The 144,179-nt window shown below is 37.5% G+C and overlaps 1 protein-coding gene and 2 long non-coding RNA genes across 21 annotated transcripts; 1 reads left to right on the top strand and 2 right to left on the bottom strand.

Moving 5' to 3' along the window:
• Positions 1-222: 222 nt before the first annotated feature.
• Positions 223-65,359, top strand: LOC129138161 (uncharacterized). The gene is made up of 3 exons (XR_008541212.2): positions 223-444; positions 57,576-57,794; positions 61,372-65,359. It is a non-coding gene; the product is annotated as an uncharacterized LOC129138161 (long non-coding RNA).
• LOC107974221 (uncharacterized) lies at positions 25,856-33,507 on the bottom strand. Its single transcript, XR_001716824.3, has 3 exons — positions 31,569-33,507; positions 31,120-31,304; positions 25,856-30,321 (listed from the first exon to the last, which is right to left on the bottom strand). It is a non-coding gene; the product is annotated as an uncharacterized LOC107974221 (long non-coding RNA).
• Positions 43,395-91,649, bottom strand: CD55 (CD55 molecule). Of its 19 annotated transcripts, none has more exons than XM_063810066.1 (11): positions 91,072-91,649; positions 90,370-90,555; positions 88,215-88,406; positions 87,247-87,346; positions 86,129-86,214; positions 81,669-81,857; positions 76,152-76,277; positions 75,561-75,641; positions 73,513-73,533; positions 56,696-56,776; positions 53,201-53,368 (listed from the first exon to the last, which is right to left on the bottom strand). In XM_063810066.1, the coding sequence occupies exons 1-11, from the start codon at positions 91,169-91,171 to the stop codon at positions 53,304-53,306; spliced, it is 1,227 nt and encodes a 408-aa protein (XP_063666136.1). In that variant the 5' UTR covers positions 91,172-91,649; the 3' UTR covers positions 53,201-53,303. The 19 variants fall into 19 exon arrangements, with proteins under 19 accessions (XP_063666141.1, XP_063666144.1, XP_016793128.2 ...); XM_054674362.2 differs by lacking the exon at positions 56,696-56,776 and adding an exon at positions 65,352-65,466 and having other exon boundaries at positions 91,072-91,573; XM_001166757.6 differs by lacking the exon at positions 56,696-56,776 and adding an exon at positions 72,422-72,539 and having other exon boundaries at positions 91,072-91,573.
• Between the last annotated feature and the right edge of the window lie 52,530 nt (positions 91,650-144,179).

Genomic DNA, 144,179 nt, shown 5'->3' on the forward strand with positions numbered 1-144,179 from the left:
TTTTTCTGCTTTCTTTTGGCAATAATCTTCTGCTATTGCTAAACCTTTAAAAATGCTTTTTAAAAAACATGTCCAGCAGCAATGTGTTTTTGGTGTTTGGGGAAATACAGGAATGGGAGCTAGATGATAAAAGGAAATGATAGCAGGTGCATAGGAGGAGTCAGATTGAGTCGAGGTCAGCTAGAACACACTGTTTAATAGAACTTTCTACAACAATGAAGTGTTCTAGATCTGCACTACCTAATACAATAGCCACTAGCCATATGTGCCTACTGAATATTTAAAATATGGCTAGTGTGACTGGGAGCTGAAGTTTCCATTTTATTTAGACTTAACTAGCTCAAATTTAAATAGCCACATGTAACTTATGGCTTGGTATTGGACGGCATAGAACATCTATAGAAAATCAAAAGCAGTGGGTAAAAAATGAGGAATCAGAAGAAGGTAAGCATGTTCTCTTTCATTCAGAAAACTCAAAACCAGTAGAAAGGGCTCTGGGCTTCTGGAAATCACATAAAATATTTTCTTTAATTACTTAAGAAAGGGTGACTCTGAAAGACAAGCAATATATATTGTATGAATTTTTTTTTTTTTTTTTTGAGGTAGGGTCTCATTCTGTTGCCCAGGCTGGAGTGTGGTGGCATGATCATAGTGTAGCAGGACAAGCCACGGACAAAACCTCTCAGACACGGCCAAATAAAGCCAAATCCTTCCTTAACCCACTGTCTGAGAGCTCGGTTTTTGAGACGTGAGTCTGATGAAGCTCCTGGCCAAATAAATTCTTCAGAGAGCTGGGTTCTTGAGGCGCTAGTCTGCCGAAGCTCCCGGACGTTGAGACGTGAGTCTGCCGAAGCTCCCGGCAAAATAAAGCCAAATCCTTCCTTAACCTGGTGTCTGAGAGGTTTTGTCCACGGCTCGTCCTGCTACAGTAGCCCACTGCAAATTCAAACTTCTGTGCTCAAGCAATCCTCCTGCCTCATCCTCCTGAGTAGCTGAGACTACAGGCATGTGCCAAGTACACCTGGCTAATTTTTAAATTTTCTTTGGAGAGAGGGTCTTGCTGTGTTGCCTAGGCTGGTCTCAAACTCCTGGCCTTAAGCCATCCTCCCACCTTGGTCACTCAGAGTGCTAGGATTATAGATGTGCATCACCATGCCTGTCCTGAACTTCAAGTTTCAAGGCACATCTCTGTTCTTAGAGAAAAGATTAAAAGACTATATATCAAAATGTTAACTTCAGGTGGTGTGATTGTGAATAATTTCTGTTTCTTTATACTTGCTACATTTCTCCAATTTTCTCTCAGAGCATGTCTAAGTGTTTATATTTGTATTTGCTTAAAATCTTGTTATTTGTCTAGATATTTTGAGTGCAATGACCTCCTTACCCCTGCCCTACCAATTTCCCCCATTTCCTTCCTCATTCAATTGATCACTGTGACTGCACTTCATAACTTCTGGGAAGGCATAAGGTTGGTAAGAAAGCAGAAGTTATCTGCAAGATTTCCGGTCTTTTATTTGTGAGTATAAATGTTTTCAAAATTTTTAAGAGAAATTTGGAGTTTGGAAGAAACAGAAGGGGATCAGTGAAACTCCCTCCAGAGAACGAAATGATTCCCAGGGGTTGAGAGACAGGCTTGTGCATTTCAGAGTAGAGGGGACCTGAGATTGACTTTGGTGGTGGTAGGTCTTGCATGACCTCAGAGGGAAATGGCAGCATGCTACAGCTGGAGAGTAGAACTGACAGGAGCTGGGTGCCTCTGCCTTATGAGAATGTCTCATGTCTCACGTGTGGTGTAGAAGCCACAGAAACCTGCCAACTCGGAAAGTGTCAGACAGCAGAAAATAACATGTCAGTGATAACTTTTGTGGACCCAAGGGCTCAAGCCCCAACACTTTGTATAAGTCCCTTGGACTTTGACACACAGCCGTCGGTTGGGTGTGCACGGCAGAAGAAGGAATGAAATGGAATTTTTCACTATCTGAACAGGAAAAATTTAAACACTTAAATTAACTTGCATTTTTTAAAAGGATGTGGAGAAACTGGAACCCTTATGTGCTGCTGATAGGAATTAAAAATGGTGCACCTGCTGTGGAAAACAGTTTGGCAGATCCCCAAAAAGTTAAAGCTAGACACAGAAATAACGTATAATTCAGCAATTCCACTTCTAGATATATACTCAAAAGGATTGAAAGCGGAACTCTAACAGATACTTGGACACCAATGTTAATAGCAACATTTTTCACAATAGCCAAAAACTGGAAACAACTCAAATTTCCATAAACAGATAGTGGATTAAAATATGATACATATGTACCATGGAATATTATTCAGCCTTAAAAAGAATGATATTCTGATAAATGCAACAGCATGGATGGACCTTGAAAACATGCTGAGTGAAATAAGCCAGAAACAAAAAGACAAATACTGTATGATTCCACTTACATGAGGTAGCTGGAATAGGAAACTTCATAGAGACAGAACCTAGAGTAGAGGTTACCAGGGGATGGAGGCAGTGGGAACAGGGACTTATTGTTTAAAGGGTAGCATTTCTGTTTGGGATAATGGAAAAGTTCTGGAAATGGATAGCAGTGATGGTTTCACAACATGGTGAATGTTCTTATTGCCATAGAATTGTATACTTAAAGATGGTTAAAATGTTAAATTTTATGTGATATATATTTTACCACAATTTAAAAATATTAAATGTTAGCTTTTTTCCCCTGTTCTGAAGTTTGTTAGAGATTCAGAACAGCCTTTAGTCTAGAGCAAGCTTGTCCAACCCACGGCCCGTGGACCACATGTGGCCCAGGATGGCTTTGAATGTAACTCAACATAAGTTCGTAAATTTTTTGGCTATTTTTTTTTATAGCTCATCAGCTATCGTTAGTGTTAGTGTATTTTATGTGTGGCTCAAGACAATTCTTCTTCCAATGTGGCCCAGGGAAGCCAAAAGATTGGACACCCCTGGTCTAGAGTGAACATAGCCTCAGTACTAAGACAATACCCCTTTAGTTTTCTACCTGATGCCCCGTGTGCTATAAGGCCTTTCCACTCTAGCTAGTGAGAACACCATATATTCCCAGCCTAGTTGAGCTTCAAGAGTTTTCTGCCTATGTCTTCCTGGTGACTATGTCTCTGGCCTCAGGTAACTTCCTCTACATATGTAGATATACTCAACCAAAGACTGGAGAGTACCCCTCTGCAGGTCTCTGTGCAGCACCTCCTTCTCTGATCTTCTGCCCTTGTCCACCAAACCCCAGCCTCTGACCACTCAACTCCAGACTGCTGGCTCTCTGGGCTGTAACCTGGTAACTGTCTGTAGGTAACGAGTTGTTCCTGTGATGCATGCAGCTCACCTTGTTTATTTTCCTTCTCCTAAGGTCACAGCCCTGTGCTCCCTCTTACACAATGACTTGAGGTGGCCCTTAGACAGATTTCTGGAGCTCTTTCTGTCTTTGGCTCTATTACGTACTTTCCCCAGGAAAGTCCTGCCACCTCAGACTCCCTGAACCTTGATCTCTATCTCTTAAAGTCTAGGAGCCCACTGTGCTCTGCTTGGGCCTTCCCTGTCTCGGTTGTGGTCCAAAACTCATCTCTATGAAGAAAGCAGCACAATTGTTGGGGCAATTAATGTATGAAAACAATCACTTTATATTTTATCCAGTTAACTTGTTTATGATAGCAGGGCAAGTCTGATTCTAATTATGCTGTCTGGATGTGGAAGTGTGAATTACTTTATTTTTCACTTTTAGAATTTCTGTTCTGTTCTTTCTTAAATATGCCCTATCCTTTGCAATATGTCTGTCTATTATGATTTCTCCTCCTTTCTTCTCTTTGAATATTGTAGATATCCTTAATTTAAAGCATTTTTGTATTTTTCTATTCTCTGTATTTCTTTAGATGTGGTTTCTCTAATTCATTGCATCCCAGAGCTCTCTCTTCCCTAGTTCTTTGTCTCCTCTTGAGGATTGTACATTTTTTCTAGGAACTCGTCTTCAGTGGGAGTTTTTTCCACAGGCATCAAGTGCACTGGTTTGTGGTGGTTTCCTGTGACAAGAGGCACATTTCATTCTACCAAGGGCCCAGTAGTTTCAATTTATATAAGAATTTCTCAGTTGGGGTTTTCCACATAGACAGGATAATGTAAATTCATACAATAGCATTAGCAAGGTTCAGAGATGTGCTTCCTGTGTCTTTTTTTCTCCCATAGCACAGAGTAGTTGTCTTGCTTCTTTGCTGCTTCATTGGCTTAGTGGTAAGGGTATTCTAATTTTCATTTATGGACTGGCTGTCAGATTTATTAAAGAGCCCATTTCTAGGTGCCAGTGTTGCATGGGACTTTAGACTCAAATCCAGAACCCTGGTATGTGCTAAAATCATGGCCCTCCCCCTAGGGATTTACCCCATTCTGTCTCCTCCATAAGTCACTGGGTTTAGCTCTTACTCACTACATTGATTTTCAATATTCTATTTATTTCCTCTCCTCGAGGATTTCTCTCTCTCTCTCTGTCTCTCTTTCTATCTCTCTCTCTCCCCCCCTTCTCTCTCTCTCTCTCTCTCTCTCTCTGTGTGTGTGTGTGTGTGTGTGTGTGTGTGTGTGTGTGTGTGTTTGAGACATGGTCTCACCCTGTCTCTCAGGCTGGATAGAGTACAGTGGCCTGATCTCAGCTTACCACAGCCTTAACCTCTCAGGCTCAAACAATCCTCCTACCTCAGCCTCCCAAGTAACTGAGACTATAGGCACGTGCCACCATGCCCTGCTAATTTTTTGTATTTTTTTGTAAAGTTGCTCAGGTTGGTCTCGAACTCTGCCTGCCTCAGCCTCCCAAAGTGCTGGGATTATAGGCGTGAGCTATCACAACTGGCCCAGGATTTCTCTTTCTTAATTTCAATCTCAGTTATGTATTTTTAAATTAATTTTTAAATTTATAATTGACACATAATTCTACATATTTCAGTGATACATTTAAAAATTAATTTGGATTCATTGTATCCATTTTTCTAATTATTTTGTGTGGGATGAGATGGCTTCAAAAGTCAGCCTTGTCATGATGTTGCCTTGATGTGTACGTATATGTAGTGTTAAGTACAACATAGTATTTCTCGAGTCATACATTTTCATGAACTGTCGATAGTCTTTAACTTCTTTTTTTATTATTAATGGTTACATTCTTTTTTCTTTTTTACAAATAATTTTAACTTTTATTTTAGATTCAAGGGATGTGCAGTTTTATTGCATGGGTATATTATGGAATGCTTAGATTTGAATTATCCCATGACCCAGATAGTGAGCATAATACTCAACAGTTAGTTTTTCAACCCTTGCCTCCTTCCCCCTTCTATTAGTCCCGAGTGTCTATGTCCATGAGTACTCAATGTTTAGCTCCCACTTATATGTGAGAACATGCAGTATTTGGTTTTCTGTTCCTGCATTAATTTGCTTAGTATAATGGCTTCCAGCTGCATCTGTGTTGTTGCAAAGAACATGGTTTCATTCTTTTTAATGGCTGTGTAGTATTCCATGGTGTATATGCACCACATTTTCTTTATCCAATCCACCATTGATGGACACTTAGGTTGATTCCATCTTCGCTATTGTGAATAGCATGGTGATAAATATACAAGTTCATGTGTCTTTTGGTAGAATGATTTATTTTCTTTTGGATATATATACCTAAGTAATGGGGTTGCAGGATCAGATTATGCATTTTCTTTTTGATATATACCTAGTAATGGGATTGCTGGGTCAGATGGTAGTTCTGTTTTAAGTTTTTTGAGAACTCTTCAAACTGCTTTCCACAGTGGGTGAAACAATTTACATTCCCACCAACAGTGTATAAGATTTCCCTTTTCTCCACAGCCTTGCAAGCATCTGTTGTTTTTTGAGTTTTTCATAATAGCCATTCTGACAGGTATGGGATGGTATCTCATCGTGGTTTTGATTTTCATTTTTCTGTTGATTAGTGATGTTGAGCATTGTTTCATACGTTTCTTGGCCACTTATATGTCTTTTTTTTTTTTTTTCTTTTTGAGGCAGAGTCTCGCTCTGTCACCCAGGCTGGAGTGCAGTGGCACGATCTCGGCTCACTGCAAGCTCCGCCTCCCGGGTTCCTGCCATTCTCCTGCCTCAGCCTCCTGAGTAGCTGGGACTACAGGCGCCCGCCACCACGCCCGGCTAATTTTTTGTATTTTTATTAGAGACAGGGTTTCACGTGTTAGCCAGGATGGTCTCCATCTCCTGACCTCGTGATCCGCCTGCCTTGGCCTCCCAAAGTGCTGGGATTACAGGCATGAGCCACCGCACCCGGGCTTGTATGTCTTCTTTTGAGAAGTATCTGTTCTTGTCCTTTGCCCATATTTTAATGGGGTTGTTTTTTGCCTGTTTAACTGTTTAAGTTCCTTATAGATTCTGGATATTAGAACTTTGTTGGATGCATAGTTTGTAAGTACTTTCTCCCATTAGTCTTTAACTTTTCATGAATATATTATTTATTTTATACTTTGTTTCCCAAGTAAATTTCAAGTGCTAGTATAGCAATTTATTATATCCTTATTTGATTGTAAAGTACTGGCATGGAGCATGCTATTTTAATTTGTACGCTCCAGGGCTCCTAATGGAACCCCAGCCTAATACAGTTATGAATGAATATCTGTTGAAAAGAACACAAGAAATGATATTAAGTTTAATTTTTTTCTTTTTTCTTTCTTTCTTTTTTTTTTTTTTGAGACGGAGTTTCACTGTGGTTGCCCAGGCTGGAGTGCAATGGCGCGATCTTGGCTCACTGCAACCCTGCCACCCAGGTTCAAGCAATTCTCCTGCCTCAGCCTCCCGAGTAGCTGGGATTACAGGCGTGTGCCACCACTCCCAGCTAATTTTGTATTTTTAGTAGAGACAGAGTTTCTTCATGTTGGTCAGGCTGGTCTTGAACTCCCGACCTCAGGTGATCTGCCTGCCTCGGCCTCCCAAAGTGCTGAGATTACAGGCGTGAGCCACTGCACCTGGCCAGTTTAATTTCTTTAAAATGAAACTTAAGACAAAATTTTACCTTTTTGCCTCAAGATAATTGTTAGATATTCAAGTGTGTAAATGATCTCTCGACTAGCAGCTATTTTTTATTTTCTCTGTTAATCTGATTAGAAATATAGCATTAGAAAAACTCAGTAAGAAGTTATATCTCCTCGAAGAAGCAATGCTTTCATTAGCTAGTGTGGAAAATGATAAAGTGGTTCCAATCCTTTTCCATTTTATTTGTTATAATTAATTCAGATATACAAAGATGTATTGACACTGATATAATAAACATATAACAACCAGCAAAATAAACAAAACCTTATAAATGGGAGTAGGAATGGAGGAGAAATGAATGGTGGTACTCTCAGGTGGCTGTCATGGGACCACCCAGGGACAGTATCAGAATCTGAAGCCACAGTAGAGTGGGATGCAGGGGCAGGAAGACCCTTCTGTGAGAAGGAGGTGGGGGCTAGTGAGTGCCCTAAAACCTGTTCCTGCTTGCTTATGGCTCCAGAAGGAATGGGTATCTCCCAGAGGGCTCATGTAGTGTGGGACTGAAAGAGTCTCTGGTTGGCCTCATAGTTGGAAACTTCAGGAGCAGTTGGAAGCACTTCATAACTCCTTGCTTTAAGAAAATCCCTAGATACCCCTAGCTGGAAATTTATGCAATTGGATTGTCCCAGATTTCCCTGAAGAAGATGGGACTTCTTGGGGTCTTCTGCAAAGGAATAAATCATTTGGAAACCATGGCACTCTGGATATTGTTTTTGAGAGTTTTTGTAAAAGTGTGGAGGGACAAAAATGTGGGTGTAGGACAGCATGACATTAACTTAGGGAACACAGCAGGGAAACAACTGATCCGGGTGCCTGATTCCTCTATTGGGCTCTTAGGACAACCTCTCTCCAAAAGGATCCAGGATCACTGGAGGGACAAGTAGCAAGGGGTGAGGGCAGGTTTTGGGAGTGAGATGGCCTTAGCACTGAGCAGGGCAGCCTTGATGGGCCTTGTTGGCTAATTGAGGACAGAGAGCAACGTTCTATCCATAGGCAACTCTTCTTTCAGACAGGGAGCCCAGAAGAGTACCTCAAAGGAAAAAACTCGAATTGTATATCAGAAAAAAACCTGAAAGAACCCAAATATCTATTTCCATGAAACTTTAAAATCTAGATTAAAGTTTACTAAGAAAAAGAAAAAGGAAGACCAGCAATGATAATTGTGATTCTCAAGAGGCAGAAAAAAACACCTCTGAAGTTGAGTGTTTATCCATTTCGCTCTTGAGAAAACAAAGATTAACTATGTTAAACGACACGTTAAATGTAAGGGAAATGTGGGATCCACTCTTGGAAGAGCTTTTAACAAGCTTGCATCAGTTATCTTCACAGCAGCTTCTTCTGCAATGATTGCTCAATAGAATTGATTCATTTCACTACCAGGAACTATGAAGGAAAGGTCAGCAACTCATTTCCAGTTCTTGCTTAAAGTATAGTCATGTTAGCAGACAGCTTTGAGATTCTCTACTTTAAGTCCTTAAATTCTCAAGAGAGGGAATTAAGGTCCTGAGTGGTAAATGACCCACCCAGGATCATATCTGCCAATGACATCTGGGGCTGGAATCTGATTTCCTGACACTCAACCTAATGTCTTTTCTAAGTACAACTCAAAATTTCTTGTGATTTGGAGAATATGCTAAGCATTGGCCTATCTGTGAAATATGATTAAGATAATATTGACCTCAGGTTAGGAAATCACTTGTCCAGAGGTAAGAAAACCTTTTCAGGGGCAGGAAAAGATGTGCACCAGCCCACATTTGTTTATTGCCTGTGATGGGAAGGGAAGATACTCAATGTTTCCACAGTCAATTTTAGGCCTTGTATACATCCTAAAAGAAACATTTGCGATTAGTTTTGAGTATGCCTGGTTAAATTATTAGGACCACAAGTAATTCTAGTCCTCTTCTGTTTTCTGTAGTGGCAGAAAAGAAAGAGAGCAAGTATGAGATTAGTTCTTTGGGTTTTGCTTCTTCTTCTTTTTTTCTTTTTCTTCTTCTTCTTCTTCTTCTTCTTCTTCTTCTTCTTCTTCTTCTTCTTCTTCTTCTTCTTTATTATTATTATTATTATTATTATTATTATTATTATTATTATTCTAGAGACAGGGTCTCACTCTATTGCCCAGGCTGGAGTACAGTGGCACAACTCACTTTAACCTCAAACTCCTGGGCTCAAGCAATCCTCCTACCTAAGCCTCCCCAGTAGCTGGGACCTCATATGTGCACTACCATGCCTGGCTAATTAAAAAAAAAAAAAAAAAAGAAGGAAAGAAAGAAAAAGAAAAAGAAAAAACTTCTTGTGGTGGGGCGGCAGCGGAGGGGGGTGGGTCTTTCTATGTTGTCCAGGCTGGTCTTGAATTCCCCGCCTCAAGGAATTCTCCCACCTTGGTTTCCCAAAGTGCTGGGATTACGGGCATGAGCCACTATGCCTGGCCTGCTTCTGATACTTGTAAAGATGTTCATGGATTGGGTGGGAAGGGGGTGGTCAGGAGGCAGAAATTAGGAGAAATTGAGGTTGCAATTCAGCTTCCCTTCTACATAGAGCATATGGTCAAAATCTGCTTTTCTACAAAGACATATAACAAGTACTTAAAGGTTCCACTGAAATTAAAGGCTGGAAGGCGACTTGTGCAGATGTCATGAAACAGGAGCAAAAAAATGTGACTCTGTTTTTATTTCCCTCTCCCATTCCTGTGGTTCTGTCGTTTTATGCAAGTCAGAATCCTTTTGATGGGAATAGAGTGAAATGGGAAAGGGAAGTGGCAGAGAAGGGGAAACAAAAACTTCAAGGGAAAGAATCTGACATTACTGTTCTTTATAGCAGACTCCAGCCCCAACATACACACTTCTTATGTACAGCGCCTTATACACACAACCAACACATACAGGCATTCAGTTAGTTTGGGTTTGTTGTTGTTGTTTGCTATTAAGACATACGTTTGTTAAGTTATGTAGCTTTTTTCTTGTTATTCATCTAATTTATGTAAGAAAACTTAGCAATAATTCACCTAGTAATGTTTTAAGAAGATGGCCACAGAAAGAGAGTGGGAAGATAGAAAAATATATATCTAATAGATTATATAGGCTTCAAATTTCTGGAGAATTTTCATTTTGAGGGTCAGCTAAATTCAGCCTGATATATATGCTTTTATGAAGGATTCTCTGATCTCCCCATAAGTGTCTCACATTCAGGGACCTCATTATCTTTATTATGTAATTTTACAATAAATTATGGTTCTATTGGACTTAAGCATTTATACAAACATTATCTCCCTTAATCATCATAGTTGTAAATGGGGCAAATCTTACAAAGAATATTGAACTTGGAATCAAGAAATCTAATGTAAATTTCTAGCTCTGCCATTTGCCAGTTTATTGAGTTTGGATGAGTTATAAGATCTCTTTGAACTACATCTTCCTCATCATAAGATAGAGACAGTAAACACTTTCTCTATCCCCCTCAGGGGGTGGTGGGAAGGATTACATGAGACAATGTATATAAATGCAGAAAGTATTATAGGTTTGTGAAGTGTTTATTGACATTGTTACAGATGACAGAATGAAGGTTCAAAAGGTTCAGTTAGTAAATGGAGAGTCATCACAAAGGTATATAAATGTTATACCTGGGACTCTTCATATTTAAAAAGGTCTGAGGGCTATAAATAAGTGTGGATAAGAAGTCTTGGCTCTGAAGTTCAGGAAGAACAGATAAGAGGCCTACATAGCTAACTAGTCCATAAATAAGGGCCACTAGTCTTTTTAATATATATTTAAAATTTTGAATTTTAGTTAATGTTTGAAAAGACTTTGTGAATACCTCAAAAACTTGATGTTACTAAATTTGCAAGTAGGAATTTAAATGCAAGTTATCATCAGCAGAAAATATTATTTCATCCTGTATTAAAAGCAAGGCCAGGTGTGGTGGCTTGCACTTCGAATCCCAGCGTTTTGGGAGCCCGAGGCGGGCAGATCATCTGAAGTTAGGAGTTCGAGATCAGCCTGGCCAACATGGTGAAACCCTCGTCTCTACTAAAAAAAAAAAAAAAATACAAAAATTAGCTGGACATGGTGGCAGGTGCCTGTAATCCCAGCTACTCAGGAGGCTGAAGCAAGAGAATTGTTTGAACCCGGGAGGTGGAGGTTGCAGTGAGCCAAGATTGCACCATTGCACTACTACAGCCTGGGTGACAAGAGCAAAACTCTGTCTCAAAAAGAAAAAAAAAAAGACAAATTGTGGTGACCCTGATGATGTGTACCCAATAAAAACCACAGAATTCCTATGTATTCAGCACCTCAGCTGTTTCAGTGTGACAATGGCCTCACTTACTGTGCAAATACTTAGAGTACTTACCTACCACTAGATGGAGACATAGCCATAACTGATCAAAGTCCACTTAGCTGTTTAAAAGAAAAAAATACCTTACCCTCCAATAACCATATATGAAAAAGTAGATATTCATTAGCGATACAATGTGACAACTTTCTTTGATATTTTGATACACTTGCTTGAATTTTTAGTATTTCAGAAATGTGAACTATTGTCAGCTGTGAAGTTTCCAAGTGCTTTCTAGATGGTGTATTTATACCTCAAATCTCTGGAACTGGGTAGCAGAAGACAGTCAGTTATAAAAGCAAAATAATGTAAAAAAGTATATATATAGTTTTTAGAATAGTGCGAAGAATGTATTTTCTATTAAGGAACATGAAAAGATCTAATAAACCTAGTAACCAAAAACTTCTATAAAGTACAACTTTCTGCCTCTGAATTCAGAGATATTTTTTTTCCAGAATAATCCTAGGTAGATGTATTTGCTTTATCAACTCTGCCTGAAAGTCTGTGACCCTATTCACTCTATAGATTCAAGGTTATCTTCAAACTAGGGGCAATTTCCTTTATTATTTATATGTTTATTGTCTACAATGAAAATGTTTTATATATGTGATGATGTACTTATGTATGTACTATGTTAGGTCATTCTTTCATTGCTATAAAGAAATACCTGAGACTGGGTAATTTATAAGAAAAGAGGTTTAATTGGTTTATGGTTCCGCAAGCTGTACAAGAAGCATAGCGTACCTGCTTCCGGAGAGGCCTCAGGAAGCTTCCAATCATGGCGGAAGGCGAAGGGGGAAAAGACATGTCACGTGGCAAAAGCAGGAGCAAAAGGGAGAGTGGTGGTGGGGTGGTGCCATGCACTTTTAAATGGACAGATCTAATGAAAACTCACTCACTATCATGAGAACACTACCAAGTGGATGGTGCTAAACCATGCCTGAGAAATCCGGCTCCATGATTCAGTCACCTCCCTCCAGGTCCCATCTCCAACATCAGAGATTATAATTCAATATGTGATTTGGGTGGGGACAAATATCCAGACTATATCATGCATATATGTATGTGTACACTTATATGTATCTATATTTTTATAGAATGTGTATCATAAAAGTGAGATTTATAGATTAAGCATTATATATACTTAAATGTTATCAGAAACTGCCAGATTACTTTCCAATTACTTTCCATTGTAGAAATTCATACCTCTACCACTGATGCATACCTTTGTTTTACCAAAATCTTTTCAACATTGAATGCTTAAAATTTTGCCAATCTGATTAATAAAGACTCATTTATAATTTTCTATTTTCATATCTCTAAATGCCTGTAAGGTTAAACTTCTTTCCATATATTTGTTAGCTATAGGCAATTTTCCCTCTGTAATTGTCTATTGCTTCATTTTTGTCCAATTTTTTATTTGACTGTCTTTTTCTTTTCAGTTTGTAGAATTCATTTTATATTGACTATTAATCAGTTGCAAATATTTTCTCTCTGGCTTACATTTACTTTTGCCACATAATTTTTAATATTACATTATTATTTTTATTTATATTTTCTGAGTTTTATTATGTTGAAGTTTATCCAATTGTTATTCTCAATTTTTACTGTGATACACACAAAAGGGAATAAAATCATATATGTGTATTTAAGTTTTAGTATATAGTCCACCTGAATTTTCCTTATACAAATGGTGTGTGCAGCAATCTTTCTTCCAAAACTGTATACATTTATGCTGGCCTCATTTTAAAAATACAACATTAATTTCTAATAAATTGAGATATTAAGTTCATCCTAAATTAAGTTTTCATATAGCACTGTATCTGTTTTTGTATTATTTCACTCTTGGCTTATCTATTATGAAATATATATCAGTACCCTTTATGCTGAATTTTACAGTTTGAGACATCTTGTTTTAAGGAATTATAGATATAAAACAATAAGTAGTCTTAAAAATTAATGACAGAACTCTCAAATTTAGTAAAATTCCTGTACTTCCCATAGTAAAGACGAACAATTATTACTTGTTCCTCTTTCTGAGCCATCAGAAGTTATAAATCGAGAAGATTACTATTTTTCCTGAAACCTAAACATAACACAGAGGTTTTTGTTTTAATAATTTTTCCACAATGAATAGTTCTATTGTTTTGATTTGAATTTTTTCCCTACAATAAATCATTGTTTCCTTGGTAGCAGTGTGGCATATTGTCTCATTGCAAATTACCTAAACTTAGCGCAAAGGCCTTTTTCTCTGAGTGGGACTTCCAGTAAGGGAAAGCCTGCAGTGGCTGCTTAACTGTATGCTAGCCTGGTTAAAATGTGTTTCTCCCGGTTCCTCCTACAAACACTCAGAACCACTATTGTGTAAAAGTCATCCCATCGTTGGCAACCTGTCTCCTGAAAATATGGGTTTCTGATTGGTAGTTTTAATACTTTTAGCCCTGGATAAAATATTTAAATTCACATATCTGTTTCATCAAAGATATAATTCTTGTGAGTCTTAGATTGAAGGAAAAGCTTTAGATTTTTCTTTCTCATTTTCAAAGGATAAAATAAGGCCCAGTGCGGTGGCTCATGCCTGTAACCCCAGCACTTTAAGAGGCCAAGGGGAGGATCGCTTGGGATCAGGAGTTTGAGACCAGCCGGGCCAACATGGTGAAACCCCGTCTCTACTAAAAATACAAAAATTAGCTGGGCATGGTGGCAGCCGTCTCTAGTCCCAGCTAGTCGGGAAGCTGAGGCGAGAGAATCATTTGAACCTGGGAGGTGGAGGTTGCAGTGAGCCGAAATCGCAACATCGCACTCCAGCCTGGGTTAGAGTGAGAATCTGACTCAAAACAAAAACAAACAAAAAGGATAAGACAAAATCCATAGCTTTGTTGGATTCTTTTTTTTTTTAATCTGAGACAGAGTTTTGCTCTTGTTGCCCAGGCTAGAGTTCAGTGGTGCAATCTCGGCTCACTGCAACCTCCGCCTTCCGGTTTCAAGCGATTCTCCTGCCTCAGCCTCCCAAGTAGCTGGGATTACAGGTGCCCGCCACCACGCCCAGCTATTTTTTAGTATTTTTAGTAGAGACAGGGTTTCACCATGTTGGTCAGACTGGTCTCGAACTGCTGACCTCGTGATCCACTCGCCTCAGCCTCCCAAAGTGCTGGGATTACGGGCGTGAGCCACCGCACCCGGCCCTGCTTTGTTGGATTCTTATTCGGAGAATTAAATATTCCTTGTCTCTTTTAAATTAATAGTTGCCTGGGGACTATATAATTCAGCTCTGATGGGGATATACAATGACAAACAGAGGTAAAGTTAACCTCTACCTGTGGTTCAGGAGGAGGAGTGCCCCCTGCCTTCTGTCCCTAACCTGCTCAGAACATCATTGACAATGAGCTATCCATGCTTGAGAAGATCTGCAGAGCCATGAGAATAAAGAGAACTTCACGTATGTGTGGCTGTTGCTGGTTGTTACCAAGGTTGGATCCTTAGGACACAGGTTTTCTTTTTTAATGACAGGAGGAAGACTGCACACCTTCAAACTTAAGGAAGAGTGGTCTACGTTTCTGTTTTGATAGTTCACTAGGTTAGAGCCCTAGTCTGATTAAAGGAAGGCAATGGGTTTCCTTATGTGCGCAAACTGAGGGCCCAGTAGAGGGAGGTTTGGGTTTTGCAGCGTGGGTGACCAGCAGCAGAGCCCTGCAGCTCTGTAGGCAAATCTCTGACCTCCCCAGATTCTTCCATCAGTAACAGGGCATGGCCACCCTCTGGTGGATAAATACAAAGCCATGTTCTGGTTCCCCAAAGCTCACTCAGGGAAGTGAGGGAGCTCTGGATGGGACAGTTCCCAAGACCAGCCTCTACCTGCTGTGGTTCAGGTTCCTATCTGATGTGGTTAGACTTTGTGTCCCTGCCTAAATTTCATCTTGAATTGTAATCTCCAGGTGTTAAGGGAGAGACCTGTTGGGAGGTGATTGGATCATGGGGGCAGTTTCCCCCATGCAGTTCTTGTGATAGCGGTGGAGTTATCATGAGATCTGATGGTTTTATAAATGGCAGTTTCACCTGAAATTTTCTTTCTTCTCTCTCCTGCTGCCATGTGAAATGTGCTTGCTTCCCCTTCCACCATGATTGTAAGTTTCCTGAGGCCTTCCCAGCCATGTGGAACTGTGAGTCAATTAAACCTCTTTCATTTATAAATTACGTAGTCTTGGGTATTTCTTTATAGCAGTGTGAGAACAGGCTAATACACTATCTCTTTTCTTTCTTTTCCTTGTACAAAAAAAGATAGCTATAACCTCCACTTTGACCAAGCATTTGAAGCTTCACTTTTAGTGAAATTCTTTCACTAAAGGCAATGAGTTCTTCCCCACTAAATAAAAGCCCATGAATTAAAAGATGGGGAATGGGGAGTCCAAGTGAAATCCAGGCATCCTAAACAGGGGCTGTAGCTTTTTAGGCATAGAGGCAGTTTGGCATCTCCATATTTCCTGAGATAGGAAATGAGTATATTGAAAATAACCCTGATATATTTTGAATAGAACCCAGTTTCCGCAGAGAAAAAGTTGATGAAGATCAGTTTGTATATTTAATTCTTAAATACAAAGGCAATAATATCTCTCAAATGCAATGCAATTTCCATAGTATTAGCGTAGTATAAAAAGACCACTAATTGCATATATCAATCTGGGAGGACCTTCAAAGATTTGGACAAAATCAAGATAACATTCCTAATGTTCTAAATGTGCTATCTATGAAACAAAACAAAACCAATGAAATAACAACAACAAAACTCCTCTAGGTTAAGAGAAAGCAGAAGTACATGTCTTGCAATCACTGTGTTTGCAAAGATAACCATTATTTATTTAAGATAAAGAAATGAATATTCAGAGGATCAATTTTTCTCTACTTGAAAAATGTTGTCTTCTAAATAAAAATGCTGATTTATTCAATTGTGTGATAACATCATTGGTTACAGATAAAATTGCACTCTGACAAAAGGGAAAATAAAATACACACGCATAGGTGTATAGGAAAATCTAAATTATTAATGAATATTTTTCTTTCTTATTATAAATGCTTTCTATTCTTTAGTAAGTTTTTGGATGAGGAAAGGGAAACCAACCATGACATAAAGTCTTCAGTATCACTGATGAATTACGAGGCAGAGAAAAATAATATATAAATTAACAACAACGGAGTAATAGTATAGAAAAGGAAAAGGAGAAAAACTAACACCTGAGGCATTAGATCTAAACTGTTTTCTGTCATCAAAAAATAATATTTAAACTGATAATATACACATAAAAGACAGTTCAAAGGTGCTTTACTTTTATTTGTGTATATTTAATTTAATAAACACATAGCTTACTACACGCCAGGAACTATTCTAAGCATCCTACAGCTATTGACAGACAGCCTGGCTTGCAGATGGCCACCTTCTGGTTGTGTGCTCACATGGAGCGGGGAGAGAGAGAGAGAAAGCTCTTAGGTCTGTTTTTATAAGGGCATTAATCCCATTAGGAGGACCTCACCCTCATGAACTCAGCTAAGCCTCATCACCTCACAAAGTCCCCACCTCCAAATACTATCACACTGAGGATTCAGGATTCAGAATTTTGGGGGGGCAGGATTCAGTCTATCCCAGCCATCTTACAAGTGATACTTTGACATATGATGAAATGACCCTACTCCATTTGGCAGCTCCTCCTGAATCCACCAAGGTCCAATTATTTGGGTTATGGTTTTTATGAAATGGTATTTCTTTTTATTATACTGTATTAAAGCAACTGAGATTCTTTTATTTTTTCCGTTAGATTTACTAGAGATTATTACATATTTCCAGTTCAGGGCTCTAGGCTACCAACTGTTCATTCCCAACTCTGGGGCTTGCAAATATGTGTGGGCCTTTGTGACAGCCGTTGCCTGGTGTTCCAACTGTGATGCTACATCTGGCACCTGTGGACTTTTGACACATGAGGATGGGGAGGGTGGTAACAGATGTCCTTTATACTGTGTGCTCCTACTATGGCACCCAGGCCAGTCACCTCCTCTTTCAGCCTCCCAGCCCCCACCCCCAACCCCACCCCCACCACTGGCTCCAGCCCATGTATCAGGCTGTTCTCTCCCCAGAGATTTCTAAAACACCAATGGGCCCCTCCTTTCAATGCCCTGCCTCCAATGCATATAGAAATGGGGCATTCTCCTGGGCTCATCTTAAGCCATGCCAGCAGATGGGTGGACATTTCTTGTGGGGATGGAGCTGCTCTATCACTCCTCATAAGATCTGACCTCCCACTGGGTACAAGGGGTAGAAAGCAGAGATGCAGGCCCCATGGAAAGAAATCCCATTTTAGCCATGTGTTGATTATGGCCTAAAGAGTTCAGATGAAGACATACTATAGATTCCAAATGGTAAATTTAACAAGACTAGAAGAGGAAATATTATTTAGATTTTTCCCGCTTGGATAATATTTGTAATTGTGGTTATCATCAATGAAGCACAGAAGCAACCTTCGAGTGTCATTGGAAGGAAGCCATTGTTCATGGGTGGTACAATAGATGATCAACACTGTGGGAAATGATATAATTAATAATGAATACATGGTATTAGGAAAACAGAAGGGCAAGAAAATCTCTATCCTTTCAACTTGTATAAACAGGTTCTAAAGGACCATGCATTGTAATAGCAGTGTTGTCATTTTTGTCTGGTCGGAGAAGATAAAAAATTAACCAAGAACAGCACATTGTGCACATTTGACAATAAAAAAACACAGAGGATCTAGACTCCAAAAAGGAAGAGACGGTGCCTGGACACGATGAAGAATCTTCATGTGGAATGATTAGGCAATGAACAAATTAGTGTCTTCTGATACTCATTAAAAAATTTGTATTCATAAATGACTATACCTCACATGGGACCATGAGTTGTGTAATGCATTTTTAAATCAAATTGTTTTCATAGACAAAGAATACACACACACACACACACACACACACACACACACACACACACACACACTTTGCTGGGGCCTTGCATGCCCTAAGGACGGCCCTGTCTACAGAAAAGTCAATGCTGCATCTCTACCCCACTAATGTTTGCTGGGGTAGAGAAGGGGAACCACAGCATCAAGCCTCTGTGGAGAGTCCTTTCATTGATCAGCCTGATTTCTGCTCCATTTCCCAGTGCCCTAATCCCTGCCTGCCATCTCTAGTATGGGAATCTCTGTAGTTTCCTCCAGGAAGAGTGGCTCCTCACCGCTGTCTCTGTGCATGTTTGAGCTACAGCTCCCCCTAGTCTGCATCATTCCTACTAGGCTTCCACAGGCAACCTCTCTTCCAAAACATCAACAAAAGCTGGCAGCTGCTGGCACCTCATTCAGGGTATACAGTAGGCTAGAGTGTTTGTGGCAATTACCAAGCCATGGATTAAAACTGTGACACATTCCAGGGAAGGGTGCTCCTCCACGTCAGGGAGTTGAGCCTGTTCTTCTGTGTCACTTAGCAGTTGGGCTTAGAGCAGCTGCCCCAAACAGTGGTTCTGTAGTGAAACTGAAGGTTAATCTAACCTTCAGTAACTGAGGAATGTTGAAGGTTGTGACTAATCATATGGACTAGCTACACTGTCAGGGGTAAATATAGGAGATTTTGATAAAGAATTGTGAAGAACAGAATGTCAGAGCAAGCCTGATAAAGAATTACAAAAGAATAGAGTGCCAGAGTAAGCCTCAGATATCTACTGATGCAAAGTAAGTATTTGCAGACCATTTACTAAAACTAGGATGACGTGTAAGCACTGTAGCCTTAATTGTATTTGATATAAAATATATGCACTCCTTTATTAACAACTTAAATAATATGATTTAGCAGTGGTTTATTAACTGTGATTTCAAAGTACTGATACTCATAAATGATATTTTGAAATATCTGTAACACCTGGAACATTTTTTGAAAATATCCATGATTTATATTGATGATGAAGTTCTAGATACTGCAAATAGTACTGTGGTTTGCTCTCACTGTATTAATCTGTTAGGGCTGCCATAACAAAGTCCTACAAACTGGGGACTTAAACAGCAGAAAGTTACTGTCTCACAATTCTGGAAGCTTGAAGTCCAAGATCAAGGTGCTGGCAGAGCTATGTTTCTCTGCAAGCACTAGCAAGTGGCCAAGATACCAATCTACAGATACACCCTACATACAAGAAAGAGAGGTGGGAGTTGTGTTTGTAAGGAAAAAAAGTCTTCAACTAGCCACATTCTGTTACTAGGGTGTTACTTTTTCCTCACTGGCCCACTAAATACCTCCTTACTCCCAGTACTCTAACAATCAACTATAGCAACCTCAAGCGACCCAGTCCTCTAACACTGAAATCACCATCTGAGGACTATATGATGTAGGAGAACAACCTGTTTTTAATCTAAAAGTCAAATGTTATCTTGTAACCCCCTGGAACTATCCCTTTTAAGATAATAGGTGGGAATCTACTCTGGAGGTGGGGACTCACACCCTGGACCAGATGGAGGACTAGCTAAAACAGGACCAAGGTGGAAGCAGCTATCCATAAGAACCCCATCAGTGCATCAAGTTACCATTGCCATGGCAACACCCAGCGGTTACCAAACTTTTCCATGGCAATGACCTGACAACCCAGAAGTTACTACCCTTATCCTAGAAATTTTGCATAAACCACCCTTTAATTTGCATATAATTAAAAATAGGTATAAATATGACTGCAGCCCTGCCTCTGAGCTGCTATTCTGGGCACACTGCCTGTGGAGTAGACCTGCTCTGCAAGGGGCAATACCTCTGCTGCTGCTGTACACTGCCACTTCAGTACAAGTTGCTGTCTAACACCACCGGCTTGCCCTTGAATTCTTTCCTGGGCAAAGCCAAGAACCCTTCTAGGTTAAACCCCAATTTTGAGGGCTCATCGGCCTGCATGACTTTGAAGGCCTTCTCATCACTTTCAGAATTCTTAAGGTGACATTCAAGATCCCTTATTACTGGCCCCTACCACCTCCCTGGGCTCATTTCACTCCCTGCTAATCCCTGCGACAATCAGCCACCTGCCTTCTGACAGGCTGCTGAACACACCCATCTTCCTTCTGCCTCTGGCTTCTGCATTTGCCATTTGACCTGCTGTGATTCCGATGCCCTAAGGAGTTCTGCAAGATGTCAGAGGAATGTACCTTTCTTGCATTTGAATTAGCAAGGAGAAAGAGAGTATAAAAACCCAGGAGTTTCGAATCCTGAGAAAGGCATTTTATGTATGAGTGAGAGTTCAGTTCATTAAAATAACTCAAATTTTATATTAAAAAAACAGACAATACTCTGTAGATCTGTAGCCATTTGCTGGCTACCTACATGCATTTCTACCTGAATCATATTTGCTTTATTCAGTAACAAAATCAGTTAATTCTGTATTTATGAAATGGTATGTTCCTTTGGGTCTGGATTTCTTTCTTCCCCCAAATACTTCAACTGTTTTCAATCTGAGCACAAATAGAAAACAGTGATATGTCTATGTCATCCTGGGATAAATGGGAAGTATTTTGGTGCCCCTATTTGGGGCTTGATGAAAAAATTCATTATGTTAAAAATATCATATAGCCATTATTTTTAAAAAACATGAATTAGGAAAGGCCTCATATATTGAATTATATAAAATGTCCAAAGATTTTTAAAATGTTAAATGAGAAACATCAGTGTTCTCACTTATGTAGAGTTTTATATAACTTTTTATTTGCCTAGCAAAAGGAAAATAAGCTTTACTTTTTAGAGTAGTTTTAGGTACACAGCAAAATTGAGCAGAAGTTACAGAGAGTTTCCATGTATTCCCTGCCCCTATACATCCATAGCCTTCCTTATTATCAACATTCTCCACCAGAGTGGTACATTAGTTCCAATCAATGAACCTACATGGACGTATCATTATTACTCAAAGTCCACAGTTTATATTAGGGTTGATTCTTGGTGTTGTACAGTCTATGGATTTGGACAAATGTGTAATGACATGTGAGCCTCTTATCTACATGACAACAGCTAATGATCCAACAAAACCATGCAAACCAGATAGTAAACCCAAGCCCTTCGTTATAGTATTATCACATTGAGTAGTTTCACTGCCCTAAAAATCCTCTGTGCTCTGCCTATTCATTCTACCTCCTGATTCCGAACAACATCTGACCCTTTTGCTGTCTCCATAGTTTTGCCTTTTCCAAAATGTCATATACTTGGAATCATAAGCATGTAGGCTTTTCAAATTGGCGTCTTTAAATTAATAAAGTTTCCTCAATGTCTTTTCATGGCTTGGTAACTCATTTCTCCCTTCCTTCCTTTTTTTCTTTTTCTTTCTTTTTTTTTTTTAACCATTCTTGAATTAATGCATAAGGAACATGTGAAGTTTGTGAAAATCAGAAATGGTTGAAAAGCAACATTTTTGCTCATTAGTTGATAGAAAAAAAACCCTTCATTTCAAAGATTTGGATCCATTTACCACGCTGCGCATTTCTTAAGCACTGAATAATATTTCATTGTCTGGATGTCCCAAAGTTTATCCATTCACCTACTGAAAAACATTTTAGTTGCTTCCAAGTTTTGATGATTATGAATAAAGCTGCTTGTGGCTGACTGCCACAATTACTTCTTGAAACTGTCACTACAACAGTTACTACTGTTATTACTTGAGACCGTCAAGACTGAATGAAGACAGACGAACGTAGAAATGAAAACTTAAGACAAAAGAAACTGTTTTAGGCCGGGCGTGGTGGCTCAAGCCTGTAATCCCAGCACTTTGGGAGGCCCAGGCGGGCGGATCACGAGGTCAAGAGATCGAGACCATTCTGGCTAACATGGTGAAACCCCGTCTCCACTAAAAATACAAAAAATTAGATGGGCGTGGTGGTGGGCGCCTATAGTCCCAGCTACTCGGGAGACTGAGGCAGGAGAATGGCGTGAACCTGGGAGGCGGAGCTTGCAGTGAGCCGAGTTCGCCCCACTGCACTCCAGCCTGGGCGACAGAGCGAGACTCCATCTCCAAAAAAAAAAAAAAAAAAAAAGCAAAACTGTTTTAAAGGCAGGGGTCAGAGGAAGAAGAAGAGAGCTCCCAGCTTCTAGTGAGCAAAGGCAGCAACCCTGAGCTTTCTATAGCCCTTCTTATTTATTGGGTAGCAAGAGCAGGGAGGATAAGGTAACAATTGGTCAGCTGCTTAATTGATCACAGGTTCATGTTATTACTAACAGACTTCAGATGTACTTAATCACAAGATTAGGGGCGTGACTGCCTTCAGCATTCCTTCTGGGTGGCATATGCAGTTTGTCAGTTTGCCAACATTCTGCATTTATGAGAAACAGTTTGCTGCTTACTCATACAGCCTCCAGTGGCATACTGAGTTGATCACAACCCTCATTCTTTCCGCCTCCAACAGCTGCTGCTATAAACATTTGTATGCAAGTTTTTGTGTGGATATAAGTTTTCACTCCTTTGGGTAAATACGAATGAACACAATTGCTGGATTGTTTGGTTTTGCAAGAGATTGCCAAACTATATTCCAAAGTGGCTGTACCACTTTTCATTCCCACCAACAATGAGAGTTTCTGTTGCTCCACATCGTCGTCAGCATTTGGTGTTATCAGTGTTTGGGATTTCGGCCATTCTCATAGGTGTGCAATGACAACTCCTTGTGTGATTTTGCATTTTCCTAAGGACATATGATGTGGAGCATCTTTTCACATGCTTATTTGCCATCTGTATTTATTCTCTGGTAAAGCATTTGGTAAGGCCTTTGGCTTGTTTTTGGTAAGTCATGCTCTCATTTTCATTTAGTTCAAAATATTTTAAAATTTCCCTTGAGATGTCTTTTTTTTTTTTTTGCTCTTTTATTTTTGTCTTTGCTGTGTTACTTAGAGGTGTGTTGTTTAATCTCCCGTGATTTTGGGATTTCCTAGCTATCTTTCTGTTACTGATTGGCAGTTTAATTCCACTGCAGTCTGAGAGCAGACATTATATGATTTACATTCTTTTAGATTTATTAAGATTTGTTTTACTTGTTATTAGGACAAAGTGGTAACTTCCCATCTCCTTATATGTAGAACTAGAAATTGGAAGTTCTATGTGACTTTTCATATAGAGTTTTGTGCTTAAAATGCTCCATATAATTCCTGATCAAGAGCCTTCAATGAAGATCTTATATTCTTGATGGTCACTGTCAATGAAACACTCTTTTTGCAAAATTTAGACTGTTTTAAGCTATTGACAAGTCATAGCACTTGAAATCACACTTAATCTATCAGCTCTCCTTTTTCTTGCAATAATAAATATGGTTATTGTGATAATGCATATTATTTTCATATTAAGTATTTTAAAGTGATGATCAAGCTATAATTTGCAGAATATGCATGATTGTTAGTTTGTGTAGATAGCTTGGAAACCATTGCAAGGGCACATTTTACTTTCCTGCATCAAAGTATTCTATGATTGATTATACCATTGTCTTCATGACAAAGTAGAGGCTATCTAAAATGACTTATGTATTAATAGTTTCTGCTTACATGTCTGACCTACTCTGTAGCCTGGTTCATACATTTTATCTTGCTATGCTTGCTTCTTCTGACCCCCAGGGCTTTGCATGTGCTGCTCCTTTTCTTGAACCCATACTCATAGGGCTAACACTTGCCTCTTGAGGAAAGGAGCATATCATCTTCAGTACTGTTTCCTTAGTGCAGCCGTGAAGGTACACAGTAGGAAAGTTACTGTTTAATGATAGAATAATGCCACCTTTTGGTGTGAGGAGTTGGTCATTGTAGGGGTTGACATTTCAACTGTGAAAAATGTATAAGATTTGGGCATATTAGTATATGAGCAGGAAGACCCTTTGAGTGAACTAAACAGATAGCTAAAGCATGGAGAGTGGGTTGTGATTAAGGAGTTCTCCAGTTTGGCTGAAGAAACAAGGAGGAGTGCAAAATAGTACTTGATTGGAAGGCTAGAGCCAGATTTTAGTAATTATTAAATAAGGATACAGTTCTGAAATTTATTCTCTAGATAGTTCAAGAGATTTAAGTAGAGAAATCTTCAATTTATTAAAAGTTCCAAAAATAACATTGTTGAAGTTCTACCCCTAAATATTAATCCAGCATCAATGTGTACATTAAATAATGAAGTATACCCAAAACATTAAGAAAAGTTACCCTTTAGCCACATGCGTTCAGTTAGGCTTGGAAGTGGTGATATAATTTGGTTGTGTCCCCACCCAAATCTCATGTTGAATTGTAATTCCCAATGTTGGAGGAGGGACCTGGTGGGAGATGTCTGGATCACTGGGGCAGATTTCCCTCATGCTGTTCTCATGATAGAGAGTGAGCTCTCATGAGATCTGGTGGTTTTAAAAGTGTGTGGCACTTCCCCCCTTGCTCCTGCTCTCTTTCTCATGCTCCATCATGTGAGAATGTGCTTGCTTCCCCTTCACCCTCCACCATGATTGTAAGCTTCCTGAGGCCTCCCAGTCATGCTTCCAGTTAAGCCTGCAGAACTATGAGTCAATTAAACTTCTTTTCTTCATAAATTATGCAGTCTCAGGTAGTTCTTTATAGCAGTGTGAGAACAGACTAATACAAGTGGACATCTACTAAACTTTCTGCCAGTAATCGTCTTCCTTGGAAACTGACTTAGGCAATCTACAAGGTTACCAGACTGGATTCTGGCTGAAATTTTTTTTCATGATGACCTTATGACTCTAGCCATAGAAACTGACTTCAGGGTTGCTTGGCCCTTCACTGACCAGTACTAGAGTTAAATTCCTGGAATTTGGCTATGTCTAAGAGATTCTAGCTTCTGTCTGGATGTATCTCCTGAATAGAAATGCAACACCTGGAAACAATTGGTTATCATGTCTCCTGCTGTATACAGACAATGTAGCAGAACAGTCCAAAGAAAGACAAAAAAAAAAAAAAAAAAAAAAAAACCAACAACAACAAGCAACAAAAATGTAAGCAGGCACCCAAAGAGAAAAAAGAAGAAAGATGCAGAGAAGACCCTGACTGCCTTCCAGGGCCTGGCTCCACTGCCCATCTGAAGGCAGCTATAGTACTGTCAGTGGGGTCTGTGAGACTCCTATATCCTTATAAAACACCCTTCACATACATATACATTGAATTTTCCTAAAGCTAAAATGGGCTGATTTATTTTACCTACCAGAAAGGAGTTTTAACAAATCCGCAACTACAACAATGAAGATCACTACTACTAAGTTTCTTTTATTATAATCATGTCAAGAAAAATAAAATCCAATAATTGTAAACCATTGGTGTCAACATATAAAAATTTCTTATATTAATTGCTTCCAAGATTTTTTAAATACTAAAAATTTTAAGATATAAAATACTACATTTGATTTATTATTTCATTAAGATTCTAAGCAAACTAATAAAGGTTAAAATTTTAGTGAATAACCTACTTTGATAAAAGTGACAATGTATTTATTAAAATTATAATTAGGTTTTACTGAATGATTTAAGATGCTTTTTTCTCCATATCACTGAGCCAGGAGCATTTAATGTTAAAAATAGACTTGGCAATATTTGGCAAAATGTAAAAATGTAAAGTTAATTAGATTTCAAACTCAATTACAGTGACATCATAAATACTGATTTATTGTAATTCAGCATCTTGTATCCAGAAATTAGAGTAGGTAGACCTCTGGTAAATCTACCAGAATATTTCAGACTTTAATAGAAGACATTAAAACATTCTACTCATTTAAACAGCTATTCATTATATACTCATTACATGTAAGCAGCTACTCATTCTGTGCATATACTCATGTCTAAAACAGTGGCTCTCACACTTGGCTATATGTGAGTCACCTGTGACAAATCATGGGTTTTTTTATTTTTCACCACTGGAAAATCTAACTCAGGTGATCTGGATCTATGACTAGTGTCAAAGTCAAATAAAACTAGAGATGAATCTCTAAATTTAAAATGTTTTATTTGGGAAGCAAGACTTATAATTTGGGGCATACACACAGACTGGGTGGTCCATGGTATGTCTGTAAAACAAAGAGGTTAGAGGTTTTATAAAAAAACAAAACAAAAACGAGAAATGTTGCATATTATTTTTTAGGAAAGTTTATTGTCACTAGTAAAGTTTGGGGGAGCTGGCAACTTCTGATTGGTGAGTGACAGCCTTGGGTAAAACTAGTCTTAGAGTCACAGCAGGTTGTTTCAGTAATTAGAAAAACCAATTTCAGGTTACAGAAGGCAGTTTCAGCAACCAGGCTTGCATAGAATTGCATTCTTTGATCAATGTTATGTGTTCTGAATGCTTTTTCCCCCTGGTCAATTGACTGTTTTAGTTGGATATGATAAAAATGACCCAATTCATGTGACCAACTTTTATACCAGGCATCTGTATGTCTGAAGAAGTGACACTGATACACAGCCCAACTTAGGGAATCACTCCCTACCTTATAGAATCCTTTGCCTTGATCCAATAATTTTGTATATATAAAAGCATTAGGTGTAAAAGGAAATGATTAGCAGTTGATTCTATTTAGATTTATTAAATATAAAGCAAAACGGGTATATGACCTCTGTCTTTTTTATCCCAGGACATCTAAAGGAAATATGTTTTAAAGCTAGAAAAGTATGATAAAATAAATGAGAGAGGGTTAGAGATAAAACCTCCACAGAAGTTGCAAATGAGTTTTGAATGTTCTTATTGTGTTGGGTTCTTTGAAACATAATTTATAATGGAAAAATAATCTCAGTTATATTTTTAATGAGAACTATTTCTTACCTTTTAAAAATGTTTTGATTTTTATAGATACATAATAGTTGTACATATTTATAGTGTACATGTCATATTTTGATACAAGAACACAATGTATAATTATCAAAGCAGGGTAATTGGTATATCCATCACCTCAAACATTTATCATTTCTTTGTGTTGGGAATATTCCAAATCCACTTCTCTAGTTATTTTTAAATATATGATATTTTCACTATTGTGCTACTGAACTCAGTATCTTATTCCTTCTATCTAACAGTATTTTTGTAGCCATGAACCAATCTCTCTTTATCATCCCTCCCCAATACCCTTCCCAGCCTCTGGTGACTACTCTCTACCTCCATTAGATCACTTTTTTAGCTTCCACATATGAGCAACAACATGCAATATTTTTCTTCCTGTCCCTGGTTTATTTAACACACTGACCTCCATTACCATCCATGTTGTTGCAAGTGACAGGATGTCATTCATTTTTATGGATGAATAATATTCTATTGTGTATGTGTGCCATATTTTCTTCATCCATTCATCTGTTGATGGGCACTTATGTTGATTCTTTATCTTGGCTATTGTGAATAGTGCTGCAATAAACATAGGAGTGCAGATATCTCTTTGATATACTGATTTTCTTTCTTTTGAATATATACCCAGCAGTGGGATTGCTAGATCATATGGTAGTTCTGTTTTTTATTTTTTTCCATGCTGAAACTCCATACTGATTTCCGTAGTGGCTGTACTAACTTACATTCTCACCAACAGTGTATCAGCATTCCTTTCTCTGCATCCTTGCCAGCATTCATTGTTTTTCGTCTTTTCAATGAAAGCCATTTTAACTGGGGTAACTCATTGTGGTTTTGATTGCATTTCCATGATAATTAGTGATGTTGAGCATTTTTTCAGATATCTGTTGACCATTTATATGTCTTCCCTTGAGAAGTGACTATTCAGATCTCTTGCCCATTTTTAAATCCAGTTATTTGGTTCTTGCTATTGAGTTATTAGAGATCCTTATATATTCTGGTTATTAATCTTTTGTCACTGGAACAGTTTACAAATATTTTCTCCCATTCCGTGGGTTGTCTCTTCATTTTGTTGACTGTTTCCTTTGCTGTGTAGTTTTTTAGCTGTATATGATCCCATTTGTCCACTTCTGCTTTCATTGCCTGTGCTTTTGAGCTCTTACTCAAGAAATCTTTGCCTCAATTAATTTCCTCAACGCTTTCTTCTAGTAGTTTTATGGCTTCAGGTCTTAGATTTAAGTCTTTAATCTATTTTGATTTGATTTTTGTATATGTGGAGAGATAGGGATCTAGTTTCATTCTTTTGCATATGGATATCCAGTTTTTCTAGCATCATTTGCTGAAAAGACTGTCTTTTCCACGATGTATGTTCTTCGCACCTTTTTTTGAAAATGAATTGACTGTAAATGCAAGGATTTATTTCTGGGTTCTCTATTCTGTTCCATTGGTCTACATGTCTGATTTTATGCCAATACTATGCTGTTTTGGTTACTATAGCTCTGAAATATAATTTGAAGCCAACTAATGGGATGCCTCCAGCTTTGTTCTTTTTGCTCAGGATAGCTTTGTCTATTCTGGGCCTTTTGTGATTTCATATAAATTGTAGGATTGTATTTCCTATTTCTGTGAAGAATATCATTGATATTTTGATAGGAATGGCACTGAATCTGTAGATCGCTTTGAGTAGTATGGATATTTTAACAATATTGATTCTTCTAATGCATGAACATGGAATATGTTTTCATATGTTTATGTCTTTTTCAATTTCTTGAATCAGAGTTTTATAGTTTTCATTGCAAAGACCTTTCACTTCTTTAAGTAGATTTCTATGGGTTTTTTTGTAGCTATGGTAAATAGAATTGCTTTCTCTCTTTTTTTAGCTTGTTTGCTGTTGGCATATAGAAATGCTACTGATTTTTTTGTGAATTGATTTTCTATCCTGTAACTTTACTGCATTTGTTTATTAGTTCAAATAGCTTTTTAGTGAAGGTTTTAGGCTTTTTTAACTATAAGATAATATCCAAGTAAGAATAAGTCGATTTCTTTCTTTCTATTTAACTGCCATTTCTTTTTCTTGCCTAATTGCTCTAAGACTTACATTACAATGTTGAATAAAAGTGGTAAAAGTGGAAATCTTTGTCTTGTTCCACACCTTAGTGGAAAGGCTTTCAGTGTTTCCCCATTCAGTATAATACTAGTTACAGGTTTGTCACATACAGCCTTTTTTGTGTTGAGGTATTTGCCTTCTATACCCACTTTGTTGAGAGTTTTATTTTTTTATCATGAAAGAATGTTAAATTTTATTGAATACTTTTTTGGTGTCTATTGAAATCATTTTTTCCTTCATTCTGTTGATGTGATGTATTACATTTACTGATTTGCATATATTGAACCATCCTTGCTTTTCTGGAATGAATCCCACTTGATTATGATGAATAATCTATAATGTGTTGTTGAATTCAGTTTGCGAGTATTTTATTGACAGTTTTCCCATCTATGTTCATCAGAGATATTGGCATTTGGTTTTGTTTTTTCATTGTTGTGTATCTTTGTCTGTTTTTGATGTCTGGGTAATGCTGGCCTTATAAAATGAATTTGGATGTATTTTCTTCTCTGTAATTTTTTGAAATAGTTTGAGTAGGATTGATATTAGTTCTTCTTGAAATGTTTAGTGGAATTTAGCAGGAAAGCCATAAGGTTCTGGGATTTTCTTTGATGGAACACTTTTTATTACTGTGTCTATCTTATTACTTGTTATTGGCCTATTTAGGTGGTCTATCTCTTCATGATTCAATCTCAGTAGGTATATATGTCTAGGAACTTATCCATTTCTTTCAGGTTTTCCAATTCATTTGCATACAGTTGCTCATAATACCTTCTAATGATCTTTTGAATTTTTGTGGTATTGGTTGTAATGTCTCCTTTTTCATCTCTTCTTTTATTTATCTTACCTTTTAAAGTAGAATATTTCTAAATGCTAGGAAGAAATTTAAAAAAATTTCTCAATAGCTCTATGAGCACCTCTTTGAATCCTTATAAATACTTTTGACTTTGTCCTTGAGATTAATACTACCAGCAGAAGAAGAGGCTAAGTCTGATAAATTAATGTAAAGGAAGATATGATAATCTGAAAAATAAAAAAGAAATATTTATCAGGAAACCAACAACAGAATTCAGCATCTCACATAAAAATAAAGTAACAGTTAAACATCTACTCATAACTCATGAAACTAGCTTATAAAATAGTGAGTTAATTCTTACCACCATAAGAATTTCACTGATCCTTTAATAATTTCAGCTGTAAAACTAGCATACACAGTCAACAATAAAATAGGATAAATATCACAAATATCTATATGAAGCAAAATATATAATTATAACAGTAAGAAGTGATATGTAATTGAATAGAAAATATTGAATAGAAAATAGTGTGTGTGGGGTGTGCGAGTTTGCTTTTGATACAGCATAAATTAAGAAACACAGAGAGAAGAGATGTGACAGGTAAGATGTAGGGAAGAGAGGCAGGTCATAAAGGGCCTCTAAGATAGAAACCTGTACAATACAACTAGCATCTTGTGAGAAGGCGCTTAGGAGGGAAATAACTGAGAATAGACTGATGTGGCTAAAGCTTATGGAGCAAGAGTGAGGCAGCTTAAGATAAATCTTGAGTGAGAGATGGGGCCAAAACATGCAAGATTTGACAGGTTGTGTACAGACAAAGAAATATCTTTATGCTATCACCATTCACTTAATAATCCATTGAATATTCTGACCTTAAAGTTTCTTGACTCTTTACCTCTTGTGATCTGAAACATCCTACATCTACTACCTCTTAAACTTCCAGTTCATTTATTAAAACACTTTCCACCTCAGAATTTTTTTAATCTAAATAAGACCTTTAGATTGATTCCAGCACTTTACTCACCATCCATTAGTCCCTTCTACACACTCTTCTTTCTCAGTTTTGATGGTGTAGTACATCATAATCACTCTTGCAAATTTGCTTGTATTCGTTGTCTCAATTTCTCTCTAGCATACATATGCTCCAACCCTGGATGAATTCAATCATCTACTCTTTCTACGTATGTGGACTTTAGCAGCTGAAAATTGCTGGAAAAAAAATCCACACATCTGGGTTGATTGTTTTCACTACATATTAATGTTTAGAAACCTTAAACTGTATTCAGCATTGCCAACGCGTCCTAAGGTTTTCATTAGATTACTGTATCATGCCATTGTTCTTCTAAAATATGTCATATTCTTTTCCATGATGTTCCACATCCAGGTGATAATTTACTTTTTAATTCACTAAGAAAATGGCAGGCAACAGTAAAGAATACTCTCATTTTCACACCATGAAATACACAAACATACCTGTATCTTTGTCTTCTTCTTCCCCCCATTAAGAAATATACATTGTTCCTCTTAGTAAACGCCAACCTATTTACACCTTTTAAATCTAGAAATAAAAGAAAACATTATTTTGAAAACAAAACAATGGGTAACAAATTACGTTAAAAATCACCCATGTTCCCCCCAAGGTGGAATTATAACAAATCTCATAGATAATAAAGAAGGTAGAAAGGCTAACTGAATCTTTCTTTTCAATGAACAGTATTGAATAGAATTCATGTGTAACAAACCCCAATAAACCTCTGGATGCCAAGATGGAATTTTTGCTGAGAGAAAGTAATTTTGGATGGATCGCACCTGTGGCCTTTTCATATCCCTTACTGAGGCACATATAACACCTGATATTTAAGTAGATTCATACATTCATTTACTGAGCCAATAACATGCCTGGCACTTTTCTAGCCACAAATAATTCAGCAACGAATAAAATAAACAGAGCTCCTCATGATGCTTGTGTTCTAGTTGGGGGATACATAAAATAGCAAGTAAACAAAAAATATAATATTTCAGGTAAATAAATAGAATAGATTGGGAGTAGGGAGTATCGATAGCCCATTTGAGACTTTGGAGTGTCAAGGGAAGAAGGACTTAGCAGTAACAAATGTAACAAAAAGCAATGTCATGTCTTCTTTGCAAAAATCAGGCTTGAGTACATTAGAGTGAAGGAGAAAAAGTGAAGAGCAGACAGCTTTGAAATAGCTGTTATACAAATTTCCATGAGGAAATATACTGTACAATACTTAATGACTTAGAAAGACTTCCTGTTAGCCTAGAGTCCAATTACTGAGATGATTAGGCTGGGCACAGTGGCTCATGCCTGTAATCCCAGCACTTTGGGAGGCTGAGGTGGGTGGAATGCTTGAGTCCAGGAGTTCGAGACCAGCCTAGCCAAAAAGGTGAAACCCCATCTCTACTAAAAATACAAAAATTAGCCGGGAATGGTGGTCCACATCTATAATGCCAGCTACTTGGGAGGTGGAGGCAAGAGAATCACTTGAACCAGGAGGCAGGGTTTGCAGTGAGCAGAAATAGCACCACTGCACTCCAGCCTGGGTGACAGAGTCAGACTCTGTCTCAAACAAACAAATGAAAAGTTACTGAGATGATTAGAGTCAACAATACTGAAGCACTCTCCTTGACTCACCCCACTCAGTATATGCCCTAAAGATCCTATCTTTTTAAGAATATTAGTAACTAGGAAAAAAAACTCATGTGACCTATGAAATGATATTGACATGCTTCCCCTTCCCAGTGGAGAAAGGGAACATAAAATATTATAGAGAAGATTATACACTAGAAAACTATACATGAAGGAGATTCAATTAACATTCATTCAGCAAATAGTTAACTTGCCCTTACTATGTGCTACAAACTATGATAGATTTTAGGAATATAGCAGTGAACAAAACAAAGACCTTATATTCTATGGGTTGTAACAACTAACAAATAAAGAAATTTATATATAATAAAAGCTGCTGAGAGTTGAATCTCAAGAATTGGCCATCCAGTCTGGTAACATGGAAGTCATCAGTAATTTTGACAAGAGCCATTTTGGTGGGGTGATGGGAAAGGGGGCTTAATTAGATTGGATTCAAGAGAGAAAGGCAGGTGAGAAATCAGAGATAATGAGAATAGAGAACTTATTTGGAAAGTGTGGGGCTGCAAGTGGAGGGGAATATAGAAACAAGAAACTGATTCCAGAGGAGAAAGAGGAGGAATGATTGCAAGAACACATCCTGGAGTAGGCAAGAGTGGATGGCATTGATTGCACCAAGTGGAGGGACTGCTTAGGAAAAGAGCACAAAGGGTATCTTCATAGCAACAGAAGATGATGATTTCATGGGGTATAAATAGGTAAAAAATGTATCCGATTGTACATTTTAAACAAGTGCAATTTGTCAATCATATTTTAATAACGCCTTAAAATAAAAAAAAGAAAAAGAAAACAAGTAGTAGAATGAAGAAACAAATTCAATGCTAATTCTCTGACTTAGGAATAAAAATTAAACCACAAGCAATGAGAAAAAAGAGGCAAACCACAAATACAGTGAATTAGCAAAGAAAATATAGAAATAAATATAATTTAACCTCATTTTCTTTTCAGAGCTTTTGGTATTTTCTTTCTTCCGGAGATATTATTTTCCTAGATCTTCCCACATCTGTGTTGCTGGTTCCTCCTCATCTTTCAGGTCTCAGCTTAAATGTCAATTTTTCAAAATATCCTTTTCTGACCACTCTAAAAAAATTCCTTCTACCATTTATTCTCTCTCCTATCACACTGCTATATTACCTTTAGGGCACTTACTCTACCTGAAATCACTTTGCAGCTTTTTCCCATGTCTTTCCTCACTAACACTGAAGACCCATAATAGAAGAAACTTCATCCACTTTATTCACCAATATATACTAAATATTGGAACAGTACCTAGAAACTTGCTATTCCCTCAGTAGATTTTCACTGAAAAAACAAATGAGCAAAAAAGGGAGGAAATTGAAATAATTATAAAATAACAAATTATTCTTTTTTGTTTTTTTCTTTTTTGAGGTGGAGCCTCTCTCTGTCACCTAAGCTGGAGTGCAGTGGTGTGATCTCGGCTCACTGCAACCTCCGCCTCCCAAGTTCAAGTGATTCTCCTGCCTTAGCCTCCCAAGTAGCAGGGATTACAGGCATGCACCGTCATGCCTGGCTAGTTTTTGTATTTTTAGTAGAGACGAGGTTTAGCATATTGGCCGGGCTGGTCTTGAACTCCTGATCTCAAGTGATCTGCCTGCCTCAGCCTCCCAAAGTACTGCGATTACAGGCACAAATTATTCTTATAAATGAAAAAAACGGATTCAAAAGCAATTTTTCTAAGAAAAATAAATTACCAAAACTTATGTAAGAAGTGAAAAAAATGTGTAACCAGACCAATTATTTTTATTTATTTACTTATTTTTTTATTTTTTTAGAGATGGAGTCTCACTCTGTCACCCAGAGCTGGAGTGCAGTGGCGTGATCTCGGCTCACTGCAAGCTCCATCTCCCCGGTTCAAGCAATTCTCCTGCCTCAGCCTCCTGAGTAGCTGGGACTACAGGCACACGCCACCATGCCTGGCTAATTTTTTGTATTTTGGTAGAGACGGGGTTTCACCGTGTTGCCCAGGTTGGTCTCGAACTCCTGAGCTCAGGCAATCCACCTGCCTCAGCCTTCCAAAGTATTTATTTGTTTTTTAAACTTTTATTTTAGGTTCGGGGTACATGTGCAGGTTTGTCATATAGGTAAATTCATGTCATGGGGGTTTGTTGTACAGGTTATTTTGTCACCCACGTAGTAAGCATAGTACCCAAGTTATTTTTAACAGATCAGTTATTGGTAAAGAAGATCAAAGTGTCAAGTTGTCCTTATTCCTGTTCTTGGAAAAGAAGAATCCTTAGTGGAAATATGTCAATTCTTTTCAAAATAAGATATATTTAATTTCAATCTGTCATTATTTTGAATGAGTGAAAACATTTAAGCAAATTAAATCAATAGAATAACCTGTATTGAACACAGAGCCATATAATAATGCCAATGACCTGGAATTTGTTAACTATGAATAATATTTTGAGATGTCCTCCTTTAAATTCATGATATAATTGAAGTAATGTCACATGAACTTAAGGAAGAAAAGTTCTGAATGAGCTAATTGAGCTTCCTTTCTCCTTGGTGCAGGAATAAGATTCCTGTGTAATAAAATAATGGCTTGTAAAAATTTTAAAACTCGATTTGCCTCACTCTTAAAATTGTTTTAATGTGGATATTTATCCAATATGCATATTAACTATCTTTTTAATGATAATTTAAATCATAACATTTCTTTTGCTCATACCTGCTTGTTTCTAACTAGTTTGATTTGATATTATGGTTCTTAGAGTGAGATTTATATGTGACTAGTAAATATGTAGTACTTTGATACTTAGTGAATAATGTGTATTAATATTGAAAATAAACATCCAACAAATTCTGAATATGTTTCCTAATGTTCCTCTTTTTACTATTATTAATATGAATCTTCTGAATCTCTGAGAAAATAAGATTATATTAATGTGCTACAGCCTGGAACATCACCTGATATAGTAGAAAAGGTCGCCGGGTGCGGTGGCTCATGCCTGTTGAGGCAGGCAGATCACGAGGTCAGGAGTTTAAGACTAGCCTGACCAATATGGTGAAACCACGTCTCTACTAAAAACACAGAAAAAAAAAAAAATTAGCCAGGCTTGGTGGCATGCGCCTGTAGTCCCAGCTGCTTGGGAGGCTGAGGCAGGAGAATCACTTGAACCCAGGGGGCGGAGGTTGCAGTAAGCTGAGATCACGCCACTGCACTTCAGCCTGGGCGACAGAGTGAGACTCCATCTCAAAAAAAAAAAAAAAGTGCAGTAAAAGTCTTAACTGAGAAACATCAGGAAATGCCAGAAAACTCTTAAGTATCCTTTCATATTGAGGAAAAAAATACTGAAAAAGAAAATGGATGCAAATGGCACTTAAATGTTGTATCTTTAAAAGTGGGAACATTCATAGATTCACCAAAACAGGACTAAAATTTTGTAAAACTCATGCTGAAATAAAGAATAGTTATAATCATCAAGAGACATAATTAAAAGCACATATTAAATAAGTTCTACCTTAAAATATTTTAAATAAAGTTTCTGAAACAATCTTTTATCAATGTATTGATGAAATGAATTTTAAAACTGAGAATAAACCATCATAATTTAAACACTATGATTAGTTAAAAATACTAAAGCAATTTCAGAGTAAAATGCTTAATATCACTTCAAAAAATAATAGTGATACGTTTTTCATTGTTATCTAGGGTTGTGGACCACTTGTCACAACACATATTCTATTAAAATGAGAAAATAACTTTTATGAAAACTTACAAAGCAAGGGATTATTGTTTTAATCAATTATCAATTATGGCAGCACTATTAATTTAACAAACCATACCATAATCTATTATTTCTTCATCATATATTAAAATCTCTTATAGAACTGAATCTATTTCCAAATTTTATTTGACATATATATTTTATTTACTTACTTTAAATGTAAAATTCATTGTAATTTAATGATTTGGTAGTGCTAGAATTAATGTAATTAATGTAACATCTGAATTAAAGCAAAATTTATACTTATTTATTGATAAAAATAGTATTGATAGCTGTGCTTGGTGGCTTATGCCTGTAATGGAGCACTTTGGGAGGACGAGGTGGGAGGATCGCTTGAGACCAGGAGTTCAAGACCAGCCTGGGCAATACAGCAAGACCCTGTCTCTACAAAAATAAAAATAAAAAAATCAGTGGGGCATAGTGGCTCATACCTATAGTCCTTGCTACTCAGGAGGCTGAGGTGGGAGGATTGCTTGAGCCCAGGTGTTCAAGGCTGCAGTGAGCATGATTGCACCACTGCACTCCAACAGCAGAGTGATACCTTGTCTCTTCACACACACACACACACACACACACACAAATATTCCTAAAACAAAAAGTTGTGTCAATTAGAAATATTTATTTGAAAATGTCACTGAATTCTATACAGAGAGAACTGGTGTCATCAGTGCATGCTAGTAGAAATGTCTGGAACTTTGTCCAAAATTCTAGAAAAATTTCAGATATTTTACTTTGGCACTACAAGCCAAAATATTTAATTGTTTCTGAATGATTCAATAGGAAACTGAAATCAAACAAAGCACCACAAATCATTTCTCAACAATTATTTATTCATTTTCACAATCCAATAAACATTATATAAAATAATGACAAAAGAAAGACGCAGACATCTAAATAATGAAAATTGAAGGATTATTTGGATGTTGGTGAGCAGGCTGAGGAGCGAAAGCTGAAAATGCAGCTTGGAAGTCTTTCAAGCTCTGTGAATGCACGTCAATACTAATTTGCAATAGGAGCAGTAAACATCTAAAAAACGAATTCTAACACCACATGTTCTCACTCATAGGTGGGAATTGAAAAATGAGAACACTTGGACATGGGGTGGGGAACATCACACACGGGGGCCTGTTGTGGGGTGGGGAGAGTGGGGAGGGATAGCATTAGGAGAAATACCTAATGTAAATGACGAGTTAATGGGTGCAGCACACCAACATGGTACATGTATACATATGTAACAAACCTGCACTTTGTGCACATGTACCCTAGAACTTAAAGTATAATAAAATAAATAAATAAGACATTTAGCTTTAACACGATACGCTAAAAGCAATGTCCAAAAGTCCTTTATTATTAAGTATATAGTTATCAAAATGAAAGATTAATTCAATAAAAGTGCACATATAAAACAAAATTATGAGAAGTAAAAGCTATTATTGACAGAAATACATGTGATATACTCTAGAACAGAATTAATCAATTTTAAGAGAAAAACATCAGATGAATTTTGTGAAAATACATTTGTTAACAAAAATTAAAAATGGAATTAACTTTAAAAATTTGCCAAATTGGTGAATCTTAAAATGTCGTAAAATAAAATTCATGGGTTGAAAGTGAGCAACACTTAACATAAGTAAGCCAGCTAACAAAATATTGTTACTGGATGGAAAGCCTTGACTGCAAGTTGGGTTCTTGGCTGGCTGAACAAATAATTAAAACCCACAACCAAAGCAATAAAAGAAGGAGTCAACAAAAGCACAGATTTATTGAAAAGAAAGTACACTTCACAGAGCGGGAGCAGGCTCAAACAAGCAGCTCAAGAGCCCCAGTTGCAATGTTCTTTGGGGTTTTTATTAAGCTAAAAGAATTTGGTAACACCACTAGGTACACTTTAGAGGTCTCCAATTGGTTACACCCTATGCAAATGAAGGATTGATCCCCGACTAATCAGAGGCTGAAGTGAAGGTCCGGCTTGGGACTAATTAGAGGCATTTGTTGTTTGTGACAAAGGGGAAAGGGGGTTTTGTAGAGGAAGGGGGCCTCTGGCCCCTTATCACTTGGGCATGAAGAGGGGGGGTTTTCCTTTTGGTCCAATTCCAAGAAGTCAGCAGAGGGTTGGCCTTAGGCTCCCTGTCTCCAGACTCTATTCTCCTGCCTCAATATGGCATTTCAGTAAAAAGCAGAGCCCTCTCCTTAGTAGATCGATGGCGTTCCTCATTGCAAGGAACTGCCACCATCTGGAGAATAGGGCAGATGAAGGTCTGGTTGAGCAGAAGTGGAAGCTCAGGGTAGCTGAATGGAAGGATTTTTTTTTTTTTTTTCCGAGTATGTGCTTCCCTCTTGAACCTTGTGCCAAGCAGGCAATCAGAAAGACAACCTTCTATCAGCTTACCTAAACTTGTTCAGAATATGTACAGTTCTTTATTTTCCGTGGAAGAAAAGTATTGTAGACATTGATTAAGGGTAATTACCTCCTCCCCTTTATGAATGCCAACCTGAATTGAGAGGTGGGATGTGGCCAGAGGAAGGTTTACACTTGATGTTAATGCTTCAGGGGGCTTTCCTTGTATGGTTCCTTCCAAGGCAGTAGAAACTAAATTTTAATTCATGGTTTTGTATTTTTTTTCTTAAAAATTATCCCTCCCCTCAACATTTGTATAATTTTTAGTTCCAACAAAATTGGAATCTTCCCTGAGGAATGGGGAATTCCCAGAACTCCAAAAAGAGATTTCGCATTTGATGATGAGGCACCTATTACTGCAGACTTCTTCAGAAATGAAATAATTCCAGGGTAGGTACAGGTTATGATTGGAGGATTTTTAAAATCTAGACTAGTTTGTGTGTTTTTAGATAATTCTGATAAGTCCCTTAAATAATGGAATCCCTGCTTTAATTGGCATTAAAAATCACTTAATAGTTGTCTAAATATAGAATGACTCTAAAAATTTGCAAAAAAATAAGAAACAAAGCAAAACTTTCTAATTCTTCATATTTGGTCATGGTATAAGAAAACACACCTGCTGGGGAAAAAGTAAAGGCTCTACAGTCACCAGGTCAATGTAGTTTTTATAAATAAAATAGACTAATTTATTAGAGAACTGTATCTCAAAAGTCTTTTCTCCTTGGAAACAGCTCCTGCCAAATTCATTTTAAAAGGACATTATTCAATTGAGTTTTAAGCCCTTTAGTTAATGATATTGAGTTAAAAATAGATGTCACATTTTTGGCAAGAAAAAAGAAAAATACTCATAAGTCTATGCATAAAAACATCTAAATGATTAATTGAAAATTTATTTTCCCAAATTTAAACTCTTTCTGTCCTTCAGAAAGTATTTAAACAACAAAAATGGAAATTTAAGTTCTCATCCATTTTTTCTGTAAAAAGGTAAATAAAGTTTAAACCTAAATTTGTATCTTTAAAGACTGAAAACTTCTGAAATAAGTATTTTAAACCAGGAATTACAAAGCTTTACTCTTACATGCTAAATAATTACATTTATAATCCAAGTTCATCATAACCTTAATCAAGGTAAACCCTTGGATAAATTGTATCGTTTTATGTATTTGGGGTATTAAAAAGCTCTATGTCTTCTCTCAGCTGTTTCAGTGTAAAAATAAATGCATGCATGGTATGTTAGTCAGGGCTGGCTTCATGGGCATGCAACTCTTACAGTCACACTGGGACTCATGCTCACAAGGGCCCTTGGTTTAGAGCCCTGTGGTCACCATCTTGAAATTCTTAATGATTTAGGAACAAGGGATTCTGTATTTTCATTTTGAACTGGGCTCTACAAATTATGTAGCTGGTCTTGATTTTAGTATGTGCCAAACTTTTTTTTTTCATTTAAAAAGCCTAAATTAAATGAAACATAAATATTTGATAAGTTATCTATGATACTATTTGAATTTATGTAAATTTAATATATATGCTCAACTAAAATGATTAACAATTTACATAAGCAGTGTCATTCTAAATTACTTCTCATCAATCTTAGACTATATTACAAATTATGTAGCACTAAAAATTACTACAATTAGAATATCTGGGTACCATATCATATGCCAACGGTTGATTGAAAACTAATGTTTGTTTTATAAATTAGAACACTGCATGAACTTCATTCCTAAAAGTTACTTTTTTTTGAGAACTAACAAAATTCAACGTCATTTCTTGGACTTATGAATAACAACCTCACCTGTTTTTGTTCATATAGTAGTAACACTTACGATTAAAAAGCTAATGATTAAAGTAAATTATAATTTTTCAGAAATAATGAATTTTCCTTATATAATCAATAATACAATTGAATTATTTCTTTCACACATACAAACCTTCATTATCTTTTGTCCAGCTCACTTCAACAAAAACTTCATTGGAATTTGTTTGGAATTGCATTGATTTTATTTTTAAATTTGTGATGACTAGTTATTTTCACATTTTTCAACAAGGAAATGACTTACCTTAAATTTTCAGAGCTGTTCTTACAATTTTTAAAGAAATGTGAATAGTTCCTTCACATATTTGAAGAATCTTTCTGGGTACCTACATTCTTCGATATTTTAAGATGATTATCACTCATAAACAGGATTATTTTTGCATTGTCATATCCAATTTATTATTGTCACTATTTACCTAATATTAGGTCCATTGTTAAATCCAACATATGTTGTTAGAGTTTAATTGGATTGTCTAGGTAGGTATTCATGTAATTTGTAATTATTTTTTTTCTTATCTCGGCTGGAAGATTTTGAGTTTTATTGCAAACCATACTGTACAGACCCAGGGCGCAGTGCCATCCTCAAGCGTTTTGTGATCCCCAGGCCTCCTCTCCAGCGGCCTTTGGTCTGCCCAGTCCCAACCCGCACCCACACTCCTCCTTGGTTTGTGGATAGATTCCTTCTCCAATACATGGTTAAGACCAGGTTTACTCAGTTCCCATGGCAACTTAGAGGGGCCATTTCCAGCCTTAGCCCTGAAATGCCATCATTCTGTGTTCATTCTAATGCTTCACACCTCGGAAAATTATTTTGATTTTCTTTACTCTGACTCCTAGTGAATGTCAACATCTTTTCATATGTTCTTGATCAAACTGATTTACCTTGCTAAAAATTTCCTATCAGTATACCTGTCCATGTCGTATTCGGTTTCATGTCATTTACCTATCAATGTAAGAGCTTTTTGTCTATTATAGACACAAACCATTAATCTCTCTTTTGTGTTTTAGCAATTTATTTCCACTTTTTCTATCCATTATTTACATTTTTTGCATTGTCAAAAATGTCTATATTTCTTTAACTCTTACGATTCCAATCTTTGTTTTAAAGTTTTTTACAGACCTTAGATTGAGGTGTCAGGTTTTATTTGATATTCTATGTTTATATATGTACCTTGACTAATATGTTAAAACTTTTTATTTAGTTTGTTGCTCTTTAGTTTCCACAGATGAATTCAAATTCCTTTATTTTTAATGTTTTCCTTAATAACGAAGGCATTTAAAGCTTGCAAGTTCCACTGAAAAGTTCTCTGTGTTCCAAATAACTTAGTGTGAATTGTTCTTCTTTTCACTCTTTCCTAAATAGTTTTTAATTTTTTAAATTTTATCTTTGATATAAGGGTGATCTAGGAGCATCTTAATTTTCAAGTGGTTAAGATTTTGTTGATCACCTTCTTTCTTTTTCATATTTATCAACACGGCCTTTTAAAAAAGTGAATATACTTTATGGCCAAGTATATGACGTTTTTGAGCAAATGTTTCATTGATATATGGAAAAACCCCTCATATCTTTGATTCTAAGAAACATTTTTCTCACGTGTTAACATCTCTAGAATTGGGATGCATCTCTTTACAGCTGTCAGCCCATAGGAGTGGCATTGTAGTTGTGTAAAACCTTCACTTGACATGTTCTGGTAAGATCAAGAAATCAAGAAAGCACCAGTATCAAAGTGTCTTAGTGTAGAGGAAAGCCAACATATTGTCTCTAGATAATATAAGGTTGTTTTTCCCTGTCCTGGGTTTCTTTCTCTCTACAAAATCTGTTTGATTTTGGCAGAGATGTATTGAAATCTTCAGTCATAATTATATTTTATTAGGCTTAACAAATTCCTAATGATTTTGCTTTATGTATTTAGCTAGTTGCATGTAGTTTGATATATACATATTTATGAATGTTACCTTTTTCATAAATCTTTGCCTTTTATAATTGGTCTGACCTTACATTTTATCTTTGCTTATCTTTTATTTTCCACCCTTCTTTACTATTTCACCACGTCCCTCATACACAGCTTTTGTTTTCTAATCCAAACTACGTCTTTAAGCTTTAGTGAAAGAAAATAATCCATTTACATTTTATTTAATGTCTGTATCTTAGTTTCTTCACTATCTATTTTAAATCATTATTTCCTTTTTTTCTTATTTTTGTTGTTTTTTTCAGGTTCATCTCATTCTTTCAAAGATTAGTTGTGTTTCCATTTCATTCATTGTTAACAACATGTCTGCTCTCAAGAACAAGTATATATGAATCTATCCCTTTTCCCACACAGCTGTATTACCTCAACTTTCTTCCCTATACAAACTAGATGAGACCTCTAGAACACTTCTTCCTTTTGTTCTTTTTTTCTCTGCCTTTTTCAGGTGATGAGACTTTTTCAAATGCTTTTACTTTGCCCTTCTACAGATTTCCTTAAAGTATGCTGTACTTCCTCAAATTATGTTGTTCAGAAATAAATAAAACAAAATGAATTGAGGTCTGTAATGAGTTTGATGACACAATACTAACCCTTGACTGTTTCTCTTTTTTGAGAAAAAAATTTAGAATACGTAAAAGTATATATAAATATAACAACTGCCCATGTACCCATCATTCAAATTATATAAATTAACATTTTTAGTCAAATGCTTCATATCTTTTACTTTGTAATACAAGAAATAAAACATTACACATAAAGCTGAAGTACTCACTGTCACCTATTAATACATTTCTGTTTTCTTCTACTCCCCCATTTGTGTTCCTTCCTATGATGAGGTGCATACATTGTGGTTAGGAATTCCATTTTTAAATAATGGTGGTCTAAGTTATTGGGACTAATAGCTCTCTAAAAAGCAATCAAGGTAACTAGATTTAAAAAAATTACAATCTTAAAACTATAGGTTAGCCAACAAAAAATGGGCTCAATGGAGTGGGGAAGTATATTCCATCTACTATAGTGGAAGGCACTGAAAAGTCACCTGGCAACAGATGTCCAGTTATAATTCTGTAAAAGGGAAGGAGTAAAGAATTAGAAACATTAATACAATCTACCAAAGAATGAAACAAACTAAAAAGTCTACTTAAAAAACTTGCAAATCACAACTGTAAAATTTGAAGAAATGCAATGCCATGAGAGAGAGCCAACAAAATCAACTTTGGAAAGGAACTGACTCTAAGTGGAATTTCTCTTAATAGAAAAATGTGATAAACATATCAAAACAAATCTGAGAAATAAAGGATAAATATCCATTAGTAACTAAATAGGACCTGTAAAACAAAAATAGGCAGGTCTGAAGTACAAACTGTCAGATATAAAGCAATTTGAAATCTTAGAAATGAATAATGTGGCAATTTCAAATTACAATCTAAATTAATAAACACTACTTCTGCAGTGCTACTTTCAGTAAGTGTGGTCTGCTTCCCCAGATTGCTATATTCTTCTCTGTAAGTCTCATTATACTCAATACTGTGTGCCTCTAGTGTGGTAGCTCTGCCCCAGGAAGGATCTTCCTGGTTCATTTTCCTCCATGGCCCTTTCAAAAGTGAATGTTGATCATAATCGTGATCCCCAGTTTATTGACTTTATTGGCATAAAGTTGCCTGCCATATTCTCATATTTTTCTTCCAATGATTATGCTCTGCAGTGAGTGATGTATTCTGTTGCATTACTAAAAGTTCATGGGTGGCGATTTCTGTCTTATCTCTTTATTCTTTACCCATCTAAATGGAAGTTTATCAGTTTTATTTTTTTAAAGACCCAGCTTTTGATTTCATTTTCACTATTATTTTTGTTTTCTATTTTAATTTTTACACTTACCTTTATTATTTCATTTCTTAATTTTTTAAATTAATTTTTATTTCCCTTCTTCTACTTGATTTTCACTACCTTTCCACTCTGGAAGAGGTATTTTGTAGGATGACGGTCAAGTTGTCTTTTTTCTGATACTTCCTCATATTTTGATTCAGATTATGATTTTTGGCAACAATACCACAGAAATGACAGAGTTCTTTTCAATGTATCTTATCAGGAGGAACTAGGTGTTATTTGTCCCAATATCAGTGATGTTAGTTTTGATCACTTGGCTAAAATAGTGTCTGTCAGGTTTTTCTTCTGCAAAGTTATTATTTGCAATTAAGTATTTGTGGAGAAAAAATTGAAGACTATATAATTATTTCTCATCAGACTTTTACTGATTTAGCATTCATTGATTCTTGCCTGAAATAATTATTACTGTGATGGTTGCCAAATGCTGACTTTCTAATTGCATCATTTTTACTACATGTAGGTAATTGGAATCTTGCTATAAAGAAGGTGTCTTTCTTCTCTTTATTATTCAATTATATCAGTATGGACTGAAATTCTTATTTTATTCTACGTGCTATGATCCATTGCCATCGTTATTTATTTATTTATTTGCTGTAATTGTTTCAGATTTGGTCAGTGGGAGCTTGTTCATGTTGGCTTCTGAATCCATTTGACATGTCACTATAATTTTTTCAGCACTTCTTTTCAGAACACTTAATTTGTGATACCACAAGATATTCCAGGTTCATCTTCTAGTTTCCCTACCCTAGCCCAGAGATCAGCCATTTCTCCCAGGAGCCCTATTTTTTTTTTTAACTGGAGAAAGACATTTAGAAATCTGGATCTGAATACAAAAATTAGCCAGGCGTAGTGGTGCTTGCCTGTAATCCCAGCTACTCCGAAGGCTGAGGCAGGAGAATTGCTTGAACTCAGGAGGCAGAGGTTGCAGTGAGCGAAGATCACACCACCACACTCCTGCCTGGGTGACAGAGTAAGACTCTGTCTCAAAAAAAAAAGAAATCTGGATCTGGAGTCTCATTGTTTGTATGCTTTTCCAAGAAGACAGACTATATATGTTTCATATACTATAAATATATTCAATAAATTATATATGACATAATATATAATACATATAGCATATATAGTATACATAACATATAACATATTTATAAGTATATAATTTATATATACATATATTTATATAATGTATAACAATATAGATTATAGTCTTATATAAATATATTTTATATTACTATATAATATATAACATATATAACATATATACAAAATATATTGAAATATTTTATGTATATGGATGTGTATACACCCAGTCACAACATACACACATATACACACACATGAATATATATACACATATATACACACACATGCAAATACATATGTATATACACACACAGATGTTGTGATAGCTAATTTTGTGTGTCAACTTGACTGGGCTAAGTAACAGGCCCATGGCTGGTAGAACATTATTTCTGGGTGTGTCTGTGAAGGTGTTTCCAGAAGAGATGAGAACTTAAGTCAGTGGATTGAATAAAGAAGACCAGCCCTCACAGTGTGGGTGAGCATCGTTCAGTCCATTGAGGGCTCATCTGAATAGAACAAAAAAGTGGAGGAAGGACGGATTCTTACTTTCCCTTCTTGAGCTGGAACATCCATCTTCTACTGCCCTCAGACACCAGAGCTCCTGGTTCTCAATCCTTTGAACTCCAGGATTTGCATCTGCACACCAGCAGCCCTGGTCCTTGGGCCTTAAGCCCTAGATTGGGAGTTACACCATTGACTCCCCCGGTTCTCAAGACTTCAATCTCAGAATTACACCACCTGCTTTCCTGGGATTCCAGCTTGAAGATGGCATATTATGGAACTTCTAGGTTTCCATAATTGCATGAGCAAATTCCCACAGTAAATCTTTTCATATATCTATATATATCTTAGTGATTCTGTTTCTCTGGAGAACCTAATACAGATAATGCACATGTATGTGTGTGTATACACGTTTCTCTGTGTATCAGTTATGTTCCAAATCATGAGTTTATACTGATAACTCAAATTACAAATACCACAGGCTCCATGCTAGTGTTCCCTTATTTGTAATTCCCTTCAACAGTGAGAATCCTGACTCATTATTTGCAATATATTTGCTTACCTACCCCATCTTAGAATGCAGTGTTGAAACTGCTAACCCATACTACTATGAAAAACAAACCCACTAGACAAAATCCAACATTTGTTCATATTCTTGTCTTTAGCCCTTTGTTTGTATAATCAAAATACTGTGTTCCGAGGTTAATTCAATTCTACCTCACAGCTCCCTCTTAACTGTGGTCGTTATTCATTTGAAATACAGTAAGGGGTGGGGTGTGGTGGCTCACGCCTGTAAACCCAACACTTTGAGAGGCCGAACACTTGAGGTCAGGAGTTCAAGACCAGCCTGGCCAACATGGTGAAACTCCATCTCTACTAAAAATATAAAAATTACCTGGGCATGGTGGCACATGCCTGTAATCCCAGCTACTTGGGAGGATGAGGCAGAAGACTTGCTTGAGCCTGGGAGATGGGGGTTGCAGTGAGCCGAGATGGGGGTTGCACCACTGCACTCCAGCCTGGACGACAGAGTGAGACTCCATCTCAAAAAAAAAAAAAAAAAATATATATATATATATATAAAGGTTCATTTGCTGTGTTTGTATTCTGTTGAATTTTTTTCTCTCCCTATTTTCATTGCTTATATTTACTTGGCTTTTTAATATGTGAGACAATGATTCTAAAATTTTTTAGACAAAACAAAAATTAGAAGGAATTCCCATCTTCTCCATCATTTCCACCTATACCTTGTATATAACTATCTCATTGTTTCTAGTTTATCCTTCCTACATTTCTTTTTGTACAAACGAGGATGTGTATTTTTTATTTCTTCTTTTTTCACATGAAAAGTAGCATACCAGTCTTTTGTATTTACTTTTTTCACTTAATAATATATCCTAGAAATACTTCATAATAGTTCATAGAGATATTCCTCATTCTTTTTTCAGAGCTGCATAATGCTCCACTGTTTGGATATAACATAGCTTATTGAGCAAGTCCTACATATGAGCATTTAGGTGGTTTCCAGTCTTTTGCAATGACAAACAATGTTTTGGTGAATATCCTTGTACTGTATATTTTCATATTGTTGGAGGTATATCTTCAGAGTTCATTTCTAGATGTGAGATTGGTGGATCAAAGGGTAAATGCGTATGTGTGGGGTTTTTTTTAGATATTGGAAAATTCCCCTATAAAATGGCCGTATCAGTTTGCATTCCCACCAATAATATATAAAAACATCTGATTTTCCACAGCCACACCAATAGGAAGTGTGGTCACATGAAAACCACATTCTCAACATAACTAGAAGACAAAGCACCTACTTCAAATTGCCTATAAGAAAACAAACAAAACAAAAACAACCCAGGAGTCCTTCACACCACTCCTAGAAGCCTCTGTGGTGAGCAAGGGCAGTCTGTGGAAAGACTTCAATGAAAGTGAAAAAAGCTGAGCTAGCAAAGTCCTCAAATTGCTCCAAAACCATTGCCAGAAAGTAAGAGTCTGCCGTAAAAATGAAAATGCTGAAAAGGTGTCCTTGTAGACCAGAGCACTAACTACAAGCACTACTTTCAGGAAAGGGCCATAAACATAATGTGATCTGAGTTGATAGCCTTTGAAAGGTGTAGTTCCTAAAAGAGGAAAAGGTCAAAAGGAAGGGGAGCCATCTTTTGGTGATAGGATGGTAGGAAAAAAAATGAAATAAAATAAGAACTTGTGGAGTGTTTTGAGACAAAACAAAAATTAGAAGGAATGCAGCTCTCCCCTCCACAGCTTCCATTATAGGTCAGCCTCTGAGGTCACAGCAAGTTGGAGTGTGCTAGAGAGTGGTCCTGGATGAACAAACAGAAAATATCCATCACAGTAGGAGACTTATAAATAGGAAGAAAGTGGAGAGTTGATGAACATACTGCAGTAACTAAACTAGAAAGCGGAAAAGATTATATTGAGCAAGAAAATATGCCTGAATTAGTGATTTAAGAAGGTTCCATGGAGATGAGTGACTCAGGTAGAGTGAAGGAGGTCATTAGAAATCAAAAGGTCAATAAAACCAGAGGCACAGATGTTATAAGGAGTCATCCTTGTCAATGTGAAATAATTATGGATAATACCAGATTGTAGGATGGTTGGGAGACAGTGAGCCAGTTCCAAATCCCTCAACAGACAGGGGTGGGTGACCAGAAAGTAGGGGAATTGCAATAACAAGGGGTGGAAGAGGATCATACAGTGGGTTTGAATGTGCAAACAAATCTCTGATAGGCAAAAATATCTCATTGCACTTTCATTCCACATAGTACCAGGCATAGAGGTGAAGTTGGTGCCCTATTTTATTCATCATTGCTATTTGCAGACCAGTCCTCCTTCCTTTCCACAAAACCCTTTCCTTCGAGTCACGTATCATCAGAATATAGCACCTGCTATCTTCTTGTTTGCAATCATCTTCAGATGTACAAGCCACTCATTTCATGAAGATTTTAGCCCCTGACTCAGTATCACTCTCTAACATGAATCCCCATGCTTCTTGGTGATTTCAGTATCAATTAAGATGTTCCATGGCCTCCTCCGCACCAATACTTTTGTCCACCATTTTATCTCAACTTCTCACAACCATAGTTCTGTTTAAACCCTTGCATCACCAAAATCTAGAAGGCTTCAGTGTTAGTTTAGATAATGTCAACCACAATAACGTAACACACCAATCCCCAAAATGTTAGAACTCAAAGATTACAGAAGTTTATTTCTTCTTCACATGAAATCTAAAGTGGGTGTTCTTGATGAGCAGACAGCTCTCCTCAAAGCAATGACTCAAGCTCCTTCCTTTCTGTGGTTCTGTTATCTTTAGCACATGACTTACTAGGTTACTACAGTCACTTTCATCAACTCAGTGTAGGGAAAGAGGCAAGGAGGATCACATATGGGGATGTTTTAGGGCCAGACCCAGAAATGCTACACATCTCTGATCATGTTCCTTTGGCCAGAACTCAGTCCTATGTCTACACTTAACTGCAAGAGTGCCAGGAAATGTGTCTAACTTTGTGCCCAAAATGAAGGGGAAGTGTATTTGTAGACAGCTTTGTCCTCTGGTTGCCAATTCTGTTTTACCCTCAATTGACGCATTCTTATTTCTCACTACTGCATATTACCATTCTAGTTCATCCTAAATAGTACCCCAAGTCTAACAATGACATGACCCCATTAAGGTCTACAAAATATTGATCCTGTTACTCATTGTTTCTTACCACTCATATGTCTTCACTTCCCTTCTCACATAGCTTAAATTCTATGGTCCATCATTTTAATCACTCCCTTGTGCACATGCTCAACTCACGTCATCAAATTCACCTGGGAACACCCAATCATGATTAAATCCAAGCAACTGGTTTTTTCTGAGACTGTATCTACAAAGCTAAATATGACTGCAGAAAAACTCAGAACCAAGCTTGATGATTGCACTCTAAATTCATGAGCACTCACCTCAACTGGGTCTTTAGCATTGCCTGCTAATTGACTAAATGTCTCTAGTCCTTTCCTTCTCTGCCTGTCTTCAAACATAACACCTCCTCATGTGTCATCATTTTTATGATGACCTTGATGTATATGTCCCTGAGAAAACAGAAGAAATGTGAAATCAATTTCAAAAGCTGCCACCATGGGCATCTCCAACCCACCTGCAACAGTTCCCTCCTAGTACGTACTGAAGCCCTGCATGCTTCCACCTAAGGCAATCTCTCCACCTGTGCATTAAAAAGAGCTAAAACTTACTGAGCACTTACTACATGGCTGGCACTATTTTAAGCTCTACGTGTATTAACTTAATTCTCATTGCAAATCCTATGAGGCTGGTACTGATTTTAGGCCCACTTTACACATAGATAACTAAGGTACACTGACAAGGAATATCCCTTGAGTCCTGCAGCTGATAAATGCCAGGGCTCCGATTTGTCTCCAGAATCCATGCTTTTCACCAAGGAGAATTACAGGGAAAACATTTGACATTTTAGTAAATTACCCTACCAGAGTGAATGGACAGTTACTCTTTTTAAAGAGATGTGTGTGGGGGTTGAGATGGAAGACATGACAAAGGAACAAGGAAAACACCTCCACCACCTCTTAACAAATGAGTCATATGGATGAAAATAAACCAGCCACCACTGGAATAGGCTGCAAAGGAAGCAGTACCTTCAGGGAAGGGGCTGTTTTAGTTTTGGTAAGGAGGAAGAAAACACTCAGGATGGGTGGGAGGAAAATGAGGCATTTGCACATTGGACATTAACCAAAGCAAACAGGGCTAGGGTGTGACAAGACAAAAATTATTCATGTTCAAGTATTCCCAGAAAAGTGACAGTGATAGTGGGCTAAATACTATAAAACTCAAATTTCTACAGTGAGCAGGTATAACTTGCTGTAACAAATACATCAGTCTCAAGAGGAAAAGCAATACAACCTTTGCAATCAAAGTAAAATCTCACAGGAGAGGTTATCTTAAGCAAAAATAAAACCACTCAACCTCGTAACTACAGGATACACGGTAAATATAAATCCTACAAGAAAATATCTTTACCCTCACAAGCCTACTGTTTATATTTTCTTCAAGGTAAATGACTGTTTAATAGTATTTCCGCTTTTACCCTTATCTAAATAGCAAGTTCTTGCTATTAGAAACCTATTTTATGCTCACTGATTCTAATTAGATCGAGCAGAAAAAGTCTAGAGCTTACAATTTTCACTTCTACACAGAACACATGACATAGTCTAGCCCTTGCTCTAAGCCTTTCCTACTTCGACCATCCTGCCACTATAATCTCATCTATTACTGCTTTCTCAATCAGCTTTCTGCCTTGAATATCTCCCACCCTGCCACTCAACTGCTTAACAAACAGCTTAAGCACCCACCATATTCGGGGCTGTAACATTCGTAACTTTATCTTCTTTCTCTCAATAAGTATATATTTTGGTCTTCCTGTGGCAAACTATAAGCAACTTGAGGGCAGACACTTGCAGTTATCTTGGTAAGCTCACATTTTAGCATATGACAACTTGCACATAGTAGGCACTCAGCTTTTTTTCTGAATAGCTGAGCCAGTGTTATTGCTATCCCTGGAAGCACTGGGTTATTACAGAATAGGCAGAGTGGGCCCTCATATTTAACAAATGAATGAATGAATAGGTGGATGGATATGTGCCTACTCTTAGAACTTCTAGGAAAGTTCAAAGAATTTCCTAATATTAGAAACTATTAGGAAATTAGAAACTATCACAACTGCTAGTTGTGATAACTGTGGTTAAGGAGGAAAAAAAGTTTTATTTTAAGAAATACACATTAAAGTCTTTACAGTGAAATGCCATGAACGTATGAAATTTAAAGTACTTCAACAAAACAGATGAAGCAAAATGACAAAATAAACATTGCCATAATAAATCTAGTTATATTCTATGCAACTAGTACATCTTAGTCTAGTCTAACACTTAAAATGTAATTGGCAAGATGACAAGAATATGGTAAAAACCTAGAAATTAATCAGATTGCCTTCAGGTAAATCAGTAACAAGTAATATAGATACTCTAATAGGAAAGGATATGACATGCTTGAGAAAGTACAATATAATTTTAAAGTAGCTGAAAATTATTCACACTAGGACAACCAAGGCACGGCATTCTGAACTGCTTGTAGGAAGCAGGTAGGGAATTTCTTATTTAGAAATAAAGTAGTCACGTTTAAGAATAAATTTCACATACTACATGATACCAAAAAACGGGATCATTTATTTCTATTTAGGGAAAATACATTTTTCTTCACATATCTTCTTCAACTTTTCTTGTTTTACATGTAAAATCAGAATGTTCACTGTCATAAATAAATATAAATAAATATTACAAAAGAATAAGATTTACAAATTTGACTATGGACATCTCGATTCAGAAACAATATATAATCTTTTCTTATGTTAATATTGTAGTATCTCTGGATACTTTTAAAGACATTAAGTCAAAGAAGACACCTTTCACAGGCTTTTTCCAAACTCTATTTGTGCAACAAAGGAAGATTCAGTCTTTCATTCTATATTCCTCCCTTATCACCATCAACACCCCTGGTTCACCAGCATGTTTCATCTTTAAAATATTTTGCCAACCCGAAGGAAAGATGAAAATGCCTTACAGCCAAAGATTACTTTATAATGTGGTTCATCTCTCTTTAGCAATTTTGCTTAGAAGAGACTGAATTGGGTTTTTATTTGCTTTTGATATCCAAATAATGTTTTTCATTTTTTATTTCCTTTATAAGTGGAAATAACATTACAGATCTTGTGGAAAAAAATCACTTTCCTTCTCTTTTCCTCGTGATCCCATTCTAAATACGAACAAATCTCTATGCTTTCTTACACTTTTAGGAAAGGAATCACTCTCAATTCTGCAAGTTGTTCTATTTTCAAGAGGTGTAGGTGTGCTAAGAATGTGATTCCAGGACTGCCTTTTTTCTCCTTGCTCTGTTGACATTCCTAACACATCTTAAAGACAATGAAAGCATCCTAAATGAAGAGCACAATAGCATTTATTTTATCCAATATGCAGATAAGTCTAAGAAACTAGGAACAGTCCGTATACTTGTGTGTATTTTCTTCTTAACTCTTCTTTGGCTAAGTCAGCAAGCCCACGGTTACTAGCATCCCAAGCAAACCTGTCAATGTGAAACACGTGTGCCCTGAAATTTAAAAAAAAAAAAAAAAAAAAGTTAAAATCAAAATGATTTTATTTACTAGTGATAAATATAAATTTTTAGTTACTATGTGATAAATCACCAAAAAGAATCAGTTAATTTGGGGTGCAAAACAAAAAAAAAATGAGTAATAGAATATGGACAAGATTCTACAGGTGGGGTTTATCAGCTACAGCAACAACTAAAATGTGACATGGAGTTTTTAGTTTCTCGAGTTGAATAGTGGCTAAGCTAGAATGAATTAAGGTACCTTCAGATTAAAAGTCAATGAATTCCTAAGTGTGGGAGATGTTAAAAAAGTATAAAAATAAATAAAAACCCCTGAATACTACTACATGTGGAAGAGAAGATTAAGAGATGAAGACACTCAGAAAGTTTTACAGATACATTTACACCAAGTTATTTTTGTGTGATAATTTTGTATAAAGATATGAGATGTCTTTTAAGATCTATAAACATGACCTATAAAAGGATATCTTAGCACATATTATAATTTTTCTTAAACATTAAAAACTCTAAAAGCCACCAAGCAAAAGGAGAAATACAAGGTAGGTCAACCATCTCATGATGCAAATTATCATAATGAAGGCATTCTCTTATAAGTCCTAATGTATCATCCCTTTCCCCCCGAATATTTGTGGCATTATAGCATCTAATCGTTACAATAAACTGAGTTCAAAATGTAGGATGAGATGGTAAGCATTACTGCTACCAAGTACAGAACTGACGATGTGTCATAGTAATGAGAGATTCAATGTATTAGTCATTCATTCAACAAAGAAAAAAACAACTCTAGTGACAGTAGAGACTTAAGCCTCTATTATCCTTTAAAAGTCATGAAGAACCCCCTAGCCAAGGGTATTAATGGATATTTTGCAAGATACAGAAATGTAATTTTATTAAACCATATATACCTTTTATAATTTACCAGAAAGTCTTATTTCTGAGGTACCACCAGTCACACTTAAATGGTCAAACACAACATTGAGTACTTTGTTGCTCTCATGTGCATTATAAGAGCTGAATAGTAGAGAAGAAAAAAACTATTGAATTGAATTATGTAACTGTCATTTCAATCAAAAACGAAGTCAGGCATCTGCTTACACTTCCATCCCTAAACTAAAATTTATCATACAGACCTAACTCTTCTAAAAGAAATAAATCAATCCTCTGATAGGCAAACATGAAGAATCATTAAATGAAACCACATTATCACTTGCACATTAACTATATCCTGTCTTAATTAAGATCAAATATTTAATTAAATCAGTATGAAATCAGGAGGCTAGCCAAACATATATAAAGCTAGCTCTTACCCTCAACAGCTTATGTTTCCAAAATAAGGCAAGCGGAGTGTTTTTTATGTGCACATAAAAAAGACAAATTCTTTCTTAGGAGTTTGCATGACTTTCCCTCTAATTCAGAAAATAAGCAATTAAGTTCACTGCAAAACCCCAAAATACAATTCAAAACAAATACACTAGTCTGCTTATCTGTGGTTTCAGTTACCCACAGTCAACTGCAATCTGAAAATAGGTGAGTACAATACAATAAGATATTTTGAGAGAGAGAGAGACCCCATTCACATAACTTTTGCTACAATAAATTGTTCTAATTGATTATTCGTTGGTGTTAATCTCTTACTGTGCCTCATTTATAAATTAAACTTTATCTCATAGGTATGTACACACAGGAAAAAACACAGCATATATAGGGTTAGGCACTATCTGTTGTTTCAAGCATTCACTGGGGGGTCTTGAAACACCCTGCCCCCGCCAACCGAGGATAAGCAGAAATTACTGTATTCCCTCCTTCTATGTTCCAGTACTTTTATGTCCTTAATAGGACATACAAGTATCACAGCCAATTACCTTACCAAAGTATGTAAAGAAACTGATGAAAGCCAAGAGACAGCACCTGGTAAACTTATCACATCTTGCTGCCCTGCCCCCACCCGCCCTCCGCCCTCCCCTGCCCAGTCTCCATTCCCACCGATCCAGGGAGTCTCAAAGCAGTAGCTTTGGTAAACTGATAATACTCTATACATTGATACTTTATAACTTGATAAACTGATAACAGTATTTCAAAAGGAGAGTTGGAACAAATACAAGAAAGTACGTAAGATTGGTGGTTTAATTTTTTTTCAGAGTAGCTTTGCTGATGCTTCCATACCAACTCACTTTAGATGACTTAGTACTAACTGTGAGTTTTTGCTAGGCTCTAAATCACATTCCTAAAACATTTCTGATATATCTGGAGAAAAAGTTATGTCTTACTATATTTGCTATCATGACAGCTAGAATATTTTGTTGATATTAAACAAATGCCTGTAAAAATTATTAATCACTCCCCTGAACCTAATGGTCAAATATTTTTCTACAAGACTGACTCATTTAGTGAGTTAAAGAATATTTACATGCTTTAACTTATAATAGGCTTAAGTAATATTCTTAATTTAAGTAGAAAAATTGTAGAGGGTAAAAAGGAGATAGGTCACATCATCTAAAGAATTAAAACAGACAATTTAATAACAGCATTAAAGTAATAGTTTTTTTATTAATGGGAAAAATGGACAGGCATTAGGGCAGCTTAGAAATAACTCAAGTTTGTATAAATTCCACAACTAGTTTTCTGAACAGTTAAAACTACAAAACAGAAGAGGGTCAATTCAAATCATCCTCTGTCTACAGGACACATCAGAGCCAATCGTGACATTTATACTTAACATTATGTATATTCAATGCAGATTAGATATTTTAAATAATACTGATGTATGTGTATGCTGTTGTTGTTTTAATATCTGAGTGCTTACTATGTGCCAAGCAATGTTCTAAGCACTTGACAAGTGGCAACTCATTTGATATATGATTATAATCATATGAGGTAGGTACTATATTTCCCCCATTTGTCTGCTGTCTTAACCACTGCGCTGTTTTGAGCTGGACTGGCATCTATTAATATAAGTGAGAAAAAGCCCTAATCACAGGCAATTTCACAGTATGTTAGAGGTTGATTTTTCCTAGATTTCTTTGCTTCTGTGCAACACTAGATACTATCATAAATTACACTGAGTGGAAAAAAATCAGTGGATTAATAGATCACAAAATGAGACTTCAAGTCACTTTGCTTTGAAATGCGCCTTTGAATATATTGAGAAAAAACAGACATGAAGTCTGTTAATCCAGGATAGTAATTACAGACAAAAATGAATACAGAGACACGCCAAAATTTAAATAAAGCTAAGAGAGTCATCTACTGATACAGTACCAAATTTTACTGGAAATAAACTAGGAATAAATTTTTAAAAATCACCAGAATTTCTGCTCACTCTGATTTTCCATAGTCCAACGACCAGAATTAGGGTACCAATTAATAGAGTACCAGCAAGAAATCCTTGAAGGGGAAAAGATATGGTAACACAGTTAATAGAAACATGAGCAATTAAAATTATATTATAGTTTCACAATGACATACATACTGGTTATGAAGTGAGTTACAAATAGGAGATATTGATTGCATTTTGTATATGGCTTCCTTATGTCACAAATTTTTGACAAATGCATGTTTTATTTGTCCTGTTTTCTTCGAAAGAAAAAGGAAGAAATATATTTGGAGTATCACAATGCTCAAATAAAAGTTTTTGACAGGTTTGAGAGGCTTCTAAAGTGTTTCAACCCAATCATGCTTTGATTAAATGTTTTGATCGTTGAGCATTCAAATATGGTGACAGAATTATGTTATTTTAGAGCTAGAAAGTATCTTAGAGTTCACTTTCATTTTTTAGATGAGTGAATTGAGTCTCAGAAAGAAGGAAGTTGAACATTAACATATGTGGTTAATGGGAAGGACATTTACCTAGTTTATAGTAGATATAACAGATATGTAGACATTTCTCCATCACAGGAAATATGCCTGTACTATTATCATCTGAGATTGGAGGGCAAACTATATTTACTTTGCCTACAGAATATGCTTTTTAGTGTTCAGTCTATGGTAGATTAAATTTCATTTCAAAAAGTTATATTCACTTTTAAGATTCAAAGCACTATTTTGAGCTGAACAACAGCAAATAATTGGTCAAATAAGTTGGTCAACATCAAATCGTTTTTATAGCTTACACAATCTTTCTTCTCAAATGCACCCATTTGCCCTTTTCTCTCACCATCTTCATTCTCTCTTTCCTCACCAACAGCCCCCCTCCCACCACCACCCCCACCAACCCTGCCCAGTGTCCTTGGACTCAACTCTATTGGTCTGTACTACAAAGGAAATGACAGATGACACTAGAATAGTAACTGAATCTAACGTGACTAATGAGTGTATTTGGCTCCAAATCAGCAAAATAGAGACACCGTACAATTGCACTGCCATGTGAAAACTGTGATTTAAAAAACAGCTATTTCTACCACAGGTAAGTTTTTACAGTATTTTACTTTAGAAGTTTATTTAACTGATCCCCTAGAATTGTATCATTAACTTAGAAACACTATCCATGAAATAAATCACAGCTCCTAAAAAATTTTGGGTTTCCCCCTTTCTGTCACCAGTTCCCACTAATTCCACCATTTTCAATATCTTATTTTTTATTTGAATACTAAATCAAGACAGAAAATTCAGAGTGATCTAGAACATTCGGATGACAGAAGTAAAAGGCTATTCCCAGAACAATGCTCAACACATATACATAGTTCTAGAAGAAAGTGTAGAGGCTGATGGTTTAACAGAAAACCAAGGCAAAACACAGAAATATGAAAAACAAAATTCTACATATCTTCTCAGTAAATTAATAAGAGCATATTATCTCCCAAATTAGAAACAAAACTTTCAGGTTCAAAGGCAACTGTTTATGATCTCAAAATTCACTTGGTATCTACAGAAAACCAAAGGTGAATCAACATTAAGATTTATGCAACTTGGGAAAAATGAAAGTATGAAATAATGAATGAAATAATAATTATGATTCCAATGTTCCTAAGATTAAACTGAAGAGCTCTTAGGTGGGAAAATAACATAATGTTAGAAAAAGGAGTATTTTAGTAAGGTTCCCCATCATGTAGAACTGTATTGCAGTGTTGAAAACATTGCAAAGCAGTTTGCCACCTATTATCTCATTTGATCACCTCTCATTATTAACACAGTGCATGGCAAACAGTAGAACAGTAGAAAGTGTTTAACAAATATTTATTAAATTGCACTTAATATCTTGTTTCCAGATAAGAAAACTGAGACCAAGAAAGGGTAAGTCAAACAGTTTATTGCCATAGAAAAACTCACTTCTAGCCCCAGATTCAGGCCATAATTTTAACTGTTTGAAATATTTTCAATAAAATACCTGATATTCATCAAACAAAATTTACATTAGATAGATACTACATTAATATATAGGGTATCATCTTCACTGCCAAAGAACCCAACTTAGAATTCTATCTACCTACCTACAAGAACTGGAGCGACCTAGAGGATGCACATCATCTTTTTTGAAGAAATGTGGGATGACCCAGACACTTCAAAAGGTCTAACTTGCAGAGCTAACAAAGTGGAAATGCAATGCATGTGCTATGAAAACAAAAAGTTATGGAAAGGTTTTGTTCTTGCTTATATCATACTTAATGTAACAGAATAAAGGGCCTGTGGGCAAGTGAAGTCACCCTGGGAAGAGATTTTCGTAGATGATTTGAAAAACAGTATGCTTGAGTAACCCTTAAATTTTCCATTTTGTAAATGCAGATTCAACTCTGCTTCCTCAGAGAGACATCCACAGGATCCTTTAAGTGTCTTGCCATCATCGTTGGATTTTCTGTACCTCTGTATTTCTTCAATTTTTTTAATAAGGGAAATTCACATACTTCCTTTTCCAGACTAAACGTATCACAGAAAGATTATATGATTATATTATGTGACTTAAACCTGAATAACAGGCACATAACTGATGTCACTTTATAACGGGACTTAAGTTTGTCATGTATAGGGGCATGTAATAAGACATAAAGACCCCTGTAACCACATCTTATTAACTTCAAATAGCTACTTAAGAGTCAAGACTCTTGAAAGTACATTTAGATTTGGGCTAGTCTGTAATATATGCCATATTCAAGTTTAAAGGATAAATAAGTACACAATTGTTAGGGGCTACAGAAGAAATATTTTCTATATTTCACTGAATATTTCCTGACTTCTTATTTATTATTCTTTAAATTGATCTATTAGTCCCCATGAGGGACTTATGAATGTCTCAGTATAGGACTTTGGCAACAGAGGGGAATAAAGCAATACTTGTAGGGAATCATAGCACCTTAATTGTCCAATTTGGGTTGTATTGTCTCTTGGTCTGTCACTAGGATGAGCATCTTTCTATCTTTTAAAGTATCTGGGAAGATCACTTGAGCCTGGGAAACAGAGGTTGCAGTGAGCCGAGATTGCACCACTGCACACCAGCCTGGGTGACAGAGTGAGACCCTGTCCCCCCTCCAAAAAAAAAAAAAAACCTGGTAATAGAGAAACTAGTCATCGGCCTCTATTTACTGCCTACTAGCTCTGTGAAAGGCAAGTTACAAATCTTGCAAAACCACAGTTCTCTTAGCTGAAAATGGGGTATAAATGCTACATTATAAGATTGTTGTGAGAAGAATATGAAATAATACATTAAAAAAAATCAGTACAGTACTTGCCACAGAGAAAACATGTAAATATTACCTGAATAAAAGACTGTTCTTATTCTTTGGTGTGGCCAGAGGGAGTGATGAAATTATCAGAAATCCAGCTTAGGAAAATAATAGTGATTGCATGCAGTGACTTCCTTAAGCTGATATTTATTCAACTTTTAGGACTGTGCTTGGAGTTTTCATACCCACTAATCACATTAAGCTTCAAATACTTCACATAGGAATCACAATCTCTATCTCTTAAATGAGAAAACTGAGTCTCAGAGAGATTAAGTTAATCACTTGGGTTGAATAATTACTAAGTGAAAAAAACAGGATTCAAACCAACATCCGACTGGTTTGACTCCAGAGGTTAAGTTCTTTCTTCTATATGATTTTGTCTTTAAAAACAATAAAAACAAAACCAACAGAAAGCAAGCATTCTCAATGGGGGTGATACCTGATGAAAGTTAAAAAAAAATTTTCCTTTTTTAAGTACAGAGTGCAGATATATATGTGATACATAAACTGATTTGCAGTATATGTGTGGTGGAGGATGATCAAGAAAAAAATGTCTAAAAAGGTCTTTGGTGAGAAGAGAGCAAGAATTAACGCACCCCCCGCCCCCCACAAAAAAAAATTGGGAAACACTTATACAAAGCCAACGGAAGAATAGATTTAAAATTCACAACACATGCTTCATTTACAAGGCAAATTAGAAAGTTCTGTAACATTAGTCATTCTTTCTTCCTTAGCAGAATAGGAAAAAAAAATCAAATACTTCCAAAATTCAAAGATCATCTGTATCATTTTACTTACATTGCAGTGTAATTGATGAAACAATTTTCTTGCAGTAGAGTTAATTTATCTTTAAAGAAGAGTAACCTCATTCACATAATAAATTTAATGAATATAATTTTCAGGTTTATGTCCTACAAATATGAAATCACACACAAAAAATGTTGCCATATGTCCAGTTTAAGAAGGAAGGACTTCCTCTTTATTTTTTAACACAAGCTGGAATGCCAACTAAGACTAAGGAAAGTTTTCTAGAAAATCAAAGGGTATAAATACTTAAAGAATTTCAGGAAAAAAGGCATTTCAAACCTTCATTGAGTGCCATTGAGCAGGTGAGAAAAAACTCATTTATTAAACTCATCACTTTTGTGATCATTAAATCACCAGACTTTCATTTGAAACACATTTATTTCTATTTAAAACAAAGTGAATTCCAACAGTTGGAATCTTTCAAGATAAATCTTTTAGCTTAGAAGTTCATTCAAAATATAAAATAACCACAATAAATAATAATGATAGTAATGATAATGTTTTTATTACTCTTTTCAGATCCAACACTGGATCATCCAGATTCATAAGACAAGTTCTTAAAGACCTATGAAGAGATGGAAATAACCACACAATATAGTGGGAGACTTCAACACCTCATTGACAATGTTAGACACATAATCAAGGCAGAAAACTAACAAAGATATTCATGACCTAAACTTGACACTTGACCAAATGGACTTAACAGACATCTACAAAACATTACACCCAAGAACAACAGGATATACATTCTTCTCATCTGCACATAGCACATACTCTAAGATTGACCACATGCTCAACCATAAAGCAATTTTAAACAAATTCAAAAAACCAAAATCATACTAACCATACTCTTAGGCCACAGCATAAAATATAAATCAATACCAGGAAGATCTCTTAAAACTATACAATAACATGGAAACTAAACAACCTAATCCTGAATGACTTTTGGCATTCTGAAAATTAAGGCAGAAATCAAGAAATTCTTTGAAACTAGTGAAAACAAAGATACAACATACCAGAGTGTCTGGGACACAGCCAGAACAATGTCAAGAGGAAAGTTTGTAGCATTAAACACCTACATCAAAATGTTAGAAAAATCTCAAATTAACAAAGTAACATCACCTCTAGAGGATCTAGAAAAAACAAGAGCAAACCAACCCAAAAGCTAGCAGAAGAAAAAAAATAACCAAAATCAGAGCTGAACTGAATAAAATTGAGATGCAAAAATCCATACAAAAGATCAACAAAACCAAAGCTGGTTTTTTGAAAGAATAAATAAGATTGATAGACAACTAGCTAGACTAATAAAGAGAGAGAAAATCCAAATAAACACAAACTCAAATGACAAAGGGGACATTACCACCAACCCCACAGAAATACAAAACACCCTCAGAGACTATTTTGAACACCTCCATGTACATAAACTAGAAAATGTAGAAGAAATGGTAAATTCTTGGAAAAATACAACCTCCTAAGATTGAACCAGGAAGAAATTAAATACCTGAACAGACCAATAATAAGTTCTTAAATTGAATCAGTAATTTAAAAAACCTACCAACCAGAAAGAGCCCTGTACCAGATGGATTCACAGACAAATTCCACCAAACATACAAACAAGAGCCAGTACCAATCATACTGAAAATATGCCAAAAATCAAGGAGGAGGGACTCCTCATTCTATAAGGCCAGCATCACACTGATACCAAAATCTGGCAAAGAGACAGGACAAAAAAAGAAAACTTCAGGCCAACATCCCTGATGAAAGTAAATGCAAAAATCCTCAACAAAATACTAGCAGATCGAATCCAGCAGCACATCAAATACCTAACTTACCACGATCAAGTAGGCTTTATTCCTGGGATGCAAGGTTGGCTCAACATATCCAAATCAATAAATGTGATTCATCACATAAACAGAACTACAAACAAAAAAACCACATGATCATCTCAATTGTTGTAGAAAAGGCTTTTGACAACATTCAACATCCCTTCATGTTAAAAGTCATCAACAAACTAGGCATCAAAGGAACATACCACAAAATAATAAGAGCCGCCAGGAAAAACCCACAGCAAACATCATACTGAATGAGCAAAAGCTGGAAGCATTCACCTTGAAAACCAGAACAAGACAAGGATGTCCATTATTATCATTCCTATTCAACATGGTACTGGAAATCCTAGCCACAGCAATCAGGCAAGGAAATAAAAGGCATCCATATAGGAAGAGAGGAAGTAAACTATCTCTCTTCACAGATGATATGAGTCTAAACCTAGAATACTCCATAGTCTCTGCCCAAAAGCTTTTAGAACTGTTAAACAACATCAGTAAAGCTTCGGGGTACAAAAATCAGAAGCATTTCTATACACCAACAATCTCAAGCTGACAGCCAAATCAAGAATGCAATCCTATTCACAATTGCCACAAAAGGATAAAATACCTATGAATACAGCTAACCAGGGAGGTGAATGATCTCTATAGAGAAATACAAAACAAAGAAGACAGAGACAATACAAACAAATGGAAAAATATTCCATGCTCATGCATAGGAAGAATAAATATTTTTAAAAGGGCCAAACTGCTGGGCATGGAGGCTCATGCCTGTAATCCCAGCACTTTGCGAGGCTGAGGCAGGTGGATCACTTGAGGTCAGGAGTTTGAGACTAGCTTGGCCAACATGGTGAAACCTCATCTCTACTAGAAATACAAAAATTAGCTGGGTGTGGTGGTGTGCACCTGTAATCGTAGCTACTTGGGAGGCTGAGGCAAGAGAATCGCTTGAACCCAGGAGACGGAGGTTGCAGTGAACCAAGATCATGCCACTGCACTCCAGCCTGAGTGACAGAGTGAGACTCTGTCTCAAAAAAAAAAAAAAAATTAATACAAAATTTTTAAAAAGGGCCATACTGCCCAAAGCAATTTATAGATCCAATGCTATTCCTATCAAACTACCAATGATATCTTTCAGAGAATTAAAAAATATACATTCTAAAATTCATATGGAATCAAAAAAGAACCCAAATAGCCAAAACAACCCTAAGTAAAAAGAACAAAGCTGGAAGCATCACACTACCTGATTTCAAACTATATTACAAGGCTACAGTAACCAAAACAGCATGGTACTGGTATAAAAATAGACACATAGACCAATGGAAGAGGTTAGAAAACCCAGATATAAAGCCACACCCCTACAACCATCTGATCTTCAATGAAGTCGACAATAACAAGCAATGGGGAATGGATTCTCTATTCAATAAATGCTATAACTGGCTAGCCATATGCAGAAGATTGAAAATGGACCCCTACCTTTCACCATATACCAAAATCAACTCAATATGGATTAAAGAATTAAACTTAAAACCTAAAAGTATAAAAACTCTAGAAGAAAACCTAGGAAATACCATTCTGACATAGGTGTTGGTAAATATTTCGTGATGAGGTCTCCAAAAGCAATTGCAACAAAAACAAAAATTGACAAGTGGGACATAATTAAACTAAAGTGCTTCTGCATGGCAAAAAAATATATATCAACAGAGAAAACAGACAACCTACAGAAAAGGAGAAAATATTTGCAAACTATGCATCTAACAAAGTTCTAATATTCAAAATCTCTAAGGAACTTAAACAAATCAACAAACAAAAATCAAACCAACCCTTAAAAAATGGGCAGAGGACATAAACAGACACTTCTCAAAAGAAGACATACATGAGGCCAACAAGCATATGAAAAAAATGCTCAACATCACTAATCATTAGAGAAATGCAATCAAAACCACAATGAGATACCATCTCATAGCAGACAGAATGGCTATTATTAAAAAGTGAAAAAATAACAAATGTTGGTAAGGTTGTGGAAAACAGAGAACACTTACACATTGCTGGTGGGAATGTAATGAGTTCAGCCTCTGTGGAAAGCAGTTTGGAGATTTCTCAAAGAACTTAGAACCACCATGTGACCTAGCAATCTCATTATTGGGTATATACCCAAACCAACAAAAATCATTCTACCATAAAGACATATGCACACATATGGTCATCAGCACTTTTCACAATTAACATGGAATCAACCTAGATGCACATCAGTGGTGGACTGGATAAAGAAAATGTGGTATATATACACCACGGGATATTACACAAACATAGAAAGGAATGAAATCATGTCCTTTGCAGTAATATGGATGCAGCTGGAAACCATTATCCTAAGTGAATTAATGCAGGAACAGAAAACCAAATACTGCATCTTCTCACCTATAAGTGGGAATTAAACAATGAGTACACATGGATGCAAAGAAGGGAACAATGGCCACCAGGGCTTATTTGAGAATGGAAGGTGGGAGGAGGGTGAGAATCAATAAACTACCTATTGGGTACTAAGCTCACTACCTGGGTGATGAAATATTATGTACACTCAACCCTAATGACACACAATTTACCCATGTAACAAACCTTCACCTGTACCTCCTAAACCTAAAATAAAAGGTGGAAGAAAAAAAATGTGTTTACCTGGCCAGGTGCAGTGGCTCACGCCTGTAATCCCAGCACTTTGGGAGGCCGAGGCAGGCAGATCTCGAGGCCAGGAGATCAAGACCATCCTGGATAACACGGTGAAACACCGTCTCTACTAAAAAATACAAAAAATTAGCCAGGTGTGGTGGCGGGCGCCTGTAGTCCCAGCTACTTGGGAGGCTGAGGCAGGAGAATGGCGTGAACCCGGGAGGCAGAGCTTGCAGTGAGCCGAGATGGCGCCACTGCACTCCAGCCTGGGCGACAGAGCGAGACTCCGTCTGAAAAAAAAAAAAGTGTTTACCCATTTTCCCTTTGGTATCCATGAACGCTACATGTTGATTGTTTTCCTAAGACAGTATCATGGGGAGTGGCTTCAAGATGTCTGACTAGATGCCTCTGGTCTTCTCCTCTTCCATGGAGAGAAACCTAAGCAGGAATTACATAATCACATTTTGAAGAGATCATCAAAGAGAGAACACTAGAATTTAACAAACTAGTGACAGGATGCACCAAAGCAAGGAAGGAGACAGAAGCAAGGCAGCCTGTTTGGCTGAGATTGCCTGGAAGCCTGGAGAGACTCCCTAATGCAGGAAAAGAGTAAGTGAGAGAACCCCAGCAGTCCACATTCCCTCTGAAGACTCCCACAATCCTAGCTACAGGAGTCCCTTGATTCTCGTAGGCCCTAGATCTAACATAGGAAGCTGCCTGGAGACAGTGTGATGGCATTACTCCAGAGAGTAAGTTCACACTGAGTACTACAAACCACTGAGTCCTAAGCAGCCACAGCACAAGACTATTTTGAGAGCCCAGCCCCTCCCAGACTGCATCTTGCTCTGTGGCCACTGTTGCCTGAGCCAAAGCAGGAGCCACTGGCAGCGACCTGACACCCCCAATAGAGGAGCAGCCAGGCATTTTCTGGTTCCCTGAGGACAAATTCCAATGCATGCGGCTATGGCTGCTGCTGGCTGCTTTGGTGTGAGGCATGAGCAAACTGCATGTGCCCCAGCCACCTCTCTGTGGCTGCTCCCAACTGAAAACAACACTGCTGTCCCAAGTAGCTGGTCCACAGCACAGCCACACTGTCCTCACCTAAGCATTCCACCAGTAGCCTAGGAATACTCTACCTCTTCCTACCACAGCCAGCACTCACATGCACCACAGGGAGGCCTGAGGACAAGTCCATCTGGCCCAGCCTCACCCTCTCAGTACACAAGCCTGCCATCTAGGTACCCGGATGCTCAGCCAGTCCACCACCAATAGCAGCTGAGCACTCTTCCTGGTGTCTGAAGTCAGGCCCACTCAACCTGCCACTAACATCACAGCTGGTAAGCCACCTGCAGACCTGGAAACTGATCCACCCAATCACGGCACCCACAGCCAACACTGGCACAGACTGCTTGTGTCCCACAGGGTTGTCCCACCACTACTACTGCCATCACCCATGCCCCCACTTGCTGCCAAGTAGCCTGAGAACCAGGTCACCTGCCATTTCTGGCACCCAAGTGAGCCACCTGGAGACCCAATAACTGGCCTGATTGGGCTTGCTAACACTGGTGCCAGCAACATCACCCTGGGCCCAAGGACAGGCAAACTCAGCCCACCACTGCCAACACTTGGGTCCGAAGATGGGCCCACATGGCATCCTATTCCCTAGCAAATCTCCACTAGTAACTGCATCCTAAAGTACTGAGGAAATGACAGATACCACTGATGATATTTACAGCTGAAAGTCATACAGAAACTACACTACTGCATGCACCCAGAATCAAAGCCAAAGTGCCCCACCTAACTGACACCATAAATACATCTTCAGGAAAAGTCCTCCCCTACAAAAGCAAATTTGAAAAATTAGAAACAGCAAATATCACATCAGATGCACAGATATCAACTTCAGGATGCAGGAAACATGAAAAAACAAGAAAATATGATACCACCAAAGGAACACAATAATTCTCCAGCAACAGATCCCAATCAAAAGTAAATTTACAAAATTCTGGGAAAAGAATTCAAAGTTGTGATATTAAAAAAGCTCAGGGAGGTGAGATACAAACTTTAAAATTTGTTTTAAAAAAATACAAAGAAATCAGAAAAACAATTCAGGATATTAATGAGATGTTTATCAAAAAAAGATACATATAAAAGAACCAAACAACTTCTGGAAATAATTTATTGATGAAATACATAATACACTTGATGAAATATTAAATACATAATATACTTGAAAGCATCAATAATAGGCTAGATCAAGCAGAAGAAAGAATCTCAGAACTTGAAGACAGGTCTTTTGAGATAACACAGTCAGATAAGAATAAGGAAAAAGGAATAAAAAAATGGGCAAAGTTTACATGATATATGGGACACCCTAAAGTGGCCAACTATTCAAATTTTAGGAGTCTCAGAAGGTGAAGAGAAAGTGAAAGGATTAGAAAATCTATTACTAAAACAACAGAGGAAAATTTCTCAAGTCTAACAAGAAATGTAGACATCCTGACACAGGAGGCTCAGAGATCACCAAGTAGATACAATTTAAAAAGGTCTTCTCTGGCCCGGTGCGGTGGCTCATGCCTGTAATCCCAGCACTTTGGGAGGCCGAGGCAGGTGGATCACCTGAGGTCAGGAGTTCGAGACCAGACTGGCCAACATGGTGAAACCCTGTCTCTATTAAAAATACAAAAATTAGATGGGTGTGGTAACACACACCTGTAATCCCAGCTACTACTCGGGAGGCTGAGGTGGGAGAATCGCTTGAACTTGGGAGGCAGAGGCTGCAGTGAGCTGAGATTGCGCCACTGTACTCCAGGCTGAGTGACAGAATGAGACTCTGTCTCAAAACCAAAAAAAAAAAAAAAAAAAGGTTTTCTCCATGACAAACTATACTCAAACTGTCAAAAGTGAAAGAGAGAGTTCTAAAAACAGCAAGGGAAAAGCATCTAGTCACTTATAAAGGAAACCCATCAGACTAACAATGGATTGCTCAGCAGAAACCTTACAGGCCAGGAGAGAACGGGATGATATACTCAAAGCGCTGAAAGAAAAAGACTACCAACCAAGGATTAGGAAAGTTATCCTTCATAAATGAAGGAGAAACAATGTCTTTCCCAGACAAAAGAAAGCTGATGGAATTAATCACCATGATGGAATTCATCACCATGAGATGGCTTACAAGAAATGCTTAAGGGAGTGCTATACCCAGAAGAGAAAGAATGATATCTACAATCATGAAAACACACAGAAATTTTAAAAACCACTGGTAGAGCAAACACACAAAGAAGAGAAAAGACTAAAATGTTATGAAAGAAAAACTCTACATCACAATAATAAGAGAGAACAAAAGGAACAAAACAACCAGAAATCAATTAATAAGATGACAGGAATAATTCCTCACATATCAATAACCCTGAATGTAAACAGATTAAACTTTCCTCTTAAAAGATGTATACTGGCTGAATGGATGCAAAAACACAACCCAACTATACGTTTCTTTCAAAAAAGTCATCTCATCTGTGAAAACACATTGTGACTGAAAGTAAAGAGATGGAAAAAGATACTCCATGCTAACACAAACCAAAAACAAACAGGAGTAGCTGTACTTATATCAGATGAAACAGACTTTAGGTAAAAAACAGTAAAAAGAGACAAAGAAGGTCATTATATAATTGACAAAGAGATCAATTCAGCAAGAGGATATAACAGTTCTAAGTATGTATGCACCCAATCCTGGAGTACCCAAACATATAAAGCAAATATTGTCCAATCTAAAGGGATAGACTCCAGTACAATAATTGTTAAGAACTTCAACATCCCACTGTCAGCATTAGCTCATCTGGACAAAAAATTGACAAAGAAACATTGGACTTAAATTGCACATTAGACCAAATGGACCTAACAGACACTAACAGAAGAGTTCACCCAATAGCTACAGAATTTTCTCAATGGCACATGAAACAATCTCCAGAATAGAACATATGTTAGGATACCAAACAAGTCTCAATAAATTTGAAAAAGTCAAAATTGTATCAAGTATCTTCTCAAACCATAATGGAATTAAACTAGAAATTAATAACAACAGAACTTTGGAAAAGGTACAAATAAATGAAAATTAAACAACATGCTTCTGAATGACCATTAGGTCAAGGGAGAAATTCAGGATTAGACAAAAAATTTCTTGAAAAAATAGAAATGGCAACAGTGTAGCAAAACTTATCAGACACAGCAAAAGCAGTGCTAACAGGGAAGTTTACAGCAATAAATGATTACATCAAAAAAGTAGAAAGATTTCAAATAAATAATCTAACAATGCATCTTAAGGAACTAGAGAAGGAAGAACAAACCAACCCCAAAATTAGCAGAAGGAAAGAAATAAGAAAAATCAGAGCAGAGCTAAACAAAATAGAGACTAAAAACAATAAAGTGAAAACTTGTTTTTTTGAAAAGATAAACCAAATTGATAAAGTACTTGCTAGACTAACCAAGAAAAAAAGAGAGAAGCCCCAAATAAAATCAGAAATGAAAAAATAGACATTACAACTGATACCACAGAAATACAAAATATCAGAGACTATTATAAACAACTATACATTGACAAACTGGAAAACCTAGAGGAAATGAATAAATTCTTGGAGACATGCTCCCTATCAAGACTGAGTCAGGAAGAAACAGAAAATCTGAACAGACGAATAATAAGTAGTAAGACTGAATTGTAATAAAAAGTCTCCTGACAAAGAAAAGCCCAGGACTGGATGGATTCAAAGCCAAATGCTACCAAACATACAAAAGAGAACTAATACCAATTCTCCTGAAACAATTCCAAAAAACTGAAGAGGAGGAAACTTTCCCTAACTCATTCTATAAGGCCAGCATTACCCTGATACCAAAACCAGACAAGAACACAACAAGAACAACAAAATCACAGGCCAATACTCTTGATGAATATAGACACAAAAATTCTCAGCAAAGTATTAGCAAACCAAATCCAACACCACATCTAAATATTAGTATGCCAAGACCAAGTGGGATTTCAACCAGGGATGCAAGGATGATTCAACACATACAAATCAATAAAACTCTCAACAAACTAGGCATAGAAGAAGCATATTAACATCATAAAGGTCATACATGAAAAACCCACAGCTAATATTCTGTTGAATGAGGAAAAGCTGAAAGCCTTTCTTCTAAGAACTGGATCAAGAGAAGGATGTCTACTTTCACCACTTCTATTCAACATAATGCTGTAAGCCCTAGTTTCCATTTCATTGAAGAACCAAGTTTCATTTGGCTCATAGAGAACCAAGTTTTCATTTCATTAACTTGCAGCCAGGCAAAAGAAAGAAATAAAAGGCATCCAAACTGGAATAGAGGAAGTCAAATTGTCCCTCTTTTTTAATGATATGATTTTATATGTAAAAAAAAATCCTTAAAGACTTCACCAAAAACTCTTAGATCTGATAAATTCAGTACAGTTGCAGGATACAAGATCAACATACAAAAATCAATAACATTTCTATACAATAATGAACAAACTGAGAAAGAAATCAAGAAGGCAATTCCATTGACAATGACTAAAAAAATAAATAAAATACCTAGGAACAGATTTAACCAAGTTGGTGAAAGACCCTTACAAGGAAAACTACAAAACATAGATAAAAGAAATCGAAGAGGGCACAAAGGGAAAGACATCCCATGCTCACGGACTGGAAGAGCTATTATTGTTAAAATGACTATACTGCCAAAGCAATCTAAAGATTCAGTACAACCCCTATCAAGATATCAATGTCATTTTTCACAGAAATAGAAAAAAAAAAGTCCTAAAATGATTGTGGAACCAAAAGAGTCCAAAGAGCTAACACAACCCGAGCAAAAACAAAGCTGGCAGCATCACACTACCTGACTTCAAAATATAAGGTTATAGTAACCAAAAACAGCATGGTATTGGTATAAAAACAGGCACACAGAATAATGGAACAGAATAGAGAACCCAGAAATAAATCCACATATTTATAGCTAACTGATTTTTTTACAAAGGTGCCAAGAACATACATTGGAAAATGGATACCTTCTTCAATAAATAGTGCTGGGAAAATACAGAAGAATGAAACTGGACCTCTGCCCCTCACCATGTACAAAAATCAAATCGAGATGATTAAAAACTTAAACATAAGATCCACAACTATAAAATTACTAGAAGAAAACATCAGGAAGACGCTACAGGACATTAGTCTAGGCAAAGGTTTAATGGCTAAAACCTCAAAAGCATAGACAATAAAAACAAAAATAAATAGGACCATATTAAACTAAAAAGCTTGTGTACAGCAAAAGAAACAATCAACAGAGTGAAGAGACAACCTGCTAAATGGAAGAAAATATCTATAAACTATTCATCTGTAAAGGTACTAATATCCAGAATACACAACGAACTCAACTTACTAGCGAAAAACAAATAATCACACTAAAAAGTGGGCAAAAGACATGAACAGACATTTCTCAAAAGGCAACATACAAATGACCAGCAGGTATACGAAAAACTGCTCATCACTAATCATCATGGAAATGCAAATCAAGCTCCACAATGAGCTATCAGTTCTTAACCTCAGTTAGAATGGCCATTTTTAGACAAAAAATAACAGACGCTGGTGAGGACGTGAAGAAAAGGGAAATCTTATATACTGTTGGTGAGAATGTAAATTAGTACAGCCACTGTGGAAAACAATATGGAGGTTCCTGAAAACATAAAAAAATATAACTATCTTAGGATCCAGCAATCCCACTACTGGGTATTTATCCAAAGGAAAATAAAACCAATATATCAAAAAGATATGTGCATTCACATATTTATTGAAGCACTATTCACAATAGCAAAGATATGGAATCATCTTAAGTGTCCATCAATGTACAAATGGATAAAGAAAATGTGGGGCCAGGTGCAGTGGCTCACTTATAATCGCAACGTTTTGGGAGGCCGGAAAAATCGCTTACGGCCAGGAGTTCGAAACCAGCCTGGGCAACATAGGAAAATTCTGTGTCTACAAAAAATAAATTTCAAAAACTTAGCCGGGTGTCGTGGCACACACCTGTAGTACCAGCTACTTGGGAGGCTGAAGTGGAAGGATCGCTTGAACCCAGGAGTTCGAGACTGCAGTGAGCTACGATCACACCACCGCATACCAGCCTGGGTGACAGGACGAGAATCTGTCTCAAAAAAAAAATAAAAATAAAAAAAAGAAAAGAAAGAAAACAAATCTAGCATATATAGAATGAAATACATTCAGCCATAAAAAGAATAAAATCATGTCATTTGCAGCAACATGAATGGAACTAGAGGCCATTATATTAAATGAAATAAGCCAAGCAAAAAAGACAAATATCACATGCTCTTACTCACATGTGAGACCTAAAAAAGTTCTCATGGAGGTAGAGAGAAGAATGTTAGATACCAGAGGCTGAGAAAAGTGTGTGAGTAGGAGGGAGGATGAACAGACTTTGGCCGATGGGTATAAACATACAATTAGATAGAAGGATTACATTCTAATATTCAATAGCAGAGTCGGGTGAGTATAGTTAGCAATAATGTGTGATATATTTTTCATAGTCACTAGAAGAAAGGACCTAAAATGTTTCCAACACACAAAAATAATACTCAAGGTGATGAATACCCCAAATACCAACTTGAGAATCACACAGTCCATGCATGTAACAAAATATCACACGTACCTCATAAATATATAAAACATTATGTATCAATTAAAAAATTATAAGATAATCAGGGAAGTTTGGATATTGACTAAATATTTGCTGATATTAAGGAATTACTGGATTTTTTTAGGTATGCTACGTGGTTATGTTTTTATAAAGGTTACTTAGTGAAATGTTTATGAAGGAAATGATACGATGTCTGGGATTATCTTCCAAACAATCCAGGGAGTGTGGGTGAAGTGGGTATCCATGAGTTGAAAATTGCTGAATCCGAGCGAGTATATGAGGATTTACTGTACTATTTTCCCTATTTGAGTGACGTTTAAAGTTTTCCATACTAAAAAGTTTAAAAATAAATTGCAGGATACATTTTTTTAAAAACAAGAAGACAATATTATCTCCCAGGAATATGGATTGTATATCCCACAGTGAAAACAATTTCTTTTAATGGCCTGAGAGCCAAACTTACCAGATAGAAGACGGGTAGTACCTACAGACGAAGGGGAAAAAAAGGATTAACAACAAAAATTTGTTAAAGTCATTGATTTGCTAGCAATTTCATATACTATCAATAAACAACACTAGAAAACTCGAAAGCAACTCAAATTTCCATAAATGAAATAATTATAAATTTATAAAAACAATTACACATTATTAACTTAATCAAGTAGAATGTAAACATTACTGTCTATACCTGTTCAACAGAATCAACACTGTAAATATAAATTATGATAAAGAGTTATTGACTACCAAAACAAATGCCATTTAAATTTGGTTATAAGACTTGAAGGCAAGAAACATGTTTGAAAACTTAAACAGTAAATAATTGCTGATCCAATCCTACTAACAAGAAACTATAAGATGACTAAGTCCCTTTTAACAGACTATATCAAAACTCAAAAATGCCATATCACCTTATTATTTATATCTTTCAATGACTATGGATGGGGCATTGCAAAAATAAATTTACTTTCAGATAAGCATATTTATAACAATAAATAAGCTGCTCTCCTAAGCGAGGTGAACACATTGACTCAAGAGTGCCATTTAGAACAAGCAATATTACTCAGCAGAAAAAGGGCAGGATTAAACTGTGCACTGGATATGAACTGGATGAATTAATCTCTAAGCCTCTAATTCCTCATCTATAAAATCAATCTGAAGATACTTTGCAAGGTTGTGGTACAGACGAGTGGCATCAAATAGAAGGTGAACGGAACATATCACTATAGTATATACTCAGTAAGTGGTGGCTACAATTTTTTTTTCAATTAAAAAAAAAAGAGTTAAATATGGCATTTTATATTGTGCCCTGAAAGAGTAAATTAATTGTACCTAAGAGTAAAATTTGATCCCAAATATTGATATATTATAATTGACTCATCAGGTTCAGTTTAAATGTCTTAAATTATCTTATACTTTTTACAGAAGGAAATATGTCAATAAAGTTAGTTCTATAACAAATTTATAAGTGATGCTTATTTCTCTTTGCCTTGCCCTATTAAAAACTGGACGTGTTCAACCTAGAAATTTTGGACCAAGAGATGTCATAAAATTGTAAAGAAGTAAAAAAACCACATAAAGAATTAAAATTAGTATAGTAAATCTAAATTAATCAATGTAAGCCACAAAACCAATGCTGAGTGCTAAAAGGTAATGAAACATACACAGTTTCTGTAAATTATTTTAAAAATATGAAACATTATTATGTACTACTTATGGAAACATGGAGTATAAGAATGAAAACAGACAGGAAGTAAGCACATCAGTTTCAGGGCAGTAATTGCCTTAGAGGGAGAAAAATGGGCTGGGGAAATGTTTTAAGGGAACTTTAATGATAACATCCATAATGTTTAAATTCTTAAAAATATCCAGGTGCTGGCAAAATAGGCTTCAAGGTAACAATTATGAAATATATAAAATCATTTTGAAAATACGGTCATAATGGGTAAAACTATAGATAAAACACAATTACTTGGTGCCACTGAGAACCCATCATTTATAGAGCCTTGTAATAATACGAACTATTTGAAAGGATCTCTGTATTTTCAATTACTTAGACGACACTATTGAGATGCTTTAGCAGATCTGCAACTCTAGGGAATCCGGGAAGATTCCTTAGCATGCTTTGAGGGATGGATCTCTATCAATGAACCAGACCCAGGACTCAGCCTTAAGGACAGTACATATTTGGTTCTTTGAAGGGGTCTTGAATAATTCGTTGACTCCCTAAAACTACTACAGAAAACAGAATTTTTTTTTTTTTTACCAATCTTAATTTAGCATTTTTTTAATGGGGCCACAGTCTTTTTCTCTATTATTGTAAATGTTTCTTTTTTTAAAGATTTGCCCTAGTACAATCCAAGTCCGCTTCCAAATAAAGTAAAAAGTATTAGTATGAAAAACCCTGGCTACAATAAATTAGAGACTATTTAATCCTGCAATCTTGGTCAAGTTCATATTTCCACCATAGCACATTAGATCCATACTCAGTAAACCTGAACAGTGTCAACTGACCTGAAGTGGTTCCACTTCCTTTATTTGGGGTTGTTTCATGAAAATGCTTGGTTGTCCTGGAAACAGGTGTACTCCGTGTTGCTGTAATATGAGCAGAAGGGAATCTTTGTGTACTCTTGAGACCATTAGTCACTGGGGAATGTACATTAGTGGACTTACGTGCTGCTGGAGGACTCTGCGTAAATGCAACTTTTGCTGTGGTGAATCTTTGGGCTGTTAGTGTGGCCTGTGTAGCAGAAGCATTTGTCATCATGGGATTCTGAGCTGCAGAAGGGGTCTTTGTAGATAGGGTTTTTGATATGAAAGATGTCTGAGCTGCTGCTGGGGATTTGGTGGCTGAATCATTTGCTCTGGTGGGTTTCTGAAGAGTTGGTAGGGTTCCTGTAGCTGAAACATTTACTATGGTGTGTCTTTGAGGTGTTGATGAGACTCCTGTAGCTGGAACATTTATTGTGGTGGGTTTCTGAGGTGTTGGTGTGACTATTGTAGCTAGGACATTTACTGTGGTGGGTTTCTGAGGAGTTGGTGGGGTTCTTTTAGCTGAAACATTTTCTGTGGTGTGTTTTTGAAGAACTGATGGAGTCTCTGTACCTTGAGCATTTGGTGTGGTGGTTTTTGTGGTGGTTTTCTGAGAAGTTGGTGAGACTTCTGTAGTTGGAACATTTACTGTGGTAGGTTTCTGAACTGTTGGTGGGACCTTGGAAGTTAGAGATTTTCCTGTGAAAGAAAAGGTTGAGAAACCTTGCTAAATATTGCTGGCCACATTAACATTCTTAGCCATTGCTTGCTCTGTGGCTATCCTTTCTCTCTCCCCACAAACACCTAGGTATGACTTTCAGGAAACCAACTCTTATTGAGTATTTCTCAAGGAGCTGAAGTTCTAAGTTGCGTTTGCTTTGATATAAATTATACCTATGGGTAACTAAAGAAGACTTATACCAAAGTATACTGAGGTGCTTAAGCTGCTTCTTGTGAAATAAACAAATCAAAGAGTCACTAGTGATCTTATTCTGTGGCACATCTCTATTTTGTCTCCCAAATTATCTTTTGTGCTAATACTAAAGAACAACAGGATGTTGTTCTAGAACAACTAAGCCAACAGAGACAGTCACAGCCTTTTCTATCACTTAACCTTAATGAGCCTGAGAACTTGTTTTGTTTCACGTCTTGTTTAAAGTGATACTTGAGTCTGAGTAAAAATAACTCCTTTTAATTCTCTTGTGCTGGTTACCAACTTTCCATACACCAGTTCCTCTTTAGATTTCAGACTAGATAACAAGTCAGGTGACACTTTCATTAAGAACATATTCTGAAAAGCATAAATCTAACAGCAGAGCAACTTTTTCAGTCTTCAGAGCCCAACTGCCATTGGGTCACTTATACAAAGTCCCCTGTTGAGGCAGTATTGGGTAGTGCCGAAGCCTGATTTCACCACGTATTAGTGAGCTCTAGCAAGTCCCTAACCCTTCTAAGCTATAGTTTCCTCATCTGTAAAATGAGGATAAAAGCAGAACAGATTGAGTAATTATTATTGAGGAAGGATTAAGGGAAATAATTGAGTAAGCTATTTCACAGTGTCTGTCCCTGAAGCAAGAGATTACATCATCCAGGATGACTGTTGCCAGCCCCATCACACACGGGATGCCCTAGGAACTCAGATGGTATCGGTCATTTTTTTCTGCCTCCTAACCTATCTCACAGGCTGCTATAAGGGATAAATTGAGTAAAACGCCTAGCAGGTAACAGCATTTAGCAGGCACTCAAACAATGATAATCATTATTAAGATAAGTAAAGTTTTTTTATGAACTTTTCATTCTAAGACCCTCCTATATAGAAACTATTCTAAATTATTCTTTGTTCTATCAAGTTAGTTCTCAGTTTTGATCCAGAGAATGTATATACTACCTTAGAGTTTAAATTTCCTAGAAGTTAATTTTTTAGTTATCTTTTCGTTACTGACATCTAGTTTAATTCCACTGTGGCTAGAAGGTATGCTCTGAATAACTTCAATCTTTGGCAACGTATTGTAGCTTAGAGCCCAGCATAGGGTCAATTTTGGTAAATATCCCATGCGCACTTGAAAAAACATACCCGTCATCGGTCCTAATAGATTCAATGGTCTCATATGTATATATGTTTAATTGTTGCTCAGATCTTTAGTCTCACTGATTTTTGGTTGCTTGTCCTATTAGCTATTGAGATAGGTGTGGAATTTTCTAACTATGAGTGTGTATTTGTCTATTTTTTCTGTCCATTTTTGCTACATATAGATTGAAGCTATTTTATCAAGTACATATAGATTCCAGATTATGATATATTACTGTTGAGTTGGCCTCCTTATCATTATGAACTGTTTCATCTTAAAATATACATTGATATTAATGTAACTGTGTCAGCTTATTTTGAAGGGTTAATATTTGCATGGTATATTTTTCCATCCTTTACTTTCAACTATTCTGTGTTCTTGTAATTAAACTGTGTCTCTTGTAAATAGTAAAGAACTAGGTTCTTTTTAAAATCTTTTTAAGTCTGACAATCTTGGTCAAATTGCACTTAACATAATTACTGACATACTTGGGTTTATATCAACAACCTTATTAGTTTTCTATTTCTCCCATCTATTCTGTGTTCCTTTCTGCTTCTCTCTCTCTTGTTCTCTTTTGGATTAAATATCCATTATTATTCTTTTATTAGCTTGTGATTTATGTATTCTTCTGTCATTCATTTGTAGCAACCCTAGAGATCACAATATTTATTAGACTATAAGTCAATTACGCAAACTATCACTTTTACCACCTTTTCAGTACTGCTAGAACTGTGTAACCTTTAAATGAATTTACCTCTTTCTGCCTTTCGCATTGTTATTGTGCATTTGTATTCTATGTATAATTCAGACCCCACAGGACATTACATTCACTGTTTGTAAACTCAGTATTCATTTATCCTTGTCACTGTTCATTTCCTTTTGTATTTTCATGTTTTACCTGGTATTATTTTCATTCTACTTGAAGAATTTCCTTTAGTTTCTCATTCTGTGCATGTTTGGTCTGCTAGTGCAAAGTTTTCTTGGTTTTTGTCTGAATACATCTCTATTTTGCATTCAGTTTTGAATGATATATTAATTGGGTATAAAATTCTAGGTGAACAGTAATTTTCTTACAGTATTTTAAAGATTTCTTCTTATTGTCTTTTGGTTTGCATCATTTTTTGCTGAGCAGTAATCAGTTATACTGTTGCTTCTTTGAAGTTTTTGTTGTTTGTTTTTGCTACGAGTGGTTTTATTTTTGTTCAGCTTAGAGTTAGATTTTTTGCTAAAGTGGTTTTATTTTTATTCAGCTTAGAGTCAGAGAGCTTCTTGAATCTGTTGGCTAATGTACTTTATCAGTTTTGGAAAATTCTGAGTAAGTATCATTTTAAATATTTCTTCTGCTCCTATTTCTCTTCTCCTCCTCCTCCTTCCCCTCTTCCTTTTTGTTTCACTTTCTCTTTTTCCTAACGTGTTAGCACAGTTTAACATGTCTCAAATGTCTCAAACTTTTATCTATATTTCACATTCCTTTTTCTCTTTGTGCACCAGTTTGGGTATTTTTAACCAATCTTTCAGTTCCTAATACTGTTTCCTGCTCTGCCTGAATAGCTAAACCTATCTATTGTGTTCTTAATTTCAGATATTTTCCAGTTGTAGAATATTCATTTTACTCCATTTTTGCAGATTCCAACTGAAGTTCTCTTTTCTTTTATCATCTTAAACTTGTTAATCAGTTATTTTAAGGTTCTCATTTGCTAACTCAATTATCTGGATATTCTTTATTTGGTTTTGTTTTCTCTTGATTTGGTCACATTTTCTTGCTTCCTTCCATATCTAACAGTCTTTTGTTGTATGCCAAACATTGTATATAAAACATCCGGATGATATGATATGCCTTTCTGATAAGCAGACTGCATTGAGGTAATCATGTCTTCAACCTATTAGGAATTGAGCTGGGTTTCAGTTTCAGTAAGACTCCATCTACTTCTGCTCTTGCCTCCGTTCCTTGGGAGTGGCCCTTCCGGGCTTCTGACTGAAAGCCTGGCGGATTTTTGTTGTTTCACCTTTGGAAGATGGCAGGAGATCCAGGTCTGTCCTTCAGAGTTCTCCCAGGCATCTAATGTCCTTCCCTATACAGTTTCAAAATGAGCACAGATGTGCTAAAGGGGAGACCTGTGGTATGCTAGATAAAAGCCTGTTCCTCTGGTGGGTATATGCTATCCAAATACCATCAGGTTCTGAGAGATTTCATTTTGTACTTTAGAAGCTCTGGGTCAACCTTCCCAGCCTCACATGCAGCCCCAAAATTTGCAAATGGCCTTTAGGAAAAATTGGTTCTGCATTTGAGGGCCTCAATTTCCAGTGTATTACCCTATCCCTCCATAACCATTAAAGCTTTGCTGGTTTCTCTTTCCTAGAAGTGGTCTTTTGTCTGGGTCAAGGTGAATCCTTAGTCCAGGTTCAGAATCAGCAAAGGTCCCTAGGGAAAACTGCCTTACATCAGGATGGGTTGTCTTCACCACCTGCCCCCAGGAATTTTAGTTCATTCAGAACTTGTTGCTTCCACAGCTGTATCTTATGCCTTAAAAAATATAATTTTTTGGTAATCTATTGAGATTTTATAGTCGTTTTAATGGAAGCATCAGCCTGCCATGACCTACTTGGGTACTTCCATATGGTTTTTTAAGCTCTAAATAACTGATCATTTAATAAAACTCGGAAAAATAAATATGAACTGGATCAAATGGCCAAATTTAAAAAGCACACACACTAAACTTCATAATTAAATGAATTCAAATAATAAAAATTTTTACCATTTACATTGTCAAATCTCCCTAACAATCATTATCATTAAACGTGCAAACACCACAATGATGTTGTATCAGTGGGAGACTAAATTGGTACAGTCTTTTAAAAAGCAGTGCTACTAACGGGTATGAAAAATGTAATTCACATACCTTTGTTATAAATAATTATACTACAAGGAATTTATTGTACAAATGTACTTGCATACATGTGCAGTGACAGATGTACAAGAATATTATAGCATCATTTGTAATAATAGTTCATAAAAAAAACCAAACTAGAACAAAAAACCTAAATTGCCATCAATAGAGGACTGGTTAGATAAATGAATACCCACACCATTGATAGAATAAATAAAAAATATTTGTATGTTTATTTATATTCTAGAATAAAACAAAAGAATTTGTAAAAAATTGTTACCTCTCCAAGTAGGACTAGTGATAGAGAAGAGACTTTCACTTCCCATTTTGTACTCATCTCCCTGGCTTTAATATTATGTCATTATGTCTATGTATAATACTTATAATAAAAATCTATTTTAATAAGGAATTTTTAAAATTCATACTAATAAAATTTCAATTATAATTATAAAAGTAAATACTCAAATGCTTGAGTCATGTTGGTATTCACCACTACTTAAACGCCACCTATTGATACTAGGCAATGTTTAGTCCAGCTTCACTGATCTTCTAAATATTTCTTTTAAAATATATTTAAAAAGCAGTTCGAAGGATTCTGAGAGTACCTTCTGGGTATAAAAAGACATTGAAAGAAAAACGTCTAGAAGGATGAAGGAGAATGGATAATAATAGAAATTCTGGAGGCAGAAAAGAATTGAATGTTAATTCAGTGAAGTCAACAGATGGCAAGAGTTTCCCAGTTGTTGCAACAGGTATGATCACTATCTAGAGCCTTCAATCTAAGATTCTCCCTCCAATAAACCACTTTATATCTCTTTGTATAAACAAAGTACCTATATTAACTTACTGAAAGCAACATGGTATAAAACAGCAAATGTAAGCAAATTTGCCAAAAATATGAGGCCTATTTTATATATACACATCATAATATGTGTGTGTATGTGTGTGTGTGTGTATACAAGCCATAGACCCTTCTGAGAAGCTGTAGAAAAATTGTGTCCCACAGAAAAATACAAATATGTATATGTAAACATTTTACATTTTTTTCTTAGGGGGTTCATTGAATGTCTGCAACCCACATATAGACCTGAGGGTAAGAATAAAGCAAAAATATAACTATCCAAAGTGATTACCTCTGCATTCAGGTGGTGGGCCACTCCACTCTCCTTCATCGTTATTCACAGTACAATAAATAGAGTGCTCTCCAATCATGGTGAATCCTTTATTACATGCATACGTTACAGACTGTCTATATCCATAATGGTCACGTTCCCCTTGAATTATTCCATTGTCAATTTGTGGTGGTGCTGGACAATGAATTTCTTAAAAAACAATTCCAACATCTTTTAAATAAATAAAACTAGTAAAGTATTTTTACAAATAAGATCAAAACATGTTAAAGATTATATTTTAAAGAAATCAAAATATCATTTTTCTAAATTCAGCATTACCAACAAGAGATGCTTATAAATGCCTATTAAGTAATTGGTAGTATGTGGGAGCTTTGAATGCAAATGGTGTAGAAGACAAATGCTAACCTTGAGACCAATTCATAGAAATAATAAGATTCAGAACATGTATGTAAAAGAAAAATTATAGTAAGATGTGTGCATATCAAAACGGTGCTAGGAAAAGTGAATGCTGCAGGATTTTAGAGATGAAAGCAGTGTAGTCAGAGAAGACTTGGGCAGGGAAATAGAACTTGAGTTTAAACCTAATATGTACCATGCTTTTGAGAGAGAACAGCGGAGAAAGCGTTGCTCTTCACTCTAAGAGGGAAACGCTAGCAAATGCAAGGAGTTGAAAATTCAAGCAGCATGTTTAAGAGTTAAGTACAGATCATTTTGGATACAGCAGAGATCTTAAATGTCAGGATTACATTTTGACTTCTAGAGTAAAAATTTTTAGCACATATGGACTCACAGAGACTTCACTCAAAACAATCTTACTGAGCAGCTGAACTTACAAAATAAATACAAGCAGAGGTTTTTTTAGTTATACTGTAAAAAGGGACCACTCCCTGGCAGTTACCCTGAGAAAAAATGCAATGGTTCCACATAATCTAAAGGCATGATGTTGTTGTCCTTTTTTTTTTTTTTAAGAATGAAGGCAATTTAATATGTGTGTATGCCAAATTATGTTACACCAAACATACTTAAGAACACAGAAAATACTTAGCACATTTATCAATCACTCTTCGGTCTTGGATCAAAACAAGCAGCAACAACAAGCTGTTCTGATTTACACTAACTTAGAGTGTGCAGAGACACACACACCATTGGTTCAGTTCAAACATTTTCTGAGTGCCTAACACACGCCAGGCATTTTTTTATAATTGGAAGTGCAAAGCTGAACAAGATATAGTTCCTATGTCTTAAAAGCTAGTGGGAAAAAAGATTCAGAAATGATTTCAATAAAAAATGCAAGGGTCATCCCGAAGTAGCCAGCCTGGGAATCTTTCTGATGGACTAGGGAACTAACTCTTAGTAAGGAAAATATAGCTAAGTAAAGAAGGGGCAGCGGGGCATGGTGGTTCACACCTGTAATCCCAGAACTTTGGGAGGCTGAGGCGGGCAGACTGCTTGAGCCCAGGAGTTCGAGACCAGCCTGGACAACAGGAGGAAGCCCTGTCTATGCAAAAAATACATAAATTAGCTGGGCATGGTGGTGTGCACCTATAGTCCCAGCTACAAGGGAGGCTGAGGTGGGAGGATCACTTGGGCCAAGGAGGTTGAGGCTGCAGTGAGCTGTGATCGCACCACTGCACTTCAGCCTGGGCAACAGAGTGAGACCCTGTCTCAATTTAAAAAAAAGAAGAAAAAGAGGTACATGGAAACCACAGCAGTTTGCATGTATAAGGCATAAAACATGAAGGCAAGACCTGAGTGTCAAGCAGTAGGTAGACCATGGCTGCCTTGTACACTATACTAAGGAATTTGGGCTTTTTAAGTGATAGGAGATATGAATAAGCTCTAAGGAGGAAATAGATGTCTAAGTCACATCTGTGTTTCAGATCGCTCTGGGTAAAATATGGATGAAACATTAATAGAGTGAAAGAATGGAGGCAGGAGGCCATTGCTATCAGTGTCACTCTTGAACTCAGGCAACTAAGATTGCTGCCTCAAACCCCACATTTTAAAAGGCTGTGCTCTGGCCCTCCTCTGGATGCATTTCTCCCCTGTTGGTGGGATGTTTGTAGGCTGATAGCATATACTCAATGACAGCCTGTCCTACGACTTCTCCTCCATTCCAGAACATGCTCCAGGAACTAGCACCCAGAATTCCCTGTGCCAACACCCCTTCCAGGGCCTGAGAGGGTCCCTCCCACTGGTCCATGTTCTTGAGCGTGGTCTATCCTGCTGATATACTCACCTCTAACCCAACAGACAATAGAGGGTGGATACAAGTTATGGTGGATGTGGTGGACATGACTTGGGTATGTAGGCTGAGTTGTCCGCTTATGTGCACCAGAGAACCCATACAGTGTGGGAAGAGGAAGGGCTATTTGAAACAAGGTGGGTCTTAGGCCAGCGACCTCCATTTATATTCTTGCCTGGGCCCTGAAAATGTTAGGGGTGGCCCTAATTGCAATAGTCCACAGGAGGAATAATAAACTATGCTAGAAATATAGAGATGGAGAGCAAAACACAAGTTTGAAAAACAGATTGAGGAGGTAAAGCACAATGATTTAGGGATGAGATGTGGGGAGTTAAGATAAAGAGAAGGGTCTGGCATGATAGTCATTATATAGCAGGGATTGATTCTAGGTTAGCAGATACCATCAGTCAACTAAAATTTTGAAAAAGAAAACATTGGCAGAGAGATAAGCAAACAGGTCCTCTGACAGTGAGGCTCTATTCAGAGGTAAACTAGCAGCACCTCTGTTTTCTGTATAACTATAGACAATTAGTGAATGTGTCCACTGTTCTTTCCTTCTTCGTATCCATATTCACGCATGGACACTGAAGCAACCTCATGTGTTTATAGTCTAGGGCTACATACTTGAGGTGAAGCAGTACATTGTTTAAGAATTCACTTTCCATTCAATCTTTTTGGTATGGTCAAAACAAGTTATGTGGAAAATCAAAATGATCCTGAAAGAAGTAAGGCCTTATAGGGATATTTGAAGGCACTGGGATTGCTTAAGAACAGGGGCTCTTTCCTACAGGATGCAGATGTCAGTGGTTGCTGAGTCACAGAGAGGATAGAAGAGTCAAGGAGGAAAACATGAACATCAGAATATTCAGCATGGAGTTCAAGACACCAGATAGGGAAGCAAGGCTGTGGCCTAGATGTGCAAGCAGGAAGATAAAGTGGGTTTGCATTTCTGTCAAATTCATGACACAGCAGGTGCTTGTGAAAATACTGGCTTCAGATGGGAGACCGTTTGTCTGAACTTTGTGACATGTTGCCTGGGTCAAACAAAAGATATGGCCCAGCTTTTCCTTGTTTTCTATCTTTAATTTACTATCATTTACAATGTCTCTTACTGGACAACGAAAATGGGAAAGGTGCTACTGGGTAGCAATGATGAAAAATTTAAAAACAACTACAATGAGAAAAAATGGTAGTAGTATGACATCTCAAAAAGAAGGGCACATGGTGGGTGTGGCAGGGACAGGCTTCTTAATGGCACGGCTTCATTTTATTTGTCTTCGTGTCAGTTGACCCTACACGTTGCCTACCAGAGTGTCAATCGATAAATGCTTGATAAATTACACTAAATCTACTCTAGTTTTCTTCCCCTAGTAACATACAAAAACTTTAACTTATCAATAATTTTGACAACAGGGCCTTCAGAAGTCATTTGCAGGAGGGCACATTGTGTGTGGAGAGAGAGAAGGATGGAAAGAAAGCAAGCCTACATTTTAAAATGTTGCATGTATTTTATTCCTCTCAATTTCCAAGAGACATGTGTCTCTAATTGACATAAATTTGACTGGATATATATCCATTTATAATATTATTTCTGCACCATATCTTTCTTTGAGAAGATTCTCAAATACAGACACAGTATTTCTTCTTGACGGTATAAGCTTATCTCTCTAATGATAAGAATATATCACACCTTAAAACCCCGCTAGATAATTATCTCGGTTAATTATTTTAATCCTAAGAAGCAGCATGTAGGCAACACTGGATTTTAGAAAAATGCTGGGTTTGAAATAAGAGACCTGGGTTAAACGCCTTCCATTGCCACTTGTTCTAGGATATGGGGTCAAGTCTTACAGACCCTCTGATTGACACTATTTTCTTACATAAAATTGTGGGGCGGAAATCTTTCACCTATCATACTTGACTTTAGAAGTAATGGTTAGACAATAAATGACCAAGTGCAATACAAATCTAAGTTTGTTTTTAATCCTCATTCTATAATTTGGGAATTGGGACTCAGAAAACTTGCTGGTTTATCTTCACAGCTGCTAAATGAAGGAACATCACTAGAAAAGGTCTTAAAATTAGCAAAGCACTCATATATTGAAAGGTGGGTTTGCTACAAATACACACTGTGCTAATTCTTAAGGGGCAGAAATTAATTTATCATTGAGTACTCAGCCTCACAATCTGAGTGCTTAGATTTTTTAACTCTTACCTCTGCACTCTGGCAACGGGTCACTCCACTGGACAGAGCTGCCTGAAATAAGACAAAAACTAGAAGTCGAGCCAAATAATTTGTACCTAAAGCAACAGGGGAAGAAAAAAGAGTTTGTTACATTCACACATATTTGACTTTCCTCAAATTCTCCAGGTTATTATCTTAAAATATTTACTACACAATTAGGTGAATATAAAACAGTAGTTGATAAAAGTCCACACAGTAGTTTAAAGGAAAAGAAAAATTAAGTTTAAAAACATGACATCCAAAGAGTAAAAACAGATAAGACATGTACATTTTTTATTTGCATGGGGAATATGTTAGAAAGCATAAGTGTTTTAAACATTTTTAAATGACATAGATGATTGAACATTTTATACCTCTGAGTTCTAAATATGGGCTTCACAGAATAATAGAATGTACTTATATTTAAAGGGTTCAAAGTACTTCCCAGATTTTGTGTTCATGACCTAACCAATATCTGTGTTTCGTATAGGAGACAAGTGATACTGATATTTTTACTTTATAAAGAATAGGGACACACACAGAGTAAAATAGAATTATTTAATTTACAGATATGAAATGAGAAAATAAATGTAAAGTTTTCAACAGTGTCTGAGACATTGATGGTACTCAATGAATGAGTTCCTTCTCCCTATACAGAGAACTTATCAAAGAACTTAGAATACTTTCACACTAGGAATGTCTTTAACTCATGCTGTTTTGTAACAGCTTGTTTGCATATAGAAAAACTCATGCAAATTCATTATTTAGGTCAACTAAAGATTGGTTTAGTATTTAACATTTGAAGAATTATTTCTGCAAGTATCATCATCTCAAATATTTTTATTAATCACATTTAAAATTTTATATTGAATCACATATTTACTGAAATCAGAATTTAGAGAATTTTGGTGGTATAAGAAATCTTCCTTTCTTGCCCCCATTTTACTAAATTTAACTGTGATGAGCTCATGATGAAGGGTCTTTGAGGAGAGGGATTGTTTTAGTTGCTACTAGCTGTGAATACCAGTCATGAAACTAACAATCTCACCTTAAGTCCTAATTTGTTTTCTCATTTCCTAAATACAGGGTTTTAGTATGCCCAAACTTACCCTGTGTTACATGAGAAGGAGATGGTTGCACCAAATAATATGCCATCTGGTACATCAATCTGACCATTTCGTATTTCTCCCGGATTAGGGCATGATTTCTCTAGAATAGAATACAAATTGATTCTTTAAAATTAAATTATCAGGCATACACACAAAGAAGGTAACTATGTGAGGTGGTAGATATGTTCATTAGCTTGACTGTGTTAATCATTTCACAATGTGCACATATATCAAAACATCATGTTGTACACCTAAAATAATATTTGTCGATTATACCTCAATAAAGCTCGGGAAAAAATTTTGAAAAAATTATCAAGCACATATATGTAAATTCATCATCTGAACCATTGATATTTCTTATCCTTAGACTTTTTTTTCTTTTTTGAGATGGAGTTTTGCTCTGTTGCCCAGGCTGGAGTGCGGTGACATAATCTCAGCTCACTGCAACCTCTGCCTCCCAGGTTCAAGGGATTCTCCTGCCTCAGCCTTCCAAGAAGCTGGGATTACAGGCATGCGCCACCACACCCAGCTAGTTTTTGTATTTTTAGTAGAGTCAGGGTTTCATCATGTTGGCCAGGCTACTCTCAATCTCCTGACCTCAAGTGGTCCACCTGCCTCCGTCTCCCAAAGTGCTGGGATTACAGGTATGAGCCACCATGCCTGACCCTTAGACTTCTTTAATTCTAATTTCTCTTTATAATAAGTTTTGAAAAAGCAACGAATTTAGAATATATACTTGTTTTATTTTAGGTAACCTCAAACTAATTAAATGTGAAATTTTTGAATGAATAAGTATTCCTACCACATAAATATTTAGTCTAATTCAAAATAAATTGACACTCATGGTCCTATCAAGAAACATCCTATATAATAATATATACACATAGAGTTCTAGCATGAATGAAGGAAGGGATACTATTTCCCCCAAACACCAGATGGTTGAAAATACTTTAAAAAATTTTACTTACTTTTACAAAATTCGACTGCTGTGGACCATTTTAAATTCTGAAGGCAAGTTAGTTTTGTTGATAGAGAAGGTTCTCTTCTGTAACCTGGACGGCACTCATATTCCACAACAGTACCGACTGGAAAATAATTCTGAGTGATATAAGGCTGTTTGAGGGATGCAGAATTTAGCCTGGTTGGCACCTCGCAGCTACCTAAAAGTATTAACAAAAGCAGCAACAAAAAATGTAGTATCAATTTTTGTTTTATAATCTATACTTAATTATCTGGACCCTAATAACCCCCTTTCTTTACTGCTTTGCGCATATTTAGTACTTAACTATATTAATATCATCATGGCACTTGCAATGTAGCAAATGTATTCACGTGTATACTTTGTTTCCTAGTTACTAGAGGCTTAGGAAGTAGAGTTGGTACACACATATCACTATCCCCACTTAAAAAAAAAAAAAAAATTAAGTTGCCTGGCCCAGTTCTGGCATTCAATAAATGTTGGTTTCCTTACCCTGCCCTAAAGAACTACACAGCACCATACAGTACAGGAATAGGGTATTTCCAGACCCCTGGACTAATGTCCTGCACAATAATAGCAGCTAATATTTATTTACGTACAAACTCATTTAATTCCCACAAGCCCTGGGGGCAAGGATAAGTCAATTGTATACATAAAGTATTTACACCTGTAAACAGATTGCCCACAAATTGTATACATAAAGGATTTACATCTGTAAACAGATTGCCCACAAATGTGAATCTAGAGAGGCATGGTCAAGTGGAAGGGTCATCATTGGATTTGTAGTCAGAAGACCCAAGTTTACACCTTGGTTTTGGCGTAAAAGCTGCTGCTCTTGAGGAAGTTATTAAACTACTGGGGTCTGTCTCCTCCGCCATAAAAAGAGTGTAAGAGCCCCAACTTACCTCATGAGGTTGTTTGGAGGATTGGATAAAGTAATAACATGGGGAAGAGTTAAAACATGATACATGTGCAAAGACTATGTACTTCATCCTACTGCCTCTATTGTGGATAAAAATAAAAAGTTAAAGCCTATTTCACGCATGGCTTCTAAAGGTATTTGTGTCAATTTCTGTATTTACCATAGCATCTATTGATTTAAGTTGTTCAAAGTCAGGTTATCGGGTCTCTTTATCTTTATCTCTACTCATATATCTCAAAGCTAATACAGGGCTATGTAAGTAACAGATTTTTTTCCTCCAAGATAATGCCAATATATATTTTATGAAACCAAAGGGCACATAAGGTGTGGATGACTGTATGTATATTCACCTAAAACAAGAAATCTTCATTTCTTTTAATTCTACTAGGTATCAGTATCAAACACGGTTACTGTGTTAGCCCCCAAACAACTGTTCACTGGGCCTCTTATTCATTTTTAACAATCAACCTATCTACCTGTCTATATCCCAGTTTATACATCTCTCTCTCCCTATATATATCTCTCTCCCTATATATATATATCTCCCTATATATATATCTCCTTATATATATATCCCAATTATATATCTCCTTATATATATATCCCAAGTATATATATATCTCTCCCTATATATATATATCCCAATTTATATATATACATATATTTTTTCAAAGTAGCAAGAAGAGAAGATTTGGAATATTCTCCACACAAACATGAGGTACTGGCTATCCAATTACCCTGATTGATCATGACACACTTTATGCATGTGCCAGAATATCACATGTACCCTATAAATATGTACAAGTATAACAGATTTTGAAGTAAATATTGAGAGCTTTTAAAAATGCCACCACAGAGTTGTATTTGGTAAGTCCTACTTTATAAAATACTTAAGAAAACAGATCATTTACATTATGTGTCTCAAGGCAATTGCCAAATATATTTTATATGTTTACTCCCTAAACAATACCTATTGTTTATTTTCTCTACTAGTTCGTTCAAGAGGTACAGTGTTAGGAAGAAAAACTCTTAATGAAGCAGCAGGACCTACTCAGGGTGGTAAATGTCTTCAATTAGCTGGAGTGTGAAGTGCCAACAGGGTATACCCTGGGGTTTAGTAACGCTAGAGAACTATCAATTACTAGTCACTCCAAAGGTATATAAAAATAAATTTAAGATACATTCCATTCCCAGAACTTTTCTAAAAAGATGAAGAACTTACGATTGCAGAACTCTTCAATATCTGACCATTGACTGCCCTTAAGGCAGATCACTGAGTCCTTCTCGCCAGGAATTTTCACAAAGCTTTCTTCACATTTGTACGTTATTACGGTATCCTCGGGAAAACTTGTACGGCCTTCCAAAGCTGGCTGGGCATTAGGTACCTCTGGGGGAAGGCCACAGTCACCTAGGGAGACAAAAGCAGAACTGAAGGAAATGACTATCAAGTGTCCTCACAGTTGCTGTTTTCAAGACACAAGCCCCCTTGAAATGCCACACCTGAAAGAGATGACATGCAAGTTTGCAGCATCGTGTGCTCCACACGGCTGGACTCTGTCGAGAGTGGGGAGCGGTCAGCGGTCTGGCCTCCCATCCTTTTAGACCAGCTTTTTGGGGGTTAAGGATACACTCTCTTTGAGCCCTCCCTTTCGATTTTGCCAGGCTTGGCTGCTCCGCAAACCCAGCCGGGGCCTCTTTAACCCTCCACGCCGACCTCTAAAGCCAAGTCAGCTGGGGGCCGACACAGCAGGAGCCCCAAATGCTGGTGAGCGGCGAGAGCCTTAAAGGCACAGGACGGCGGGAACCACGACCGCGGGCCAAGCTCCCCACCTGCCAAGTCGCCGGCCCCTGTGCGTGTCTCAGAGACCGACTTGGACCTCCCACCCAGCCCAGGGGCTTCCCCGGCCGCCGGGCCCCTACTCACCCCACACGGCCGGCAGGCACAACAGCACCAGCAGCAGCAGCCGGGGCAGTTCCCCGAGAAGGGGCAGCGCCGCGGGCACCCTCGGCCGCGCGACGGTCATGGCGCGCCGGGTTAGAACAAGGACGCGCCGCCGGGACTCCGCCGAGTCGCAGCTACGCCCAACAGCCGGAGCGAGTTGCAGTAAGCAGAAGCCACGTGGCTCCGCAATACCAGTTAAATGAGTGCTTTGGGCGGGGTCTGGGCTGGGGCTCTGCGTCACCAAGGGTGGGACAAACAAGACGGGTGGCTTAGGGGTTTGTTGTGGTCAGAGGTGCGGTCAGAGGGCTCCGGCGTCATACGCCCCTGTGGGCCCTAGACTCGGGGAGAGTGGGGAGGGGAAGGAGGAGGAGCTCGCTGGCAACCCCCTCAGGGACTCACTCTCTCCACTGCTGGGTGGGGCCTGCGATGACCTGCCTTCTAGAAACCGAAATATCTCCTCGCTACGTAAACACAAACGGGGTGTAAACGGGAGAGGGGGAGGGGTGCTCAAGTATCGCAGGCCTTGCTGCCCGAACGTGAGTTCGTCTAAGCGGAGCATCCCCGCGCTTGAGTGCTGCCAAGCGGACCTGCAGGTGCGGTGGAGTTCGGGGGCTGAGACTCAGGCGCTGAGACGCGGTGCCCTACCCGCGTCTTGGGCCCTCTACTGGGAGGTCTGTCAAAGGCCAGCACGAGGGTGGGGAAATAACTAGGGAAGGAGGGGAAGTAACTAAGGAGGAAGGGCGTTATCTCCTAGAACACTCTCTAATGTGAAAACAGAGACCTGGGGAAACAGGTTGAGTAACACAGTAGGGAGTGAACATTGTTCATGCCTTGTTCGGGTGGGAGTCATTTTCTTCACCCGGGTTCTCCTTATTTACCAAAGACACCACTTTGGGATTACTCCAGACTGACTGTAGAGAGAAATTCACCAGTGTAAGTGTGTGTGTGTATGTGTGTGTGTGTGTGTGTGCGCGCGCGCGCGCGCCTCGGGGCGGTGTGGGGTGGGATAACAACAAAAACAAACAGACCCCAAAACGCTGAATGGTGGTGGGGTGGATTTTAAGAGGAAGACTTGTTACAAACCCTTTAGAATAAATAGCCTGAGGTTTGCAAGACTGGCCACACATTAGAATCACGTGGGGAGCTTATATATATATTTATATTTATATATTCATATATATTTATACATATATAAATATATATACTTTAAGTTCTGGAATACATGTGCAGAACATGCAGGTTTGTTACATAGGTATACACATGCCATGGTGGTTTGCTGCACCCATCAACCCAACATCTACATTAGGTATTTCTCCTAATGCTATCCCTCCCCTAACCCCCACCCTCCGACAGGCCCCCGTGTGTGATGTTCCCCTCCCTGTGTCCGTGTATTCTCATTGTTCAACTCCCACTTATGAGTAAGAACATGCAGTGTTTGGTTTTCTGGTCTTATGTTAGTTTGCTGAGGTTGATGGTTTCCAGCTTCATCCATGTCCCTGCATAGGACATGAACTCATCCTTTTTTATGGCTGTGTAGTATTCTATGGTGTATATGTGCCACATTTTCTTTATCCAGTCTATCATTGATGGGCATATGGGTTGGTTCCAATCCAGAGGCCCAAACTGCACCTTAGACAAATTAAATCAGCATCTTTGGGGATGGGACTGGGTATCAGGATTACTTAAAGTGCCACACTGTGCAGCCAGGTTTGAGAACCACAGACCTATATGGTACTGGTCAGAGTAAAGATCTATCCAGCTTAGGACCACCCCTGTCAAAAACAGAAAGGATATAGATGGCAAGATGGGTTGCCCTTCTTTATAGAGAATAGCCTCAAGAACATGCTTCCCTGTAATAATTTATCTGGGTCTGGCTAGCAGAGTCCTAGCCTAGATTCCTTTTCCCTTAAATGCCTTACCTTGTTAAGTGAAATTCCCTACTTGGAATTATACTTTGGTCTATGGACCAGCTGTGGGGGTATTTGTTATATCCTATCATGATATTCTTTCCTGAAGGTTTTCTGATAGCTCTTGACTGGTTGGTATGAGCTTTTTGAGGAGGAAAACAACAATTTTTCAATCATAGCATTTTCTTTGAGCCATACCTACTGTATAGAACCAAACCTTGTGTTGCCCATGGCTGGAGCCAATCCTACAGTGATTCCAAGCAAGGGACTACTGTAGGATTTCATTGAAACCTAACAATATTCGAACATTGTGGAGTTTAGAAGTTATGGTGGGGGGCTTTTAAAACCATCTAGTGTTTGATGTTAAAATATCTAACTTTTACTCCCATATTGAATATAAAAACACAAGGTATGTTAGGTCCTGGCAGTGTTTAGAAGTGGCATGAGGTCTTCATTTATTCCCCCAATAACCTCCAGTAACCTTAACCACCACTCCCTTCTGTCCTACCATTAGAGATAGGTAATCTTCATTCCTGCTTGGGCTCACAGAATTGGTGTGAAAGGCAAGGTAGGAAATTTTGGCCGGGCGTGGTGGCTCACACCTGTAATCTCAGCACTTTAGGAGGCCAAGGCAGGAGGATCACCTGAGGTCAGGAGTTCCAGACTAGCCTGGCCAACATGGTGAAACCCCGTCTCTACTAAAAATACAAAAATTGGCTGGGCGTGGTGGCAGGCGCCTGTAATCCCAGCTACTTGGGAGGCTGAGGCGGGAGAATCACTTGAACCTGGGAGGCGGAGGTTGCAGTGAGCCAAGATCGCACCATTGCACTCCAGCCTGGGGGACGAGAGCAAAACTCCGTCTCAAAAAAAAAAAAAAAAAAAAAAGAAAAGAAATTTTACGAACAATTACTGGATAGAGTCTTAAGTAATAGTTACAATCAGCCAAATTTCAACATTCTGAGGGGAAGGAAACAAAGAAATCCACTATGTATTTACTCAATTTAGAAAAGAGATCTATGATAAAATCTAAGCATTCCTCAGAAAAAAGCAAATATGTGAATTTATAACTTACTAAAGATTATTTTAAATAAATGGCCTCATTTGTTGTGTTCCAGTTGCTTTATACACATTATACCATTTCACCAACACAACTTCATGAAGTGAAGATAACTATCCATATTTTGCAGACAAGGAAACAGGCTGAGAGGCTGTTTACCAAAGCCCATGCACTAACTAGCGACCAGGTCAGAATCTAAACCTAGTTTGATTCCAAAACCTATACTTCTCCTGTCCTGCCATACTACATTCTTTTTATTGGAATGAGCAAAAATTTCTTGTATGCAGAGGATGATGAATTAGGTACTTGGGGGTGTGATTTGGGAACCCAGGGGCTTATGATATGAGCAGTAGTTCCAAGGCTTCATACTTATCTACCAGAAACTATCAGTGTGTCCTCACCTGAGTCACTGCACCTCTCAAGGGCTTATTTCTGCATTGATTAAATAGCATTTGGCACTAGAATAGTCTCTATAGACCTTCCAATCCAAAACAAGCTTATGTAATTAGGTCAAAATACAAAGAAAATAGGTTTATGATTTTGACAGAGCAAGGGACCACGGTTCTTACTCTTATCCCAGGAACCATACAATGACTAAATCAAATACTGTTTAATAAACTTCCCTAGTACACAGAAACCCACTAAGTGTCAATACTTGTGTTTGAGAATCTACAATCTAGTAGGGAGGTTTTCCATGATAAATGCTATACAAATATCACAACCAAAGTGGTATGGGGCTTCAGAAAGGAAAGAAGGGAGTGTGGTAATTGGGGCGGGGAAGGCTAAAGGCCCAGTGATTCAACTAAATATGACAAGTGTCAATGCAATAGGGCAAAAATAGGAAAAGAGATGAGATACGAACAAAGGTTTGGGGTCAGTCCTGTTGATTCCAGGAATAGTAAGGAGTTTAGTTTAGGGAGAGTATGGAGAACTGAATTGAGGCAATGGAACAAGAGGGTAAGAGAGGCTGGAAAGAGATTTGAGAGAGCCTTAAAGGCAAGGCCTGTGCCTTTTACACCATTCAGAAGCATTAAAGGACGGTTGACACTTGTAAGGAGGAAGCACCTGGGTAATTTGGAATTGGCATCTAAGATGCTGGAATGGGAATGGCTGTGTAAGCAAAGATCCAATTTAGCTAATTACAACAGTCCAGGTGTTTAGAGAACAAAAATGTCTTTTAGTTTTAAAATTAATAAATCTATATTAAGGAGTTCCAGTCCTGTTGCTCTGTAAAACTCCTGACACAATTATTATAGACTTTTGAATTTCCATTCCTGCTCTGACCAAACAAGTTTCAAAGTAATAAGCCACAGAATTTGGCAACTGATTAGATAAGGAACAGTGGGGAAAAAGATGTTGAAGAGGACTCGGAAGTTTGGAGTTTGTGAGATTAGCGGCCCTATTTAAAAGAACTATCCATATTCAGCTTTACACTTGTTGAATTTCAAATGCCTTGGCAGAGTGTCTACGTGGAAATGTCCAGCATGCGATTGAAACGGAGGCAAGATTGAGGTGGAGTGGGTAGAGATGTGACTGCAGGCAAGGTTTGAACCAAGGGAGCATAGCATGTGGAAATAGAGAAGCCCAGGGTGTGAGACTTGAGGAGCCCCACGTTAGAAAGTACAAATGACAGAGAAAGGGAAAGGAGAAGGTAGTGGAAAGGAAAGAGGATCGTGCAATTTCCTGAAAGCCAAGGAATACAAAACTGTGAGCAAATATTATCACCCTCATTGCAAGTGAACCAGCTGGTGTTTAGGGAAGTTAAGAAACTAGCCCCAAACCACATGGCTTGCTGGCAGTAGAACTAGTGCTTAGGATCTTAACACCTCTGTTAGACTGGCCAGGCATCATTCCTCCAGAAAATCTCCCTTGCCATTGCATCATACCTGGTACCTTCCTCTATGCTACCAAAGTATGTAATGTGCCTATCTATGCCTCACATCTGAGGAACCAGTCTATTTCATATTTACATTCTAACTCAGCCTAAATTTATTGCCAACTTATCTTAAAATAGCCAGTGGGCGGGGGGTGGGGGTTGGGGGGAGCTTTATATTGAGGCATTTTTGTCATGCAGCTGCAGATACAGGTAATTCTGCTTCACAGAATAAGGGTATTTTTTAATAAATGAAAACAAATGAGTGGACTCTCCCATTTCTTACACATGAGTTCTTCAGTAATTCACTAATCAAGGTATCAGTGTATTGCAGCAGACATAGTAGTTTTTTTTTTTCACTAGGTGCAGGTTCAGCAGGACCTGGGAAAAAGTGGTCTAATTCCATGTGACATGTTCACCTATGAAATGGCATCCTGCCCTGCAGCTGACTTCCCTGTGTGTGTGAGAACAGGCTCAGCAGCCAGGGGGAAATGCAGTGCTTGACTTATGTGAGCAAATATTTATTTGCCAAGATCTAACTTTCTGAGACAACAGTGAATTTTTTCTACCTCCACTTTGGAGGTAGGGGCAGGAACAAGAAAATGTGTGTGTGCACACAGGTGAGACTGTTCATGTGTGAACTTCAAACACAAATTTAGGTTTTGCAATAGTAACATTATTTATAGGAGCAATTGGGAAGGTTAGGAATCTTGTAGCCTTTAGCTGCATGACTCCTGAGCCATAATTTTTAATCTTGTGGCGAGTTTGTTCATTTTAGTATGTGTGTGCAAGAATGTGAGAATGTTTGCATGTGAGAGTGTATGCATGTATGAGTGTGTAAGCATGTGTGTGTGCATGTATGAACGTGTGTGTGAGCATGTGAGAGTGTGTGTGCATATATGACTGTGTGTGAGCATGAGTATGTGCATGTATGAATGTGAGCATGTGAGAACGTGTGTGCATGTATGAATGTGAGCATGTGAGAGCGTGTGTGCATGTATGAATGTGAGCATGTGAGAGTGTGTGCATGTATATGTGTGAGCATGAGTGTGCATGTATGAATGTGTGTGAGCATGTGAGAGTGCGTGCATGTATGAATGTGTGCACGCATGTATGTGTGTATGAAAGTCTGAGCACGTGTGTGCATGTATGAATGAGTGTGCATGTGTGTGCATGTATGAATGTGTGTGAACATGTGAGTGTGTGTATGAAAGCCTGTGTGAGCATGTGTGTGCATGTATATGAATGTGTATGAGCATGTGAGAGTGTATGTGCATGTATGAATGTGTGTGAGCATGCGAGAGTGTGTGTGCATGTGAGAGTGTGGTCCAGCACCCAACCGCTCTGAAACACAAATTTCTCACTTATAAAACAGGTGTAATGATATTACCTCATAGAGGTTTTGTGAGGAATAAAGGAAATAATGTATGTAAAGCATTTGGCCCATTGCTTGGCACACAGTACTCAATAAATATTAACAATAATGAATGATCATGGGTGATGACATGAATGAATGTTTCCTATAACAAGACTTGGCCACTTTTCATGAAATCTATAAATACAGCCATGTCATGACATACAGTTTTAAAATTCTGTAAAAGCAATATGAAATTCTCATGTATTAGCAATGTGGAGATCATTTAGTTGTTTTCCTTATTCTTTCCCCACCCAGTAGTATTTTTCCTTTAGCAAAGATTAGGTCATTTACCAAGATTCAGAGTTGTATAAACATTGGATTCTTTACCTCCAATGTAGTCCCATCTGCAGTTTGTTTCCCTTGATTTAACAGCTTGCAAGTTAAGCAGATTTACAATTTAAGCTTACTAGAATTGCACAAGGGTAAGGAGGGAAGAAAGAAGAAATTCACATTGAAGGGATCACCTTCCATTGATACTCTCACTTTGAGACTTAACCTTGGTTAACCATCCAGCAGTGCCATGAGTAAACTATTATTACTTACAATTGCACATGTTGGGACAGGTTCAGAGGGGGAAATGATTGGATAAAACAATACAGATGGCAAAGCCAAGCAAAATTTGAACCCAGTTCTGGGGAGATTTAAAATTATGCTCCGTCCACTCTATGTGTTACCTTTTATTTGTTGGTGCATGATGAAGACTAAAGGGTTCCTCGATCTTTCTCAAAGTGTTCATCGGTGAGTATTTTCCTAGCACTGTTCTTTCAGATGTCAAATAAAATCCATTTACCTATATGATGATCATTTCTCTAGGATAAATAGTACTTTCTCATATAGCCAAATGTTCTGCTATGAAGAAGGTAATTTACTTCAGACAAACAATAATTGCAGGTTTTGTTGAAAACACTTCTGTTTTCTCAAGTCCCCCATCTGATACCACCTCCTCTACTACTTCTGTGACATCCTTTCCCCCTCATGTTTCCAGAGCATGTGGCCTCATTTTGATGTCACTTAGTCCATTAGCCCAAAGGTCTATAATAATTATGTCAGGGTTTGTTTGTGTGTGTGTCAGGTTTGCATGGAAAAGAACCAATTTAGAAAATACTTCAGTAACTTCTTACATAACAGACACCATATGACCTTATATTTCCAAGTATGGACCCAGGAAAAATAAAAATGTCTACAAAGATTTGTACATAAATGTTTATAGAAGCTTTATTTATAACAGCTACAAGCTGGAAACAATTCATAAGTAGCTGAATGGTTAAACAAATTGTGGCACTTCCATACAATGAATACTACTTCACATTAAAAAGGAACAAATTAATGATACACACAATAGGGATGAATTTCAAAAACTTGCTGAGCAGAGGAAACTAGGCACATAGAGTGGATATTATGTGATTTCATTTATATGAAGTTCCAGAACAAGCAAAATCAACTTATGATGATAGCAATCAAAGTAATGACTATCGGGAGTGGGGAGTGCAAGAGGGTAGGAGAATTTACTGCAAAATGGCAAAAGGGAACTTTTGGGGGAAAATGTTCTATATATTTATTGGGGTAGTGGTTACATGGTGTATACATTTGTCAAGACTCATGAAACTGGATAATTTGAATGTTTCCATTTGTTTTATGTAAATTATACCTCAATGAAGTTGATTAAAAATCATAAAATGGAATCAAAGGTCTCAGATGTGGAGTTGGTGGGCTTTGGCAACAGTGAATCAACTGGGTTATGTGTCAAGAATAGCACAACCAAATACACCTTTTCTCGTTTTGCCCCCTAATTTTGTCAATCAGTTTGAAGTAGTGTTAACCATGGATGTGAAATAATTTGAGCCCATAAAGAACAATATCAATGGGCTTTGCTGACTTACAAAACACTGAGTTGTTATATATATGAGAAAATTGGCAAAATCACAAAACAATTATAAGCATATTGCATTAATCATTTGATGTGGATAGTGTAACCTTGGTTGTTTACTATATTCTGAGAGACACAGTGTTGAATCAGAATGCTCACCAATTACCAAGCCATCCACAGGAACTTCTGATGCAATTTCCCATGAAAGGAGAACCAAGGAGATTCTTTTCTCCATACTGTTTGATCCCAGCCTGTTCTCACTGCTCCATCTGAAGAGCTAGTGATAGGTTCTCAGAGCTAATGAGGTAATTTTATGGATCTTTTCCACATCACCTCTCACCTGCTCAATGAATCCCCACTAAATCTTGTGCCAGGATAATGTGGCAGACAGAAATAATGACAGCAACAATTTAGATGAATGTAGGACTTATCATCTCTGGGGTGTTTTTCACTAATATCTCACTTAATTCTCAGATCCACTCTGTGAGATAGGTGTTATTATTAACCTCTAAATGAATTTCAGTGATTCTCTAACAAGTCCAAAGTCATACACCTAATAATAATCAGGGTAAAGCATGAACCCACATCATCAACTGTCTGCAGGTTTTGTGCTTGGCCCATCACACCACCCACACTTCACAATAAACTACAAAATAAAAAGCAGATCCCTGCAAGCATTTTAAAGGGTGTTGTGTATTTGGTCTGCTCACTCCAAGCACCGGCTTTTTACTTTGTCAGTGGGTAATGTAATTGCCCAACAGATTCTTCTTGTCAGTGGGTAATGTAACTGCCCAACAGATTCTTCTTGCCCACTGTCCAGATGGAGCTGATTTATCCAGATGGGAATTACAGTAGACAAAGTTTAATACATGTAGAGCTGGCTAAATGGGAGACTGGAGTTTTATTGTTACTCAAATCAGCCTCCCCAAAAATTCAGAGGCTAGGATTTTTGTAAGACAGTTTGGCGGGTAGGGAGCTAGGGAATGGGGAATGGTGATAAATTGGGTCAGGGATGGAATCACAGGGAGTCCAAGCTGTCCTCTTGCATTAAGTCAGTTCTGGGTGGGGGCCACAAAACCAGATGAGCCAGTTTACCAGTCTGGGTGGCACCAGCTGGTCTATCAGAATGCAGGGTCTGAAAAATGCTTCGAACACCAGTCTTAGGTTTTACAACAGTAATGTTATCTATCAGAGCAATTGTGCTTAGGAATCTTGTGATCTCTGGTTGCATGACTCCATAATTCCTAATCTTGTGGGTAATTTTGTTAGTTTTACAAAGGCAATCTGGTCCCCAAACAAGGAGGGGATTTGTTTTGGGGAAGGCTGTTATCATCTTTGTTTCAAAGTTAAACCGTGAGCTAAATTCCTCTCAAAGTTAGTTCAGTCTGTACCCAGGAATGAACAAGGACAGCTTGGAGTTTAGAACCAAGATGGATTTGGTTAGGTCAGATTTCCTTTACTGTCATAATTTTCCTATGTCATATTTTTCTCACTGTCATAATTTTTGCAAAGGTGATTTCAGTAATATAACTGGCTCAGATATATCTTTGTAATAATGTCTACAGATTCCATTAATTCAGAAATTTAAAAGAATAAGGTGCATTAAGAGAATAATTATACCCATGCTTCAGAATTTTACCAGTTAAGTCTATTTTACCAGTTAAGTTAAAATACATGTAAATAAATTTAAATGCAATATAAAATACATTCAAGTGTAGATGTAACTATAATGTCATTCTGCGGCCAGGCGCGGTGGCTTATGCCTGTAATCCCAGCACTTTGGGAGGCCGAGGAGGGCAGATCATGAGGTCAGGAGTTCGAGACCAGCCTGGCCAATATGGTAAAACACCATCTCTACTAAAAATACAAAAATTAGCTGGGCATGGTAGCGGGCGCCTGTAGTCCCAGCTACTCAGGAGGCTGAGGCAGGAGAATCGCTTGAACCTGGGAGGCAGAGGTTTCCGTGAGTCGAGATTACACCACTGCACTTCAGCCTGGGTGACAGAGTGAGACTCTGGCTGGAAAATTAATAATAATAAAAACTATAATGTCATTCTGATGTTAATTACTAAACACTTGTTATGCCTGCTTAGATATTTTCTGCACTATAGTTACTTCCCATATATCATTATCAGTTGTCCTTCAGGGACAGTGTGGTTAAAAATAATCACTCTGGTGACTCACTAAGGTTTTGCAATTTAACCATTTCATGCCCTCTTAAATAGAAGTTATGTTTAAACTGTTTACTTCTTTCATTCTCCATTGTTTTTCTTAAGATTTTTAGCTGGAAAACCGGCCTGAGGAGGTAATCCACAATACAGAAAATTGATTTTGAGCAAAGAGATATTAGGCTTATGTAAACAGATATTTAGAATGTGCTTAAATATCCAACTACACAGGAATGGTTAAAAACCTTTTAGTACATATATACACATTATTAAGTATTATGCAATTATTAGTTATGTATACAAATAAATTTGTAATGGAATATGAAATGTTTTATTAAAATGTTTAAGCAAGGCCAGGTGTGGTGGCTCACGCCTGTAATCCCAGCACTTTGGGAGGCCGAGGTGGGCGGATCACAAGGTCAGGAGATCGAGACCATCCTGGATAACACGGTGAAACCCCGTGTCTACTAAAAATACAAAAAAATTAGGTGGGTGTTGTGGCGGGCGCCTGTAGTCCCAGCTACTCGGGAGGCTGAGGCAGGAGAATAGCATGAACCTGCGAGGCAGAGTTTTCAGTGAGCCGAGATCGGGCCACTGCACTCCAGCCTGGGTGATAGAGTGAGACCCCGTCTCAAAAAAAAAAAAGTTTAAGCAAGAAGAAAATTCAATTGTAACTGTGTATTAACATGGAAACAAAGTTATTCAAAGAAAAGACTGAAAAATGTTTTATTAAAATGTGTAAGCAAGAAGAAAATTATATCTTCTATATATAATATGATGATCAATTGTAACTTTGTATTAACATGGAAACAAAGTTATTCATAGAAAAGACTGAAAAAAAATAACCAAACTAAGGGTATGTGAATAAGTTTGCTGATTTTTTTCTTTGTATATTTTTTCCATATTGAGCATGCTTTATTGTTACATCTAGAAAGCTTTACTTTTATTTTAAAAGAAATCCTGCCAGCCAATTCATAATCATAATAGTTAAGTATTTGATTATGCTATGTTGTAACTTGTTGAAACCTAGAAACTCATTTTTTCAAAGCAGATACTCTTACTTGAACTTTTTGAAATTTAATTCCCTTTTAATTATATCTAGCCTTTGTAGTTTGAAAAACTTTTCTCCTTGGTAGGAAGATAAAATGCAAATTGTTTCTGTAAGTCCTTGTGGGACTTCTCATCCAGGATCCAGCCAATTCCACTCTCACTTACCCCAGGCTAGTTTGAGATTTTGATAAATCTTATCCAGACTGCCACAATAAGCCGTTACTTGTTCTCTTCCTGTCAGTTGATTACATGTACAATGTCCAGATTAAGTGCACATGCTCAGCAATCACTTCCCGTTTTCACAAAATAAAGTCCAAGCTTCTTAGTCTGCTTTCAAGGCCGTTTATAATTTGTTATTAGGCCTTTCCTGCTTTGATCTCACAGGTTTTATTTGTGGATGAACAAAATGTGCTATGCTCTAGTCAAATTACCTTCCTCGCTGATCCCTGGCATGCTATGGTTACCACCTCTGCGTGTTGATTCACTTACAAGGAATGCCCTCCCCAGCCAGCTGGTCCAATTAAATGCTTCCTTGGCTATCAGTCTGAAGGGTTTGCACTCTCTTCTGATCTCCTAGTGTGATACAGCGATTTCCCCTAAAGTATGTTTGTGACATCTCTTCCAGTATTATGTTGAACTCCTCCTTAAATCATATAAGGTTGTTTAGCTCTGTTTCTTCTTCCCCTCAATTAGATTATAAAGCAATTTGAGACTCCCATGCCTTCTGCTTGGACTGGAATCCTACCTCCCTCTCTTATGAGCTCCATGACCTGGACAAGTTACTTCATTTTAGTGTGCCTCAGTTTCCTCATTTATATAATAAAATGGAGATAATAATGTCTATCTCATAGAATTAAAAGAGATAATATGTAAAGAACTTGGGACAGTGCCTACTGTACATATAACACCAATTAAATATTAACTGCCATAACTTATTAGAAGGTATTTTAATGTAAGGCTGATGTTTCATATTTCTTTATATCTTCCACAACAGTTGGAAAATTTTACTAGGGACTGATGAGTAAAGATTTATATATTTGTTGACTGTTTTATTAACAAGATTAACTTTTGTTAATAAGACTATCCCAAGCGGGCAAATCTTGGGGACTTTATTAATACTCTATGATGTATCAACATTGTATTATGTGCTGTGCATACATTCTTTTACTAAGCATTCACAATAATTCTTTTCCCACATGGCTTTTATATGTGGTTTTAAAAATTTAACTTTAGACTATGTATGCATATGCATGTGCACAGGCAATTTAAAAAGCCAAATAGTACTTTAAGGAAATGAAACAGTAGTTCCCCAACCCAACATCCCTCCAAAAAGTAGAAATATTCAGTAGGTATTATCTGTTGACTTCCTGTTATGAAGATTGTAATTTAACTCTCTTAACACTCCCACATCCTTCCAGCATAATTAATTGCAGTTTGAAATTAACATTGTATTTATCGTATTGGTACTATGTAAAAATTGTTAACAAGTTAGCATGTAGTGTATTATTAATTTCCTTTTTTGTACCAAATTCTTTATACTTTTAGTTGGTAATTGCCTGATTTTGTTGTTTTCTCATTTTTTTAATGTACCTTTTGCTAACTTTGCACAGAACCATATACTTCCTTGAAACATGGTCAAAAACTTTAGACAAACTGTGAGTTCCACTTTTTTCCTTCTTCTTTTCAGAGTACAAACCTCTTGTAGTTCTTCATTGTCATTCGCCAATCTGGACTTTCTGTTACATCATCCTGAGAATTACCTTGCCTCTTTAGTTATTATTGTTGGATGCCTGGCTTCTTGAACTCTTGTCTTCCTTTTCTTATATTTCTCCGCATTTCGAAGGTGTGTATTCTCCAATAGCTTCCTGGAAAAAAAGGGGCATGAGGAGGTAATTTTCTTTTTTAGATTTTTTTAAATTTTGAAAAGGCTTTATTCTGCCCACAAACTTGATTGATAGTTTGTCTAGGTCTTAAAATCTAAGTTGAAACCATTTTCCTTAGGATTTTGAAGGCATTTCTCCATTGACATCTAATTTCAGAATTACTTTCAGAATATTAATGTCATTCTGATTCTTAATTCTTTATGTTTGATCCACTTTTATTCTATTGAAAGTTATGGTTTTGTCTCTAAACTTGGAACTCTGAAATTTTAATCACAATGTGCCTTTTGTTAGTCTGTTTCCATTCACTATGCTGAACCATTCAGTCTAGAAATTTGTGCCTTCCAATTTTGGAAACTATTATTATATTATTATTTTGATAATTTTTTTCAGTATACTCTTTTTAGAACTCTTATTAGTCAGACTGTTAATCTTAGAACTCCTATTAGTTCTCTAAACCTTGTATCTTTTCTATTTTTGTTTCTCATCTTGTTATATTTTCTTAAAATTTCTCAACTTTTATCCAGTGCTTCTGTTGAACTTTTATTATTGCTATAATATTTGTAATTTCCATGAACTCTTACTTATTCTCTGAATGTTTTTAACCAGCATTATTTACTCATTTAACGTATATAATATCTTCTTTTATATGTGATGATATTAAATATACAGGATTTTGCTTTGTTTTGATGGTGGTTTGTTTTCTTTTTCTGTTTGCATTGTCTGTCTTCCGAGTTTCTTTTTGTCCGTGTTTGTTAGTTTTGTTCTCTGTATTTCATGTTGGAGGCCTCCTCAAGCGTCTTATGATCCATAATGTTTCCTTCAATATTTACAAATGAGACTCCAAAAAGCTAGTTGTAAACTGTGTGTGTTTCCTGGTTGGCTTCAGTGTAGGGTTATTGGGTTGGGAACTTGACAGTGTGGGAAACAACCCCATATGTTAGCATCTGAAAGTATTTTCTCTTAGTCTCATTCATTTCCCTAAAAAGAAGTCCTCTGAAGTCTCACCTGGAATGGAACAGAGAGGTATAAGCCTGGCTACCAACATTCTGGGATCTTAGTCTCACCGGGGAGTTACGGGTCTCACCATTCAATGTTTGTCTTTCCTACCCTTCTTCTTTCACTGTCAGTTTTCCTAGAGTTGAGAACTACTCTGATTTTGATTTTTCCATTTAATGCCCCTTGCCTCCTCTCTGAATAGGAGAAATGGCAAAAACCTTCTTTGTCAAACAGCACTTCAATTAGAAGCAAAACCATTAGTGCTTTGTGCGCACATTGAGCAACTGGGATCCTTCAGGATTGGCTGCTCTGGAGAAAGAAAGCTTCCTATGGGTCACCACACCCCACCCCACTACTTTATCCATAGGGAAGCAGCTGTATCAAATGGCCAATGGTCCTAGTTCCTGGCACAAAGTAAAAGCATGATAATAGTCTCCTAAATGCTCTGCATATGAGAAGGGTCCTTCAGGTCTGTCGACTTTATATACACTTTCAACTGATCCTCCTATTTTCAGTTTAATTCCTCATCTCCAAAGGTTCTTTGTGCCTCCAATTTCTGAGCCTTTCTGGGGTTCTGCAGCATAAACAGACTGGCTACAGGCAGGAAGGTTTTAACTTTCTACTTTCTGCTAAATCGGTAACAATTCAAACACCTTTCTGCATCTCCTCTGCCATTTATTCTTTTGTGTTTTTATGCCTTTAAAAAATTATTTTTAATTTTAGTTAAAATGACACTGTAATTTTAGTGGCATTTTGAGAAAGAGTGGAAATAAATATGAATAGTCACTTACCATTTTTTCAACAGAAGTCACTATATATATATACATATACTATGTATATGTGTTACTGCTTAACCATTTCATGAAATGCTCTCTATTATCATCTTAAGAACAGAGACTCCTTTATCAGCCTATATGAATTTAGCATCTGGCTAGGAACTTTGGAAAAACTGGATATGTCAAAATAGAGAACAGAAGTATATGTTGAATAATCTTCTTTGCCCCTGGGATAGAAATACCTAGCAAATAAGGCAAACTGTGAATCAGCTTTTCCCTCTTAAATGGCTTAAAGAGGGGGCTCTTCTTAACCAAAATGCTACCTAAAATGCAACAAAGTACATCAACATATGTCTTTTGCAAAGCCAATTAACTTGTAATTTATATTTTTAAAAATATTCAGATTTGACTCATGTTTCTTAATAAAATTCCTTGACAAAAAGTGAATTCAAGGCCCAGGGTTTGCTGGAGATAACAATCCACCTGGTAAGACATAGATTTAGACTAATTTTTAATCACTAATTTTATATGTTTTCCATGTTTAATATGTTTAATCACTAATGTTTATCATGCTTCTACTTTGTGCCAGGAACTAGGACCATTGGCCATTTGATACCGCTGCTTCCCCATGGATAAAGTAGTGGGGTGTGGTGGCCCATAGAGAGTTTTCTTTCTCGAGAGCAGCCAATCCTGAAGGATCACATTTGCCCAATGTGCGCACAAAGCACTAATGGTTTTGCATCTGATTGAAGGGCTGTTTGACAAAGGTTTTCGCTATTTCAAATACGTAACTGTAGTCTAAGTTTCCAAAAGGTGCTCCCAAGATAAAAAATTTCTGTGATGATATCAGCTTGCACTTAATGGACAAACCAGATTCTTTGAGAAATGTCAGTAGTTTTAATTTAGCAGCTGAAATCTGAATATGTTTCAGTGTTTCTTAGTGAAGCCTTTTCTACTGCGAAGGATCCACAAAGTCCAGTGTAATTTCAGGATAAGCAGATACGATGTGTGGAGGGTGCAAACTGGCAGTCTGCATGCTGCTTCCAGAACTTGATGTGCATTGCTTGCCTAGGCTCCAGCCTTTCCACCTCAGCTGCTTTGCCCTTTACCTAAGATGAGATTTATTTACATACCTGCCTAACTCATTTTACTTCAGGATGGAGATTAACTATTATCAGCTTCAGGAAGTCTTCCGTAACCTTCCCACACACCTTGAACAATATTCTATTACAACATTTAACAAAGATCTGTAATTATTTGTTTTTGCCACTAGACCATGGCCTCTCAAGGACAAAGCTTAGGAATGAGTCATATTACCGCTCAACTAATACAGTGCATGACATATAAGATAGAGTCAATAAACATATGAATGAATGGACAATGAGTGACGCTGCCAAGAACAGAGATTTAGTTTAGTTCCCTTTCCTTTGATTAGCAATCTTGGTCTAGGTGTTATGTACATAATAGCCATCATCTTACGGGCTTATAATAAAATAAATAAAACAATAAAATAACACGTCACTTAGCTATAAATGAATGAATAATGTCTCAATCTTTCCTATTAATTGTGAGTCATAGGATCTGGGCATGGTACATAATATGTCCCATCATAATATTAAATATATTGCAGGGCGGTACAAACAAACCATTCTATCAGGCACAGAGAAGAATGATGTAGAGCCTAAGACTAACATAAACTCAAAGGGCAGAAAATAAGACAAAATATGCAAGCAAGGTAACAAACTACATGCCATTTACCAGATTATAGTTCATTTTCCATTTAAAATTTAAATTCTATTTAAATTCCATTTAAAATAAAAGAAATGGTTAAAAAATACCAATCCAGCTATTGCGGGAAGTCAGGAACCCCAAATGGAGGGACCAGCTGAAGCCATGGCAGAAGAACATAAATTGTGAAGATTTCATGGACATTTATTAGTTCCCCAAATTAATACTTTTATAATTTCATACGCTTGTCTTTACTGCAATCTCTGAACATAAGTTGTGAAGATTTCATGGACACTTATCACTTCCCCCAATCAATACCCTTGTGATTTCCTATGCCTGTCTTTACTTTAATCTCTTAATCCTGTCATCTCGTAAACTGAGGAGGATGTATGTCGCCTCAGGACCCTGTGATGATTGCGTTAACTGCACAAATTGTAGAGCATGTGTGTTTGAACAATATGAAATCTGGGCACCCTGAAAAAAGAACAGGATAACAGCAATGTTCAGGGAACAAGAGAGATAACCTGAAACTCTGACAGCCAGTGAGCCAGGTGGAACAGAGCCATATTTCTCGTCTTTCAAAAGCAAATGGGAGAAATACTGCTGAATTCTTTTTCTCAGCAAGGAACATCCCTGAGAAAGAGAATGCGTCCCTGAGGGTAGGCCTCTAAAATGGCCGCTTCGGTGGGTGACCGTCTTCTATGGTCGAGCTGTAGGGATGAAATAAGCCCCAGTCTCCCGTAGCGCTCCCAGGCTTATTAGGACAAGGAAATTCCTGCCTAATAAATTTTGCTCAGACCGGCTATCTGCTCTCAAACCCTGTCTCCTGATAAGATGTTATCAATGATAATGCATGCCCGAAACTTCATTAGCAATTTTAATTTCACCCTGGTCGTGTGGTCCTGTGATCTTGCCCTGCCTCCATTTGCCTTGTGATATTCTATTACCTTGTGAAGCACGTGATCTCTGTGACCCACACCCTGTTCGTACACTCCCTCCCCTTTTGAAAATCACTAATAAAAACTTGCTGGTTTTGCGGCTCAGTGGGCATCACGGAACCTGCCAACATGTGATGTCTTCCCTAGACACCCAGCTTTAAAATTTCTCTTTTGTACTCTTTCCCTTTATTTCTCAGGCCGGCCGACATTTAGGTAATATAGAAAAGAACCTACGTGAAATATCGGGGGTGAATTTTGCCCGATATCTGGCTGAATTTCCCCCGATATCCAGCCTTACCAGTTCTGTGGTTTCTATTAGTAAATGAAAACTCTATGCTTTTTCCACTCTGTCAGTTTCAGATTATTTCTTATCTTCCCTCTCGTATAAAGTTTCCCAGCTTCTGTGGAAATTGTTCCATTGAACAATGCTACTGTTCAACACCTTCTGCTTGCTGTTAGGTACTGACCTCTCTTCAACCCTGCTTTTGATTTATAAAAACTTCAACACCCTCAGAGTCTTCCTGTCTGTCCAACATCCACCCATTTTCAGGATGACATCATATCCTTATTTGATACTCTGGTCACTTACTGCCTTGACTTACTAACTTCCATGGACCTCCTCCACATCAGCCAGTCATTCCCATAGACACACCCTGGAACATGTCATTGTCTGGAATTGCTCCAACTCCAAAAACATTTTTTCAAACGTCAGTCTCTCTGCATAACCTTTAATCAGATAACTCTCAACCTATCATTCTTTGTCCTCATTGAGATCTTCCAATTCATAGATTCTTTACTTTGTATCTTCCTCTCAGTTCCTGTCTGTCTTCATTTCTTCCTCTCCAGATTGACATTCTATGGCCTATCACTTCCTCCTTCTTTTCAATGCCCTTATCTTTCCTATCTCGTTTTTCTGTTGTACCTGCCTGGCAAAATACCAGAGGTAGATGAACCCTACTGTTGCCCATTTCTAAATCTTCAGATGATCTGCTGGAGAAAATAAGACAACCAAATGGACACTAAACCATCTTAACTGAACTTTGAACACAGTATATGTTTCTTCATCAACCCTCTGTCCCATCCTCCCCCTCACATATTTCACACTTTTTTCGCTTTTCTCAAGTTTCCACCCTTCCTCTCAATACACCTTTCACTGAGTCTCCATAGATTTCCCCTTCTAATTAGCACATGTAAGGCGAGCATCAGCCTTCCTACAAACATGCTCTTAAAAGCTTAATTTCCCTAGACTGTTAGGAGAAGGAAGGTTTTGCCTCTCAGGCTTCTGGAAGTTGTTTTTCATGCGTTGCCTGAGTCTCCTCTTCTTTCCAAACTCCATCAAGGAAAAGCCTCCCTTACTGCTGGCTGCCTCCCAGAATACCTGGGTACAGTCTCCTCAAAGTCCTGCCTGGGTTTCAGCAGAGGGGTGGATGTAAGGCAGGCCACACATTTTTTTTAAACTTCATACATTTATTCCTTGCAATGGTATCAGGTAAAGCTATCCTGATGTATTAGATTTTTCTGAAGAGTTGGTGGTAGATACTCTATTATATGAGGGAAATTAAAAATGCAAATAAAATAAAAACAATAACAAAAACACTTGGCTAAATATACTGGTAACCATAGTCCAAGAGAAAATAAGAAAAAAGTCAACTTATTCTCAAGACGTACCCTCATGGTCAGATCCCATTTAATAGCATTGGTCCATTGTCCTACAGAGCTACAGATCAGTCCTACCTTTCAAGAGCTCCTGCTTCTTCAAACCTTTGCAGTGTGAATATCTGTCCCAATTTAAGGATGCTCCAGTACCCACCTTTGGGGTTTGGTCTGGCCATGGGATCCAGACCCCAGTCCCCAGTCCCCAGGCAATGCATGTGTGGAAGTGATTTGAAGGAACAATTGTCAGGTCCAGGAGGAAGGAGGTCATGTCTATCTTATTCAGTCTTGTAATCTAAAATCCAGCACAAAGCTTGAGAGATAGTAAGATTTCAATAAGCATTTGAGGCAACGGAGAAAGAAGACATAATGAAGACAGTCTCAATGCTGACTTTGCCTAAGTTACGTATTGAGTGTTTTGTATTTTCTTATGGCAAATGCAGCCAGTCCTTGACTTCATCTCCTTGACTTCATCTCCTTTTCCTTAGCCTCCCATCTAGTTCCTTTGGAGTTCAAGTGAACCTCCTACAAATGTCCATTTATTCTTGGCCCTGAAGTTCTTGGACCACCTATGACTAGCAGAATAATTGTGGACTCTGCCACCTATCAATCATCCTTGCAGAGTGCTATATTCCTGACATTTACCCCCAACCCTATACTTAATAGTAAATTAATATATAGTTGAACAACAGGAAACAAATTAATGTTAACATTCCCCTATAATTTATGAGCACTACTCCCTCCCTGGTAGCATACAAACACATCTTCATTAAAGAAGCTTAACATTTTGAGAGGCAGCAATTCTTTTCCATATCTAACTAATGGATAAACTAAGGGAATGGAGAAAAGGGTGTCAGTAACAGCATTATACATGATAATAGAGCCCATAGCTTTTGGCTCCCAAATGTCTGCTCTAACTGTAAGACCAGTAACTCCCACTGTGACCTACTAGAACTTGTGCAAAATAAACAAACAACCTTTTAGCTCAGAGGAACTAGCTGAGCTATGTCTGTATAAGACAGAGACACAGAGAATCATCTGCTTTAAAGAGAGATTTTTTTTTTTTTTCCCAGAATTCTGGGCTTTTCAACATCTCTATTTTCTAATTACTTCACTCTTAGACCACAGTTTGCCTGAAGTTTCCATTTTTTCTCTGTCTTAAAAACTATTTTTGGTCTCAGTTCCACATGTGGCTCTGTGTGTGTTTGCTATGTGTTATAATAATGATGTGACACCGTTTTCACATTGCTGGTATGGGAGAATTTTTAAATTTCCTATATAATTATGTAAAGTTAACATAGAATTAGTGCATGTTGTTATAAAATTGTTATTGGATTTATTGGGAAGCACACTGACTCTCATAACTTGATCCAAGGATTTTCCTGGGCCAGCATGACAGGTCTTATATTGGGTTTTATAGTCAGTCCCTCAATTGCTATCAGTCTAAACTAGCGGTTTCCAACCCAGTATTACAACTCATTTTGAACATCAAAACCTGGATCCTTGTATAAATAGTAGGTTTACTTTTTAGTGCCCTTTGATTAAAAAATATATAATGATAAAAAGCTAACACAGATTCAGAAATACAATACTTTTAAATGTATTCTGCTTATTAATCAAAATAGCTTCCATATACTTTCATAAGTATTAGTCTATTAATTTGTCCCACAGAAAATAGTTTAACCAAGCATGAAAATTCCTAGACTCCTTAAAATTCCTGCAACCCCTCATTGGGACTAAAGGTTGCCCTCTTCTTTTCTTTTTCTTTCAGTCTTCATTTACCTCTGAGATACTGCCAGTCTCCCTCATGCAGACTACAAAACCCCATTCTCCTTTACTTCTTTCAACTGCACTTTCATCCTCATGAAACGTCTCATGCCCATTCTTCAGTATGTTCTTTTTAATTCAATAAGTTTAGATTTAACACATTGAGCACCTATTATGTGTCAAGTACTGTGCTAGGCACATCCATGCATAATTTCATTTAACCTCACAATAATTCTTCACAGTAACACTTTGAGGATGTTATTATATCACAACTTTAGATAGGAGGAAATTAATGACTTGGTCAGGTTGCAAAGTTGGTAAGTAAAGGAACCTGAATCCCAAGCACTACCTTGGAGGCCTCTAGTATTTCCACAGTACAGAATCTGCTATTGTATGTCATAGTACTCTCAACACCTATGTGAATCACATATCAATGTAGTAGCTCTTCTGTACCAATTTCTAGGCCAGGTGCCAGATGAGAGCAATAAGATCAAGTTCCACACATCAAGGTTCTTATAATCTAATAAATATAATGAAGTTGTAGATTTTTAACCCATTCCCATTTGCCCTGAGAATACTCTTGTCTCTAATCCTTATAACATCATATACATTTCTGTTGCATTAGGATTAGAGACAAGTTCTATTTAGAAATAACTTCAAGAACAGTTTCTATATTTTATTTTTATATTGAAAATCAGTCAGATTTGCTTCAGCCTCAAAGAGCATGTTTATGTAAAATTAAATGAGCATGGGCAGCAAGCTGCAGTTTTTTTTTTCTAAACAGGAAATGAGTTAAAAAGATGACTGGGCACATATAAAAGCGACCTGTTATTGCAAATGTAATTTATCTAGCATTCTAAACAGTTAGTCAAGTATAGTTCCCTCTTATTCACATAATAGGGATTTACTATATATAACCAGATTCATAGAATAAAAGCAAGCAGGATCAAATTGTAGAGATGCTATAGTTATTTCAAATTCAGCACCCGCTAACATCTTGCCAGGAATATGTGGCCTCTGTGGAAGTCCTTGTAACCAGGCAAACACCACATTGCCATGGCATTGTCTCTTCAAACAAAATAAGGTCCCAGTGTCTTCAGAGAGCTGAGGCTACTTTGGACTTCAGATCAAATTGGAGTCTAAAGAAGTCAACCACAAAGCACACCAGAGGCATATATGCACTTATGTGCCCACAAATAGAAATATGTGGCTTCCACTGTTAGTATTCTACATGCATTATTTGCTCTTCTTCTAAGGTGTCTATTTTGTCTTCTGAAAGAAGAGTGGAACTCTGAGAGTAAATATTTATCTTGCAAAGCATGATTGGCTTTTTGTAATAATGGAGTAAACAACTCAAAAGAAATGAAGTAAGTCTAAGAGGTGGAAAGCTGTGGTTTTTCTGGCATGAGGAAAGGCTTAAGTATGGAAGAGTTTCAACTGATCAAGCAGCAGTAAGTATGCAGGAACTGGGTACAGTTTCAAGAACGAAAGTACTAATGTGTGAAGATGGAAATCATTATTCAGGCATGAGTATGTTTGAGCAAACATTGCCAAAGCTGTTCTATTGACATTTTAAGCTTGTATTAAAATGCTGCTGGTAGAAAAGGAAGGAAGGCATTTCTGCCCAGCTGCGATTTTCATTTTTCTTTGAAACGAGGTTCTCTTATGTCCCCAACACTTCCCAGTCTAGCACAAAGTCCTGAGCTGAGAATCAAGAAATGCAAGTTCTGGTATCAGATCTCACATTAACTAGTAGGCTTACTTTAGGAAAGCCAAAGAATAATAGAATTACAGCCTTAAAAGAAACTTTAAAATTTTCTTAATCCTATGATTTCATTTTATAGCAGCTGTAATGGAGCTGAAACCCATCTGTGCTTTGCTTTTTCCAGTTTGTTGAATGCGTTGATCACTTCCCCTGCCTCTATCACAGAATTGTAGAGAGGTCCAAGTGAAACAGGAAGTTTGACTGCATGTTCTCACTTATAAGTGGGAGCTGAACAATGAGAATACATGGACACAGGGAGGGGAATAACACACACTGGTGCTTGGGGGCAGGAGCGGCAATGGGGAGAGAGCATCAGGAAAAAGAGCTAATGCATGCTGGGCTTAATACCTAGGGGATGGGTTGATAGGTGCAGCAAACCACCATGGCACACGTTTACCTATGTAACAAACCAGCACATCCTGCACATGTATCCCGGAACTTAACATAAAAAGAAAGAGGAGGTTTGAGAGTGTCTCACTCTCATAACCTCTTTCTTCACTAAATTGCTTTGCTATTCAATGTTAGTCTTACTGTTTCAGGTTTTTTGTTTTGTTTTTTAATTGTCTAGGCTTGTTTGTTACACTGCATTTGCATACCTTTTGGTCTCACCTTGATTTTGAAGGCAAGAACCTATATTAAGTTGAAAATAAAGAGCCCAAAACATAACATCTGTAGAGCATTTGGTAACAACTGAACTTGACTATGTGGTTATTATACACCAGGTACTAGGCTACTGTGTATAACAATCCTTAGAAGTTGATAGCATTGATCCACCTAAGGAAGCTGAGGGCCAGAGAGGTTGAGGAGCTGCCCAAGAACACACAATTGGAAAGTAGTGGAGTAGGGACCAGACTCAAATTTCTCTGGCACCACAGCCTTTACTTTTCCATGCAAACATGCTTGATTAAGTTAAAATGATTTTGAAATGTTAGGCATAACTATAATAACCATTGTATTTCCCTGAGGGACCTAGGAGATGAGTGCAGGAAAACTCAGGAGAAAGCAAAGAAAGAGTGAGCCTTTTGATAATATTAAAACCAACTGTGAGAGAACTGGAAAATTATTATATATCTCATAGTCCCTGGGCACTGCACAGGAAATTTCATTCAACCTTATATTCTACTCCTTTCTTTAGGCTAGTTACTGGCCTAAACTATGTTCTCTAGCTTTTTTCTTCATATCCAAATAAGGCATGAATTTGTAAATCACTAAATCCCTTAAATTTTATCACCATCCACGTATCTTCCATTTTATATTCTTCAGATCCTCTTACCTCTTCTGTCCCTCTCTGGCGAGCAGTACCAATGAGCTCAAACAGGAGACTGGCTCTCCAGGCTTGATTCCATAATGAATGGAAAGCTACAAGCCATGCCCTCAGGGAGCACTTGAATCCTGCTCTCTGTAGTTTCTACACTTTCACTAGGCACTGGCCACCAAGGATACTTGGCATTAAAAACAGTTGTGGCTTTAAATGGCAAATCCTCCAGGAAAAGACTGTGTTTATACCTTTCTCAGATTTTTCTACAATATTTAGTTCCTTTTTAGTTGTTACTCTTTCAATTGCCCCTTTTTAGAAAAGGTAGAATCCATCTGAACAAAAACTCTAAAGAATATATTCTGAGTAGGTGAACTATGAACCCCCTATGCTTTTGATTCATTTAATACTTATCACTTGTCTACTATGTGCAAAGCTATGCGTAGTGAACTTGGCACTCACACCGATTCTGACTCCCAAATAGACTGTCAGAGAGCTACAACATCACCTACATCTGGACTTTCCCAAACTTCCCTTTCTCCACTCGCTACTTTCTTTTTCTTTTCACCTATGTCCTACACAAATACTGACCACTTTTTAAATCTGGTGGACAGAAAAGCAATCGAAGTTTTGTCACAGAGAGGTATGAAGATATATGACTTATGCTGGAGTATGTTTCACATAATGATATGAATATAGCCATATTTATAGGCTATAAATAAATCCTATTGCATTGACTATAGTTTTCCTAAGAGAACTAATATATGCTTTTACAAAATCAATTTAAAAATTAATCGTATAAACATTAAGATACATTTTTGTGTGAATATTTTTAATAATTTTGTTTGGAACTCACCTCTGACCAATTCTCATTCATCTAGCCACAAAAATCTTGGCTATTCAGCCTCTTGATGAAAAATCAGGATGTTGGATCGGCATGTGGCAAGCCAGCTACCTCTCATGCCCTCTACCAAAAAGAAAAACAGCCGGGCGCGGTGGCTCACTCCTGTAATCCCAGCACTTTGGGAAGCCAAGGCAGGCAGATCACGAGGTCAGGAGATCGAGACCATTCTGGCTAACACGGTGAAACCCTGTCTCTACTAAAAATACAAAAAAGTAGCCGGGCGTGGTGGCCGGCGCCTGTAGTCCCAGCTACTCGGGAGGCTGAGGCAGGAGAGAGGCGCGAACCCGGGAGGCGGAGCTTGCAGTGAGCCGAGATCGCGTCGCTGCCCTCCAGCCTGGGCGACAGAGCGAGACTCCATCTCAAAAAAAAAAAAAAAAAAAAAAAAGAAAAGAAGAGAAAAAACATGCTTTAATCTAGGTGTGCTTAGCTGTCTAAAAGTTTGATTTTTGTCCTAAGTCTCTGCTAGTTAGAATTACCTCTAAATAGAGGAATCAATTAGTGTCAAAATCACGTATTACATACTAATGTGGGTTTCATATTATTGACAGTAAGTACATTTGAAAAATAAAAAGAGAAAAACTGAGGGAGAAAATCAATCCTAATTGTACCATCAAAAGTGACCACTCAGTATCCTGCTGTATTTCCTCCCAACTTTTTTCTCTCATTTTTTTTTTTTTACTTAATATTGTGAACATTCTTAAACAAATAAAACCTCTTCTAAAATAGTTGTATAATAGTCTATTTCTAGTTGGTCAGTGATTTATTAATCATTCTTGTTGGATGTTTAAGTTGTTTCCAGTTTTTCACTACTATAAACAAGGCAGAGATGAACATCCTGTATATATATTTCCTAGTATTTAAATTATTTCATTGGTGGATACATCATACACAAAAATTAACTCAAAATGAATTGAAGACTTAAATACAAGACTCGAAACTTTAAAAACATTGGGGAAAAAGAAAAAGAAAACATTGGGGAAAAAGCTTCATGAAATTTGTCTTAGCAATGATTACTTGGACTTGATACCAAAGGAACAGGCAATAAAAGCAAAGATAAACAAGTAGGACTACACCAAATGAAAAAGTTTGTGCACAACAAAAGAAACAACAAAATGAAAATGCAGCCTATGGATGGATTGGAAGAAAATATTTGCAAACTATATATCTGATAGATGGTTAATATCCACAATGCGTAAGGAACTCCTATAACTTAATAGCAAAAACACAACCCAATTTAAAAATGGACTAAGGAGCTGAATAGACATTTTTCCAAAGAAAACACACAAATAGCTAACAGGTACATGAAAAGGTGCTCTACATTACTGATCATCAGGGAACCAAAAATCAAAACCACAATGAGATATCACTTTATTCCTATTAGGATGGCTATTTTTAAAACAAAACCAAAAGACAGTAAGTGTTGGCAAGGATGTGGAGAAAAGGAATCCCTTGTACACTGTTGGTGGGAATGTAAATTGGAATGGCCACTATGGAAAACAGTATGGAGGTTTCTTTAAAAATTCAAAGTAGAACTACCGATGATCCAACAAGCTCACATCTGAATATATATCCAAAGGAATTAAAATCAAGATATTGAAAGGATATCTGCACTGCCACATTCATTTCAGCATTATTCACAAGAGCCAAGACATGAAAGCAACCTAAATGTCCATTGACTGATGAATGGATAAATAAAATGTGGCATATACAAACAATGGAATATTATTCTGCCTTTAAAAGGAAGGAAATGTTGTCATTTTCATCAACATAGATGAACCTGGAGAACATTATGCTAATTGAAATAAGCCAGACACAAAAGGACAAATACTGCATGGTACCACTCATATGAGAAATCTAAAATAGTCAAACTCATAGAGGCATAGGGTAGAAGGATAATTGCCAAGGGCTGGAGGTCATGGGGAAGTATATTAGTCAAGGGTACAAAGTTTCAGGTACACTGATTGGTGGAAATGTAAGTACAGGATAAATATACAAGATAAACCCTAGATATTTGCAGTACAGCATAGTGCCTATAGTTAACAATACTGTATTGCATACTTAAAAACTTGCTAATAGGGTGGATCTTATGTTAAGTGATCTTATCACACACGTACAAGTAATAATGATAAAGAGGGTAGGAGGAAACTTTTGGAGATGATGAATATGTTTATGACATTGATTATGGTGATGACTCCACAGGTGTATCCTTCTCTCCAAACTCATCAAGTTGTATATGTTAAATATGTACAACTTTTTGTATGTCAATTCATAACCTCAATATAATAGTCTAAAAATAACTTAATTGGAATGGAGTTTCAAATACAAAATTATTACAGCCAAGCCTTTTGATACAAATTTCTATATTGCTTTCCAATATAATTATATCAGCTTGCAATCCTAAGAGAAAAAAAATCAGTCTTACCACATCCTCAAATTTATATTCAGTTACTCTATCTGCATAAGAATTTACATTGTTGCCTAAGAATTTATATTTTATCTCATTTCAGGTTCCAGAAACTTAATTCTTAACACAATGTGGGGTACTAATACAAAATGTTTCCAAATAAACAAGCAAACATTTCCTGAGCATCTACTCTGTGTAAAGAACTGTGCCTGGCGTTGTAGAAAATATAATACAGGTATATGAACTGTATTTGTCCTTATAGTACTTACTCTTCAGTAGGAGAAGTAAAATTATACCTGTCTACCACAGTGTCCACTTTTTGCTCTTTTGTATTAGTTACACAGCTAATACAAAACGGAAAGTAATAAGAGCCATAGAGGAGTTACAAATAGTTTAATGAGAGGGCAGAACTAAGGAAACATTTGATGAGATAAGGAGATCCAATATCAATTGCTTTGGGCCTTATGCTTTTTGTATTAAGAGGAATACAAAATGCTGAAGATAGAGCTTTGGGGCCTTAATATCCCTTTATCGAAGGCTCTGGCAGAAGTAGGACTTTCTTTAGAAATTTTGAATTTTTTTTTTTTTGAGACAGAGTCTCACTCTGTCACCCATGCTTGTGCGCAGTGGCATGATCTCAGCTTACTGCAACCTCTGCTTCCTGGGTTTTCAAGTGATCCTCCTGCCTAAGCCTCCTGAGTAGCTGGGAATACAAGTGTGTACCACTATGCCTGCCTTATTTTTGTATTTTTAGTAGAGATGGAGTTTTGCCATGTTGGCCAGGCTGTGGATTTCTTTAATGCATTGTACACCATGGAATGAAGTCCTGTGATTATGTTCATTACTATTCCCACTAGTATAAATACTTACTATGGTGTTTCAAGTAAAATGGATTAACATATCAATGTTCTGCTTGAATCAAATGGTGTTGATTTGATATATATTTTATGTTCTTTCCTTTCTCTATATTTAATAGAGATGAAATTGATCCTTGAGGTGGAGTCAAACAAAGGTAAAGGCTGAGACCTTGGCCTACTAGGATCCCAGCTCTGTGTACATCTAAATGGGACAAAAAGTAAATGAAAGCTTTTCTGGTTTTATCTTAGTGACATTCACTTGTGTATTAGTCCATTTTCATGCTGCTGATAAAGACATACCTGAGACTGGGCAATTTACAAAAGAGGTTTAATGGACTTACAGTTCCACGTGGCTGGGGAGGCCTCACAATCATGACAGAAGGCAAAAGGCATGTCTCACATGGTGGCAGACAAGAGAAGAGAACTTATGCAGGGAAACTCCCCATTTTAAAACCATCAGATCTCATGAGACTTATCATTATCCCAAGAACAGCACAGGAAAGACCTGCCCCCATGATTCAATTACCCCCCACTGGGTCCCTCCCACCACACGTGGGAATTCAAGATGAGATTTGGGTGGGGTCATAGCCAAACCACATCATTCCACCCCAGCCCCTCCCAAATCTCATGTCCTCACATTTCAAAACCAATCATGTCTTCCCGACAGTCCCCCAGTGTCTTAACTCATTTCAGCATTAACTCAAAAGTCCACAGTTCAGTCTCATCTGAGATAAGGCAAGTACCTTCCACCTATAAGCCTGTAAAATCAAAAGCAAGTTAGTTACTTCCTAGATATAATGGGGGTACAAGCATTGGGTAAATACAGCCATTCCAAATGGGAGAAACTGGCCAAAACAAAGGGGCTACAGGCCCCACACAAGTCTGAAATCCAGTGGGGCATTCAAATCTCAAAGCTTCAAAATGATCTCCTTTGACTCCATGTCCCTCATCCAGGTCATGCTGATGTAAAAGGTGGGTTCCCATGGTCTTGGACAGCTCTGCCTCTGTGGCTTTGCAGGGTACAACCTCCCTCCTGGCTGCTTTCATGGGCTGGTATTGAATGTCTGCAGCTTTTCCAGGCTCACAATGCAAGCTGTCAGTGGATCTACCATTCTGGGGTCTAGCGGACTGTGGCCCTCTTCTCACAGCTCCATAGGTGGTGCTTCAGTAGGGACTCTGTGTGGGGGCTCTGACCCCACATTTCCCTTCGACACTGCCCTAGCAGAGGTTCTCCATGAGAGCCCCATCCCTGCAGCAAACTTCTGCCTGGACATCCAGGCACTTCCATACATCCTCTGAAATTCAGGCAGAGGTTCCTTTGGGAACCCCCAATTCTTGACTTCTATGCACTGGCAGGCTCAACACCACATGGAAGCTGCCAAGGCTTGAGGCTTGCACACTCTGAAGCCATGGCCTGAGCTCTGTGTTGGCCCCTTTCAGCCATGGCTGGAGTGACTCGGACACAGGGCATCAAGTCCCTAGGGGGCATACAGCACAGGGACCCTGGGCCCAGCCCACGAAACCACTTTTTCCTCCTAGACCACCAGGCCTGTAATGGAATGGGCTGCTGTGAAGACCTCTGACATGCCTTAGAGACATTTTCCCCATTGTCTTGGGGATTAACATTCAGCTCCTCATTACTTATGCAAATTTCTGCAGCCTGCTTAGATTTCTTCTTAGAAATGGGATTTTCTTTTCTATCACATTGTCAGGCTGCAAATTTTCCAAACTTTTATGCTCTGTTTCCCTTTTAAAACTGAATGCCTTTAGCAGTACCCAACTCGCCTCTTGAATGCTTTGCTGCTTTGAAATTTCTGCTGCCAGATACCCTAAATCATCTCTCTCAAGTTCAAAGTTCCACAAATCTCTCGTGCAGGGGCAAAATGCTGCCAGTCTCTTTGCTAAAACATAACAAGAGTCACCTTTGCTCCAGTTCCCAACAAGTTCCTCATTTCTGTTTGGGACCACCTTAGCCTGGACTTTATTGTCCATATCGCTATCAGCATTTGGGGCAGGCAAAGTCATTCAATGAGTCTCTAGGAAGTTCCAAACTTTCCCACATTTTCCTGTCTTCTTCTAAGCCCTCCAAACTATTCCAACCTCCGCCTGTTACCCAGTTCCAAAGTTGCTTCCACATTTTTGAGTATCTACAGCAGCACCCCACTCTACCAGTACCAATTTACTGTATTAGTCTGTTTTCACACTGCTGGTAAAGACATACCTGAGACCTGGCAATTTACAAGAGAAAGAGATTTAATGGACTTACAGTTCCATGTGGCTGGGGAGGCCTCACAATCATGGCAGAAGGTGAAAGGGACATCTCACGTAGCAGCAGACAAGAGAAGAAAGCTTGTACAAGGAAACTCCCCTTTTTAAAACCATCAGATCTCAGGAGACTTATTCACTATCCTGAGAACAGCATGGGAAAGGCCTACCCCCATGATTCAATTACCTCCTACTGGGTCCCTCACATAACACATGGGAATTCAAGATGAGATTTGGGTGGGTACACAGCCAAGCCATATCAACTGGTGCCTCTTTTTACTTCCAGTGATCTAGAGATGTTTACTATGTTAGTTGCTAACCACATGTAGCTATTTAAACTTATTTTTAAATTAAGAAAAATTAAGCAAAATTTAAAATATAGTTTCTCAGTTGCTCTGGCCATGTTTCCATTTCTCAATGACTCATGTGGCTAGTGACTACTATGTAGGACAGAGCACATATATGACATTCCATCATTGCAGAGTTCTACTGGACAGTGCTGATCCAGTGTCAGGGAGTTATGTAAGCTCAAGAAAATTGTGAGGTAGTTACATAGGCTCAAGAAAATTGATTGTGCAGTTGGCCAGGATTTACAAATGTTGTAATTATATGTTAAGACCCAGTTTTCTAGGGATGAGAGAAGGTGAAGTGGGTCTCCTGCTTTCTAGATGACTCTTTGAACATCAACTATTTACAGAACATCTTCTATAAAAAATGATCTAGAATAAAGGCAAAGAAAAGGGAAACCTTGAACATTAATGTGTAAATCTGTAAAGGTGTTTTAGTTATAGATAGCATAATCATATGTCCCAATTTACCTGGGTGGTCCCAGTTTGCACCAGTTTTCTTTGCATAATTATTAAGAGTCCTCTTTTTCATTCTTAAAGTGTTCTAGTATGGATAATAAATTATATGGTCATGGTACTTATAGTCTCATTTTCTCCTTCCTCATTGAAGCTATGTAGATAAGCAAAACAAAAGCCTTCTAAATGCTGATTTCCATCCAATAACCAGCTTTGCCTAAGTCACATTCAGGGGTATGTGCTCACAGACTGTGAGGTTGTTCCCCACATGTAGAGAGCCAACTTACTGTAGCAGAGTTCCAGCCAACATACTTGGACTTCTGTTTTTCTCTTTCTTAAGGATGAACTATCAGAGGCAACACTGTTTTACTACAGCATAGAAATATATGAATGACTTAGGGAGAAATAAACTACATCAAATGCTTGCATGCATGTATTTCCTGCATTAACAGGTTTTCATGACTTAATGAGGAAAGAAGGTCTTGGCCTTGAAAGAAACACAGAAACAAATATTTAGTGGAAAAAGAACTGATCTGGAAGACAAAATATGTGAGCTTCTTGCTAGTTTAGCCATCATGTGAACTTGGATTTCCCCTTTTTATGTCTTGTCCCTCTACACTTCAGTTTTCTAGAGGGAAAGCATTCTTCACTTGAGCTCATTAGAACTTCTGAACTTTCAGCTCCTTAAATGTACCAGTTCCTGGCCTTTGCATATGCATTGTTTTTCATTCTTCAGGACTTTGTGTGAGTACCACTTCTTCATGGATGTCTTCTCTGATCCCCTGAATTAGGTCAAGTGACCCCATGATCTTTATACCTTTTCATCAAAGCATTGAGCTTTGATTTCCTATTTACTTGTCTAAATTCCCCACAAGATTTTAAGTTCAGTGAGAATAAAAGCCATGTGTACTTAATTCGCTTTATATGCCCAGTCCTACAGAATCCACATAGTTGATGCTCAGTTTTATTAATAAATGAATAAGCAAGCCTGTGTGCAAGACTTTGTATCCAAGAATATGGAGCCAAGTAAAACCTGATTCTTATCCCAACAAAGTAAGGCCTAACTAGAATGTCTGTAATACAAGACAAAGTAAGTTTCACAAAAGAGGTACAAAAGATGCTGTAGGAATTTGAGGATAAATGACAGCACAACAGAGATAAGAAAAGGCTTCTGAAGAGATGGAGCATTTGAAATCAGCCTTAAAGAAAAGCTAAAACTTCAATAGGCAGAGATTGTTACTATGCAGTTAACATTCAATTTATTGTCAACCTACTATGTATAGGAATTGTTTTAGGCACTAAGCTAGTAGTAAGAAGACAAATAAGACATGGTTCCTGCCTTAGAACAGTCAGTGATCTAACTGGGAAACATATAGATGTACGAAAAACTATGGTATAAGAGAAAATATATTTTCTGCTAAAGTTGACAGTGTAACCAGTGTGCTTTTGGAGCTCAAAGGAGGAAGGGCGGAGGGTGGAAACAGACAGGAGGCATCAATTTTGACTGGGTTGTCTTTTCCACTAGGGTGGAGAACATTAGAATAAAGCTCTGCAGTTGCGGATTTTAATGAACTTCTTGGAACTTGCCTTTGTTTTTCTTGTTGCTTGGCAACTCTCGGTCTGGCTCCTGAGATGATCACCACTGGGAACAATTTTTTTAAAGGCTAAAATGTAAATCTCCCATTTACACATAGACCGCACTTGTAAAACTTGTCTCCATTCAATTGCCTATTTGGGAAATGACCTTGGCCATGGGAAGAGCATGTCACCCAAATTTTACCTTACCTTTATGTTTGCTGTACTCTCATGGGGGTAATCACTGGACTCTTAACTCCAGTAACTCCCAGGGACATTTTGAGCTGGCTTCCTCCAAAGGGAGCTATGACTGGTTAGAATGTGCTTCAAGTTGAGACCTATTTATTTCCCTTTTCTCTCTTGGACCCTCACTTTGGGAATTATAAGCTGCACTTCTTTGCAGAGTCCCTGTGGTACAAATGCTCAATGGATTCCCTACCCCAGCTAGCTGCCTCAGCCCTTGGGATCCTCAGACGTTGCTCAGCAGCAGCCTGAGGGGAATATTTAAGGGCAAGAGAAGCAGTTTTTGTCTTTGATTAACCCGAGGCTAATGCATGGATTCAAACTCTTAACCACTGGCTCAAATGCACCATATGTGTGTGTGAGTGTCTGGGGAAGATTGGTGCATCAATTTCAAGTGCAACTGCCCACATCACAAATTTGAGCTTTCTTTGACTCATTAGCATTATCACATTTCATTAATAATCTCTGATACAGATCACTGAAAGGTATCATGCCAGTATTAACTAGCAGCTTCTAAAAATCTTTAGGATACTTCAAGGCCCACAAACTGTTCAGATTTTTATAGAATATTTCCCAAAATATTCCTGGAAAAAATGGGAAATGCGTTAGTGAACTTATTTTTTCTTGAGAGGAGGGCTTTAAGGAGAAGGAACATTGTTAAATTATCTGTTGATCTAGGAATACAGAATGGCATAATATGATGGTATCATCTCTAAATGACCAAATCCATCTAGTCCATATTAAGGGGATTAACGCAATTTGCAAATGCCAGGTAGCCGCTGTTTTTCTTTGCTATCAGCAATAAATGACTTTGGAATCTCTCCCCATTCTACAACAAAGCATCTGCTTTGCAGATAAATTTTGTTACAAAGTCTAGAAGCATTATTAGTTTAGAGCAGGAAAGAAGCTATACACACCAATGGCACTAAAACATTCATTTTCTCGTTAAGCATAGCTGATGCAACATTGAAATATAAATTATTTCAGAACAGATATAGCATCCTTCTTTCACTTGTAGAATCCCTGAATGTGACCGGCCCACCCAAAGACAATTATGCTGAGCAAGTCTTTTTAAATGTGTGAACCAGATGAAAATCTGCAGGAAAAACATCTTTTCCATTAAAAAAGTCTGTGACTTTTATGGTGAATTCATGGGGAGGGGTTGGTTTTCATTTGCAATCCTTTAAAACAAATACGCTAAAATCCAAAAGAGGATAAGTAACAAGAAATGAGCACTCTGTAGGAGGGAATCTGAAGAGAGAGACACACACCCATGTTATGTCTATGGAAATACTTTACAGAGCTATGTTTTAGACTTTGCATTCTTACTGCCAGAAATGGAAAGCTGAGAATGTGATGACTGTTGATTCTGAGCCACAAAGAAATTACTGACCAAGTGCCACATCTTTTCATTTCACTGATGCAGTTAATATTTTCTCATAACTGGAAACAACTTACTGACTGCCTGAGAAATCCCTTACTGCAAATACTAAAAGTGGGAAGCTCTGGAGAGGGCATATTCTGGCCAAAACAGCCATGCCCCTTAAACTAGGCATCTCATAGTGGCTTGGTCAGTGCTAAACCCGATGAGTTCCTGACAAACTCCTCTCTCTGGGTCTTGCCAACAACATTGCAGGAAAGAAATAGGATTTGCTAGTGAAGGGGGAAAGAGGGACACAAGAGCTACCTGCTGCTTCAGGAAAAGTGCTTATAAAGTGTACCATGCAGGATGTGTATTACACACATCTGAACAACTCAAACCTCTAGAAAGCTTCGTTACTGGAACTAGAGAGAAAGCCACACAGGAAGATGAAAGGCAGGTGCGCAGCTAAGAACTAAGATACCACTGAGACCGTTACCTTCCACACAGCACTCATTGTTCTATGAGTATGAGAGAATTCATGGGCATTCCCTCTGCAGGACAAGTCCTTGTTCTGTTTTTTTTTTTTTCATATATATTTCATTCTCTACATCCTTAGAATTTCCATTCCCTGTGCCCACCGTATTTTGAAATCTTGTGGAGTTGATGCGTTCCTTTTTCTGCAAATTTCTCTTCAACATCCAGAGAGCATGCCTTTTGGCAGGCTCAACTCTGCCCAGTTTCACATGGAAACAGGCTCCTGTGAAGAATGAAAAGAAGTATCTGATCTTAATTCCCTACTATGGAAAGAGACTGCCGGGTATCCTAAAATGCCTTTGGTTGGGCTCTAGGCATAACTGGATGAAACTGAAATGGAAAAGCATCAGCTGTATATAATGATACTCCCAGAGTCACAAAGGCAGACTTTTGCTTGGTTCTGGATACCCTACAGAAGACAACAACCTTTTCTCCTGAGGTTTGAGTATCAACAGGGTTCAGCAAATGTAAAATAATCATGTCAGTGACGGCTAACTTTTTTCAGAAATCTCATTGACGCGCAGGCCTGCCATGTTGATTTTTTTCTGTCCTTAGTTAGACTAATAGGGGTCTTGAAAAATTATTCAAAATTCTTAGGCAAACTCAAGGGAAAGAAGAAATTATTAAGTGTAAAGTTTAAGGGTAAAGTCTTACCTCCTCTACAAATCCTTCCAGCCATGGAAGGAAATTCATGGTCTTTCTTGACCCCAAATTCCTATACATTGCACTGACATTCAACCAAAATACTCTCTGCTTCCACTTAGTTATTCTGATATTGATATCTCATCTCCTCAAGTGGATTTGAATTGTGAAAGGGTGGAGGCCTTGTTTTAGCCTTCCCTTTATGTTCTAGTGACATCTGCTTCAATAAGCCCATATTACACTCTCATTAAATACTTGCTTAATTAATGAACAATTCTTCCTCTCTTCTCTTCTGGTAGTCCCATCAGACGCAATTGATTCCCTCAACATTTTGGACTCTAGAGCCCAACTAGCAAACTGTTTTTGTGATTCTGGCTATTAATCTTCACAAGACTGACTTCAGTAAAAATCAAACAGGCATTGTTTGGGGAAGAGCAGGCCATGGAAGAAAGAAGGCGAAACTTATTTTCCAACTGCAGTGACATTGAAAGCTAAGTAAAACACATAATGTGCTAGTTATATAAATTTTGCTAAAAGTTGGGGTTAAAAGCTTGTTAAGTAATATTCCTGTGGCACTCTGATTTCAACCTTAAAGGCCATTCCCATTTGCAAAATGAAAAGAAATTTGGTCACAAAAACCAATTATGGCCAATTCTAGGCATATTGGCTGTAGGTAATGTTTGTCCTAAATGTACTCACATAGTCACTCTCCTATTCCCACTAACAATTCCATTGCTTTCTCCAACATAAATTGTCCAGTTCTTTATTGTTATTCTTGACTCTTAAAAAAATCTGCTACAAGCAAATGTGGCTCGATAACTTTTCCCTTATTAGGAAAAATTCCTTAAAAATATGCAGAAAACGAGGAATGATGAACACAAATACATTGTTAATGACAAGATTCAAGCATTAGCCCAGTCCAGATGGAACTAACACATCTGTTTTTCAAGCAAATACTGACTATCATGAGGCCAGCTTCAAATGTAATAAATGTTTCTTGCAGAAATAAGAGGGTAATTATTGCTGCTCCAATCCCTTAGGGTTGCTTTATTTTAAAAGAGAGGTTATCTCACCCAGCTGTCTGGTGAGCTAATATCCTGCAATGAAAACAGCTAAAGGTCAGCATTGAATCTTAGTCCTGAGACTGTGATGATGCTTTCATTTTAAAGGTCTGGGTTTACCTGGAAAGCGAAAACCAAATTCCTCAGTAAAAGGAAATGTGGCACGACTATGCTTCTATTTTATAAGAGAATCTTCAAATGGAACCCAACAGCTAGTCTCCCAGATCCACATTCTACTTAAGGCTCTCACATTTCAATTGTTGCTGTCACTCATACTGATCCCTAGTTGAACACTGTGCCCTTTAATTTTGGCCAAAGTGTGAGCACAAACTCATTTCTTTGTTTCCCCCTTAGCACAACTAAGACCTTTCACAAAGGTTTTCTTTTTTTTATACCAAGTAAAACAAACAAACAAATAAATAAAAGGAACACAAAATATATAAATATGTGAAAACTCTCTGGAATATAAACTATCATTTTCTGATTTTGTATATGGTGGTGTGCACCCAGGGCTTATAGACCTTGTCCTAGTTTATGCTCTATCTGAGTGGTTTTACTTAACCCTAAATGGCTGGGACAAATTTACAGCCTTGTACCTCTGTTCTTACTTCCAAAGTTCTGGCTCAGCTTCCTATGGAGGGGACCATCTGAACATCCTAAAACTCCTTCTAGACATCTTGGCTACATTGTGGTGAAGATCAAGAGAGACTGGTTTCCACACAACCATCAGGGCCTTCCTCTTCTCCTCCCCAGTCAGCACAAGCAGGGCTTCCTTCAGTGTTCTGGCCACAGAAATACATATTTTAGCCAAATGATTGATGCCATAAATGGCCCCAATCTTTAGGTGAAATTTCCTCAACCCCACACACCAGAAGATGCCTTCATCCTGTAGAGGTTCAGTAATATAAAATACCATAAATGATTAATAAACATAACATTCCTGTGTCCATACAGTGAGAGTGAGTGAGGAGATGGGGGCTGTTCAAGACCTGTACCTTGCCCTGTAAAAATCAGGATGAGCCATCCCCTCCCCCAAATTAACACTGAGAACTACATAGTTTTTCCTTTCCCAGTAGCTCATCAATGGGTTTACGTCATTGGAGTGCTTATTGAAGCAAAGAGGCTTGATGACTTTTTTACCACTATACTTTTTATATAAAATGACTATTACTGCTTATTTATATAAGATTTTAGCCACTAAAGTCTCTATTCTTATGAGATCAACTTGCCCAAGGCTATACAGAACCCTGGATTTATCTGTTAAGGTTGGATAAGTCTTTGCAAGGAGAAGACCTGTGGAGTCAGGAGAAACTGGGCTTGCGATGCACAAGCTCAAATTACCAAAATAGAGCATTTGATATTTTGGTCATGACTGAGGGCAGGCATATTTGTCATTCTAAGTTCAGTCATTCTAACTGCATGATGAATATTGGAAAGCTAATGAGAAGGAAAATAACCTGTTGAATTATGGTAAGAATTTCCTCCTCTTTTAAGAATAGTGACGACTGGCTGAAAAGAAAGGTGTTATTTCTCATGTTTGGTTTCTAAAGCCTGAGAAAAGCAGGATGTGGTCTTATGACCTATTGACTCCACAGACTTCATAAACATGGATTCAAAGTAGTTTCTCTTCACTGGAAAAGGAAACAGTTCTAGAATGCATTTATTGCCTAGCTGTTGAATATCTACTAAAACTTGGGAGTGTCTAATTGCAATAAACCAAGGCTACATGAATCAACTCCTCATTTCCATGCTGCTCAGGGCAAACTCCCTTAAGTTACAGGAATTGCCCTATCTGCTTCTTCCCTGCCCTCCTGCTGAATTTTGTTCCCAGCCTGTTCCTTAAGCCTTCAGTTTCCTTCATGTCTGCTATCTACTCCTACTACCTGAAAAAACAAAACTGGAAACAGACCAATCAAAACCATCACCTTTGCTTTCTGTTCAAAATAATCTGAGTGACTCCAACCCTGCCCTGTCCACGCCCACACCTGGCCTTGTTGGACAGGTTTGCCTTTACTCTTATTTTACAGATAAAACAGAAACCCAGCTATCTTGATGCTTCTTGCCTCACTGCCTTTCCTGCAAAATCTCCACCTTCCACCCCTACATGTTTTATGGTGGAAGAGAAATTTATATTGCTGTACCTTTCAGCCCATCAATTTATTTTTATTCAAAATTTTTCCAAGCCTTGACCCCTACATTTACTTATTTCCAGAATGTAAATCCATGATCCTCATGACTTTTATTGAGGGCAGGCATATTTGTCATTATAAATTCAGTCATTCTAACTGCATGACGAATATTAGAAAACTAACGAGTAGGAAACAGAACCTGTTGAATTACAGTAAGAACTTCCTCCTCTTTTAAAAATAGTGACAACTGGGCTGAAAAGAAAGATGTTGTTTTTCATGTTTGGTCTCTGAAGCCTGAGAAAAGCAGGATATGGTCTTATGACTCACTGACTCCACAGACTTCATAAACATAGATTCAAAGTAGAATCCATGGAATAGAATGAGAGAGCATTCAAAATGCTCTCCCATTTTTCCTCTTTATCTGGATTTCTGCTGTTATTATTCATTTCATGGATACAGCACCCCACTACGTGCCAAGACTATTTGTATCCACTGTGTTGACTTCTTTGACAGCTTTTTGTCCCAATTCCTGTTTCTCACCTCACCAGTCTTCATCGGATCTGCATTTCCTACCAGCATGTGCACCCTCACCCTGCTCATCTCAGAGCCCTAGCACTCCGTCCCCACATCTCCCTATTGAACCATCCCCTCGCTTCTTTCTTTCTTTACTGACCTGGTGCCATTTTGCCATAACCACTGAACCAACTCTTGACTGTCAACAGGATCTCTGATGTCTCAGTCAATAATTTTTCACTCAATCTGTTATAGTTACACAATTTGTAATTTAACAGAGTCCAGGTTTTTTTCAATCGTTTCCTATAATCCACACATACATTCATTCTTTGAACAGATATGTCTCAGGCACTCATTTCAAGTACCATGCATTGTGCTAAGTGCTGGGATGTGGCTCAGAAAGAAACCAGACAGGATGTCTGCCTTCATGAAATTCACAATCTAACAGAAGAGCCATATAAACAAGCAAATGTACAAATAAATATGTAATTACAAAATAAATTACAAATGAGGCTCTATGAAGAATACTAAAAGAGAATAATGAGGAACCAATTGTCGATTAGGGGCGTCATGGAAGTGCCCTCTGAGGAAGTGGCATTGAAGCTAAGGTGTGAGGGATGGGTAGGAATTAACCAGGTGAGAGAAGAAAGTGAGTACAAAACAGGAGCAATAGCATGTATGTAGTGCCTGAGACAGGAAAGTGCTGGGCAATTTTGAGGACAGGAAAGGCCAGTGTGGCAGGAGCAAGCAAGAAAGTGGTTCTGAGAGGAAGCAGAGCAAGATAGCTGAATAGGACCCTCCAATGATCTTCCCCCTCCACAGGAACACCAAATTGAATAACTATGCACACAAGAAAGCACCTTCATGAAAATCAAAAATCAGATGAGCAATCTCAGCAACAGGTTTTAACATCCTATCAAGGAAATAGGCATTGAAGAGGGTAGGAAAGACAGTTTTGTTTTTTTTTTTTTTTGACTTTTACTTTCAGGCGTACATGTACAGGTCGTTATATAGGTAAATTGCGTGTCACAGGGGTTTAGTGTACAGATTATTTCACCATTCAGGTAATAAGGATAGTATCCGATAGAGTTTGTTGATCCTTGCTCTCTTCCCACCCTCCACCCTCAAGTAGGCCCCAGGATTTATTGTTCCCTTCTTTGTTTCCATGTGTAGTCAATGTTTAGCTCACAGAAAGTGATCTACATGTGGTATTTGGCTTTCTGTTCCTGCATTAGTTTGTTTAAGACAATGCCCTCCAGCGCCATCCATGTTGCTGCAAAGGACATGATCTTGTTCTTCTTTGTGGCTACATAGTATTCAACGGTATATAACATTTTCTTTATCCAGTCTACCATTGATGAGCATTGAGATTGATTCCAGTCTTTGCTATTGTGAATAGTGCTGCGATGAACATATGTGTGCATATGTCTTTATGGTAGAATGATTTATATTCCTTTGTATATATACCCAATAATAGGATTCCTGGGTTGCATGGTTTAAGTTCTTTGAGAAATCGCCAAGCTGCTTTCCACGGTGGCTGAACTAATTTACATTCCCACTCTCAGTGTATAAATATTCTCTTTTCTCCACAATCTCACCAGCATCTGTTATTTTTTGACTTTTTAATGATAGCCATTCTGACTTGTGTGAGATGACATCTCATTGTGGTTTTGATTTTAATTTCTGTAATGATTAGTGATGTTGAACATTTTTTCATATGCTTGCTGGCCACGTGTATGGGACAGACATTCAAATTGTCTACACCACCCCTCCTTCATCCCCTTCTTCAGGCAGCAGCCACATGGTGTGTGGAGGAGGGAGAGCACAGTTACTGTGGGATTTTGCATTAAAACTCAGAGCTGCCCTGTTACAGCAGAAGGCAACACAGGGTGAAATTCAGCTGGTGCTCATGGGTGGAGCATTTAGACAAGCCCTAGCCAGAGGGGACTCTTCCATCCCAGTGGCCAGACCTTGAGTTCCGGCAAGTCTCATCACTGTGAGTTAAAGGGCTCTGGGCTCCAAATAAATCTGAAAGGCAGTCTAGGCCAAAAGGACTGCAATTCCTGGGCAAGTCCTGGTGCTGTGATGGGCTTAGAGCCAATGGACACAGGGTATATGTAACCTAGTGAGACACCAGTTGGGGTGGCCAAGGGAATGCTGTGTCACCCTCCTCCAACTCTAGGCAGTGCAGCTCACAGCTTCAGAAAAGTAAAGAGGACTTTGTCTTATGCCTGGGATACCAGCTCAGCCACAGTAAAATAAAGCACCAGGCAGAGTCCTGAAGTCCCCATTCCAGGATCTAGCTCCTGGATGACATTTCTAGACACACTCTGGGGCAGAAGGGAACCTGCTTCCTTGAAGGGAAGGACCCAGTCCTTGCAGAATTCATCACTTGTGGACAAGAACCCTAGGCCTTGAATTAACATCGGGGATAGCCAAGCAGTATTTACGAAGAGCCTCGGGCAAGACCCAGTACCATGTGACCCAGTGCATTCTCAGCTGTGGTGGCCATGGGGAGAGACTCTTTCTGCTTGAGGAAAGGAGAGAGAAGAGTAAAAAGGATTTTGCCTTGTAACTTGGGTAACAGCTCAGCCACAGCACAAATAAAGCACCAAGTAAATTCCTAAAGCTCCTGACTCCAGGTCCTATAGCTGCTAGACAGCATTTCTAGACCCATTCTGTGCCAGAAGGGAACCTGCCACTCTGAAGGGAATGATACAAGCCTGGCTAGATTCACCACCTGCTTACTAAAGAGCCTTGGGCCTTGAATAAACATCAATGGTAGTCAAGCAATAGTCACCACAGGCCTTGAGGAAGACCCAGTACTGTGCTGAATTCAGGTCTGACCTAGTACAGTCCCAGTGCTGGTGGCTACAGGGGTGCTTGCATCACCCCTCCCCTAACTCCAGGCAGCTCAGCGCAAAGAGAAAGAAACTCTTGTTTGTTTGGGGGAAAGTGAGGGAAGAGACTCTGCCTGGTAATTCAAGCAATTATCCTGGATCTTACCCAAGATGATTGAGGCAGTACTCTAGAAGTCTGCAAGAGTTGCAGCATTACTGGGTTTGGGGTGCCCCATAATGCAGATATGGCTGCAATGACTAAAGACTTACATCGCAACACTCAATTCTCTTTGAATACTTGGAAAGCCTTGTCAAGAGGGATGGATTAGTACAAACATCCATCATATTCTAATCTTTGCCAACACTGCAAAGATTAGAATAAATACCTAACTATTGGAGGCCCAGACATCAACAACCATCAGTACCACCCAGGAAAACATAACCTCACCAAAGGAACTAAATAAGGCACCTGGGGTCAATTTCAGAGTCAAAGAGATATGTGACTTTTCAGACAGAGAATTCTACATAGCTGTTTTAAGGATGCCCAATAAAATTCAAGAAAACAGAGAAGGAATTCTGAATCTTAATAGATACATTTAATGAAAAGAATAAAATAGTTTGTTTATTTGTTTTGAGGTGGAGTTTAGCTCTTGTTGCCCAGGCTGGAGTGCAATGGTGCGATCACAGCTCACTGCAAACTCTGCCTCCTGGGTTCAGGTGATTCTCCTGCTTCAGCCTCCTGAGTAGCTGGGATTACAGGTGCACACCACCACGCCCAGCTAATTTTGTATTTTTAGTAGAGATGGGGTTTCACCATGTTGGTCAGGCTGGTCTCGAACTCCCAACCTCAAGTGATCCACCGCCTTGGTCTCCCAAAGTGCTGAGATTACAGGCGTTAGCCACCATGCCCAGCCTGAAATAGTTTTTTAATAAGTAGAAATTCTGGAGCTGAAAAATTCAATTGAGATATTGAAGAATGCATCAGTCTCTTAACAGCAGAATTCATCAAGCAGAAAAAAGAATTACTGAGCTTGAAGACAAGCTATTTGAAAATACACTATCAGAGGAGATTAAAAAAAAAAAGAGTGGCCAGGCATGGTGGCTCACACCTGTAATCCCTGCACTTTGGGAGGCCAAGGCAGGTGGATCACAAGGTCAGGAGATTGAGACCATCCTGGCTAAGTCGGTGAAACCCCATCTTTACTGAAAATACAAAAAAAAAAAAAAAAATTAGGTGGGTGTGGTGGCAAATGCCTGTAGTCCCAGCTACCTGGGAGGCTGAGGCAGGAGAATCTCTTGAACCCGGGAGGCAAAGGTTGCAGTGAGCCGAGATCGCGCCACTGCACTCCAGGCTGGGTGACAAAGAAAGACTGTCAAAAAAAAAAAAAAAAGAAAAAGAAAAAAGAAAAAGAATGAAGCATGCCTACAAGATCTAGGCAATAGCCTCAGAAGGGCAAATCTAAAAGTAACTGGACTTAAAGTGAAGGTACAGAGAGAGATCAGGGTAGAAAGTTTATATTCAGAGAAATAGTAAGAGAACTTTCCAAATCTAGAGAAACATATCAATACTCAAGAAGTTATAGAACACCAAGCAGATTTAATCCAAAAAACACTACCTCATGACATTTAATAATCAAACTCCCAAAGGTCAAGGATAAAGGATTCTAAAAGTAGCAAGAGAAAAGAAACCAATCACATATAAAGCAGCTCCAGTATGTCTGGCAGTAGACTTTTCAGTGGAAACTTTACAGGCCAGGGGAGAGTGGCATGACACATTGAAAGTGCTGAAGGAAAACAACTTTTATCCTAGAATAGCATATCTAGGGAAAATATACTTCAAATCTGAAGAAGAAATACATTCCCAGACAAACAAAAGTTGAAGGATTTCCTCAACGCCAGCAAATCTGTCCTGCAAGAAATGCTAAAGGGTGCTTTTCAATCTGAAAGAAAAGGAAGTAAACAAACAAAAGGAAATAATCTGAAAGTACAAAACCCACTGGAAATAGTAACAGACAAATACAGAATACTATAACACTACAATTGTGTATAAACTAATCATATCTTAAGTAGGAAGACTAAAAGATGTATCTATCAAAAATAGTAACTATAACTTTTTGAGATATAGACAGTGTAATAAGATATAAATAGAAACAGCACAAAGTTAAAAAGTGGGGGTCAGGGAATGAAGTTAAAGTGTAGAATTTTTATTAGTTTTCTCTTCACTTATTAGTTTTTTGCAGTCAATGTTAAGTTTTTATTACTTTAAAATAATTGATTAGAAGATGTTATTTGAAAGCCTCTGGTAACCTCAAATCAAAAAACCTACAATAGAGACACAAAAAATACAAAGCAAAAAATTAAAACCTACCACCAGAGATCACTTTCACAGAAAGGAAGACAGGAAGGAAGGAGAAGAAGACCACAGAAAAAACAGAAAACAATTTTTTAAAATAGAGGTAGTAAGTCATTACTTATCCATAATAACATTTAATGTAAATGGACTAAACTCTGCAAGCAAAAGACATAGAATGGCTGAATGGAAATAAAAAACAAGTCTCAACCACCTGCTGCCTACAAGAAATACACTTCAGCTATAAAGACACATAGACTGAAAATAAAAGGATGGAAAAGGATATTCGGTGTAAATGAAAACTAAAAAAGAGCAGGAGTAGCTATACTTATATCAGATAAAATAGGTTTCAAGGCAAACACCATGAAAAGAGACAAAGAAGGTCATTATATATTGATAGAGGGGTCGATTCAGCAAGAGAATATAACACTGGAGCCCATAGATATATAAAGGAAATATTATTAAAGCTGCAGAGAGAAATAGACTCCAATACAATGACAGCTGGAGACTTCAACACCCCACTTTCAGCATTGGACAGATCATTCAGATAGAAAATCAACAAAGATCAGACTGAATCTTCACTATAGATCAAATCAACCTAATAGATATTTACAGAATATTTCATCCAATGGCTAAAGAATACACATTCTTCTCCTCAGCACATGGAATATTCTCAAGGATAGATTATATGTTAGGCCACAAAATGTCTTAAAAAATTCAAAAAAAATTGAAACCATATCAAGTATCTTCTCTGACCACATGGAATAAAACTAGAAATAAAAAACAAGAGGAATTTTGAAAACGATATCAACATTTGGAAATTGTGCTCCAAAATTGTGCTCCAAAATGACCAGTGAGTCAAAGAAGAAATTAAGAAGGAAATTTAAAAATTTTTTGAAACAAATGAAAATAGAAATACAACATACCAAAACCTATGGGCTGCAGCAAAAGCGGTATTAAGAGGAATGTTTATAGCAATAAGTACCTACATAAAAAAGAAGGAAACAACCTAATAATGCATCTTAAAGAACTGAAAAAGGAAGAGCATACCAAACTCAAAGTTAATGGAAGAAAATAAGTAATAAAGATTAGAGCAGAAATAAATGAAATTGAAATAAAAAATACAAAATATCAATGAAATGAGAAGTTAGCTATTTGAAAAGATAAGCAAAATCAACAAACCTTTAGTCAGACTAAGAGGAAAAGAGAGAAGACCCAAATAAAAAAAAATCAGAGATGAAAAAGGAGACATTACAACTCATAGTACAGAAATTCAAAGGATCATTAGATACATGAGCAACTATATGTCAAAAAATTAGAAAACCTAGAAGAAATGGATAAATTCATAGATACATACAACCTACCAAGATTGAACCATGAAGAAATCCAAAATCAGAATAGATCCATAACAAGTAACAATATCAAAGCCATAAAAAATTCTCCCAGCAAAGTAAAGCCTGGGACACAATGGCTTCACTGACGAATTTTACCAAACATTTAAAGAAGAGCTAATACCAATCCTATTGAAACCATTCTGAAAAATAGAGCAGGAGGGAATACTTTCAAACTCATTCTATGAGGTTGATATTACTCTGATACAAAAACCAGGCAAGGACACATGCAAAACAAGAAAACTACAGGCCAATATCTCTGATATCAGAATACTGATACAAAAATCCTCAACAAAATATGACCAGACTGAATTCAACAACACATTAAAAAGATCATTCACCATGACTAAGTGGAATTTATCCCAGGGATGCAAGAACAGTTCAACATATGCAAATCAATGTGTGTTACATCCCATCAACAGAATGAAGGACAAAAAACATAAAATCATTTCAATTGATGCTGAAAAAGCATTTGATAAAATTCAACATCATTTCATGATTAAAACTTAAAAAAAACTGGGTAGAGAAGCAACATACTCCAACACAATAGAAGTCATATATGACAGACCCACAGCTAGTATCATACTAAATGGGGAAAAACTGAGAGCATTTCCTCTAAGATCTTGAGCAAGACAAGGATGCCCACTTTCATCACTGTAATTCAACATAGTACTGGAAATCCTAGCTAGAGCAATCAGACAACAGAAGGAAATAAAGGGAATCCAAAAAAAGCCCTTTCCTTCCTTGGAAAGGAAGAAGTCAAATTATTATTGTTTGCAGATGATGTGATCTAATCTTTGGAAAATACTAACTACTCCACCAAAAAACTATTAGAACTGATAAACAAATTCAGTAAAGTCGCAGGATACAAACTCAACATACAAAAATTATTTTTATATGCCAACAGTGAACATTCTGAAAAATCAAGAAAGTAATCTCATTTACAATAGCTACAAATAAAATAAAATACCTAGGAATATACTGAACCAAAGAAGTGGAATATCTCTACAATGAAAACTATAAAACATTGATGCAAGAAATTGAAGAAGACACCAAAAAATGGAAAGACATTCCATGTTTATGGATTAAAAGAATCAATATTGTTCAAAATTTCCATACTACCCAAAGAAATCAACAGATTCAATGCAATCTCTATCAAAATACCAACAACATTGGTCACGGAAATAGAAAAAATAATCCTAAAATTTATATGGAACTACAAAAGACCCAGAAGAGCCAAAGCCACCCTGAGCAAAAGAACAAAACAGCAGGCATCACATTACCTGACTTCAAATTATACTACAGAGCTATAGTAACCAAAACAGCATGGTGGTGGCATAAAAACAGACACAGACCAATGGAATAGAATCAAGAATTAAGAAATAAATCTATACACCTACAGTGAACTCACTTCAATAAAAGTGCCAAGAATATACGTTAGAGAAAGAACAGTCTTAAAAAATGGTGTGGGGCAACTGGATATCCACTTGCAGAAGAATGAAACTAGATCCCTATCTCTCACCATATTAAAAAATCAAATCAAAATGGATTAAATATTTAAATCAAAAACTTCAAACTATGAAACTACTAGAAGAAAACATTGCAAAAACTCTTCAGGACATTAGAGTGGGCAAAGATTTCTTGAGTAATACCCCAGAAGCACAGGCAACCAAAGCAAAATGGACAAATGGGATCATATTAGATTAAAAAGCTTTTGCACAGCAAAGAAGGCAATCAACAAAGTGAAAAGGTAGCCCACAGAATGGGAAAAAATGTTTGCAAACTACCCATCTGACAAGGAATTAATAAACAATATATAAGGAGCTCAAACAACTCTAGAAGGAAAAAATCTAATAATTTGATTAAAAATGAACAAAAGATCTGAATAGACATCTCTTAAAAGAAGATGTACAAATGTCAAACAGGTATATGAAAAGGCGCTAAACATCATTGATCAGAGAAATGCAAATCAAAACTACAATGAGATGTCATCTCATCCCAGTTAATAAAATGGCTTTTATTCAAAAAACAAGCAATAATGAATGCTGACAAGGATGTGGAGAAGAAGGAACCCTCATACACTGCTGATGGGAATGTAAATTAGTACAATCACTATGGAGAACACTTTAGAGGTTCCTCAAAAATCTAAAAATAGAACCACCATACCATCCAGCAATCCTACTCCTGGGTATGTACCTACCAGAAAGGAAATCAGTCTATTGAAGAAATATCTGCACTTCCATGTTTGCTGCAGCTCTGTTCACAATAGTCAAGATTTGGAAACAACATAAGGGTCCTTCAGCAGATGAATGGATAAAGAAAATGTGGTACTTTTGCACAATGGGGTACTATTCAGCCATAAAAAGAATGAGATTCAGTCATTTGCAACAACATGGATAGAGCTGGAGGTCTTTATGTTAAGTGAAATAAGCCAGCCACAGAAAGACAAACATCACATGTTCTCACTTATTTGTGGAACTAAAAATCAAAATTGAACCCATGGAGATAGTGAGTAGAAGGATGGTTACCAGAGGCTGAGAATGGCATTGGAGACTAGGGGTTGAGGGGGAGGTGGGGGGTGGTTCATGAGTACCAAAAAAAAAAAAAAAAAAAAAAAAAAATGAATGAATAATACCTAGTATTTGGTAGCACAAAGGGGTAACTGTAGTCAATAATAATTGTACATGTAAAAATATCTAAAAGAGTAACAATTGGTTTGTTTGTAATAGAAAGGATACCTGCTTGAGGAGATGGATACCCCATTTTCCATTATGTGATTATTATGCATTGTATGCCTATGTCAAAACATCTCATGTACCCCATAAGTATATATACCTACTATGTACCCACCAACATTAACAATAAAAATTATTTTAAAAAATAAATTAAAAAAAAAGAAGTGAGCAAAGGATCTGACTAAACATTTCTCAAAAGAAGACATGCAGATGGCAAACAGGTATATGAAAAGTTGCTCAACATCACTGATCATCAGAGAAATGCAAATCAAAACTACAATGAGGTGTGGTCTCGTTTGAGTTAAAATGGATTTTATCCAAAAGACAGGCAATAACAAACGCTGGTGAGGATGTGGAGAAGAGGGAACCCTTGTCTACACTGTTGGTGGGAATATAAATCAGCACAGCCACTGTGGAGAACAGTTTGGAGATTTCTCAAGAAACTAAAAATGGAACTACTATGTGATCCAGCAATCCCATTGATAGGTATATGCCCAAAAGAAAGGAAATGGTATATTGAAGAGATATCTGCACCTGTATTTCTATTGCAGCACTATTCACAATGACAAAGATTTGGAAACAACTTAAGTGTCCATCAATAGACAAATGGATAAAGAAAATGTGGTACATATACACAATGGAGTACTATTCAGCCATAAAAAGAATGAGATCCTGTTATTTGTAACAACATGGATGGAACTGGAGGTCATTATGTTAAGTCAAACAAGCCAGGCACAGAAAGACAAACTTTACATGTACTCACTTATTTGTAGGAGCTAAAAATTAAAGCAATTGAACTCATGGAGATAGACAGTAGAATGCTCGTTACCAGAGACTGGGAAGGGTGGTGGGGAGAGGAAGGAAAGTGGGGACAGTTAATGGGTACAAAAATATAGTTAGACAGAATGAATAAGATCTAGTATTTGATAGCACTACAGGATGACTATGATCAATAACAATTCATTGTATATTTTAAAATTACTAAGTATAATTGGAACGCTTGTAACAAAAAGAAATGATAAATGCTTGAGGGGATGAATACCCGCCCCCACTACCCCACCTCAAAAAAACCCAAAGTGGTCCTGGATGAAGTTGGAAGATCAGATAGGACTCTCAACCTAGAAAAATCTTCTAGCCCATGTTATGGTATTTGAAATTTGTTCTAGGTGCAATGGAACATTATTAAGAGATTCAGGAGCAGGTTAATATGATTAAATTTGATTTTTTATTTTTAAATAAATCACATTTAAATTAAATGTGATTATATCTTTAAAAAGATCTCTTGGTTCCTTTTGTAGAAAATGAATTAAAGGGCACAAGAGTAGACACAGTGAGAACCACTAGGAAGCTGTTGCAGATATTATGAATTAGAGATAATGGCAGCTTAGACTAGAGCAATGACAGAAGAGATAGGAAGAACCAGACATATTTTAAATATAGTGTAGAAGGAAGTAGAGTCAACAGAATTTGAGAATAGATTAAATTGAAAATCCAAAAGAGGGAAAGAAAGAAAGGGTGATCCCTGGGATTCTCACCTGGGCCCTGGGTAGCTGAGTGGTAATTACTAACAAGGTCATGGTGGGGAGAAGAGAGAGTTGGTAGCTATAGGCCAGGCATGGCAGACAGAGTAGGCAAAGGGCTCCTTTGGGAACATGTTAAACTGGAGATGCCTATGAGAGTTCCCAAGTGGAGATGTCAAAGAGGCAGTTCTGCCCACCCTCTGCCATGCCTGCTCTCCCATTTTCCAACTCAGCATCACCCTTCATGTCATATCTATGTCTATTTACTCTGCACTTGGGCCCAGCTATAGTAGTCCCAAAGAAAGATCTAGAATCGTGAAAATCCCACTCACTTGATGTGTGGTAGAGATGACTAACTGCCTACCAAAGATCTGTAATTCTGTTCCTTAGAAAGCAGTATTAGCCATGAAGCAGCTGCTCCAACAGCTTTAAAGGCAAGGGAATGTGAACATAGTTGAGGTGTGTTACTTCCAGAAAGAGGTGGTTAATAAGAGGTCTACTTTATACTCTCTCTTTCCTTTTCTTTGATGTAGATAAATATGGTGACTTTTAGCACATGCTAAAAATGGTGGAGACAAAAGAGTAGGAGTCTGAGTCCCCAGTCACTGTCTAGAGGAGATCTGACTGGAACAACGATTTTGGACTTTACAACAGGAAGAAAGAAACCTCTATTGTGTTACACTATTGAAATTTAAGGGCTTGTTATAGCAGTTAGCATGCCTTAATATATCTAATTAACATTCATTTTCCCATTAGACTTTGGTTGTTGCTTAAAGTATTTTTTGTATCAGGAGTTGTAGTGGGATCTGATTTAGATATTTTGCAGGGAACTTTGGGGTACCAAGACAGACCATTTAGTCCCTTGGGGTAAATGCCAATAGAGATTGATGGAAACTGAGAATAAATTTGCCCAAGCATATAAAGAAAAGCTCAGTATCACTGATTATTGGAGAAATGCAAATCAAAGCCACAATGAGATACTATCTCACACCAGTCAGAATGGTCATTACTAAAACGTCAAAAAACAACAGATGTTGGCAAGATTGTGGAGAAAAGGGAGTGCTTATACACTGTTGGTGGGAATGTAAATTATTTCAACCATTGTGGAAAGCAGTGTGGTGATTCCTCAAACAGCTAAAAACAGAACTACTATTTGACCCAGCAATCCCATTCCTGCGTATATGCCCACAAATGCAGTATATGGCTTTATTATATGCCATATATATTTAATAATATGTCTATTAATACCATAAAGACACACGCATGTGAATGTTCATTGCAGCACTATTCACAGTAGCAAAGACATGGAATCAACCTAAATGCCCGTCAATGACAGATTGGAAGAAAATGTGGTATATATACCATGAAACACTATGCAGCCATAAAACCAAGATCATGTCTTTTGCAAGAATATGGGTGGAGTTGTAGGCCATTATCGTTAGCAAACTAACACAAGAACAGAAAATGAAATGCTGCATGTTCTCACTTATACTTGGGAGTGAAATAGGAGAACACATTGACACAAAGAGGGGAACAACAGAAACTGGGGTTTACTTCAGGATGGAAGTTGGGAGGAGGGAGAGGAGCAGAAAAAAATAACTACTGGGTACTAGGCTTAGTACCTGGGTGACAAAATAATCTGTACAACAAACCTCCATGACACAAGTTTACCTATACAGTAAACCTGCACTTGTGCCCCTAAACCTAAAACAAAAGTTAAAAAAAAAAAGAGAGAGAGAGCATGAGTTAGCCAAAGGACGGTCAAATGTGAATTCAAGCTAGGGAGGAGGGAGTCTTGACTTCATGAGGCTCCTGGATGCCTACATTTATAACCTACATAAAAAGATGAAGGCTACCCTTAACATTGCTCACAGGCATGAGGAAAGCTCAGGTTGTATGACAGAGTGGTTTAATTCAAATATCCCTCACTCAGACTTCCTTGTCTTGGGGAATTTGGTCATAGACAGAAGAGGCCAGATCTTTTTAAAAAGTAAGGCTCCTTTTTATGTATCAAAAGAGATATGATTGCTTAGAGGTTGGATTACCTAAATTGGACATAAAAGATGTGATACTTCATGGGGGAATAAAAGTTTATTTATTCGGAGTGGAGAGAACTGGGGATCTCAGAGAAGGACTTATGATAAGCAGTTGCATACAACAAGATGGGAACTGTGGGAATCATAACCAGAGCAGCATTGTAAAAAAATGCGCCAGGTCATCGGTGGCTACCCAGAAGCAAATCAGCATTGATGGGTGGTGGTCAATGTCTAAAATAGGAAAGCACAGCCACAGAAAACAGCAACAGGGAAAGTCGTCCACAACCCCTTGGCATATACTGTCCTCTGTTCTGATTGCTATCACACAGTACCTTCTAAGAAAGGATTGGAAACAGTGGAAGAGGGAAGAAGGAAGGAGTAGGAGGAAAATAACTTTTATAGAGCCCAGACCGCAAAAACAAAACATATTTGGCCGTTTTGTGGTGGTGGTGGTTGTGGTGGATTGTAATATAAATTCCTTGTTTTTTTTTTCATCTTTTTTTTCTTGCAGTTCATCTACTTTCCAAGACTTATGCAATTTTCAGGAGTCCTCTGTTTATTCCAAAAAGCTTATGCATTTTTTTATTATTCCTCTCTTTATTCCACAGGGCTGGGTCATGATTTCTTGCTGTACTCAAGCTATGACCCTGCCCTTCTCACTGCATCCACCCTTGGATTATTACCCTCCTACTTGGCGGAAGTGGATTGCATTCAGTGCAACCCCACTCATATTTCTTCCTCCTATTATTTCTATGTCTGTAACTATGTGACAATACCTCTCATTTCCTTTCTCTTTGTCTTCCTTTGGGTGTTTCATCCCTCCAT

The sequence above is a fragment of the Pan troglodytes genome, chromosome 1, assembly GCF_028858775.2.
Source record: "Pan troglodytes isolate AG18354 chromosome 1, NHGRI_mPanTro3-v2.0_pri, whole genome shotgun sequence".
NCBI lineage: Eukaryota > Metazoa > Chordata > Mammalia > Primates > Hominidae > Pan > Pan troglodytes.

Excerpts from the sequence above, each read along its gene's own strand:
- CD55 (XM_009441397.5), bottom strand. The coding sequence starts at position 91,171 with ATGACCGTCGCGCGGCCGAGGGTGCCCGCGGCGCTGCCCCTTCTCGGG. Across the intron at positions 86,215-87,246 it reads TCCTTCTCATGTAACACAGG|GTACAAATTATTTGGCTCGA; the intron begins GTAAGTTTGGGC and ends CTGTTGCTTTAG. Across the intron at positions 73,534-75,560 it reads AGGAAGTGGAACCACTTCAG|GTACTACCCGTCTTCTATCT; the intron begins GTCAGTTGACAC and ends CTTCGTCTGTAG.